The following is a 126,237-nucleotide window of genomic DNA, read 5'->3' as shown; positions in this document are numbered from 1 at the left end:
CTAAAGGAAACTGATATTAAAGCCATAATATGTCATTTGTTGCCGCTAGCGGACGCGTATTCAAAACAAAGGCGTAGATTGATGACGTCTTGATTTGGCAGAGCTTTTATTCTGCCGCAGTCGCCGCTTCTGCTTCTTCCGCTCTTGTGTATGTGGTAACGCAGCGCTGTTTTATCATATTACACACATCTGAGTGTGTTAAAGTTGTGTTATAATGCTACTCTGAGCGTTCACTCGGCGCTAATGTGAGACTCTTGTTCACACTGCAGTGAGCTCGATGGATATGAGGCATGGTTAAACATGGTACTCGCGGTCAATCAAGAACAGCAGATTTAAACAATAAGACTAACTGTGTTGAGCTGGAGAATAATCATTCGTTTACTGAAGATGAATGATCCAAACAGCTGCTGACCCGTCTAATAAAACACATCAAATATTAAAGGGTCTTCTGGTTTCTACAAAATAAAATTCGGAAATCTGGGTAACACTGGTATGATGTCATTGACAGGCGACGCACAATTCGCGTCCTAAAATCGCTTATTTCTCTGGAATTAAACATTCTTAGAAACATTTGGGATACTGTACCGGTACACAAGTCAAAATATATAACCATGTTAAAAAGATCCCCATAAAATGTACAGTAAAAAACCGGCAGCTGTGGTTGGCAGAACTTTACCGTAAAAAATACAGAAGTTACGTTTTAGGTTTTACGGGACAGCAATGGTTTATGGTTAAAAACATTTATTTTACAGGTCAAAACTGTATAGTTTAAATGTTTATACATTTTATTTTATTTCACAGTAAAATACCGTTAAATGTACAGCTTTTCGAAGTGAAAAAGAACAGGTCATTGTGTAATTTACAGTGAAAAAAACGTAAATTGACATTCCCAGAATTCCCCACGTGACACTTCGCATTTGATGCATTTTCATTGAATTAACTGTGATTCTTCGTCCACTTATGTACATTGAGGTTTTATTTTACATCTAATGTTGTTAAATTAATGTTTATTGCATTTTTAAAACACCATGTGTGTTACCATGATGGTGTTTAGTGTTTGTGTGTGCACCTTATTTTTTACGGTAAAATTCTGGCAACCACTGCAGCTGCTGGTTTTTTACCGTAACTTTTACGGGGATTTTTTAGAGTGTTGTACACAAGATTACACAAATCAACACAATACAACATGTTGTCATGAAAAATTGAAAGTTCCTTACAACAGACCCAAGGATAAATATGTTTTCGAAGCCTTTGTGTTCAAAGGTTTTGACATGTTCTTAAAGGAAGTAGAAAGGGACTTTATCTCAGAAGAGAACATTCGAGTTGTGTTGTTGTGTTGACTGTGAATGTCTCTGGCTTTGTGAAGATGATCTTTACCCAGAAGACACAGATATAACAAAGTATTATGAAGATTAACATGGTTAAAATTAAAATTGGACTGGAACGCACTATGATTCATATAATTTAAACAAAATATCAAAAAGCTTGATTTGATATCTTGATATGGACAGCTCGCTTGTATTTTGTTGCATTAACACATTCTTGACTCAAGCTGGTTAAACTGTGAGTGTTTGGAGTTTGAGAGGAATGTTACTCCCTCTTTAGATCAAGTGCTCAATGAAGTGTATTTGTTTGTCTTTCTTCTACAAGTTTTTTTTTTTTACAAGTATGTGCTGTAAACTCTCTGTAAATGCCACACTAACATTTTTAAAAGAGTAAAAGCTTCAAACTTCACACGTCTGAGAAAAGCACTTGCTATTCAAATGTTTCCCCCAATTGTATTTGTTTCGTAATTATTCAAGCCAGTGTTTTCTCCGACATCTGTGGTTATTTTCACATACGACGGGCCAGAAACACATGGTGAGCGTCACCCAGCATCAGCCCGGGCCGGTTCATCTGAGGACTCGGGTTTGTTTGCTTTAGAGTCGCTCATGTTTTGATTGAGCTGGAGTCCAGAGGAACAGCAGAGTCTTAACAGACAGGTCATCGAGGTAGACAAGGGTAGTTAAGTAAGATTCCTGGGCTCGTCCGCCAACAGGAGCGCTTCAGCATATGTTTGAGCTTAGCTGTGGAGGGGGTCTGGTCTTCATGCGGGACCTTATCTCTGGGCCATGCTGTGTCAGGCAGGGGATCTGAAGGCACCCCACCGCACCCTTCCTTCCCCCGTCACATGAAGCGATACACTGTAAAAATGTTACCTGGTTGCCTTAATTTTGAGTTTATCAAAATTAAAAATTTAAGTTAATACAATGAACATTTTTGAGAATCAACAACCTTTATTCAAATATTTTTGAAAGATTTTGTAAGCATATTGGGTAATTGCAGAGGTGAATTTACACAGCTCTATTATTTGAGTAAGAGTAAAAGTACTGCTAGTCAAATATTACTCCGTTACAAGCAAAAGTTCTACAAAAAATATTTTTACGTAAGTAAAAGTACAGAAGTGTTTGTTTTTAAAAGTACTTAAGTATCAAAAGTAAATTTCCTTTTTTATGTCAATGTATTGTTTTATTATTATTATTGTTGTATAAATGCACATTTTGCCATCACGGTTTAAGCCAGTCAGTGATGCTTCATCTGACATACTAGCATACGACTAACTTAAACTCATTAAATACTTATAGAAAAGTTACAAAGCTCTTCATAAAGCTGCTGTCACTTTAACACTGAATGCACGGATCCAATACACTGATACACATCTGATTTTCTCCCAACTTTACTCTTCTCTTTCTCCCAGACGTTTACATTTTTTACATTTTATAAGACATGCATCTAAAGTGTATGCCAACTAAACTAATCTTGATTTTTTTTAAACTGAAACATACTTTCAAAGTATGGCTATGGGTGCACACATGTGCCGAGGAACCGTCTTCTTCCATTTTGCTATGAACTGATCAGTGTTCAAAAAAAGTTGGGAAACTTTACATGATCCTACAAGAGAGATTACTGATGGGCTGTCTGCAACAACAGCAACAACACAAACACCTTTTAAAGAAGGAAAAAATCATCCATCGACTTTCGAAACTGCTACAGAAACGATTTTCGACTTCGAGGACCTTGATGGAAATGTAGTGGAGTAAAAAGTACGATATTTGTCTTTTAAATGTAGCGAAGGCAAAGTCAAAGTTTCACGAAACAAATAATACTCCAGTAAAGTACAGATACTCAAAAAGTGTACTTAAGTACAGGACTCGAGTAAATGCACTTACTGTCCACCTCTGGGTAATTATGTGTGTGTGTTATTTGTGATGACGCAGTGAAACATGTTAAATAGTGCTATTTTCATGATTTATCATATTTTTATGTGGTTCAGATACAATAATATTTTGAGTTTCTATTCATTAAACTAATTTCCTTCATTGTATAAACTTAAATTTTTTAATTTCAATAAACTCAAAATTTTAATTTTAACCAGGTTGCTTACTTTTTTAAGTTAAACCAGCACTATATTTTTCTTTTATGCCAAAAAGATATTTAGTGAATTTCCTAGCGTAAATATATATAATATGTATTATTAGTAGTAATATGCATTGGGACAACTTTAAAGTTTTAAAGATTTGATCAAAATTTCGATTTTTTCGCACTCTCAGATTCCAGATTTTCAAACAGTCGTATCTCGGCTCCTATCCTAACAAACATCAACGCAAAGCTCATTTATTCAGTTTGAGATCATTTATAAATCTTAATTTCAAAAACTTGAACCTTATGACTGGTTTTGTGGTCCAGGGTGTGTATGTAAAAAATAAAATATGCTATTTTAAATTAACAATTAATTTAACATTTAAACGTTTATTGTAAAGTATGCTTTTTGGAAATTAGAAGTATGAATTATCTTAAAGTATACACGACTATTCAAAAGTTTGTGTCAATAGGTCAGAAATGTATATTTTATTCAATAAGCACATCAAAAGTGACAATAAAGACATTAATAATGTTACAAAATATATTTATCCTAAATAAATGCAGTTTTTTGGACTTTCTGTTCATCAATGAATCCTGAAAAAAATGGGATGGTTTCCAAAAAACAAAACTAAAACAAAACTCTTCTCAACACTGATAATAATAATAATAATAATGTTTTATTCATCATATGAAGATGATTTCTGAAGGATCACTGAAGACTGGAGGAATGATGCTGAAAATTCAGCTTTGATCACAGGAATAAATTATTATTTTAACAAATATTACAATAGAAAACAGTTATTTTAAATTGCAATAATATTTCACAATATTAGTGTTTTTACTGTATTTTTTATTCAAATAAATGCAGTCTCTGTGAGCATAAGAGGCTTTACCGGCCCCAAACTTCTCAACGGCACTCTATATAATACACTGCTTTTACAGTAAAATATTATAAATGTGCCTATTTATAATTTTGCATAGCTATGTCCGTATTTGTGATAGAGTTTTGTGTAATAGTTGGGTAAAATGTTTTATTTTACGGCTTTAATCTCTAAAATGATAGATACATTCAGCATTTATCCTGTTTATTTTGTGTGAATCAAAACTATGCAAGACATATTTCAGTCATACATGTTTCAAACACACGCATGTCGAAGTGAAGTCAGATCACGTGCACTGTAAAATAATTCAGCTCGGAAAAATTTTCTAGTAACTGATCACATCTAAATTTTTTAGTTGGCCGAATTGAATTTCTGTGAATTTAGGCCACCTGAAAAATTTAGATGCGGTCAGTCACTAGAAAATATGCAATCAGAGACTTTTTTTTTTTTTGTACAGTGTGTGTTGTTGATGAAGTCACATGACTGCGGCGTGTAAATGCTCTTTTCATGCCTGTGAGTGCGAGTCTGTGTCCCCCTGAGCAGCACAAGGGGAACATCTGTTCTCCACGAGGACATTTCTGTGCTTTATACGCTCCCTGTGTCCAGGGCAAAAGATCACGGCGCTCCGGTCACAAAACACAACCTGTGGCTGTTTTCTAATGTGCACTGACAAGCATAAAACACAGCAAATTATGCGAACCCCAGTTGAACACTAAAACCTTTTGTGTGTGAGATGTTTTGGACAAAATTAAAGAGTTAGTGCTAGTGTTGCAGTCAGAAAGTAGTTGCACTTATAGCATATTGATTTTATAAGGTTATTCTGTGATTTAACACCAGAATGTGATCGCCCCTCCGCTACACAATCAAATCTGCTTTGAAGACTCTCCTGTAGGAGTAAGTATTTACTTTGTGACCTCTAAAAAAGTTTGTATATATGTTGGTATTACATGGTGTTGTCATTATCATGTGACCTGCCAGCTTCACTGCCATTCATAAATCTTCTCCCGTGGCCTCATGGGATAGTAAAGTGTCCATCGTATGCACACTTCAGACTCTCACCCTAAGTATAAGTAAGACTTTTTGCCAACTCTTTTACCTTCTTTTGACACATACTGTTTTTAACCTATAGTAGGGGAGTATGGGATTTTAGACACAGCCCAACATTAACCCACTTCTGCTGAATCCAGAACTGCATACTATAGTACTCTTACTACTTTACCACAACTTTCCATTTGCAGGAATAGTAGGCTAATAGTGCGCGGTTTGGGATTCAGTAGTATTTTTTTTTCTGTTCATTAAAAAGATATTTCACCCAAAATAACAATGGCCTTCTAAATCAAATTTAAAACGTTATAAACTGTAATCTGTAACTTCCTCTAACAACACTTGGTTCTCGTGAGAGCTAGAATATTCTCACCGGAGCGTCCTATCCGCTGGAGCGCCGGTCTCTCCGGTGAGATTACACTTTATAACGTTTTAAATATTTTTCTCACATAAACGCTTCAGATGGCCTTTATTAACCCCCCGAGCCGTGTGGAGCAGTTATAAGATGGATGGTTGCACTTTTATGGACTTCAAAAACTACATAACCATTCACTGACATTATAAAGCTTGATTAGTCAGGACATTTTTTAATATAACTCTGATTGTATTCGTCTGGAAGAAGAAAGTCATACACACCTAGACGATGACTTGAGGGTAAGTAAATTATGGGATAATTTTCATTTTTGGGTGAACTATCCCTTTAAGTGTGTTTCATCGTGTAGGCTAAGTGCCTATAAAGTGTTATTTGTAGTATCTGGTATAGGGGACAAACGCCTGCACAGCACGGGCTGTTGTTTATTGTGATGTTTATAAGGGGGAATGTGTGTGAGTATTGTTGGAATGTGTCTGGTGTGTGTGTGTGTGTGTGTGTGTGACGGGTTTTAGGGCAGTGTTGCTCGTTTGACCCGCGTCAGCTTGGCGTCGGCGCGTGAAGAGCCGCTAATGCGCCGCATTCCGAACCGATCGGCGGGCACGCGCACGCGCACAGGTGCAGCTCGGGGTGAAGAGGAGATGGCCGCTTCACACTCTCTCTCAGATTCACATTCACCGACACAATGAACTCGCCAAGCACCCGATGCACATGTTTAGCACCTCATTTCCAGGCCAATGATAGCCGAGCAGGGCATGTGCCCGCGGCCTGAGGAGGATTCAGGGCGGACTCTTTTGTTCAGGAAAGGGGGTTAATTTTCAGCCGCATCCCTGCTGAGCGTCTCTCACGCCCCGCGGAGCCCATGCGGGACACCGGCCTCTGATCCCGGGGATCGGTGAATGACCTGCGACTGTGCTTTGTGTCTAAAGCCGGTGTATTTCACCCTTTAATGGGGTGAGCCGGGCTAGGTGTCACACAAACACACATTCAACATTTAACTAAAATGCTACTTAATGAAAGTTTCATTTTTTCAGAAATGGCAAATCGGTGGAAGTTGTCACGTAAATGTTTTTACAGCTACAAAATAGGCCCATAATTGTTTTACACTTTACATTTTGGGGACACTAAAATGTCGATTAGGCTCTTCAACTAGCCTAAATATCCAAATATAAATAATTTATTAGGTCTTATTTAATTCTATGAACTATAATACTGATCTGCCAACATTGTCGCTCTATGATAAATTAAAATAAGCCGATAACATCACTGTTTTCTCCAGAACGACTGTACAGCCAAATCTAATTTTGTTGCAATATTATCCTGTTTGACACTGAGAAGCTGCTTTAAAACAATCGTCATTGTAAAAGTGCTAAAGCCTATAAATAAAGTTGACTTGGCATTTTTCATTGTGACAACTTACCCCTCATAGTGTTCACAATAAAAAGAAGCCTATCTAATTCAAATGCCACCAACTTAATAGGCCTATGCTACAGAAATGTATCCACCCATGTTGGGCATTATAAAGAAATCTCCTAACTATTTGTATAAGGGCTATCTACTGTTTTACAGCCGCCCATCCGATCAGGAATCTGTGCTATTATCATGTTAAAGTTTTATAAATGTGTGATTGTGCGGTTTCCCGCGGGCACCTGCAGCAGGAGGCGTTGCCCCGTGGGCGTGGCCTGTGCGGTAGCCCCGCCCCTCGCGGCAGCCTCATTTGAAGAAGAGACCCGTGTAGTGTGATGGCAGTAGAGTTTAAGAAGCTCGCTGAGCGCTAACATCTCTGGACCTCTGAAGCAGACTCTCTGTCTAGCGTTGCTGCAAAACTTGAAGTTGGGAGGAGATCTTTACAAAATGCCACGTTCATTTCTTGTCAAGAAGTATTTCTCCAACAAGAAGCCAAACTACAGCGAGCTGGAGAGTCAGACTGGTGAGTGTGCCTTTAAAAGCTGCTTGTTTATGTTTACTGTATATGAAACCGATATGAAATAGCAGTATATGAATTGAGCCACTCAAAGTTGTAAAGACATTCTGCTCTTTAAACTAACACCTTTATTTATTTATTTGTATTTTTCTAGCATTTTATTCTTATATATTAAATAGTTATGTTGTTACTTTCAGTTATTTGGTTTTTCCACTATATTATTTTTTCATAAACTGCAGGATGTAGTTTAACTAACTGCTAAATTTCACAGTTTAGTCCGATTAATGCAGATTTATTATCAATGTTGGAAACAGTTTTGCTGCTTTATATATATATATATATATATAAAGCAGCTAAACTGTTTCCAACATTGATAATAAATCTGCATTAATATATATATTTATAAAATAATAATTTTTTTGGAAACTGATATTTTTCTCAGGATTCATTGATGAATAAAAAGTAAACAAAGGAACAGCATTTATTTAAAATAGAAATATTTTCATCAATAAAATCTTTACTACTACTTTTTAAATCAATTTAACACTTTCATGCTGAATAAATCAATTTATTAAAAATAAAAATACTGATCCCAAACTTTTGAAGAGTAGTGTATATTGCTACAAAACATTTCTATTTAAAAAAAAAAAAAAAAAAAAACTTGTTCATCAAAGAATCCTTGAAAAAAGTAACTTTCCAAAATTGATGATTAATCCTCATATGAGAATAATTTCTGAAGGATCATATGACAATGAAGACTGGAGTAATGATGATAAATTCAGCTTTGATCACAGAAATAAATTATATTTTAAAGTATATTAAAATAGAAAACCCTTTTTTATTTGTAATAATATTTCACAATATTACTGTTTCTTCTGTATTTTTGATCAAACAAATGCAGCCGTGGTGAGCCTAAAATACTTCTTTTGAAATTAGCAATGTTTCCCAAGTCACCTGAGAGTTTGTGGGAGGAACACGTTCAAATTTAAGTTATTCTCTGATAAGATTTGATATGAATGATGAGCTGTCATGATACAGGCAAGAACTAATGACAAAAAGTATATATATTTTAAAATTTGAAGTAGATATTTGGTTGTCTGGCTATCATTGGCTTGAACACTGGTCTGGGGAGTCTGCTCTGTATTTTCTTCTGCACAAGAGGCGTGATCAACGGGCATTATTCAAATGACTCTGTACGCAATTGGATAGTCCTTTAACCAATCAGAGCACAAGAGGCGTGATCAACGGGCATTATTCAAATGACTCTGTACGCAATTGGATAGTCCTTTAACCAATCAGAGCACAAGAGGCGTGATCAACGGGCATTATTCAAATGACTCTGTACGCAATTGGATAGTCCTTTAACCAATCAGAGCACAAGAGGCGTGATCAACGGGCATTATTCAAATGACTCTGTACGCAATTGGATAGTCCTTTAACCAATCAGAGCACAAGAGGCGTGATCAATGGGCAACGACCCATCACTTCTCTATCCGTCATCGTGTTAAACTCGCCAATAGAGCACCAGGTGATAAGCCAGTCTGTGATTGGTTCCCGCAAAAGTGTGACAGAAGCAGTAGATATAAATATACAGGTTTCCAGACACCAGTAGCCGGGCGAAATCAAATCACCAGCAGATCAGGCTGGGTTTACCCCGACTAGATATTTGGTAGATGCTTAAAGTGTGCTCTTGATAAACTGGAGAATATAAAAACACAAAACTACTCTCCCATGAAACCTAACAAACGGGCACCTTTTGTCTCCCACAGACAACCGCTATGCTGTCGTCCCTCTGCATGACTTCCACACCAAGCAAGGCGCTCCTGTGGTGCCCATGCTGGTGTGGGCCTCCAGTGCCGTACCCCTCCCCTTCCCTCCGGCTTCCCCCAGCACGGCCTCTCCTCCCGGGCCTCTGGACCTGAGCTCTCAGTCCAGCTCCGGCTCCAGCTCCGGAGAGGAGGACGACGGCCGCACGTCCGACCCACCCAGCCCTGACCCCGCGGGCCGCTTTCCAGGAGCCAGCTCCGCCTCCTCCACCGCCTCCGCTTTTCACTGCAAGCACTGTCCCAAAGAGTACAACAGCCTGGGGGCGCTGAAGATGCACATCCGCTCACACACACTCCCCTGTGTGTGCGGCACGTGTGGGAAGGCCTTCTCCAGACCCTGGCTGCTGCGAGGACACATTCGGACACACACCGGTGAGTCAGCGAGAAACTGAAGGGGTTAGTGCCAAAAGATTTGACCAGGTATTAAACTCGTGTAGGGGAGAGCGGGACACAACCTAACGTCTCAGTTTGTGTAAATCGTCTTGGGGTTTAGAGTATTTATTTTTTTCCCACATTAATTGCACACGTTTATTACAATTATGCGGTTTTGTTTCATTAATACAGTGCATACTTTTTTCTTGATTTGCCCCGAAAGAATGGAAGTGACATGTGACAACATGCCCCATAGGTGGGGTACATTGTAACATGAGCAAATGACAGCTTAAAGCTACACTGTGTAACTTTTTTTAGTTTATTCTTAGCTAAAAACACTTAGTTCTTTCAAAAATATATGTGCTCATTAATGTATATTTACTTCTTTCAAGTAATAAAGTATTCTCGTAAGTTTATAATATGCCATTGAAAATACATACAGGTGAGGGGTTCGAATGCCGGTCGCCATGCTGCTCCTCCATCTTGAAAGTACATTAGCCAAAGAGGGACATTCCCATAAATTCAAGCTTCGCCTTTGGCGTTTTAACACTCGATGGCACCGTGTCGAATGTGAAGAGGGCCGTGTTAATCTTGGACTAAATCAGCCACCGTAGGAGTTAAAACGAAATCAGAATTGAGAGGAACAGAAACTATTATTCACTGGATGGTCAAATACCTTTACACCGCTAGATGGGGGAAAATATCACACAGTGGAGCTTTAAAATGTTATCTGATATAATCATTTTTTTATCATTAAAAACACATTTTTGATTTGGACAACAAACACAGCTAATACAGCTATACAGCATAGTTAAAAACAGAATAATAATGACTCGTTTCTGAACATTGACTCTCAGTCTTATTTACCCTTTTCTCATGGTTTCTCAAAAGAATGAATAAAAGTATAGAATATAATAGTGTAGTTATAACAGGGGCTCATTGTAACGCACCCCATCTGCATGACTGAGATTTAAACCGCGGCTCGCGTCTTCTGCTGTTAGATACATAGAAATTCATTAAAATAGTGGTAAAATATGCATGGTAAAAAAGAATACCATGTGTATGAATTAAAAATTAAAAACAAGGATAGTTAAAACAGTTGACCTATCAACAATAATGGTCTAAAATAAAACATCCTTCAGTTTATACATCTACCAACTTCATTAGAACACCTCTCCTTCATTTCTTTCTCAAACACGTTCATAACATCCATTTCAATCACAATTTAATTAATTTAACGAATGCTCAAATGTCCTCAACAAGCCCGAAACTGTGCAGATAGAGAATAGGCGTGCCGTAGGGCGTGGTATGGTTAGACGCCATATTGAATTGAAACTGTGAGGGATTTTTAAAGTGGCAGGCAATGAGAACGGTCCGAGATCGTGACATTTTCACAGCTCGCTTCTTTTAAAACTCATTCATGGGGTTTTTGTCTGATGAGAGACATGCGTCGGCTGAACAGTCGCTTTGTTGTTAAAGGGATAGTCCACCCAAAAAATTTAAATTCTCTCATTTACTCTTCCTCAAGTTGCTCCAAACATGTATAACTGTCTTTATTCTGCTGAACACAACATTTGGAAAAATGTTTGTAACCAAGCAGACCTCCCCCTCCACCCCCCAACTATAGTAGTTAATGCCGGCGGGATCAAACTTCTTACAAATATCTTCCTTTGTGTTCAGCAGAACACAGACATTTATACATGTTTGGAACATCTTGAGGGAGAGTACATGACAAGTAAAAGTTTTGGGTAATTTCATTTTTTTTTAAATCCCTTTAAACAACAGTGTAATCCATTGAGATATCATTCTGTCCCTCACAGCCTCGTTCTTATTCCTGTCTAAAAATAAATATGCCCCTACCCTGACTTAAGTCTTCTACTTTTCTAAGCAACTGGATTTCCATCTGACAGAGAATGAAAGTGGTGTAAAAATCCCAAAGTGTCATATCTAGAGATAAGAATTTCATAGAAACTTGGGGGATTGGGGTCTTTTAGCCATGGTATATTCAGGGGAAAGACACTATATCAGGACAACAAATGAAGAATCGTTCCCTCGTTTTAGGTACACCATGACCTTAACTAAAATAAAAGAATGAATTAGTGCAGAATGACCATGATTTAAGGAAAACAAGAAATGAATTCTTCGTACTTTAGTTAAAAACTGAAAGTTTCTTTTAGGCTGTCTTTCATCTCACAGCATGGTCATTTGCACTTTAAACTTGGTAACTTTGATACGCAATTATCTTCAAAGCTTTGGAGGTCTATAATACCTGAAGGAAGACTTTGGTTTGCTTTCCCATTATTGCCAACTACATTTGCCTTTGCTAACTAGTAAAACCTTGACGGCCTGCATAAAGTACTCCCAAATAGTAGAATCTAGAGACAGGAGTATCATACAAATTTTAAGGTGGACTTTTTATAGGCACAATGGCTCAAGTTTTGCAGAATTCACCTTGCAGAATCTAGTGTGAATTACATTTCGAGGTAAACTGTAAAGGTTAAAATCACTGTCGGGGGAAAGTAATGCATTACAATATTGCGTTACTTCCTAAAAATGTAACTAATTACGTTACTTTTTATGAAAAGTAAAAGTAACTTTTACTTTTGCGTTATGTTTTCTCATCTGGGCTGGGTTTGCATGTTTGTTTTTTTAAGAACCAAAAAAGTTATATATTTTTCAAATGTAAAGACCCTTTCACACCATAAGTGAATTAAATAAGCTTCAGACTGAAGGAAATTAAGAATCAACCCTGTAAAGTAGAGCACAACTCTACTTTACAGGTTTGATTCTTAATTTCAAGAAAGTCCAGACCTCTTAAAAATAAAAAAAATAAAAATAAAACACACATCTGAAGTAGTTTTTGCTTTTTGCTATGGGTGAATTCGATCATTTAAGGTCAGCAGCATCAGTTAATAAAGTGAGAATAAATGCATAAAGAATATTTGTGTTATTTAAGATATTTAATTAGTGCAGGTTTGTAAGTTTGCATTTCAGTTTGTATTCATTTTGAGGAATATGAATCTGTTTTTTGTGCGAGTGAGATGAGTAAATGCATCTTCTACATTAATCATGTTCACACACAGATGCCAGTCAATAAATTGAAAATTAAAGTAACTTGTGTTACTTATTTGAAAAAGTAACGGATTACTTTACTAGTTACAGGGAAAATGTAATCTGATTACATAACTTGCATTACTTGTAATGCAGTACCCCAACACTGGCTCTTTGTTAACGCAATCTACACTGTAAAAAATATTGTTGGTTTAACTTTAAATAGTAAGGAACCTGGTTGCCTTAATTTTGAGTTTATTGAAATTAAAAATTTGAGTTGATACAATGAAGGACATTGGTTTAAAAAATAGAAACTCGAAATATTATTGTATCTAAACCACATACAATCTTTTTATAAATCATGAAAATAGCACAATTTGTCATGTTTCACTGCGGCATCACAAATAAAACACACAATTACCCAATGTGCTTACAAAATCTTTCAATAATATTTGAATAACGGTAAATGATTCTCAAAAATGGTTATTGTATTAAATCTATTTTTTTTTATTGCAATGAACACAAAATTTTAGCGCAACCAGGTAACTTATTTTTTTAAATGATTTTTTTACAGTGTACACATAATGTCATTCTGTGTGTATACTAAAAGTTCTTTATCTCTTCTTTCAGGCGAACGTCCCTTCTCATGCACCCACTGTAACCGTGCGTTTGCGGACCGCTCGAACCTGCGGGCGCACCTGCAGACCCACTCCGAGGTGAAGAAGTACCAGTGTGGGGCGTGCTCGCGCACCTTCAGCCGCATGTCCCTCCTGCACAAGCACAGCCTCTCCGGCTGCTGTCCGTCCGCATAGAGGAGGACACCGCTGGCCCCACCGAACAACCACAAGCCAATGATTGGACTCAGAGAGAGTGTACGGAAGCACACAGTGCCTTACCTTTTATTCCACAAACCAAAAGAAGAGATGTTATTTTTCTATCCGTGTTAGTCCCACAGTGAGGGTCTGTTAGGCCGCATTTACACTGCAGGGTTCAAGTGACCCAACTCCGATTTTTTCCTCTCATGTGGCACAGATCGGATATGACATGTGAACGTGTTCGCAGTAAAAAAACGCATGTATTGCGATATCCTCAGATCGGATTCAGGCCTCACTCAATCTGATATGAATAGGATACGTGCAATTTTAGTGAAATCGGATATTCCCCAGTAAATGCGAGTCGAACGTCACTGAAAAATGGACGAATGACGTCAACTGAAGTGGACACGAACTGTGATCAAGGGCTCTCCTCTTTTTCTCCGCCTTACGAGAGAAATGTTTTACTGACATTATATAAAGATGTGTGGAAAAGTGCGGAAAGTAAAACATTGTAGAATCATTTTGTCTGTGTCCATTGCATATCGCAGCGTTTTACTGCCTTTTCCGGTTAAGATCGTCTTGGGCTGTTTCGCCAGGGTACAGTGTAAATGCAAATATCGGATACGGGTCGCTTTTAAAACATGATGTAAGCGGGTCGTCCAAAAAATCGGATATAGTCACCAAATCGGAGCTGTGCATCAAGACCTGCAGTGTTAATGCAGCCTGATACATAGACTGCAGATTTTTTCCGTGTGAAGGCGGCCCATGAACCTGCTCTCGGTGGATTCCCAAAATGCACCTCGGTGCCGGCTGGTCCGGGACTGTGAGGGGGCAGCTGCTATAAAACGTGTGTGTGAGAGGTCATCTCTCACCAAGATCTCGCAGGGATGTATTGAGACAGCTGTCGGCCTGTCGACAAATGCATTGGCTCTCCGTTTCTCTAGACCGATGCCTGAAATGCACCAAAGACCTGCTTTGGTAAGAAGTTCAATTAGGCTGTGGAATTTGTCTCTGTAATTCGAGCTTCGAGGTATTACGTCATTCACCATCTCCTGGATTTGCAGACTCCTGAATGTTTTTATAATCTTAAGGACTGAACAGGCTGTCAAAAACACAAGTAGAAGAATCTCAGTTGGTTTTTGATGCTGTTTATGCAAACAAAGTTTACTCGTCTGAACTGAAGGGAATGTGCCGTCTCGCGTTTGAGAGAGGTCTTCTTCAAACATATCCAAAGCCACAATGATATATGAAGCTGCCTTTCTACATATTGTTCAAATGTTGGATGTATAACACAAACCACATGCTATGCAATCTTTTTTGAGCAAAGATGTTTTAGTGTATTTCCACTTGCTATTTTTTTCAAAATAAAGTAATTTATGCTCTTTGTTTAGCAGAAAAGTGTCTACTTTGTGTATTTATAAAGGTGGATGTGTTAAAGGAACAGTTCATTCATAAACAAATTACTCATTTACACATGTCACTCCAAAACAAAACTTTATATCTTCCATGAAATACAAAACAAAATGTTTAGCATAATGCTCTACTACATAGAGTTACAGAAGCAAGCAGTATAAAAGAAGTCCAACAATTGGTTTACTGAAAATACTAAAGCACATTACACCAGGTTTGACATTAAATGTTCTTTATTGCCCTTTTTTAATTGAATACAAGCTAGCAGAATTTTTGAAGAATGTAGAAAAAGTAGCTGGGGTGAACTATTTCTTCAGTGCATTTACATCCAAAGGTCTCTGAATAGATATGCTGCAATAAATATTTAGCGTCTGCGTCTAGACGCAGTGAGATATTTTGAGTGATGGTCAGAACACCTGCACACACTTTCTGCTTAGCCTAACGCTAATACAACACTAACCCAGTTTAGCTGACACATGGCCAACAAATGTTCAGGTCTGAGACGCACTGCAGGTGGAAAAAGACCGAAAGGGAGGCAGAAGACTTAGAGGAGCACCAGAGAGACGAGAAAGAGAAATGGGCCAGTCTGCACCATTAAGACCAGTGGATCCAGCTCTGAGCTCCAGAGCCTCAATCTGTCAAATAGATATAGATATGCCTCCCCGAGGGGAAATTTAATAAATGTGGGAAATGCCAACAATCTGTGCTCTGAATGTGGCCAGGGTTTTGAGGTTTTCAGTTTTGTAGACTGCCTCCACAACTCACCCTTTTCCCAAGCAGTCTGAATCCACAAAGCCCCAGTGACCTGCGCTGACGCCAACCAGTCTTGCTGGAGTAACGATGCACTTCCTTTGCTGATTTGGAGGCTCAAAGCTGTGGGATTTTGGTGGGGGAAACTAGTTGTAGGGGGGCAGGGTTAAAGAAATATCCCAGGCTGAAAGCAACTCAAGCTCCGTCAAAGGTATCTGCGGCCAGTGTTGGGTGTAACTAGTTACTAAAAATGTTTTCTGTATATAAATTACAGTTACTTTTGATGTAAGTAACTAAATACTGTAAATTACTGTAGATACAGTAACTAAATACTGTAAATTACTGTAGATACAGTAACTAGATACTGTAAATTACTGTAGATACAGTAACTAAATACTGCAAATTACTGTAGATACAGTAACTAAATACTGTAAATTACTGTAAACATAGTAACTAAATACTGTGTATAAATTGTTGAACAATTATAGATAATATAATAGTGGAATTAACATCACATTTTTTAAAATAACTTGATAATGCATGTTTTTAAGTATCCTTCGCACATTTGTAATATTTTGGTCAGTTAATAAGAATAATTGATGTAGTTTTAATATTTATTTGAATTCATTAAAAGAGCCGTTTCACGTCTATCCTTGAATCATTAACCAGTCGAGGTTGATATAGGATTTAGAAAGTAATTAGTAATAAGTAATGAAATACTTTTAGGAGAAAGTAATTTCTACAGTAATCTAATGACACTAATGAAGATAACAATGAAGTAACTATTGATTCATTACTTTTTTAGCGTAATGTACCCAACACTGTCTGCGGCATACTAATAACATCTGTGACCAATACAAACGGTGTGCTCATTGAGTCTGGAGCTCTGCAAGTGATAAAAAAATAAATCCCCATTATATTGGGGCCATGAATGAACAATTATAAATTTGAATAATTTAAAGGAACTGTATGTAAGACTGTGTATGTAGATTTCCTGTAGCTCAACCAGTAGAGCGTGGCGCAGTAGCAACGTCAAGGTCATGGGTTCGATTCCCAGGGAAAGCAAGAACTGACAATAATGTAAAAATGTGTACATTGATTGTAATATAAGTCGCTTTGGATAAAAGCGTCTGCCAAATGCATAAATGTAAATGTAAAATGTAAGAAATGTATTTCAATGAATCATAAAATGGCCCTGATATGTCACTAGAGATTAAGAAATCATTTTAATGTCAAACACTTCTATCACTGACGACAGTAGTCTGGCCAGGATATTGTCATGTAAAAGTTGTTGTTGCAGCTCAACTGATGTTGATGATGTCATGTTGTGTTTTGGCCTGAAGCTCCGCCCTCCAGCTATCGACCAATCACAAAGTCAGTAGTTTCGGGTTGCCAGATCGGCTGTAGTAACCTCAGCTGCAGATCTACAAACGTTCCTGCTGATCCTGCAGCCAATCTGGCAACCTCGAGTCAGGGGGAGGGGAAGAGGGATACACCGCTCTACTGTCATTTGAAAGTGATTGCAGTACCAGTTTTGGCAACAATCTTACATACACTTCCTTTAAGCTTTGCATGATATGTGCAAGGATAAACGAAAGGAGGTCTATAATACCTGGAGAAAGCATTCAGTTAGCATTCCTGTTCCTGTCAATGGCAGTTTTTCATCTGGTACATCTAACAGCGGTTGCTAACTGCTAATGCTAACTAGTTAAACCGTCGGCATAAAGACTGCTTACATGCGGTAAACTTCACCAAAATGAATAATACAACAAGTTACTGACAACAAGTTATGTTCATTCAGGAAATGTAAGAATGTAGACAACTTTAGACACTGAAACAGCATCTATTTACTGAATAATTAGTTCAAGTGAATTAGCAGTGTTACTGGTAACTAAAACTTTTAAAGCTCCACTGTGTGATATTTTCCCCCATCTAGCGGTGTAAAGGTAAATGACCATCCGGTGAATAATAGTTTCTGTTTCTCTCAATTCGGATTTCGTTTGAACTCCTATGGTGGCCGATTTAGTCCAAGATTAACATGGCAACACATGTGTCGATTCACATTCGACACGGTGCCATCGAGTGTTAAAACGCCAAAGGCGAAGCTTGAATTTATGGGAATGTCCCTCTTTGGCTAATGTACTTTCAAGATGGAGGAGCAACATGGCGACCGGCATTCGAACACCTCACCCGTATGTGTTTTCAATGGTATATTATAAACTTACGAGAATACTTTATTACTTGAAAGAAGTAAATATACATTAATGAGCACATGTATTTTTTGAAAGAACTAAGTGTTTTTAGCTAAGAATAAACTAAAAAAAGTTACACAGTGTAGCTTTAAAAATCATTTTTGGTCATTAAAATAAAGCTGAAATAAAATAAATATTAAAATAAATATTAAAATTAGAAATGTTGCCTTACTTTTAATGATTAGTTAACATTGACAGCTGTAATAGTAAAACCGTGCTAAATGTTTTCAAGATAGTTAAACATCTAATACCTATTTCATATGCAAAGATGTTCCTCAGCAGCCACGCCCCTTCAAACAGCGTTCAAATCAAGGTAGGAAAATGCTTTTTTAGTACATTGCCATTTTAGTACAGTGAACTCATTGTCATGTTCAAGAAACCAATTTGAAATGATTCAAGCTTTGTGACATGGTGCATTATCCTGCTGGAAGTAGCCATCAGAGGATGGGTACATGGTGGTCATAAAGGGATGGGCATGGTCAGAAACAATGCTCAGGTAGGTTGTGGCATTTAAACAATGCCCAATTGGCACTAAGGGGCCTAAAGTGTGCCAAGAAAACATCCCCCACACCATTACACCACCACCACCAGCCTGCACAGTGGTAACAAGGCATGATGGATCCATGTTCTCATTCTGTTTACGCCAAACTCTGACTCCACCATCTGAATGTCTCAACAGAAATCGAGACTCATCAGACCAGGCAACATTTTTTCAGTCTTCAACTGTCCAATTTTGGTGAGCTTGTGCAAATTGTAGCCTCTTTTTCCTATTTGTAGTGGAGATGAGTGGGACCCGGTGGGGTCTTCTGCTGTTGTAGCCCATCCGCCACAAGGTTGTGTGTGTTGTGGCTTCACAAATGCTTTGCTGCATACCTCGGTTGTAATGAGTGGTTATTTCAGTCAAAGTTGCTCTTCTATCAGCTTGAATCAGTCGGCCCATTCTCCTCTGACCTGTCGCATCAACAAGGAATTTCGCCCACAGGACTGACGCATACTGGATGTTTTTCCCTTTTCACACCATTCTTTGTAAACCCTAGAAATGGTTGTGTGTGAAAATCCCAGTAACTGAGCAGATTGTGAAATACTCAGACCGGCCCGTCTGGCACTAACAACCATGCCACGCCTTTAAAATTGCTTAAGTCACCTTTCTTTCCCATTCTGACATTCAGTTTGGAGTTCAGGAGATTGTCTTGACCAGGACCACACCCATCAATGCATTGAAGCAACTGCCATGTGATTGGTTGATTAGATAATTGCATTAATAAGAAATCAAACAGGTGTTCCTAATAATCTTGGTGAGTGTATATATACAATGAAACATAAAAACTGATAAAAATGTAATAAACACTTAAATACTAAATACTAAAATAACACTGCTGTAATATGTAGAAGTTCTTTTTTTTTAAATACTGTTGGGTGAGTTGGGTGTTTAAGGTAGGGTCATTTAAACAGCAAATGTGTGTATGTTTGGGTGTATGTGGGCTGATATGGTCAGATATGACTGGTGTTCAGTAGACGAGAGTCATGTGGGATTTTGGGTTTGATGTGGTTGGCCTGAACTGGAGACATAGAGTCAGACATAGTAGACGCGGAGGAATGAAACACGGGGTCATGTTCACAGAGAGATGACAACTGTGTGTGGGCGGCTGGATGGATGACACTGGGTGATGTCATTGTCTTTCAACCCTCGCCTCGAAGCGCCACAGATCTGCAAGAATTCCCCGTAAAGCCCAAAAAAAGGTCCTTGCACCCCCTTGTACCTGTGAGGGTGTGAGATAATATGTCTGTAGTGGACGGCGGTGCGATGCGGTATGAGTTGCCCTGTCGTCAGTCCTCTCCGCCTGTTTGCCCTGCCGGAATAAAACATTTCTGAGGGCCTTTCAGCTGCATATGTCTGTCAGTAATAAGCAGTGTTGGGTGAAACTCATTACAAGTAACCTGAGTTATGTAATCAGATTACTTTTTCAAGTAACTAGTAAAGTAATGCATTACTTTTAAAATTTACAACAAAATATCTGAGTTACTTTTTCAAATAAGTAACGCAAGTTACTTTGTTTTCCCATTTATTGACTGACATCTCTCTTGTCCCAATATTGTGATATCCCAAAATCGTAAGTGTGGAGTCGGTGTGTGTAAACGATGGTTATTGTAATTCTAGGCTAAACGCATGTGTCCATTTACTAATCTCATTTGCACCAAAAAAAAGATTCAGTATTCCTCAGAATTAAAGGGATAGTTCACCCAAAAATGAGAATGTGGTTTATCTGCTTACCGCCAGGGCATCCAACATGTATGTGTGTTTGTTTCTTCAGAAGAACACAAATGAAGATTTTTAACTCCAACCGTTGCCGTATAATGCATTTCAATGGAGTGTGTTATTATACGAGAACCACTATGAGAGTAAAAACCGCACAGACATACGAATCCATATTAAACCCTGTGGCTCGTGGCGACATGTTGATGTTTTAAGACACAAAATGATCGGGTTCTGCGAAAAACTGAACAGTATTTGTAATTTTTTTTACCTCATAGCACACAAATTTAATATAGTGTTCCCATCCATCGTACACTTCCGTCGAAGAAGGCCAAAACCCAGCGCGATCATAGAAATGTGTACATAGATGCCTCATTCAACAGATCCAGGCATGCACTAATGAGCCATCTATGATGCTTCTGACCTTAATGTTAAATAAATAAAATATTTGTATGCTTTCAATCTCACTTTATTGACCAATGTACTTGCTGATGACCTTTAATGATTCAGTTAAACCATGCGCAAAAAATACTTTAGAATTTATTTTTATTTTTGCCCAGCTAACGCAAAGTAATGTAACGCAATACTTTTCTTAAATAGTAACTAAGTAACACAATTAGTTACTCATTAAGGGAGTAACGCAATATTGTAATGCATTACTTTTCAAAGTAACTTTCCCCAGCACGGGTTATAAGACATGAAGACTACATTTGTCAATGGACATATTTGTGTATACAGTATCGGCTATTTAACCAGAGTACATTTTTTAATCATGTGAAAGCCACAAGTTACCAATTGGTCTAACTTCACCAGTTTCTTAGAGAAATCATGCCATATAGAAAAATCCCTTTTTTATTCTATTGTTTACCTAGATTAACCTCACTTTTGCCTTTCACCTCATCTTTCGTTCCCCCCTTCTCTCGCTCTGGGCTGTAGGAGCCCGTCGGACGCAGGAAATGACTTGTCAGTCATATATAAACACTGGCCTTTTTGCAGCACTGATAAAAAACATCTGAAGCATCTGGGTAGAGAAACACCAGCGCACTAGAAAGGGAGCTGAAAATGACAGGAATAGTCAAAATAGGGCAAAAATAAAAGTTTCTTCATCATACTCACCCACAAATCTGACTGACTTTCCCTGAGACAGAAATGGAGATTAGATCTAATGAAAACGGATGGAGCTGTCAAAGTCCAAGAAGCACCATAAAAGTATTATTAAGTGATCCATATGGTTCATGTTTGATTTGACATGAATGATAAGCAGTCATGATACAGGCAAAACTAATGACAATATTTAATATTTTTGACATCAAACCTGTCTTGATACACTATATTGTCAAAAGTGTTGGGACGCCTGCCTTTACATGCACATGAACTTTAATAATATCCCATTCTTAACCCGTAGGGTTTAATATGGAGTCTGCCCACCCTTTGCAGCTCTAACAGCTTCAGCTCTTCTGGGAAGGCTTTCCTCAAGGTTTAGGAGTGTGTTTATGGGGATTTTTGACCATTATTCTAGAAGCTCATTTGTGAGGTCAGGCACTGATGTTGGACGATAAGGCCTGGCTCTCAGTCTCCGCTCTAATTCATCCCAAAGGTGATCTATCGGGTTGAGCTCAGGACTCTGTGCAGGCCAGTCACGTTCCTCCACACCAAACTCACTCATCCATGTCTTTATGGGCCGACGCTTTGTGCTCTGGTGCGCAGTCATGTTGGGACAGGAAGGGGCCAAAGTTGGGAGGATGAAATTGTCCAAAATGTCTTGGTATGCTGAAGCATTTACAGTTCCTTTCACTGGAACTACGTGGCCAAGCCCAACCCCTAAAAAACAACCATACACCACAACCCCCCCTCTACCAAACTTTACACGCGAGTACCATTCTCCTGGGAACCACCAAATCCTGACTCGTCCATGGGATTGCCAGACAGAGAAGTGTGATTGGTCACTCAGAGAACACGTCTCACTGCTCTAGAGTCCAGTGGCGGCTGCTTTACTCCACGCCTTGCATTGTACTTGGTGATATAAGGCTTGGATAATAATAATAATAATAATAATAATAATAATAAAATAATTTGTTCGATTTATATAGCACTTTTCAAGGCACTCAAAGCGCATTACATTGAAGGGGGAATCTCCTCAAACCACCACCAGTGTGCAGCATGCACCTGGGTGATGCGACGGCATCTCAGTGAAGCTCTCTATGCACTGTTCTTGAGCTAATCTGTCTGAAGTTTGGAGGTCTGTAGCTACTGACTCTGCAGAAAGTTGACGACTTCTGCACTGTGCGCCTCAGCATGAGCTCCATGCGTTCCAGCAAAGAGACCAGCTCATCCTAGACCTGTGTATATTTGAGTCTATGTCAAGAACGAGACGACAATAGCATCTGAAGTGAACAATATGCTTTCCATTGGGGTGAATGAAGTCTGAGGTCTGAATTTTAGTCCATGAGTCTTAGACCATGAAAGCACGTTCTTGGACTCGGACTTGAGATGTACTACAACAATTTTATTTCTGATTTGGAGCGATGTGAAAAAGAGTAAAACTATACCTTCTTTAACCCTATACTTTAACCTTTTAATGTGGATAGCTTTAAAGCAGCACTAGGTAACTTTTCAACCTTCATAATATATTTTTTAAGACTCTTGTGATGATACATCGACTTACAATAGGTTGAATGACACGTCTGCCATAGCCTGATGGGGTCTGTATCGTTTTTAATCGTACTTTTAAACTTCGGGTTTCGGGTAGTAACCCGAGAAAAAGAAAAGAACTACAAAATTCGACTGCTTTACGGCATATGCGTCACTTCCACCAACACACACACTTCCTTACATTCGGACGTGCGAGCCCAACTTTGTTCGTCGGATAATATAGTCATGTCCGAAGCAGCAGAGACAAATAAGAAAGAAAAGGTTTTGTTGGAGGAAAGCAATAAGAGGAAATGAAAAAATGATGGGATTAAAGGCAGGACGAGGATCAACATGTGACCAGCGTTTGCTCGTCAGCGTGAGCTGGAGGAGGCGTGCCCGACCGATGCTGTCCTGCTTGTTACGGTGAGCTACCACTCAAACATTGAACTGAAGTATCATATAGATTCTGGAAAACGCTAACCAATAGACTACTATAATGACGCTGGCTTGTAAACGTGAGCATCGTGATTATTTGGCGTTTGAAAAAAATAAAACCCATGAAATTATATTCATATGACATGCTGAAACATCTGCCACTGACTGTAACGTTACCTGGGATGAAGACATTTCACACGCGACGCCAGAAGAACTCCTCTTGCAGTTTTCAGGGAAACTGTTAGTGCTGCACCGACCCGTGGGACGCTTTTATGAAGTTATTTGGCCCGCACCGCACCACTGTATATATTTTTACAGCCCGCCGCGCACCCGCGACCATTAAATAGACATACGGGGTCCGCGGGTTATGAGACGACCCGCGCATCAATAGTTCAGGGCTATCAGGGTTGTCATGTCAACAAATGCACGCGCGATGGCATCCCCTGTTGTAGGATGACAGCTTACGACAGTAGTTGAGGACATTATTTTTTCCAAACTGTAGGGGGACCCCGAGAGCAAAAGTAGCCAAGTGGGGCTTTAAGCATTTCTACAGATCTGAGATCAGTTTTACATTTGGACACAAGGATTTTATTTTTAGGATTACTGGTCCTGGATGTGAAATGGCCTGGTTCACATCTCAGTGCTCAGTGGCCGTGCATTGCCTTTAAAGGGGCATATTTGAGCAGTGATGTTCTTGTCTTTTCATGTTTGAGGTGGTGGTTTAGAGCGCTGAGTCATAGGGATCGTGTTTGAGCCAGGAGCTGTTATGATGGTTTGGATTACTAACAGAGTTCTGGGTGACTGTGCTCTTGTGTGGGGATTACCCACATACTTTAGCTTCTAGCTTTCTTTTCTCTCTCTTTTCCAGATGCAACTCTCCTTTGGAAGCCTCCTGTCCACTTCCACCTTAATGGTCTCCTGCTGGTTCCTCAAAATGTCCCCCATCTTCTTGAACATAGAATGTGTCTTAGCAGGTAACATTTTTACAGGTATCATTTACACTGCAAAAAAATTCTCTTCTCATTTAGTATTTCTTTCTTGTTTCCAGTCTAAATATCTAAAAATTCTTAAATCAAGATGCATTTACTATAGGGGAGACTGGGAATAGTTGTAACACGGGGAGAGTTTTAACACTACCATTTCCACGAATCAGGGATAAGATAGGAGTCATGTGACAGTTTTAGTTTTTTCAGATTTCCTTTATGATCCCACATGTAGGTGTTGCTGTCTGTGTTGCCATCTCTCCTGAAACTACAGCCAAAAATTTAATTTTGAGGAAGGTAAAAAAAAAAAAGATAATATTAGTTTTTGCTTAAAACAAGCAAAATGATCTGCCAATGGGGTGAGAAAAATAATCGGTAACGCTTTAGATTACGGCCCGGAAAGTACTGTATAATTAAAGTGAATTTACAGCATAACTTTCTGTAATTATAGTGTAACTATAAAGTAAGTATATGGGAACAATATGTAATATTGGGGGAATAAAGGGGTAACTATCAGGAAAATGTATAAATTATTTATACTGTAAGTATTTTTTAATTAAGGGGTAATTATACTGTAAGTATTTTTTTAATTAAGGGGTAATTATACTGTATTCTTTAATTAAGGGGTAATTATACTGTAAGTATTCTTTAATTAATGGGTAATTATACTGTAAGTATTTTTAATTAAGGGGTAATTATACTGTAAGTATTCTTTAATTAACGGGTAATTATACTGTAAGTATTTTTTAATTAAGGGGTAATTATACTGTAAGTATTTTTTAATCAAGGGGTAATTATCCGTAGTTATGGGGTAAGTATGGATGTGCGGGCTGTAAATTAAAGTGCCTCTTGTTCTCCTCTTGTTTCGTGTAGTTATGGGGTAAGTATGGATGTGCGGGCTGTAAATTAAAGTGGCTCTTGTTCTCCTCTTGTTTAATGTAATTACAGGGTAAGTACAATAAAAACACATACTAAATCTGAAATCCCTCAGAAACCTTTATTTAAAAAATGAAAAAAAAAACAGAAAAAAAAAACAGATTTAGAGCACATTCATTTCTCTTGCTTGGCTTCATCCTCCTCTTGTTCCTCTTCTTTTTCTTCCTTGCAACAGATGAATCTTAAGAAGGATCCCACATGTCTAGCTAGTATTCTGTAACCGTTACACTGAAAATACAGTGCGTGCAGAAATATCCTCACCGTTTACTCGTCTTTTACCCTCATGTAATCCGAGATGTATACGACTTTATTTCCTCAGATGAACATAGATAAATAAATAATCTCTGCTAATTAAAACTCATTTGGGTTTCTAAGAGTTAAGGCATCAAACAGCAAATACAGCAATAACTACAGTAATCCATATGATCCCAATGGATGAATCAATGTCTTCTGAAGTTAAACGATGAGTGTTTGTAAGAAAAATAACAATAAATCGCATCCGACCAACAGTTATCTGCGTGTGCATGCGAGGGTTGATTTTACGCTTGACGTAACTTGAAGGGTCAAGCGTGACGTGCGCGCGCTATAAAACTGGTCATGTGGATGTCTGATGATGTCGTTTTTTTTTAATGCTCACAAGTTCAACAGTATACAAACAATAACATAATATATGATGATAGCAATTAGAAACAAACAAGAATAAAATACAAGAAATGTCCGTTCTCACGTGTGTTTCAGATGAAACGTGCATGAGAACGTCATGAAAGCTTGCCTGTTACCAAGCGCGTGCATGAGACGCTTCAAGCTTTCATGACGTTCTCGTGCACGTTTCATCTGAAACACACGCGAGAACGAATCTATCTTGTATTTTATTCTTGTTTGTTTCTAATTGCTATTATATTATTATGTTATATATTATGTTATTGTTTGTATACTGTTGTGAGCATAAAAAAACGACAGCATCAGACATCCACATGACCAGAGTTTTTCGGCGCGCGCACGTCACGCTTGACCCTTCAAGTTACGTCAAGCGTGAAATCAACCCTCGCATGCACACGCAGATAACTGCTGGTCGGATGCGATATATTGTTATTTTTCTTACAAACACTTATCCATTGGGATCGTATGGATTACTGTAGTTATTGCTGTATATGCTGTTTGATGCCTAACTCTTAGAAACCCAAATGACTTTTAATTAGCAGAGATTATTTATTTATCTATGTTCATCTGAGGAAATAAAGTCGTTGGCTGTTACATCTCGGATTGCATGAGGGTAAAAGACGAGTAAACGGTGAGGATATTTCTGCGAGCACTGTATTTTCAGTGTAACAGTTACAGAATACTAGCTAGACATGTGGGATCCTTCTTAAGATTCATCTGTGGCAAGGAAGAAAAAGAAGAGGAACAAGAGGAGGATGAAGCCAAGCAAGAGAAATGAATGTGCTCTAAATTTATTTTTCATTTTTTAAATAAAGGTTTCTGAGTGATATCAGATTGTATTTGTGTTTTTACTGTACTTACCCCATAACTACACGAAACAAGAGGAGAACAAGAGACACTTTAATTTACAGCCCGCAGATCCATACTTACCCCATAACTACACGAAACAAGAGGAGAACAAGAGGCACTTTAATTTACAGCCCGCACATCCATACTTACCCCATAACTACACGAAACAAGAGGAGAACAAGAGGCACTTTAATTTACAGCCCGCACATCCATACTTACCCCATAACTACACGAAACAAGAGGAGAACAAGAGGCACTTTAATTTACAGCCCGCACATCCATACTTACCCCATAACTACACAAAACAAGAGGAGAACAAGAGGCACTTTAATTTACAGCCCGCACATCCATACTTACCCCATAACTACACGGATAATTACCCCTTAATTAAAAAATACTTACAGTATAATTACCCCTTAATTAAAAAATACTTACAGTATAATTACCCCTTAATTAAAAAATACTTACAGTATAATTACCCCTTAATTAAAAAATACTTACAGCATAAATAATTTATAAATTTTCCTGATAGTTACCCCTTTATTCCCCCAATATTACATATTGTTCCCATATACTTACTTTATAGTTACACTATAATTACAGAAAGTTATGCTGTAAATTCACTTTAATTATGCAGTACTTTCCGGGCCGTAATCTAAAGCGTTACCAAATAATCTTATTTCTGTTATGGACGGAAACAAGAAACAAGATTTCAATCAGATACAAGATTATTTTTCTCACCACATTGGCAGATCATTTTGCTTGGTTTAAGCAAAAACTCACTTCATTTTGACTTTCTTTTCAACAAAACAAGGAAAAATATCTTATGTTGTTTTACTTATATAGTAAATGCATCTTGATTTAAGAATTTTGCAATGTTTAGACTTGAAACAAGACAAAATTACTGAGTAAGAAGAGCATTTTTTGTTGTCATTCCAACTCTGAGTGACTTTCATTCTTTTGTGGAACACATTTTTTGAAAGTCAAAAGGACACAAAATGTTTACAATCCAAAGTGAACATGGAGATGAAATGAATGAATACGACTAAAATAGTAGTCCAACTCCAGACTATAGATAACTACATCCCTACATCAAGTCTACATAAAATATGGCGCCACAAACGTCAAATGTCATTCTGTTTGTGTCCGGGTTTTCCTCTGACGGTTCTGTCAGCCTTGTCTTTGTTTCATGTCTCTATGTTTGTGTTGTGTGTCACCACGTGGCTCTGTCTTTGTTTGTGTTTGCCGTGTGCTCCTCTTGTCCTGCCTCCTTGTTTCCAAATACCACTCCCTCTTGTTTAGTCGATTAGTCCTCATTTAGGGCCTACCCTTTCCTCATGTTCTCTGCTCCTTGTTTGTCTGAGTATGTTCACCTGTTTCTCATGTTTTCTGCTCCCTTTATAATGACTGTGTCCGAAAACCTAGGCAGCTGAATCGTTGCCTCAGCTTGTAAGATGGCTTGTAAGGCAGCGTTTTGTGCACGAAGGCACCTCACAAAACTAATTTCGGACAAACTTCTAAGGCAGTTCAATGATCTACAGCAAAAAAGAGAGTGCTTTGGTGAGAAATTAACAAATATTTAAAAACTACATATTTTTTTAGCTAGAAATGACATCATAAGTGGAAAATATTGGTAAACAAACATACGTTTACACACAAACTCCCCTCCGGATGCCATCTTTTTTCCCCAGCACAACTGTTTCAGAATGGAAAGCACAGTATTGAGGGATATCAAAGGCAGTGAAGGACACATGTAAGCTGCCTTCAAAACTCGATCAGATGAAGGTATCTCAGGAGACAGGAAGTGAAGCTAACATTAGATTTGGACGTGTCTTGATGCCTTACTGCCTTGAAATGTGTCCTCCGAAGGCAGCAATTTACAGGTTTCAGACACAGCCAATGTTATGGGTTGTGCCCAGGTGTTCTGTTTCTAGTACTGCTAAGCGTTAGTGCAGCCTTTTTGGTCCAGTCTTGTTTTCTGTGTCTCTAGTTCCTGTCCTGCAAGTAGAGCTTCCCTGGCAGCTTGCTCTCCTTGCCTAGCTGCAATCTTGGTGCGTTTCCTGAAAGACCTGATTGCATTGCCCTAGGATTCCTGCCTGGCTATCGCTGGTATCCTCTGGTCTCGTTCTTGCTCTGTCAGAACTGATCTCCAGTCTACCACCTTCTGGAGCTGGTTACAGAGACTGCTCTTCCTGTCTGTGATTTGTATTCCTTATCCGCCTACTGTTTGGACTGTGTTCACCTCCTCACCATTTTTTGTCTTGTCAGCTGTTTGTTAATAATCCCCTGATAACTCATTCCTGCATTTGAGTCCTCTCTCATAGAACAGTGACGGTGTGGTCATATGACATGCAAGAACCATTGAGCTTTTACATTAGTTGATGTTTGAGGTTTATAAGTGCATCCATGCCATGTCATAATGACCATAATAATTCTGAACTGTAAAAAGCCTTCACATGCTTGTAGAACTTAATTACAGCTTGTAAACTCGAAATTTTCTGAGTTTAAAGTTATCATCATCTACAGTGCATAATATCATCCAAAGATTCAGAGAATCTGGAACAATCTCTGTGCGTAAGGGTCAAGGCCAGAAAACCAGACTGGATGCCCGTGATCTTCAGGCCCTTAGACGGCACTGCATCACATACAGGAATGATACTGTAAAGGAGATCACAACATGGGCTCAGGAATACTTCCAGAAAACATTGTTGGTGAACACAATCCACCGTGCCATTCGCCGTTGCCGGCTAAAACTCTATAGGTCAAAAAAGAAGCCATATCTAAACATGATCCAGAAGCGCAGGTGTTTTCTCTGGGCCAAGGCTCATTTAAAATAGACTGTGGTAAAGTGGAAAACTGTTCTGTGGTCAGATGAATCAAAATTTGAAGTTCTTTTTGGAAAACTGGGACGCCATGCCATCCGGACTAAAGAAGACAAGGACAACCCAAGCTGTTCTCAGCGCTCAGTTCAGAAGCGTCATCACTGATGGTATGGGGTCGCATGAGTGTGTGTGTGGCATGGGCAGCTAACACATCTGGAGAGGCACCATCAATGCTGAAAGGTCTGTCCAATTCTAGAACAACATTTGCTCCCATCCAGACGTCATCTCTTTCAGGGAAGACCTTGTATTTTCCACCATGACAATGCCAGACCACATACTGCATCAGTTACAGCATCATGGCTGCGTAGAAGAAGGGTCCGGGCACTGAAATGGCCAGCCTGCAGTCCAGATCTTTCACCCACAGAAAACATTTGGCGCATCATAAAGAGGAAGATGCGACAAAGAAGACCTAAGACAGCTGAGCAACTAGAAGCCTGTATTAGACAAGAATGGGACAGCATTCCTATTCTTAAACTTGAGCAGCTTGTCTCCTCAGTCCCCAGATGTTTGCAGACTGTTATAAAAAGAAATATAAGCTCCGCCCACGTCCCGCCTCTTTGCCCATTTTCTGTTATCCGGGAGTGAGACGCGGCAAAGATGGCATTGGGCCGACATTACGCTTCAGAACTGCTCTTCAGAAACCTGCCGGTGACGTAACAGACACTACATCCATATTTTTTTTTTAACAGTCTATGGATAAAACCACCAGTGCATATTCTAACTGCCTGGCAACCCGCCAAAATAAAAGCTTGTGGATTTTAGGTTTGAAAATGTTGAAAATTCATTTAAATTAAATGAATGAAAATGTAAATGTTAGCATTGTATTTTTAAGTGTACTGTAAATTAATTGTATTTTTATTCAAAACTCATTTTTTTATTTTAAAATATATAGCATTATCACACTTTTTTTTATATATAAAAAAAAAAAACTAAACAAAGTGCAATAATGGTATTATTAATATATTGTTTAACAGTTATATTTAATGGGTCAAACTATGTGACGTGTGAGCACCAAACTGAATCTCCAGCTTCAGATGTGCCCCTGGCTACATTCGAGGGCGGTGACCAATTTGAACAGGAGACTCTTTAATCTCAGTTGAAGTCTCTTGATTATTGGCCTTCAAATCACTCCATATAATAAAGGTTCATCTTATATAGGGTCGCAGGGATGGTGGAGCCTATTTAAAGGTGTTTAAATTATTCTAGATGCTAAAGGCAAAGTTTCTACACTCCTTTCAAGCTATCTTACTTACTTTACTTTATTTATAAAAAGGACCATGTGCAATTTTTAACATAAAGGTTTCCATTTCATGTATTGTACCGGATTTAGCTCAAAGCTAATTTTCACTCGCAGTCCTTTAAAGTTATTTTTATCTACAAGCATTTCACAGCGTTCATACAGCCCAGTGGTGCTCAGTCCAGTTTCTGGAGATTTAACGCTTCAACATACTCCGCAAGAACAGAGAAACAAGTTCTCGCTCTCAGCAGGGCTGACATTTACCCTCCTGGGAAGCTCAGGTCTAACTGGGCAAACCTATAAGATCTTTAGGAGCACTAGTTATTTAAACACAGGTGTGCTGGAGCTGAACTCTGAAAGGTAGATCTCCAGGAACAGAGCTGAGGCCATCCTAAACTTCACTTCCAGTGTAACACCTTGATTGTTTTCGGTGGTCTGATAAGGGTCAGAGCTGAACTCTAAGAGTTGGTTTGACTACCCCCCGTATTTTGTCTCATCCCTTTATCACAGGGGTGTCCCATCCTGCTCCAGGAGGGCCACTTTCCTGCAGAGTTCAGTTCACAGAAGATCTTGATTAGCTGGATCAGGTGTGTTTAATTAGGATTAAAGCCGAACTCTGCTGGATATTGGCCCTCAGGGGCAGGATTGGGCACTTCAGCTTTATCAGTACTAATCAACATGTGAATGGAGGGGACAGGTTGTAAGTCTGGTGGTCTAACAGTTAAGGATTTAAGTAACCTTGAGGTACAGATGTTATACAACACCACATTATAGCACACTGGTGCTCATGGCTTCAGGCCCGATTGAAGGATCTCTGTAAGAAACAAACGGTGTGTAATAACACATTCACATTTACAGGGAGACTGGGGAGAAATTACAGATGTGTAACAATATAAACAAGGACAGAGCCCTTATGAATAATAGTTTTATTCAAGTGTATTAATGTACTTTTAAACTTAAAAAAAAAAGGTAAATGGTAAATGGACTGCATTTATATAGCACTTTCAACAGACCCTATGGCCATCCAAAGCGCTTTACATGTTGCCTCACATTCACCCATCCATACACTCATTCATACACAGTGTCTGCCATGCAAGGCGCCATCCAGCTCGTCGGGAGCAGTTTTGGGGTTAGGTGTCTTGCTCATGGACACCTCAACACTTGGTCCACTTGGTCGAACCACCAACCTTCTGGTTTGTAGACAACCTACATGAACCACTGAACCACTGCCGCCCTAAAAAGAAAGTACATATTCACTCAACTTTTATATACTTCTTAGAAATATACTTAAGTGACTTATACTGACAGAAATGTCTAAGTATATTTGGCCTATGCTTGATCGAGATAAACATAAAAGTATAATAAATAAGTATTCAAAGTATACTTGGCTTGTAACAGTGTGTAACATTTTGATTAAATAGCCTATTAAACATACGATAGAAGATTGCTCACACAAATGTAAATCAAAACTGAAGTTAACAAATGAAATGTCGCACCCATGAAGAGGAAATGACGTGAAGCTTTGGGGGTGTTGCTGGACTCCATCTCCTCCATCTGTGTTTGATCATCCATCTGAAGCTGATCAAGGCGTAGTCTTTGACAAAAATGCGAACTTTTTGTTTAAAATGTTGCCTTTCTTTATGCAACTTACCCACATTCAAGTGTTGATAAAGTAGATTGAATGAAGCTAGAATAAAATGTTTTTAAAATGAGTTAATTTAACAGTTAAAGGTATATTTAAAATATAAAATAATATCTACATTTGAACAGTACACTTAAAATGATAAACGCAACTCTATTGGTTTTGCTCCCGTTTTTCATGAGCTGAACTCAAAGGTCTAAGACTTTTTCTATGCACACAAAAGGCCTGTTTCCCTCAAATATGGTCTAAATGTGTGTTAGTGAGCACTTCTCCTTTGATGAGATCTCGAGACCTCACAGGTGTGGCATATCAAGATGCTGATTAGACAGCGTGATTATTAGGCTGGCCATTACTGGGGGGAACCAGTCAGTATCTGGTGGGACCACCATTTGCCTCACACTGGTCAGGTGCAAAAAACAAATGGGGCAAAAATAACAGTGTTGCGTTCATCATTTTTTTCAGTGTAGAAAAGTTAAAGTGCACAAAGTATACGTTTATGGTCACTTGAAAACTTACAAGTGAAGTATAATCTAGTTTGTATAAACTAAACAAAATACTACTTGTAAATGGACTTGTATTAAAATAGCTAACTATTAGTATACTTATAAGTTCACTTGTAGTACAGATGCAGTACACATGAGAAACCTTGTTCATTTAAAGTTGAGTACGGTTAAACCGTATAACTAAAAGGGGACCAATTTAGTCCCAAGCAGTATTGAAATAGTACACTCACAAGTTTACTACTAGTACACATTGATATTAGTATACTTACTACATCAAGTATACTCAAAATATACTTACTTAATTATACTTATTATTACTTAAGAATTGGCAATAATGTAAAAATGTGTACCTTGAATGCAATGTAAGTCGCTTTGGATAAAAGCGTCTGCCAAATGCATAAATGTAAATGTACTTCATAAAATTAACTTGAAGTAAGCTTTACTTTTTTCGTAAGGAAGGAGGGAGAGACAAAACCTAAAAGAGAAGGTAAGGAGAGAGAAGAAACATTTCCAGAAGAGTGAAACCTTTTTTTGAAGCCGGGGGTCTGTTTGTGTTACTATAAGTTGGTCAATAGTTGGTCATATTCATTGTAGAGCTGTGTTTCTGAGAGGCTGCTGCCTGCAGAGGCCATGGGTGGAGCATGTGAATTAAAGTAGCAAGCACCACTTTAGTTTTTTTTTTTTTTTTACAGCATTAAGGCTTAAAGGGGGGGTGAAATGCAGTTTCATGCATACTGATCTTTTTACACTGTTAAAGACTTGGAATCCCATACTAAACATAGACAAAGTTTCAAAAGTTAAGGTGGACGTTTGATGGGAGTATTTCTTTGTCAAAAATACTACTTCCGGTTAGTCATAAGTTTCGGCAAGTTTTTTGCGATCATGCGTCCCCTTTGACGTTAACGGGGGCGGAATTTCCTTGTATGGGCCTTACGGACAATTCTACCGGAAGCGCGTGAGAGAGAGAGAGGGAGAGAGAGAGAGGGAGAGAGCGAAAGCAACAGGCTACGCCCATCAAAGCGCTGGCTCGTAGGCTGCTGCACAGGTGATGTGCAGATAACAATGTCACCAAAAAAGTGCGTTTTTGGTTGCCAGACCAAGACAGTCCTGCACAGATTCCACAAAAACCCCGCGTTAAGGCAACAGTGGATGTAATTTGCTTTTCCGGATCAGCAACTGAGTTGCGCGAATGTTTATATCTGTTCGCTGCATTTCGGTGCCGACTGTTTCATAAACAAGGCCCAGCTCGACGCCGCATTTTCCGATTGCCTAATGCTGAAGGATGGAGCAGTCCCAACGATAAAGGTCCCAACGTTAGAACCGCAGGCTGTGAGTTAGACTGCTTCAAATGTCTGTGTTTTTGCCTATGCTCATCAAGTAGCCCAAACATGATCACGTATAGCTAATTGATCAATGGAGCATGCGATGTGTAGTGTGTGTACATTTGTTTAGCTGGCCACTATATGTGTAACTTTATGTTTGTGTATTGTAAAAGCACTCAACAATACACAAAGAGGGGGGAAATATGTTGAACTAAATAAGCGCGCTTCTTCATTCAAATGCGCTGTCTTTCTATGTAAACACTAACTTAGCAGTCCGCTTAATAACGTTACAATTGTCTACACAAACCACGCGTAAACACACACACACACATGCACAACTGCACTTCCCACATGTACACCTTCAAAGACAAAAATACGACGATATAATTCAAGTATAAATATGTAAATAACACAAGCCGCTAAGCATATTATATAGTTAGTGTATAACTTGTACCACATAGAGACGTCCTGCTCTAGTCGTTTTTGCTGCTGCTCCTGTTCAACTGCAGCCTCTGGGTCTGATTCCGGATCATAGATGTATGGCTGTATCTGATTAAAAGCCATATTTTTATTTTGAATAAAGTTTTTTTCCCGCTGTTAGGGATGACGCACTCGACTCAACACACAGCGCGCTGCTGCACACGTCATTATTTAGCTCCGCTCACACGACACGCCCCCACCCGCTCGGCTTTTTTCGGAAAGACTCGGAACAGCGCATCTTTCTTATATAATTATAAAAAAAATAAAGACTTTTCGGAGATATGCAGGATGCAATGCTACTCTATAGGTACTCAAGATTGACATGACACTGACTGAAACTGAGTGTTTCACCCCCCCTTTAAACTTAAAGTGCCATTCAATATTTGTTCAGCTAAAATTAGCACCGCTGTTCTACAAGTATCACTGTGGTGAGATAAATGTCTCTCAGACGTTTAGTGAAACACAACAGAGTAAAATACATTGAGGGGCAACCCGCACCATGAATTAAACACTTTTTATAGAATATGAGTACCATTTTCATCGACTCTTCACAACAACCTCATTTATTTCTTGATAAAGCACTACTGAATGCTCCTTTAAGATGCATGAGCTGCTGCTGGTGCTGGTTTTTATGTGTTCTGTGAGTTTCATCTGTGGTTGGTCCGAGTCAGAAGAGCTCATTCTCTGAGTGTCTAATATTCTGGGTTTCTCTATAGAGCTCTTTCAGGAAAGCACTGTACAGAAGCTGTTTTTCTGTGTTTTGTGGTGTGAAGTTGAGGGCGTGTCTCTCGCTGTGTGCTGCACCTGCGGTGACGGAGAAACACCTGCAGAGTCCCTCTGACTGCGCCACAGGTATTTGGGGCCTTAGGAGGTACTTTGGATGATTTGAAAGGCGCAAGGTGCACTTTTGTTCTGCCTTGAGACCTGCAGCACTTTACGACTCCATTGTTCTGCCACTTGTGTGAGGCCGAGGGGAAGGGGGCTGTTGTGAGGCCCCCCCCCCCCCCCCCCCACCACCACACACACACAATCTCATGCTTACACTCACTCACACACACGCACGCACACACACACACACACACAGCCCCTGCCCATATTTCAGACTCCTCTTCTAATACCTGTGTCATACCCATGTCATTATACACATTTGTGTCCTGAAATGTCACAAAAACAAGCACACACATATACACACACACACACACACAGACACACACTCGCTGGACTTCTTCACGTGTATCCTGAAGACTGCCTGCAGGTGTATATTGCACCTGCATGAAAAGCGAACTCTCTTCGTATCTCTTCATCTCACAACCACTCAGCGCATTCATAAGTCTGAGCGGCGTTCATTTATCTGTGAGTGTGTGCATTTTTGACAAAGATTTGGGTGTCTTCTTACCTCACTGAGACTTATGTCAGCGTATTATATTCCTTTTCCAAAAAGCATATGCAGCACTGATCGGTTCAAGGTGCAAACGAATTTCATGGAGCATATGGGAAAACAGCCCCCCCCCCACACACACACACACACCACACACCCTTTTTAGAGCTATAAATAGAAACTGCTTTGATATCCTCAAGGAGTACATTTTGCATTATAGAGGATAGTTTAGTCCTAAAATGTGTGTAAGTGTGATCTAGAGCATCTCTGAGATCAGAGGACTGAGGTTTACTCGCACACCCACTACTATCCAGCCTCCGTTACACCAGCAACATGAACAGAAACAAGCCAATTAAACTGACACACTGGGGCTAGTTGCAGAAACTTAGACACTATGTTAAGACTGTCTTAAGCACTAATTTTTCAAACTAGCAATTAGTCAAAATGTAAACAGTCTTACTTTTCTAATTCAAATTGAACCGATCTACCATATTATGTAACTGATTTTAAAAAGTTAGGGCCAGTCTTAAAGAAAAAAATGAGATGACTTACTTTTAAGACTAGTGTGAGTGGTTTATGCAACCGGCCCCTGCTCTTTGTTAGTGTCTGAGCATGAAAAAGCTCTGCAAAGTCCCTCCAGCGGGAGTTCTTCTCTATATCAGTGTCACTGTTTCTGAACTCCCTGAAACGCCTCAATTGTAATCTTGAGTTTTCTGCCGGGAACAAAAACATCACAATATTCCTCATTTAAATCATTCATATGCAGAATAAAGGGGCGTGGCCTGGTTGAGTCAGTTAGTAGTGTGTTGAAACCTGCGGTTATGGTAAGGGGCGGGACATTTCCCAAACAGACTCGTAGTGCTTGACCAATCACAACACACTAATCCAGTCGACCAATAGGTGCACATTGTGCTTTTCAGAAGAAGGGGCTGAAGAAAGGTGCTTTTCCCTAAACCAACTTGGTCTCTATTTCCATTATTTCCAACACAATTCAACAAATCTTGCAACCATATTGGCTAACGATGCTTTTGGGAAAAGCGCCCCAGAGTGATACTGAGAGGCTGAAGAGAGGTGCTGCAACAATATTCAACATGTGAAATATGAAGGGGGTAATAATTTAAGGGGGGGGGGGCACTCAGTTTCAGTCAATCTCATGTCAATCTTGAGTACCTATAGAGTAGTATTGCATCCTTCATATCTCCGAAAAGTCTTTAGTTTTATCATATTTATAAAAGAAATATGGGCTGTACCGAGTCTTTCCGGAAAAAACCGAGTGACCGGGTGCGTATCGTGTGGGCGGAGCTAAAGAATAACGATCACATACGAAGCGGTGACGTGGAGAAGAAAGCGTTACTCTAATAAACCATGGCTATCAATCAGATTCAACTAATACAGATATGATCCAGAATCAGATCCGGAGGCTGAAATAAATTGAACAGGAGAAGCAACAACACAGGATGTCCGTCTCTGTGGTATGGACTGTATTTAGTGGCCTGTCAACGTTTGTGTGTCTTTACTCGCAGTTTATGAGGACGTGATTCGGTTTATGGACTATTGTATGTGACTAAACCTTAGCAGTAGCAAGCAAAACGGTTTTGCACATCAGACTAGTGTAACGTTATACAGAGAACAACAATGGAGTCCGTTAGCGCATTTGAATGACGAAGCACGCTTTGTGAGAACGCTAGGTTTATGTTTGGGTGATTTTACAATAAACAAACTGACACCTATAGTGGTCAGCTAAACAAATGTATTTAAACACACACCATAGATCGCATGCTCCATTGATAAATTAACTAACGTTATACACGATCGTGTCGTTTACTGATGTTTACTTACACGACGATAGCCAACAGCACACATTTGAAGCAGTTTTACTCACCGGCTGCTTCCAAAGCAGGACCGAACCTTTATGGCTGGGACCGCTCCGTCAAAAACACACTTCTTTGGTATGATTTGAAGTCCTGTGACAGCAGTGACCGTGGAGATTCACTTTTTTGACGCGACTGAAGCAATGTTGTGAAACTTCCCATCATTTCTGCGTTCAAATCGGTTCAAATGCAGGCGTGCATTTCCTCTCTCGCTCTAGTCACGCGCGCACACCCTACCGGGAGAAGAGCCGTACGGCCCATACAAGGACCTTCCGCTCTGTCGACGTCAAGCCGACCCATACTCGAAAAAAACTTCGAAACTTGTGAGAAACCGGAAGGAGTATTTTTAACACAGAAATACTCCATCAAACGTCCAACATTAGTTTTTGAAACTTTGTCTATGTTTAGGATGGGAATCCAAGTCTTTAACAGTGTAAAAAGCTCAGTATGCATGATACTGCATTTCACCCTCCCTTTAAGCATAAAAACCTGTTCTAGTAGAGCCCCAAAACAACAGTTAGACTTTGAAAAAAGGACATATTAGGTCCCTTTTTTAAGCCTTATAGTCCTATTTAGCAGAATAGAGCATGGGCGATAGTACATTTTACATTTTGTGACAACTTTAGCTAAAGGTCCTGTGCCAAATGACACACTTCATGTGCACTTAGTGCTGCAGACTTACCATAGGTGTCCCATTTGTCATTTTAGGTTTCAGAAGGGTGCTGGTGAGCCCCTACTTTTTTTTTTTTTGCCGTGTTTTCATGGGTTGTAAGTCGTGGCGAGACATTGCTCAAAACTGTTGTGATTGGCAGATGAGTGGAAGGAAGTGGAGCAAAGCTTCAGAGCTCATTGAGAAGAGGAGAGGGAATGAATGAAGCGTGCTTGTTGAGTTTGTTGAATGATTTTGATTGGAGTGCTGTGTGCCACCCAACCTTAAATTGTAAAAAACTTGACCTATTGTAACAAATGACTTATTTTGGGGTAGGGAGGCAGGTGCCAAGTTTTGTTTAAGTCGGTTTCTCTTGTTTTAGTCTAGTAAAGGAGATAGGGAAGCTCCCAGTTCCTTTATTCTTCCTTCATTAAGCAGGCACAATATTTTTTCTTTAGGGATAGTTGGGCTTTGTTTGTTTTGGCTTAACACCCTCCGGAGACTTTATGACTATTTCTGTTTTCTCTTTATGCCTTACTAAAATAAAAGACCAAATTTCATGTTTCCAGGTTAAGTGTCTTGTTTGTAGTGGAGTTGAAGATGGGAAGATTTACCGTTGCTTGACCCTCCTAATACCCCTAGACCGGGGAGCGGGGTAACCTGGTGTCACGTGGGACAGGGCCTAAGTGTCCTGCTTCTCATGTGGTGCAGAAGCCCCTCGGCTGACCTGATTTAAAGTCCTGACTCCAGTCCTTTCCTGATTCTGTATCCCAGTGCTTCCTGATCATATCCTAACTAATGGGAAAAGGGAATATGTGTTCTCATATGTGTCTAGAAGAGAGCTCAGAAATGTCTTAAAATGTGCTCAGTATAGTAAAGTATGTGTTTTAAAGCAGCACTAGGTAACTTTTCAACCTTCATAATATATTTTCAAGACTCTTGTGATGATACATCGACTTACAATAGGTTGAATGACACGTCTGCCATAGCTTGATGGGGTCTGTATCGTTTTTAATATCTTTACGGCATATACGTCACTTCCACCAACACCCACACTTCCTTAAATTCGGACGTGCGAGCCCAACTTTGTTCGTCGGATAATATAGTCATGTCCGAAGCAGCACAGAAAGTGCTGAGAAAATAAGAAAGAAAAGGTTTTGTTGGAGGAAAGCAATAAGAGGAAACGAAAAAGTGATGGGATTAAAGGCAGGACGAGGATCAGCATTGGACCAGCGTTTGCTCGTCGGCGTGAGCTGAAGGAGGCGTGCCTGACCGATGCTGTCCTGCTTGTTACGGTGAGCTACCACTCAAACATTGAACTGAAGCATCATATAGATTCTGTGAAACGCTAACCAATAGACTACTATAATGACGCTGGCTTGTAAACGTGAGCATCGCGATTATTTGGCATTTGAAAAAAATAATACCCATGAAATTATATTCATATGACATGCTGAAACATATGCCACTGACTGTACCTGGGATGAAGACATTTCACACGCGCCGCCAGAAGAGCACCTGCATGTGAACTCCTCCTGCGGTGTTCAGGGGAACTGTTAGTGCTGCTCCGACCCGCGGGACGCTTTTATGAAGTTATTTGGCCCGCACCGCACCACTGTATATATTTTTACAACCCGCCGCACACCCGCGACCATTAAATAGACATACGGGGTCCGCGGGTTATGAGACGACCCATGCATCACTAGTTTAGGGCTATCAGGGTTATCATGTCAACAAATGCACGCGCGATGGCATCCCCTGTTGTAGGAGGACAGATCTTACGACAGTAGTTGAGGACATTATTTTTTCCCAACTGTAGGGGGACCCCGAGAGCAAAAGTTACCCAGTGCTGCTTTAAGTGTTATATTTAAAGGGTAAGTTCACCCAAAAATGTAAATTCTGTCATTGATTCCTCTCCCTAATGTCGATGGACACCCTTCAGACACAGATGGAGATATTATTGTTGAAATCCGATGGCTCAGAAAGGCCTTCATTGACACCAATGTCATTTCCTCTCTCAAGACCCATAAAGGCACTAAAGACGGCGTTACAAAGCCCATCTCACTACAGCGGCTCTACAGTCATTTATGAAGCGACGAGAACAGTTTTTGTGCGCAAAAAAACTGAATAATGACTTATATAGTGATGGGCCGATTTCAAAACAAATATTCAAACCGTTATGAATCAGAGAATCGATTCATGATTTGGATCGCGTGTCAAACTGCTGAAATCACGTGAATATCGTTCGCCTGCATTTCTCTTTATTATTTGGTCGTGGTAGTCCCTCGTTGACACATCGTACAGGCCACGTGGAGCCACAGCTCCACGAACCTTTCCTCCGTTTCATAATTCCACCTAAAGTTAGCCGCACCATCATCTCTCATGCGTTTCGCCGTGTTTGAAAGATGTGTACGAAAACTGTCTGTGCTCCGGTTGGTCAGCTTCACACGTGACAGAACTCGTCGTGAAGGACTGCAAAAAATAATTCAACATGCTAGTCTAGATTCAATAGTCGTATACTATGACACAACATACGAGATGAAACGATCGATTCTTGAATCCTGACGTCCATTGTCGTTTACGAATCCCTACGACACCTTACGTCAAACAGATCGTGCCAAATTCGGGCTAATATTGTGTAGTCTGAACCAGGCACTACGGGTGTCGAACGACATTAGGGTAAGTAATTAATGACTGAATTTTACTTTTTGGGGGAGCTAACCCTTTAAAGGAACCAGATTTATGATTTCATTGTTGTCAGATGTTACTGCCGATGTTAAATTTTGAAACATAATATTGACAAACAGTCGTGGAGTTTCCCTATTCAAGTAAGAACACAGATAATATATGTTTTTTAAAACTTTCATGAGAAAAATAAAATATTTCTCATGAAATTCTTCTCAGATAAAGTTTTCTGGCATTTGCTATTCACTATTAATTTAACAGCTCTATAGTAGCTGGTTTTGTTGTGGCTGTTTTAGCCTCTCTGTGCTCCACCTCTGAGCACTAGTTCCCCTTCGCGTGTGAGAGTTTGGAGAAGCCTAAGGGTCCCAGCACAGACGGCACAGACAGGTGTATGGAGGCAGACAGAAGGGGCTGTGACCTCTGGATGTGGTCAGGTGGGTCCACACCTGTCCCTTACTGAGACCAAAGATTCTGGTTACACCACACACACACACTCCATCCCGTGAAGCAAATCTAGACAACATTTTAGGGAATCATAGACACACTCTTGTAAAAATTAAAAATTCAGTCTAATTTAAAATCAATTCATTTCACCAAATTAATAGAAGCTCAATTTGTGTTGGTTAGTTCAATCGACTTCTAAAGCAGCACATTACATTTACATTAATAAAATGATTTACAAACTATCCCAAGAGTTGTCATGACTGAACTGCATTTTATTGTTTATTACAGCAAAGGCTTCCCTTGTGGAAAAGCAGTACACTTAAGCATACTTTTACAAAGAGTGTTTATTATTACAGAAATAATATACTTTAAAAGAATATAACTGATTGTAATGTTTTAGGACACTTAATTGCATGCTCTTTACAATTCAGGGTAAATGTATTATAGTTTAAATGTATATTAAATACAATTAGTTAAACTATTGAGTGCTTTTTGACCTACTTAAATAAGTTTTATTTGGGTAATTTCATATTTACTTACGTTTTTACTGAAATATGCTTAGAGTGTACTGTTGAATGTACTGACAAGTATTCACGGTACACAAAAAAGAATAACAATTAAACCTGTATGTAATGTATTTAAAATGTATATGTAATAACTTGTAATGAAGAAGTTAATGCATTTAAAAATGCTCCAATAACACATGACGGTTCAAATTATAATCATGTACTTTACAATGTTATTCAACACTTCTTTAAAGCACAATTATAGATAATGAAGACATGATTTAAAATGTACTTTAAGTGAACTTACGCTTGACATTATTATAAAGTGTACTTAAGTGTCCTATATAGTCATGAAAGTTTGTTATATTGCTTCTATTATAATATAATATAAAATATGACATAATATAATATTCTTATATTATCTTATATTATTACAAATATATATTATATATTAATATAATATATATTATTTTAAGTGCACATTCAATACATTTACAGGATACAAACATGTTAATTGTCAAACTCTGCTGGAATCAATCAGTGTGTCCTAGATTGACATGCGTTTTACTGTCATTGAAATAAATCAGTGCTACACACACACACACACACACACACACACACACACACACACACACACACACACACACACACACACACACACACACACACACACACACACACACACACACACACACACAGAGATCAGTGAGCTGTGACAGATAGTGACCTGCCAGCTTGGTCGGAGGTCCGCTGAAGCGTCTCTACAGCTGTCACTGTGTAATCCTAGATATCAGTCCACCTGAGCAGCCCGTGGAGCCAAAACAACAGCACCCGTCCTGCCCCCTCAGCGCCCCCCGTCCCGCTGCAGGGGGGTTAGTCACACAGGTATGTGTGGATGTGCTCAGCTCAGCATGAGTCAAACCATCACATTCCTCTGCTGAAGCAACGGCGTGTAATGACTATTAACTCATTCAAAATTAATTAAAAACTCATAACCACAATTGCATATCACTTAATCAATTAGTTAATAGTCATGTGCCCCAACAAGTAAAGTCATAACATAATGATACCTTTATAAATCATTAGCTCATGATTAATTAAAGCAGACAACTGGAATCTGAAATGCATGACCGTTTAACACGTTCATTTACATTATTAGTTAATATAATACGTTATTAAGGATTTAATACATTATGACACATTTAACTAATAGCATTTTAATGATTCCTTAATCTATTAATCACGTCGAATCTGCATTAGTGGCTGATGCAGTAATCATTAATAAATGGTTTAGTTCACCATTAATACATTAACTCGTGATTATCTGTGCATTAGTTAAGCATGAATTAATGCATATTAGCACACCCGTATTGTAAAGTGTTATATGAACCCCTAAGGGTCACAGTTTCAGCAAAAAAACTCCTTTACTGTCTTTTGCTCTACTGTTGAAAAGAAGTCTCACCTTGGATGGCCGGAGGATGAATAAATTAACAGCAGAGGAATTTGTGGGTGAATTATCCTTTTTGTAATAGTCAGATACTGTTTTTAGGATTTAATACTAAACATTTAGTGAAAATAGGCCCTTTCACACACCCGACGCAATGGAAGTGTTTTTTGCTAGTTTCAGCCCAACTCGGTTATCATTTTCTTGTCCAGTGCCCTCTGTTCGCCCATGATGACCAGGTGTGTTCAGGCGCATTGGCGGGTTGCTATTTTGAGGAACTGAGATTGACCAACAAAAACCTGCTCTAAAGTCAATAGCGCAGTATTTATTGTGTTATTTAAAGGGTGTGTTAGTAAGGTGAGCCTATAGGCGGGTGCTTATTACACACACAGGGATGAGTCTGATTGGTTTATTGGACATTACGGCCAAAACACACCCGTGACTCTTTAAGAGACTAGGGACCAACCTTTTGGACCATGCACATTTTTTCGGTCTCTAAGCTAGCAAAAGTGGATTCAGACACGCCCTTAGTGCACCTGCACCATGAGCTCAGACTGTTAAAACAGGGCCCTATGAATATCTTTACTGTCATTTATGAACAATTAAATGTGTCCTTACTGAATAAAAGTATTAATTTAAAAAGAACTTACTGACCCCAAACTTTTGAATGGAAGTGTATACTGAAGAATTAGGGTGCATTCACACTTGTAGTTCGGTTCGTTTGGTCCGGACCAAAAAACAAAACAAATAGTCCTGGTCCGCTTAGCGTTCACACTGGCATTTTTAACAGCGAACCTAAAGTTACCGAACCAAAGGCATAGGGAGACACTCACAACCTGATTGGTCGGCTTATATGCAAGGAGCTTGCTTACCGAACATTTAAAACAATGTAAAACATTGTTCTCATTAGGCACTTCCTCGTTGCTCCACGTTTGCCCTTCTAACGTTAACGTTACTCATTTTGGATACACCGATCTTTCCGCGTCGTCAAATCAGCTGCATGCGTCGCATCTTGTGACATTACGTCCTGTTTTTGGTCCGTTTACATGTCTTTGGTCCGTGTTGCATTCATATATCAATCGAACCGCACCAGAGTTTGTTTGGAAGCGGACCAGGACTCATCTTTTTAGCGCTCTCGGTCCGCTTGTTTGGTTCGCACCAGGGTTCGGATGGCAGCGTTCACATATGTTCAAATGAACCGCTCTAAACGAGCAATCGCACCAGGGTTCGTTTTAATCCAACCAATCATGACAAGTGGAAACGCAGGGTACTTTCACACCTGCCTCATTTAGTTCGGTTGAATCGTACTAGAGTTCGTTTCCCTCTTTGGTGCGGTTCGTTTGGTCAGGTGTGAAAGCAGGATTCGCACCGTGAAGAGTTGGTCTCGGTACGCTTTCATACAAACCCTGGAGCGGTTCGTTTGAGGTGAGAACGTGATCTGACCTCGAACAGAACCAACTGCAAAAGTTCTGAGCATTTTTGGACTAAACCAGCTGCCGTAGTGACATTATGTGCTTGACATTATTACCTGATCCAATAGCCAATAAATATGCAGCATGAATGACATATAGATCAACTTAAAACTACTCACCTCAAGCTTCATTTGCAAAGTAGGCCTCTTTTCCCTAAAGCAATGACCGGGTCCATATTCTCCTCGTTCGCTTCCTCCTCTTTTTAGCACTTAAAAAACACAACTGCCAAAGTGCAATTCATCTCGCTCTATTTATTTAGCACTAGCTCAAGCGGATGATGTTTTATTCTTCTATACTAACTTGCGTCATAGTCTACGATTCAATAGGTCTCATCATCAAAGTCTACATACAGTCTTGTTCAAAATAATAGCAGTACAATGTGACTAACCAGAATAATCAAGGTTTTTAGTATATTTTTTATTGCTACGTGGCAAACAAGTTACCAGTAGGTTCAGTAGATTCTCAGAAAACAAATGAGACCCAGCATTCATGATATGCACGCTCTTAAGGCTGTGCAATTGGGCAATTAGTTGAAAGGGGTGTGTTCAAAAAAATAGCAGTGTGGCATTCAATCACTGAGGTCATCAATTTTGTGAAGAAACAGGTGTGAATCAGGTGGCCCCTATTTAAGGATGAAGCCAACACTTGTTGAACATGCATTTGAAAGCTGAGGAAAATGGGTCGTTCAAGACATTGTTCAGAAGAACAGCGTACTTTGATTAAAAAGTTGATTAGAGAGGGGAAAACCTATAAAGAGGTGCAAAAAATGATAGGCTGTTCAGCTACAATGATTTCCAATGCCTTAAAATGGAGAGCAAAACCAGAGAGACGTGGAAGAAAACGGAAGACAACCCTCAAAATGGATAGAAGAATAACCAGAATGGCAAAGGCTCAGCCAATGATCACCTCCAGGATGATCAAAGACAGTCTGGAGTTACCTGTAAGTACTGTGACAGTTAGAAGACGTCTGTGTGAAGCTAATCTATTTTCAAGAATCCCCCGCAAAGTCCCTCTGTTAAAAAAAAGGCATGTGCAGAAGAGGTTACAATTTGCCAAAGAACACATCAACTGGCCTAAAGAGAAATGGAGGAACATTTTGTGGGCTGATGAGAGTAAAATTGTTCTTTTTGGGTCCAAGGGCCACAGGCAGTTTGTGAGACGACCCCCAAACTCTGAATTCAAGCCACAGTACACAGTGAAGACAGTGAAGCATGGAGGTGCAAGCATCATGATATGGGCATGTTTCTCCTACTATGGTTTTTGGGCCTATTTATCGCATACCAGGGATCATGGATCAGTTTGCATATGTTAAAATACTTGAAGAGGTCATGTTGCCCTATGCTGAAGAGGACATGCCCTTGAAACGGTTGTTTCAACAAGACAATGACCCAAAACACACTAGTAAACGGGCAAAGTCTTGGTTCCAAACCAACAAAATTAATGTTATGGAGTGGCCAGCCCAATCTCCAGCCCTTAATCCAATTGAGAACTTGTGGGGTGATATCAAAAATGCTGTTTCTGAAGCAAAACCAAGAAATGTGAATGAATTGTGGAATGTTGTTAAAGAATCATGGAGTGGAATAACAGCTGAGAGGTGCCACAAGTTGGTTGACTCCATGCCACACAGATGTCAAGCAGTTTTAAAAAACTGTGGTCATACAACTAAATATTAGTTTAGTGATTCACAGGATTGCTAAATCCCAGAAAAAAAAAATGTTTGTACAAAATAGTTTTGAGTTTGTACAGTCAAAGGTAGACACTGCTATTTTTTTGAACACACCCCTTTGAACTAATTGCCCAATTGCACAGCCTTAAGAGCGTGCATATCATGAATGCTGGGTCTTGTTTGTTTTCTGACAATCTACTGAACCTACTGGTAACTTGTTTGCCACGTAGCAATAAAAAATATACTAAAAACCTTGATTATTCTGGTTAGTCACATTGTACTGCTATTATTTTGAACAAGACTGTACATGTTAAGTTTATTAGATCCAATGTCGAAAAGTGTGTTTTGCAATGAGCAAAATATGTACGCTTTATAACTTAAAAGAAACATATTGCTTCAATTTTCATTAGCAATGACATTCATCCAATTCAAAAAGCAGGTGCACTAACAATACAAACACAAGTTCAGCTGCACACACACACACACACACACACGCGGTCGCAGGGAGAAACATGATAGAGTAATGCATTGTCCTTGAGTGGCTTTATTTATTTTCTTTCGAGGACTTCATGTGCAGTTTAATCATCAGTGCGAGATCCTAAAATACCCTGCGAGGCAGACCATGAAGGCCACATCAGTGAGCCAAAGCCAACACTCGTATATTAGAGGCTTTCTGTCCCAGAGCTCAGCACTTACGGCTTTACATGCGTGGCATTACAGAAACTGGGACAGCTGTATACATTGATGAAGTGTGTATCTGAGGTGTTCAGTGTGTGTGTGATGGGTAGCTTGTTCTCATCTGGCTTTGCTTCAGCACCCAGATGTTAGATTGTACAACGGCTGGCAACACGCTACCAAAATTGTTCATTAAACAGATTGTCAAGTATTGAAAGGGTTTAATGTTAACGGGAAACGCATGGGCCAGACTGACGGACTGAAGAGGGAACGGGATGTGGTGCTCATGATGATCTTAAAAAAACACAAGGATACAAAAAAGATAATGGTTAGAGATGGTGAGGGTTCATCAATATAGTCACACACACACTGAAGTCATTACTTTAAAGCTTGTTTTAGGGGGTGTTTGAGAAAACTCCCCCCTACAGAGAAAGCCGAGACAATTCCCACACACACCCACGGCAGCACCGGCCTGGCTCCAGAGACCTCGCTTCAGCGCGTAAGCCTTTCCAGATGTGCTTACATCCGTCCCACTGCTGAGAGACGCCGCTAACGAAACACACACAACATTTAAATTAATGTCAACAATGTTAAGGACCTTCATAAACATTAAAGGTTTTGTTTTCACAGTATCAGTTTTGAGAGGATGCATTTAATTTTTATTGAGAAATATTCCTGTGTTTCTTCATTGTTTTATTTCTTTCATTGAATATTGCTTTAACTGCCACTCGTTTTTTTTTCTTCTTCTCAATTTTCACTTTCCATCCAGTTAGTCTTTCCTTAAAAGTGCAGATTTTTGCAGTAAACTATCCAAAAACCACCAGGCCGGTGTTATATATTTTGTTCAGTTGAGTTCTTACAATACTTACAATACTCCAAATGTTTCCAACTATTTGTAAATCATGAGAAAATTGCTATTTTAACCGAGGAGCCGGGACGTCTGAGGGAGTCGCCTGTCAATGGCGTCATATCTGCGTTACTCTCGGTTTCGGTTTTATTCTGCAGAAACGCTTTACTCTTAGCAGTGTGAACAAGTCACAGCAGCGCCGAGCGAACGCACAGAGTAACGTCCTAACATCATTTTAAAAACACTTAGATGTTTCTGATATGATAAACAGAGCTGCGTTACCTTATACTCATGACTGGAAAAGCGGAAATGGCGCCGGCGACTGTGTCCCGTCATAATAAAAGTCCCGCTGCTCGTGAGGCGTGTGTTGTTCATCTCATTGTCAATCGCTCCAGCGGCCGTGCTCAGCTCCACAACACTCGGTCCTGCTCTGCTTCACTTCAGTAACGTTAATAATCACATTAATGATCATGATTTCTGCCCGAGTCCTTTCCTGATTCTCTTCCACCGGCTGTGAGGTGAAGACCACATGTCCCAAGATGCTGCGCTCAAACCCTGGCGTCATTAAACTACACTGTTTTAAATAGGTGCCCTCTAGTGGACGGAAAAGTTACATAGTGCACCTTTAAACAACTTTTAAAAAATCTGTTTTTTTTTCAACCCTTAAATCATTGACCCTTCTTCATATAAAGAGTGATTGTGTTTTTTACTGATGATTGGTATTGTAACACTTTGGTATTGTAATTTTGGCTAGTTTTACACGATTAAACAATTTGAAGAGGAATAGGAAATATGAAGTTTTTTGTGCTTTTGACTGTGGAAAAAAAAGTGTAAAGAAACGGTATTCCTGTGGCTCTTTCAGCAGGATCATGCTCCTGCCAATAAGTTTGAGGTGTTGACTCCAAATTCTCCAGATCTCAATCCAGTCGAGCATCTGTGGGATGTGCTGAACAAACAAGTCCGATCCATGGAGGCCCCACCTCACAACTTACAGGGCTTAAAGGATCTACTGCTAAAATCTTGGTGCCAGATACCACAGCACACCTTCAGGGGTCTAGTGGAGTCCATGCCTCGACGGATCAGGGCTGTTTTAGTCTCAAAAAGGGGACCAACACAATTTTAGGAAGGTGGTCATAATGTTATGCCTGATAAGTTAGATCTGAGTGTACGAGGCGGAGAGAAGTTAGCAGGGGAAGGGCATAACCAAAAGGAAACAGCTCATCTCTGTTCTAGATGAGTTATTTTGTTTTCTCCTTTTGTTCTCGATTGATTGTTATTCTCCATTTTACATTTTGACTGTACTCATCGTATATCCATAAGATAATTATGAAATTACATATAAAGATACTTAAGTTATACTTAAGAACACTCTTAGGTTCAACTAATGGTGTGTTTATGTAATGCATCTGATGCCATTTAGTCTATTTGCAGTACGGCCTTCAACAGCGATGCTAACAGGCTAAATGCTGTCTCTCACTGAGGTGCCAATGAGCAGCAAACGGCTAATTAGATTATATGCTCTGTTCTCCAGTTTAAAAAACTGTGTGTGTGTGTGTGTGTGTGGCCATGTTTTTGTGACATATGAGGACATAAATGTGTATAATGACATGGGTATGACACAGGTATTACAGGAGAGGGTGAAATATGAGGACACTGGCCATGTCCCTACTTTTCAAAATGCTTATAAATCATACAGGATGAGTTTTTTTAGAAAGTAAAAATGCAGAATATTTCCTGTGATGGCTAGGTTTAGGTGTGTGTGTGTGTGTGTGTGTGTGTGTGTGTGTGATGGGAAGGTTTAGGGGCAGGGGCAGTGTAGGGGGACAGAAAATACGGTTTGTTAAAACCATTACACCTATGGGAAGTCCCCACATTTCACACACAAAAAAAATGTGTGTGTAAGGGAGATGAGGTGTGGGGAACTTTACAAGACAATAACTTCTTGATTGTAACAACACTTGTCTCCCTCCCCTCTCACACACACACACACACACACACACACACACACACACACACACACACACACACACACACACACACACACACACACAGACACACACACAGACACACACACACACACACACACACACACACACACACACACACACACACACACAGTTTACGGACCCTAATTCCTCAACAGGTGTTGGGTAGAGAGATAGTACATCTGAAAGGGAAGGTGTGTGTGTGTGGGGGGGGGGGGGGGGGGGGGAATCTGTTATTTAGACCTCCCGTGCAATGTTTATAAAAATGGCATACTACAGAACTATAGGTTGTAATATATTCACACACACACACACACACACACACACACGCACGCACGCACACGCATGCACGCACGTTTAACTATATTAGTGAGGACATTGCAAAAACACTTCCATTGATTTTATATAAGGTTAATTCTGTTTTCTATCATTGCTTGTGTGCATAGGTCCAGTTTTAATTGGTTTGTGAAAGTCAGAGGAAGCTGAGATTGTAAGATGTCCAGTGATAATGAATGCGGAGCGGATGGATGTCCACAGGGCTGACCTTAGCTTTAGCTAAGGCACGACTGATCTATAGTGATGCAGAGGCGACGGCCCGAGGGGAACGCAAGGAGCGCATGTTTAGGAGGATCCTGTGGGAAAGGAGGAGGAATATCTTCCACTTCTCTTAGTCAAGTCCCTCTAGCCGCACAAGCCACCAGTGAAGCAAGCTTTAATCTCTCAGTTTATCAGAGCCAGTGATAGTTTTGTATATAAAAGCACAACTTGACCTGCCTTTCTGTAATTCTTGTTGGTCAATGAATGTTCATCACAATGCTTTGCATCAGAAAGTGACACTTTTGGTCACATGACGGAGGTTTACTTTCGCAAACACGTTTTCCTTCTATAGACGTCAGCCCATAGAGCTTGTCACTCACTTACAATTGAGTCCAATATAGTTTAGCATTAGCACGTTAAGCTGCACTGTAAAACGTGAGGTGCATTAAAGAGGTATTTCTACCTGATGCTTTCTATAAATTCAATTTATTTTGTAGTAACCTAATTCAAGTAACATAAAACCAGGGAATGCCCTAACTTAATTGAGTTACATTGACTGAAAATGTGACCCTGGAGCACAAAACCAGTCATAAGTCTCACGGGTATATTTGTGGCGATAGCCAACAATACATTGTGTGGGTCAAAATTATCCATTTTTCTCTTAAGCCATAAATTTCCTACCGTAAATATATCATAAATGTATTATTAGTAGTAATGTGCATTGCTGAGTTCTTCATTTGGACAACTTTAAAGACGATTTTCTCAATATTTAATTTTTTTTGCACCCTCATATTCCAGATTTTCAACAGTTGTATCTCGGCTCCTAACAAACCACACATCAATGGAAAGATTATTTATTCAGCTTCAGATGATGTTAAAATCTCAATTTAAAAAGATTGAGCCTTATCGCAGGTATGACTTCACTTAGAGGCCAAAATGCAGAAGCGAGTTAGCATTTTAGCCCTTCTGGTTCCCTCGCCCTGAAGTCAATGTTTTTTTTGAATGGGTTTTGCTTAAATGGCTGAAATAAGGTCTATGATCTATGAACACGAGCACATGACACTTTCATGTTTAATTCTAAGACATAAAATACATCAGTATTACTCCACTCGTGATTGAAGCTGTTACGTGTCTTGAAAATGGCGGTCACTACACTGTAAAAAAATTATTTAGAAAAAAAGTTTCCTGGTTGCCTTAACATTTTGAGTTCATTGAAATTAAAATTTTAAGTTAATACAATGAACATTTGTTGAGATTCGACAACCTTTATTAAAATATTAGTAAAAGATTTTGTAAGCATATCGGGGAATTGTGTGTGTGTTATTTGTGATGACGCAGTGAAATCGTGCTATTTTCATGATTTATCACATTTTTTATGTAGTTCAGATACAATAATATTTTGAGTTTCTATTTATTAAACAAATTTCCTTCATTGTATCAACTCAAGTTTTTAATTTCAATAAACTCAAAATTGTAAGGCAACCAGGTTACTCACTTTTTAAAGTTAACCGACAAAAACCAACACATTTTTTTACAGTGTAACAAGTGTCTACATGTGACTACAGAGGCTGTCGATTAAACGCACAGATAAACGCTGTCCGCTTTTACAGACTCATTATGCTCATAATTCTGCTCTTATAAACTATTATAACTCAAACGCTCTGGGGAAATGTTTTGAGATAAAACTGAAAGAGTTGCTGGAAGCTCAGAGACGGTGAAGTCTAGCGACTGTCCGTTTATAGCCTACCTTTAGCTTTTTACTTCTGGCGACTGCATTTAGGCTTCACAATGAATAAAAGTTGTGTTCATCTGTGATAATTATCTTGATGGACTAAACGTGTAAGTATCATAAACTTGTGTTGATCACAGAGCTTGTTTTAATACAAAAGCCTATGGGAAAATCCTATGATGCGAACTGTCGGTTGGCCTACAAAGTGGCGCCACACCTGCACCAGTTTATCAGTTTCCAATAAAGCTCAGGATGACCGCTTTCGATAATCGCGACTTGTGTCAGCTACAGCACAAGGAGAATAAAGGGGTTGTGTTAAGTTAAATCAACTCTGCATTTTATCCCACTCTACAAAGAGTTAAAACAACACTGAAGCGGAGTTAAAGTTAATGAGCTCATTAAGAGATTAACAGAGTGATGACTGAGCATTAGTGATGAACACCTGCTGTTCAGCAGAACTGCTGAAGAAAAGAGAAACACAAGATCTACGGCTGACAGCTTTAGATCAAATCAACTGAAGATAAAAGAAGACATTACATCTCTGAAGATCTCAGCAGAGGAGGAGCAAACAACTCCACAAACAGCTTCACACATTACTAACCTGACTAACTTTACGTCATTCAGCGCCATAAGCGCTTTTAGAGAATTAACAGAGGTTTAGAGGTTATGCTGTTTTAACATGTTTGCTCACCATTATGGTGATCAGTGTTTCTTTATTATGACTCTGTTTATGTGAGTTTATGGTCTTTATAACAGTGTTTACCGAAACACATGATTTGCTGCAAAGAAAGCCAGAAACAAAGAGGATCATATGTTGAAGTTTTCAGCATCATAAAATAGAATAATTCACTCATCTTATCGCTGACCAAAAGTTAATGATTGTTATTATTAGATTATTTTACATTACTTTTTTTTGCCACAGACCAAACATTCTGAATGTTGATTTACATACATTGCAGGGAAAAAAAAACACTTTTTAGACACAAACATACCTCTATGAAACTCAACAATGGTGACATGCTTCATACTGCAATGCATTCTGGGAGCTAAGAGTGTTATGGTCCCCCTCTTATTTAACAGTATGCGTCTTTCTTCAAAGATATTATGCTCACTCAAAGTATACATTAATAATGTTTTGCTTAGTTTAGATGTATAACCTTTAAAAACACAGTAGCCTACACTATAAAAACAAAAAAACAAACCCCTTTTTCAGGATTCATGCATTTCATTTAATAGTAAAATTCCATTAAATTGAATAACCCTTAGATATTATGAATACAAATTTTTAAGAGTAAAAAATAAATAAATAAATAAATAAAACCTAATAAAACATTTTGTACAAATCTTATTGGAACAAGGAAGATTATATATATATATATACACACTGTAAAATTGTTTTGTTTTTTGTTGGTTTAACTTAAAAAAGTAAGTAACCTGGTTGCCTTAAAATTTTGAGTTTATTGAAATAAAAAATTTGAGTTGATACAATGAAGGAAATTGGTTTAATAAATAGAAACTCAAAATATTTTATTATCTGAACCACATAAAAAATTTGATAGATCATGAAAATAGCACAATTTGGCATGTTTCACTGCGTCATCAGAAATAAAACACACACAATTACCCAATATGCTTACACAATCTTTTAATAATCTTTTAATAAAGGTTGTCGAATCTCAAAAAAAAAAAATCATTGTATTAACTCAAAATTTTAATTTCAATGAACTCAAAATTTTAAGGCAACCAGGTAACTTTTTTTCTAAATAATTTTTTACAGTGTACAGTCTTGTTCAAAATAATAGCAGTACAATGTGACTAACCAGAATAATCAAGGTTTTTAGTACATTTTTTATTGCTACGTGGCAAACAAGTTACAAGTAGTTTCAGTAGATTCTCAGAAAACAAACAAGACCCAGCATTCATGATATGCACGCTCTTAAGGCTGTGCAATTGGGCAATTAGTTCAAAGGGGTGTGTTCAAAAAAATAGCAGTGTCTACCTTTGACTGTACAAACTCAAAACTATTTTGTACAAACATTTTTTTTTTCTGGGATTTAGCAATCCTGTGAATCACTAAACTAATATTTAGTTGTATGACCACAGTTTTTTAAAACTGCTTGACATCTGTGTGGCATGGAGTCAACCAACTTGTGGCACCTCTCAGCTGTTATTCCACTCCATGATTCTTTAACAACATTCCACAATTCATTCACATTTCTTGGTTTTGCTTCAGAAACAGCATTTTTGATATCACCCCACAAGTTCTCAATTGGATTAAGGTCTGGAGATTGGGCTGGCCACTCCATAACATTAATTTTGTTGGTTTGGAACCAAGACTTTGCCCGTTTACTAGTGTGTTTTGGGTCATTGTCTTGTTGAAACAACCATTTCAAGGGCATGTCCTCTTCAGCATAGGGCAACATGACCTCTTCAAGTATTTTAACATATGCAAACTGATCCATGATCCCTGGTATGCGATAAATAGGCCCAACACCATAGTAGGAGAAACATGCCCATATCATGATGCTTGCACCTCCATGCTTCACTGTCTTCACTGTGTACTGTGGCTTGAATTCAGAGTTTGGGGGTCGTCTCACAAACTGCCTGTGGCTCTTGGACCCAAAAAGAACAATTTTACTCTCATCAGTCCACAAAATGTTCCTCCATTTCTCTTTAGGCCAGTTGATGTGTTCTTTGGCAAATTGTAACCTCTTCTGCACATGCCTTTTTTTTAACAGAGGGACTTTGCGGGGGATTCTTGAAAATAGATTAGCTTCACACAGACGTCTTCTAACTGTCACAGTACTTACAGGTAACTCCAGACTGTCTTTGATCATCCTGGAGGTGATCATTGGCTGAGCCTTTGCCATTCTGGTTATTCTTCTATCCATTTTGATGGTTGTCTTCCGTTTTCTTCCACGTCTCTCTGGTTTTGCTCTCCATTTTAAGGCATTGGAGATCATTTTAGCTGAACAGCCTATCATTTTTTGCACCTCTTTATAGGTTTTCCCCTCTCTAATCAACTTTTTAATCAAAGTACGCTGTTCTTCTGAACAATGTCTTGAACGACCCATTTTCCTTAGCTTTCAAATGCATGTTCAACAAGTGTTGGCTTCATCCTTAAATAGGGGCCACCTGATTCACACCTGTTTCTTCACTAAATTGATGACCTCAGTGATTGAATGCCACACTGCTATTTTTTTGAACACACCCCTTTCAACTAATTCAACTAATTGCCCAATTGCACAGCCTTAAGAGCGTGCATATCATGAATGCTGGGTCTCATTTGTTTTCTGAGAATCTACTGAACCTACTGGTAACTTGTTTGCCACGTAGCAATAAAAAATATACTAAAAACCTTGATTATTCTGGTTAGTCACATTGTACTGCTATTATTTTGAACAAGACTGTATATATATGAAAATATGTTTAAATTTAAGTTTAAGATTTATGCAAAATGTTTTATTAAGCTCTATTTTATTTTACTCTTTACTCTTCTTAATTAATTAAGGATTATTCAATTCAATTTGATGGAATTTTACTATTAACAGAAATCTTAAAAAAAAGTCTATGAACATGGATAGAGACATTTTACATTTTTTGAAGTACTTCACTTCCACTTTTCCACAGCGCCTGTTTCTGCTATTAGTGTACTGTAAGCCTCTCTGGGTGAAGAAGTGCCTGTTAAATGACAAGAGAGAGAGAGAGAGATAGAGACGGAGGGGCTAAGATTAGGGTAAGCAGTCCATCAGAGAGATTGATGGGGAAGACATGCAGAGTTGAAGGAGATCTTAAGCGAGCGGTGTGGCGAAGCAGCAAGTGCAGTGGAGCGGGGCTGGAAGGGACGGCACCTTGCAACAGCTGCTCCCAATTATCCAGCCAGGAGGCGTGGGGCGCGTGGGGCTATGGGAAGGGGTCAGAGACCACTGGCGCCAGCACAAGAGCAACAGGTCAGGAAAGATGGAGATTACAAAAATACTAGCAGGCAATTGGCCCCTGAAAGAGAAAACAGACACTGTGTGTGTGGGGTTTGTTGAGCCCGTGCCACAGCACAGAGGAGGAGCCAAAGGGTGGACATTTTATCTGCACTTCCTGTAGAAAACTAAATTTAGAACCAAGAGGGACAAAAGAGGAAAAATCACTGAGAGACAAAATACACTTAAAGGAATAAATACACGCGCGTACCTTCTGCAGAACACCAACAAAGAGAAAAAACAACATTGGACCTTATTGATGTTTGCTGTATGGAGAGAAGGACACATTTTCTTCAAACTATCTTCTTTAGTATGGAAGAAAGTAATGCCTACCAGGGTTAATAAATGATAGACAATTTTAGTTTTTCAGTAAACTCTCCCTTTAAAAAAATGTGAAAACACACAAAAAAGATAGGCCTACTTGTTACGTTTGAAACGATAAAACAATATAGTATTCAAAATATAGACAAAAAAGATTGGGACAGTTTATGGTTGTCACATTGAGTTGATATCCTCTAAAAATCATCAGAATGCCACATTATTAAAAGTCACGGCAAAATCAGGAAAGCCTGAGGAAAGCTCTTGCATCCGAACACTTTTCTTGGCCTGATGTTTTGTATCTAATGTAATGCTATTGAAACATAACATGTATAAATCTTTGGAAAATATTTATTTAGTCAGGAAATGCCATTATATGAAAACTCGATTATTCAATAATGTAGCCCAAATGATGTCCATGTGTAAGGCTTGCACACACACATTGAGTATAAAAGCATTGGGTGTAGTGCCCTCTGCTGGATTACTCTTGATAAGACCTGTGATAAATGCACCTCAACTCACTCAGCTCTTCATAACATGTTCATCTGTGCACACACATTACTGCATCAGGATAAATGCAGATAAAATGGCTCATTTTTTACATTGTGATTAATTACAAAAGTGGCCCGATTTACCTGAATGTGTCGGATGTTGCTTGCTTGATCAAATTTAAAAAAAAAGTAAAAAATTTACTGATACTGAACTTAAAGTGTTAGTTCACCCAAAAATGAAAATTAGTTCATTAATTACTCAATTACTTTAATAGATAATATGAAGACAAAACCAAAAACTCCAAATTAACTTCAAGTTACTTTGCATGTAACTTTTATAGCCTACAAAATTAAATAATACTAAAATACTTCTTTAAAAAGATTCTTAACATAACCCTAAAACTACTAAACAGATTTCCCTTTTTCTATATGCCCCCACAACACATACCAAATAGTTTCAGATAACATAAAATAACTATTAACAGCGAAATATTAATTATTTTGCTTATACTCTGCAATATAATATTCAGTTAGCTAAACTAACAAAAAATATGTCCGTCCAAAAAAGTGATATATTATAATTTAGCCTATGAGGAGTCACAAACTGGAGGCATTTGCAGCTAATTATTTACTATATTTATTGTATATGCATTACACATTATTTATATAATTTTATATTATACACCCTTGATGCATTTTTTTTTTTTTGCCTGTAATACATTTTTTTAGGCTATACAATTAATATAAGTAGGCCTATACAATTAATGTAGAAATAATGTTAATATAGGCCTAAAAGCTTTAGAATGCATAGGCGTAATGACGAAGCTTGCATGTTTTATTTTAGGCACCTATATAAACTATAACACCTTTCCTTCAGCTGCCCTCAAATTTTTCATAACATTGCATAGAGAAATGTGAATCACACTGACTGTCCATATGGTTCATAAGCTCTGGATCAAACTCAGGTAACATTTAGTGTCACACATAAAGGAAACCCAATCTAGGACTACACACCGGAACGCTACAGAGAAAAAAGGTGTCAAATTGTACGTGTAGGGGTACAGCAGCTTGTCATTGGGACAGCCTTAAAAGGATATGTTTGTATCTTTTTTACTCCCAAAAGGTGTAAATTAGTACCTTAGAGCAGTCATTCCCAAACTGTGGTCCGTGGATGAGGGTACTGCAGGTGGTCCGTGGAAAGGCAAAATAAAATAATTTAATAAAATAATAATTTTACCAGGAAATTCCCATAAAAAAAGAAAAAAGTAAAAAGAATATGTAGGCCTATATTGATATAACATTTGTATTAAATTGTGAAGTTATTGTGCGTTTACTAAAATAGCCTAGTGGCGCTCGGCTGTGAAGTTCAGTGCCGTTATGGATCGGTGGATAGCAACGGGTTCTCTGAAGAGAAAAGAGAGAGAGGCAGAAATTACAAAAAATGAAGAGATAGGCAGTGAGTCGGATGCATCTATGAGCCAGATTCATCATAAAAAAACAAAGAAAAGGAGGGTGAAGAGAAAATACTGCGAAAGCTATTTAGCACTAGGGCGCTTAAGTAGCCTAAATAAATAAATTAAATACTTGGCACCTGTTGTGTGCAGTAAACTTTCCTTTAACAAGGCTGTTGTACTGATGTGATGACTAGTTATAGTTTTAGTGCTAGTAAGCCTATTTAGAGGTGCGGATTAATTCAGGCAGGTGTAGGCATATTTTATTATGTGTTATGAGGTGGTCCGCAAATTTTTTTTGATTACAAATAGTGGTCCACACACACAAAAAGTTTGAAAACCCCTGCCTTAGAGTACAGATACGTACCAAGCGGCAACCTCCCACGATCACTTAAGCCAATTCGTAAGTGACTTAAACTGCAGTTCATCGACTGGCCACTAGAGCGGCTCCAGAAGGAGCAGAATCTCATTGAGCCCCATGTTAAAAGGACCAACTTTACAGCAGGAAAAAACATGTTTACAGCCTGGTATAAATTGTGGTTTTGGTCTATACGGCTAATTTTGCCCTTCATGACAACTGTGAGGGGGTGATTTTTTTTTATAACTCATTCATTTACATTAAATAAAGCCTTACAGTTCTGCATAATTAAGGGCGTGGCCACTTTGAGTGACAGGTGGATTGCCGTTTGTCTGCTGTCTATTAGTCATCCCCTTACCTCAGCTCCGCCCACGTCCCGCCTCTTTTCCCATTTTATTTTATCCGGGAGTGACTCACGCTCGGAAGATGGCGACGGCCAGCTCGTCTCTACGCTTCAGAATCCTATGGGTGACGTCACGGACACTACGTCCATATTTTTTTACAGTCTATGATACATACCTACTACTATAAACCTTTTTGTGGTAAAAAAGGTACAAATATATCCTTTTAAGGGTAGGCCTACTGTCCCAGCGACAAGCTGTTGTACCCCTACAGGTACAATTTTACAATTTTTACAATAAAAATCTTTTTATTATGATATGATTTTAATTAAATACTAAAGTTCACTTTATCTCTTCCAATCGGCAGAGGCGGAGGCATGGTGAGAGGAAGGCCTGGAAGCTGAGGAGGAAGGGATGAGCACAGTGACGCCCTAGGGGTGAAGGGTTTAGGCACAGCCGGAGTCACTGAAGTCTGAGGCCAAAGCTGGGTGTCCCACAAAGGAGGTGAGGAGGGAGCCCAGTGCAGTCTCCAGACAGGCTATGGAGGCGGGCTGACAGGCCAAGATGGAGACCTGAGGTGCAGCTGGGGACTCGAACTCTGGTGCTGGTGGAAGGGAAGCCCAAGGGGAGAAAGATGAGCCACACTGAGCGAGCGGCGGATAACACCAGTGGTGCTGATGGATTCAGAGGACCAGGGATGGAGACGGGAACGGGGAGTCAGGCCGGGATTGGCAAAGAAGACGAAGACTCGAGGGTGGGGACTGGATCTGCTGATCAATCAATCAATTAACTTTATTTATAAAGCGCAGTTGGAGAAAACAGTGATGTTATCAGCTTATTTTAATTTATCATATAGCAACAATGTTGGCAGATCAGTATTATAGTTTATAGAAATAAATAAAACCTAATTAATAAATTTTATTTGTATATTTAGTTGAATAACTTCATAATTTTAGTGTCCCCAACTGAGCAAGCGAAGCCAAAGGCGACAGTGGCGAGGAACCCAAACTCCATCAGGGCGTGATGGAGAAAAATAAACCTTGGGAGAAACCAGACTCAGTTCTCTGCCAGTTCTCCTCTGGCCTATTATTAAACAGTGTATGATTATTATTCTGGCAACCTTACAGGTCAGAAATCATATTAGATCGGAATATTTAAAATTCTGGGTATCACGCAAGAGACGACAGGTTTATTTAGGATGGTGCGTCGATTACACAAGAGTATGAATCCGCTGACCACAGATCTATCAGGTCTAGGTCCGCTCCTGGCTCTGAGATGGACTGACCTGCTGGTGTTGACTCCAGTTTGATGTTATCTGGCACTGGTTCAAGACGATCTCAGTGGGTGAGATCCATTCCAGAGCAGATCCGTGGGGAGTCCATCGGTGCTTCTTGTATAGGCTACTCATCTTTAAGGGACGGTTGTAGAGCGTTTAATTGTACTGCTCCAACTCTTTTGGAAAAAACCTACCTCAAGACATACAGTAGATAATTACGGAGCAAAAAGTTAACCGATTTACTAATTTGTTCCCTCGATTTATAAATCAGGCGCACATTTTTCTATTTCATTCCCTCTATTTGCTAAATTGTGTGGACGATTTGCGAATTCACTCCCTCGATTTATAAATCGTGTGCGTGATTTAGCCTACTAGTTTTTTTTATACTTTTGTTGTGTTCTCGCTGATTTTCTAAAGACTTATTCCTGAACCGTGCATTTCGATGCACGTCAGTGTTTTAAAACAGAGAAATTACAGTCACATCACGTCACGCCTGAAATATAAAACAGGTAAATCCGCCGCACAAATCTCTCCTGGGTACACATTACTAGATAATTGGGGCGATTTATCCCTTTCCAATTATTTTCATGAATTATTAAAAGTATACAATACTCATTTTTTATGTAATTAAGTATTAAATGATATTCAATATGGAACGAAGTGCAGTAATTATGCTTTGGAATATTGTGAAGTTAAAGTAAACAACGAGTTAAAAATACTCCACTACGGTCCACCTCTGAGCACAATCAAACATGGTGAAGGTTTGGTATCTGTCGTTACTTGACATGATGTAACCCGTTCGGCAATTCAATACAAGTAAATGAAGAGAAGAAGATTACAAGCAAATCATAAACAGAGGTATTTATGACAGTGTTGTGGTCAGAGTGCATCACCGTAAGGTAAATGTTGATTGGCAGTGAATGTCATTCAGACAAATACATTTTACTAAAGGGTTTGTATTTAAATTGCTGTCAGATAGGGTCAGGTGAATAAGGAAAGAGCAAGGGCAAAATATATATCTATAATGTAAGATTACCATGAAGACTTCCAGGTATTTACAATTAAAAGATCAATATATATATATATTGATCTAAAAGTCCCTGCTATTGAAAGGGCAGAGGTGTATATATATATATATATATACACCTCTGGCCTTTCAATAGCGGGGACTGTTCACTCACTGAAAGCTGCAATAGTCCATCGTTCTGTTTAGGCATAAGAGAGGATGGGACAATGGCACTTAAGCTAATCACCAGTATATGTATCAAGTGCAAGCTCAAATACATTTTGCACCGATGAGTTACTGTGATTTTATGGCATGGACACCGCAGGAGTTTTTCATCCAGCGGTCAAGTATGATTTTGCTTTCTTCAACAATGCCTTCCTCTGTGTGGCTGAATTCATCAAGACCGGAGTACTACGAGAGCTGCTGGGGAAATGGTAAAGCTGAATTTTCAGGATCATTCCTCCAGACTGAAGGGATGATCCTGAAAATTCAGCTTTGCATCACAGAAATAAATGATAATTTAAAGTATAATAAATTGAAAACCAAATATTTTAAATTGTAATAATATATCACAATATTAAAAAACAATTCTGTATTTTTGTACTCAAATAAATGCAGGCTTGATGAGCAGAAGAAACTTCTTCCAAAAACATAACAAATAGTAATGTGTCCAAACTTTTGGCCTGTACATGTCAAGAAGTGGAGTGGTGAATCCAATCTCATTCTCATTAGAGTCACTAAAAAGCAGTGAAAAGGAGACAGCCCAGGGCTCTCCTTTAGGAGTCCTGACAAGAAGGTGAAGACGGCCATCATCTTGGCACACACTCTAAAAAAAGACCGTGATTTTAACGGTGTAAGGTTGTAATATTCTACGGTTAAAAACTGTTATTTGGTAAACAGAAAGTTTCCGTAGGAAACAGTACAGGTTCCGTACTATATACAGTGAATAACTGTAATAGATCTAACCTTATGCCTGTAAAATTTACAGAAAAACAATGTAAAATCCCAACAGAATATTATTAGAAACCCAAAAACATATATTTTTGTTTAAATCACAATTAACTTTTGTAAACTGTTAAACAGAATATTGTGTTATATTTACAACAATATGTGATTATAAACAAATTTGTTTGTTAAACCTACAAATATTGGTATCAACAACAGAGAAATACTGTAATACTGTAAAAACTGTTTTGTTAATTTGATATCTAAATATTGTAAAAATGTATGTTTTAGTCAGTTGTTCTTAGAAATGTAAGTCATTTTACAAGTTTATGCACTTAAAAAATGTCTAAACATGTATTTGAATTGCATATAAATGTTCCATGCATTTTGATTATGTAATTTTGACAAACAAATTAATAAACTTAATGAAAATCTTATTTGTAAATCAAACATAAATGAAACAGGTAAGATTCTCAGATGAGAAGCTCACTACTGAGTTAAAGTACTATTGAACCAGTGTTGAAGTTAATGAGATAATTAAGAGATGATTGAGCATTAATGATGAACACCTGATGATAATGAGCAGAATCACTGAAGGAAAGAGAAACACGAGAACTACGACTGACTTCAGCCACAGCTTTAGATGAAATAAACAGAAGATAAAAGAAGACATTAAATCTCTGAAGATCTCAGCAGAGGATTAAACAACTCCACAAACAGCATTACCAGCTTCATGCATTACTAACCAGACTGACTTTATTGGTGTAATTTATGTTTAAAAGAAAATAATAGTTTTATTTGAAGTCACCATGATGGTGAACAGTGTTTTCTTTAGTTGGGCTCTTGACCCTTGACTCTCCAACATTAGTTTTCTGGCTGTTTTAACTGTTTATAGCACTTTTTTTATGGCATTGAAAGCAAAGCAAAAACATGGCCAGGTGATTTGTCTCTTTGTTCATGATGCTATAATCATCATCTATTGATCACTGGTCTTGTTCCGAGTCTAGGGTCCTTGTTATGTGTGTTAATTTTGTTTTATTCATAATAGTGGTCAACTAGATATTTCGTTCTACAGCATTTCAGCAATGTTGTGGCAATCTAGTAATATGCAGAATTAAAAAAAAGTGCGCAAAAGGTTTTAATCTATGGAAACTATTAGACACAAACAGATATCAAGAATCAGTGTATAAATCTCAACAATGGTAACAATCAATGAAAAGCTTCATGCTGCAGTGCATGCTGGGTACCACCAATCAAAACTCTCCCATTGGGTCCCAGCATGCATTGCGGCATGAATAAATTATGCATCTGAATTGACAAATTTTCTTTGAATCTTACTTATTTTTATTACTTTTGCTGTTTTTCTTGTGACGTTTTATAGTAGCTTGTTTCATGTTAAGAGTAGATGTTTATATGAATTTTTTTTTTTTTTGCTTGTCACCATTGTAGAGATACATATACTGATTCTTGATGTCTGTGTGTGTCTAAATAATGCTGTAGTTTAAAATGTTTTTTATAAACCTGCATATTGTTTGATTATGACAACCATACTGAATATTGTACCGCAAACCACATGGCTATTATTACACATACGACATCACCTTTATACCCAGAGCATTAGAATCTGAATGAGTTTAGTGATTCAACCACTACATGATGATTATATCATCATCATTAAAGAGCCAAATCACCTGGCCATGTTTCTTTCTTGGCTTTCCATGCTGTAACAAAAGTGCTTTACAAACACAGTTAAAGCAGCCAGAAAACTAATGTTGGAGAGTCAAGGGTCAAGAGCCCAACTAAAGCAAACACTGTTCACCATCATGGTTATCATCAGGTGTTCATCATTAATGCTCAATCATCACTTAATTATCTCATTAACATCAACACTGCTTCAATGGTACTTTAACTCAGTAGTGAGCACACACAGGAACACCGGGAAGTGTTAATTTAACATGGGCGTTTTTCTGTGCGCTTTTCCATAATTCTTAACTGTTTAATTTACGTATAACTGGCATATATCAATCACATTCAGTTTATTAATACAATTACACAAATCTTACCTGTTTCATTTATGTATACTTACAAATATGAATCACATTAAGTTTATTAATTTGTTTATGTAAAAAAAATCAAAATCCATTGAAAATTTATATACAATATAAATACATAAATCTTATGCTTTTTGTTTTCTTTTTTCTTTTAGTCTTTACATTTTTATGTAATAAAAAACACACAAAAAAAACACAGTGCCTCCTCTAACCACGCCTAATTTTGAATTTCATAGTGTGCATAGTTTCATAATTCTCTGGTAACAGCAGCTGCCAGCGTTTTCCCGTAAAAACAACAGTTTTCCCCCATAAAATTTACGGTAAAAAACCGGCAGCTGTGGTTGCCAGAACTTTACCGTAAAAAATACGGCAGTAACGTTTTAGGTTTTACGGGACAGCACCATATAATTTAAAGGTTTATACTGTAATAATTACGGTTAAAAACCATGTATTTTACAGGTTAAAACTGTATAATTTACAAGTTTATACATTTGATTTTATTTAACAGTTAAACACCGTTAAATGTACAGTTTTTCGTAGTGAAAAAGAACAGGTCATTGTGTAATTAACAGTGAAAAACCGTAAATTGACATTCCCAGAATTCCCCACATGACACTTCGCATTTGATGCATTTTCATTGAATTAACTGTTTCTTCTTAGTTTTTTCTAATCACTTCTAATCACTCTGTCACTGTCTCTTGATGATGGATGTGGTCAAGAAGCTGTCAGTGATCAAAATATTGATTTTGAAGACATTGAAAATGAGTTTGGAGAATATGCTGGAGATCGCGAATATGAGGCAGATGCTGAATATACTGGTAAACGAGCTCTGACGAGGTCATATGATGATGGTATTAAACATCTGCTCAAACTGAATCCTTCCAAGCTCCAAAAGGTAACGAAATAGTTTTTTATTTTATTCTTCTGTAGCTATTACTCTAAAATCAGGAGTTTTATATATTATCACGACAGGTAGAGCTCTATCCATGTTAAATATAGATCTGGGTCGCTAACGACCTGAATATGTAAGAATTTTTGGTGAAACAGTCATGCATTTAAGGGTTAATTGCATTTTATTTAATTACATTTTATTTTATTTAATAACTTTTATGTCAAAGATACAGGAGACACATAGCAGCCAATACAATCTGTTGTTTAATATCTGCTTGTATTGCCTCATGACTGATGAAAAATTTGCTTTGTGTGCAGTAGAATTTTGATGCATCACAATGCATCGTAGAATCGAATTGAATCGAATCGTTACGGTGAATCGTAATCGAATCGAATCGTGAAGGCAGTGCCAATGCACACCCCTAGTGTTTGGTGTTTAGTGTTTGTGTGTGCACCTTCTATATGTTAATATTGTCCCTCCAAAAGCTGCGTGTGATGAGCTTTGATTCATCATGTGATTCTCATCACCACTGTCATTGGTGGCTGTCAATCTATATCAAAGGTACATAACAGATATTAGCATTTCAATAAGTTGGTAATTTAATATTATTTCAGTTAAATATTTGTTTACCGTAATTGTTTATACAATATAAACTTTCAAATTATATGGTTTTGAACTGTAAAATAAACAGTTTTTAGCCGTAATTACTACATTATAAACCTTTAAATTATATGCTGCTGTCCCATAAAATCTAAAACGTTGCTGCTGTATTTTTTACGGTATAATTCTGGCAACCACAGCTGCCGTTTTTTTACCATAAATTTGATGGGTATTTTTTTTACAGTGTACAGTTTTGAATGGTAAAATAAATGGTTTTCAACCGTGATTATTACATTATAAACCTTTAAATGATATGTTGTTGCCCCGTAAAAACTAAAACGTAACTGCCGTATTTTTTACGGTACAATTCTGGCAACCACAGCTGCCGGTTTTTTACCGTAAATTTTACAGGAATTTTTTTACAGTGTAGTAATGTGTGAAGCTGGTAATGCTGTTTGTGGAGTTGTTTAATCCTCTGCTGAGATCTTCAGAGATTTAATGTCTTCTTTTATCTTCTGTTGATTTCATCTAAAGCTGTGGCTGAAGTCAGTTGTAGTTCTTGTGTTTCTCTGTCCTTCAGTGATTCTTGTTAACAGGTGTTCTCAGTTATCAGTTAATTAATCTCTTAATTATCTCATGAACTTCATCAATGCTTCAATTACTCTAACACTCTGTGGTGTGTACACTCCTCAGTGTTCATTTAAAACTGAAGATTTTGCTGTGGGGTTAAAAGGGTTAAAGGGGTTAGATGAAAAAACCCACAGAGGGAACCGTAAATTAACGGTACACAACTGTAAATTCCTTTACAGAAAAGTACTGTAAAAAAACGGCACTTTACTGGCAACCAGAGCTGCCAGTAGATTACTGTTAAATCAAGGAAAAACAGTAATATACTGTAAAACGTAACAGTCAAATTTACCAGATGAATCAAGATATTTTCACTGAAATATTAGTGAAAGTTAATAGAAAAAAGTTGTGCAAAGTCAGTAACTGATAAGGTGAGTAAATATTAAAATGACCTGTGTTTATGTGTTGTTGCACAAGATGATATAGAAGAGATCTTTTAGATGAATTCATTAGTTTTGTGGGTTACCATTGTGCTGAAGAGTAGAGCCTGTGCTTCAGTCCAGGATGAGCAGAGAAACATTGATGATATGCTGCCTGATGCTTTATTTAACGGCAGTGACTGTGTTTGCTGATGCAGTTATGAGCTGTTTGTTGAGTAATTTATCACATGCGTGTGTGCTATTGCTCACAATGAACCGCAAAAATTGAAGTTAAAGTCATGTTTCGAAATTATTTTACTACTACACCTTACACGTGTGAAATGACTCAAATTAAGTTTTACGATACAAACACCTATAAATACTTGTTTTAAAATGAGAACTGTTTGAAGCGATCAGTTTTCCAAATGAAAAGTAACATTTCATGGTATTATTACGGTAAAATACTGTAAAAAAGGAGATCTGTATATAATCAGTAGAGGGCTGTAAATTAACAGTACATTGCTGGCAACCACAGCTGCCAGTAGATTACCGTTATTTTACGGCACAATTTTTTACAGTGTAACCAGACTGACTTTATTTCTGTCAGACGTCTACAGAAGCTCTTTGTTTTGCTTCGTGCTTTACTAACTGCCATGGTTTTGCGGTGACTTCTGCTTTGATCGTGCGGGCCTTTCCTGCCTGCACGCAGCGTCCTCCGGGCTACCCAGAGCTCTTCATCATCACCAAACTCCAAAACTCCGTCTGAACCTCGCTGTAGAAAACTTCCTGGAGTCCGTGCAGTGGTGCCACAGAGATGCCCATCGCGTAGCAACCAGCTAACGCCATCCAGAATCCGGCTTTTCACCCCGCAAAACCAACTATTCGTCCCTCTGACCACAACAACCGACCACTAGCCGGGCAACGCCGTGCTAAGAGGAACCCATGCTCGTAAGAGCATTCAAACACAAGTACATGACTCTTCATTCTGGCTCAACTGGTAAAAACCATATCTAAGCGTGCAAACTAAGGTTGACCTGCAAGTATATTGATTCTCAGGTTGTGACTAAAAAATCATTAAGACTTCCCTCCTTTCCATAAACAAACATCCCTTTTCCAGTAACTGTATGAATGTGAGTTTTTGTTAGTTTGTGTGTGTTTAGAATGGTTCAATAAACTTTTGTTTACCCTTTTCATCTGTACAAGTGTCTTTGGCTATGTGTTTATAAGTTACTGCCTCAAACTGATCGATTGTGTTACCTAAGCTCACAAACAGTGAACATAAAATTGATATTATTGCCGTTGTAATGGGTAATATCCCGATTCAAGATTGATAATGTACACTAAATTCAACGTATCGCTGGACGAATAGTTGATAAAGTGTTAAATATTAATTTTGAATCATTTAATATGTCTTCATGCCTGCATGTAAGCAAATCTGTCTCTTGTCTCCTTTTCTCATGCTAATGTTTTTCTCCTTTTGGCACTCACGTCCCTGCTCTATTTTGCCCTCGTTGAGTCTGTGAAGAGGCCCCTAAAGAGGCTGGGACGGGACTACACTCCTGTGCTGCTCTTGATCATCTACCTGCTGAAACCATTCATGTCCTAACAGCTGCTCTAATGTTGCTCTTTTCGTTTTATCACGCTTCAGGCACTGGCTTATCCAATCACTGCATTCTGTACAAGTTTTGACAAAAGAACTGGTTAGTCACATATGTTCTGTACCACTATGTGAATCACAAACGTTGAAAATAGTTTGCTGTGTTTTACACTTTTGCTAATTTATCATCTAATTTGATTTCGCCTGTTGATTTTGATTGAGCTAAGGATTTGTGTGTGCACTAAACGATATAGTTTTGGTAGTGCGGTTCTCTTACCTTTGGACACATTGACATAAAATTTCAGATTGTCCAAGTCACTGACGACAGTACGCAATCCATTCACCATCCTATACAAAATAATACCCAGAGACAAGACTGTTCGGGCATCTGTGTGGGGCTTGCATTGGCTGAGTCGACCTGTCCATGTAAGCAAGAGAGACTAAGAGTTGCGCGAACACTTCATATTAGAGACTGTTTCTATGATGAAGCCAACTCACCTTGGTTGTCCTCATATGCATGCTTTAGAAGAAATCCACAACCGAAGTCTATCAGTTTGAGCTGCAGCATCTCAATATTGACTAGGATGTTATCCATCTTGATGTCATTATGGTAGACACCCCGGTCCAGACAGTGTTTAAAGGCAACGACTGCTTGCCGCATTAGGCGACATGCTAAAGTTTCATCTAAGAGACCTCCTCTGTTCCAGATGAACTCTCGCAAGGTCTCGCAGGGCTGTGGATGCTCTAAAATCAGGATGCGCTGCTTCGGTTCGTCAAACCACTGGTACATTTGTAGCACGTGTTGGCTTCTGGGAGCTTTTTGCAACAGCAAATTTAGAGCCACTTCAGCAAACAGCGGCTTGGGAGAATATGGCTAAAATAAATAAATAAATAACATAAGTTCAACCATAAGGTTATCTGATTATGGGTAATCTGATTATGGGTATGTATTAAAATACAGTGGGAGTCAAATATTGTTTAAAGATTTTTTTTCCAGGTAAAAAAAAATTCATTAGCTGCATTTACATGCACCCAAATAATCAGGTTTTAAACAGAACTGTCAGAATCTAGAATCAGATTGGATTCCAGTTGACGATGTAAATGTAATCATGTAAATTTGTAAGATTTAAATGGCACTAGGGCTGGGCGATATGGCCAAAATTTCATATCCCGATATAGATCATTTGATATCCCGATAACGATATACATAACGATATAGCAATTTTTCTGTTAATTCAGTTTATGAATAGTCTATACAAAATTGCAATGTGGAAATGCAGTTTGAAATGATATACAAAACAAATTAAGGTAGTATGGACTACATTATTATTTTATTTAGAACCTTATTTTCAAGCAAGACTGTTGGTAAAGTTAACACCTGCCTAGGGATGTTAACCGATGACCGTTTGACCAATGGTTGACCGTATCAACGTTAACCGATCAAAGTTGTCGGTTAAAAAAAAAAAAGTGATCTCTAAATTAGGCTATTATACAGTGAACTACTACAATTAGCCATTTCATTCCAAAATATTTTTGTGTGAAGTGAACATATCCCTCGCACTCAATTTTTCATAACTCGCCTGTTTGTACTTAAAAACCAATAAAAATATTTGACGCGAGGTCACAGCGTTTGGGTTTGCGCGCTCACAAGGGTTGCAAAAAGTAAACAGGCAGACGACAGGCTTACTTTTGGAAATACATCTTGGAAATTACATCTACATTTCAGTGGTAACACATAAGGTGTTGATTGTCTTTCGTTATTATTGTTAGCACTACCTCGAACTAAAGCGGCGTCTCTTCGGAGCTGTCATTTTCTTAAATGAGCCGCGGCAATGTTTCAAATGAGCTTCTTACGCTAGACAAATGCCTTTATTTTCAACGCGATCACCTTGTACCCAAACCATTTCGAAGCTAAGGAGCCATTCCTCAAATTACAAACAAGCTCCTCGGCGGCGCGTTTGCGGGACTCGTGTTTCGCGCTGTGGGGGATTTAAAAAAAGTGACATGAGTGGAAGGGAGGCGGCGGCGCCGGGACTGTGTGTGTGTGTGTGTGTGTGTGTGTGTGTGTGTGAGAGTGTGTGTGAGAGCGAGAGAGGGAGCGCAGCTCGCGGCTGTTATTTCAAATAGCGCAGCATATTTTAAAATAATCGGTTAACCGGTTTCAACCGGCTCGGTGGTTGGTCAAGAAAATGTTTAGTTTTCGCCATCCCTACACCTGCCATTAAAATATTTCAATATATGGCTATATGGTGTGCCACGCGTAAAAGCCCGTTGCAGCGTCTGAAGTTTGTTTTGAGCGCTTATGCCACCACTCTGGCATAATTACTCTGAGAATTACCCTGGTCTGAACCGCGTCTACTACCGTCTTCCTCCATGTTTGTTTATGTATTGCAGCGTGCATGGGCATGCCGTGGCGTAAGGTGCATCTTGACGTAAAATTCTGCCGTAAACGCCTTATCGTGGCGTAAGCGATAGAGTCTTATATAAAACGATAGACATTTTCTATCGTCCAGACGATATATTTCGTCATATCGCCCAGCCCTAAATGGCACAAGTAAACATTCCTACCAATTGTGATCTCAGAATTGTGGATATATTTAGATTAATTGAAGCTTACAGTGCGATAGAGACGTTCAGTCGACCTCTTTCGGACAAATTTGATGGCAACCTGCAAAGAAAAACAACATATTGAGCAACATCAAAACAAGTCATATTGATTAATATATTAGGAATGGGGGAAAAACTACAGAAGAGAGAGAATCAAACAAGAGGTAAAGTGTTTGTTGAATACAGTACGATGGATTTTACCTGCTTGTCATCATATATTCTAGTCCCTTTATACACCCTGCCGAAGGATCCTGCTCCCAGCATCTCCCCAACATCATAAAGGAGGTCAAATGTTCCTGTAAAAACATGGTGTGATGTGAACATGATAAGTGATTACAAATAACCAGTATCAAAGCATGCTATGTATTTCTGTAAACAGTGAATTAGGTCAAGTAGGACAAGGACAAATTTCATCAGAATGCCACATTACATACATGAACCATCAGGGGAGAACGAGAAAAAGTTGACAAGAGGACAATAAACGTTACAGAACACATGAACAGGAGTAATAATAACAGTAGACTAACCTTTTGCTGGTTCAGGATCAGCTAAATCTGTGTCTGGGGTTGGTTCAAGCCCAGATGGAGCAGGCTGAGGATCATCTGGATGAGTGGCTGGCTTGAGACTGGATGATCCCGGCTGGGGATCCTGGCAATCGGCTGCCATGAGTCCAGATGGACCAGGCCGAGGATCATCTGGATCTAGAGGAGGGTTCCTCAAACTGGGTCCTGGAGGGCTACTGCCCTGCAGAGTTTCCCTCCAACCCTGATCAAACTCACCTATCTGTGATCTTCTGGTGTTCCAGCATGCCTCGATTAGCTTGCTCAGGTGTGTTTGATCGGGGTTGGAGCTAAACTCTAAAAACAATAAAACTAACAATGAACTTATATTATTATTTTTGTGTGAAGCTTTTAAAAACCTGCCTTTATTACACACGAAAACCCACAGTGTTTGTCACATTTTAATCACATTTCATTCAAAATCATATATTGTTTGAGTTTTGTGACACAATCAACAGAATTTGAAAGCTGAGTATCATAAGAAACCAAAGCCTGACAAGCCAGACCCACATCAAGATGTTTGGTCTGGAAACTCACCATTGACAGCTCAATCTGAGGGGCGGATAAACGGTTGTCTTTCAAACTCCCTCTGCACGCGATAGGATAGCGCTACAACCAACCAGAGCAACGAAGGTAAATGGACTGCATTTATATAGCGCTTTTATCCAAAGCGCTTTACATTTTTGCCTCACATTCACCCATTCATACACCGACGGCGATGTCAGCCATGTAAGGCGCCATCCAGCTCGTCGGGAGCAGCTGGGGTTAGGTGTCTTGCTCATGGACACTTCGACACTTGGTCAGGTGGAACCGGGGATTGAACCACCAACCTTCTGGTTTGTAGACAACCTACATGAACCACTGAGCCACTGCCGAAGGTGAAGCAGAGCTCGTTGACAGATTAAACATTCGCCATATCCGGTCGGCAAAACTCTGAACACATCTTCCCTTCTTAAGAATGACTTCAGTGCCGTTCTTTGTTCTTTTCTCAGCGAAAAGCTTAACTCCAAGTCTTCCAGAGTCGCGGTCAAAGCTGATTCGAAAGACCGCCGTTCGCCAGTTTCTGTGTTTACTAGAAGCACGCAAACGCAACTCGGCCGTCATTATGTTAAGCCCTGCCCACCGACTCTATCACACAAACGGTCTTCCCCACGTGAGCTGGAACTTCATTAAAAATAAATGAAAGTATCACACATTCCTAATATTATGATCCAAAGGAAGCTTATGCACCTGCGACTGTGTTCTTCCACAATATCTTGCTATCTTCAATGTCATGTTTATTGCTGGCATACACTAAATTCCAGGGGTTTCATTACGCAACGTAAAATGGGCATGTCTCGATGTATTGGGAAGACGCCTCTTTCCAAAACAAAGTTTAAAAAAAATCGAGGTCACCGATCATGCGCAGAATGCTGTTTTTTGCGCGGGCATTTCCAATCCTAGGATTAACTTCGATGGATTAAGAAAACCGTCACACTTTATGATGGACATTAAATGACAAAACGGACAATGAAGGACTACACAGTAATCTGCATAGCTCAACAATAATGCGCAGTTTGTGAAAGCTGTTTGCTTCATCTAAACGTTACTTGTCCGTGACCGGGTGTTTAGTGTCAGATATTATATTCATACTGTAATAACATCAGATACCTGTCCTGATCACTGGTGTTTCGTGTCAGATATTATATTCATGTGAAGTTAATAAACGGAATTTCGGGAGGAGTACGCCCATCTAATCTTTCAATTAATACCAAGGTATAAAACCAGCAGCTTAGCTCTTCCCCTTTTTAGTTCCTGAAGGATTTGGCCTGCCCAACTCTGCTTGACTAGCTTCGCTGCTCATTTCACTTGTTGATCTCCAGATCGCTGGTCTTTCCGCTCCACATAACACCTCGCTCAAGAAAACCTCTCTCTTCTTCCATCTAGAATCATCACGGGGCTCGGTCGATCCTCATCGTGATGCATCGAGGCCTTCATCATCATCAACATCATCCTCTTCAGCAGTAACGTCAAGCCTCGTACTCGTATCCAGCAATATCAATATCTTTCCTCCTCCCTTGCCACAGGGAGGTGCAGATCTCCTCACATCTCGACCTGCTGTTTGCTGATGAGAACAACCTTCCTGTCACCAGGCAGTGAAGTTCATTAAAAAAGCTTCAGCAAATCCCCACCCTCTCTGGTATTTAGGCTTACTTGTATTCACCTCACTTATTCTGCAGTTGAGCAGACACCACCGCAGGCCAAAAAAAGGACTGCCAGACCATCAATTAAACTACTGGGTGGGTGGTCCTCAAAGGCCTTTCGATTTCACTTCTGTTCGGACCTCAGCCTCATCAAACAAGCCATCTTCGCTTGATGCTGCAGTGCTCTGCCAATTTGATACTGCTGCTGCAGTATTTGGCTTTACTAGATATCACCGTTGTAGTCCTTCACTTGATGCCACAGGGTTTCGCTTGCCACTACAGTGCTTATCCAGTTTAATGCTGCCATTGCAGTGCCCCTACTATTTAATGCTGCCACTGCAGTGCTCCGTCATTTTGCCGCTGCCGCTGCAGTGCTCCTCATATTTGATGCTGCCACTGCAGTGCTCCTCCAGATTGATGCTGCCGCTGCAGTGCTCCTCCTATTTTGATGCAACAGTGCTCCGCCATTTTGACACTGCCGCTGCAGTGCTCCTTCTATTTGATGCTGCCGCTACAGTGCTCCTCCAGTTTAATGCTGCCACTGCAGGGCTCCTCCTTTTTAATGCTGCAGTGATCCTATTTGATGCTGCCACTGCAGTGCTCCGCCATTTTGAAGCAAGCACTACAGTGCTCCGCAATTTAACACTGCTGCTGCAGTGCTCCACCAATTTTATGTTGCCGATGCAGTGCACCTCCTATTTAATGCTGCCACTGCAGTGCACCTCATATTTAATGCTCCCACTGCAGTGCACCTCCTATTTAATGCTGCCACTGCAGTGCTCCTCCTATTTAATGCTGCCGCTGCAGTGCACCTCCTATTTAATGCTGCCGCTGCAGTGCACCTCATATTTAATGCTCCCACTGCAGTGCACCTCCTATTTAATGCTGCCACTGCAGTGCATCTCATATTTAATGCTCCCACTGCAGTGCACCTCCTATTTAATGCTGCCACTGCAGTGCTCCTCCTATTTAATGCTGCCGCTGCAGTGCTCCGCCATTTTGACACTGCCGCCGCAGTGCTCCGCAATTTGACACTGCCGCTGCAGTGCTCCGCAATTTGACGCTGCTGCGTTGCTCCACCAATTTGATGCTGCAGTGCTCCTCCTGTTTAATGCTGCCACTGCAGTGCACCTCCTATTTAATACTGCCACTGCAGTGCACCTCCTATTTAATACTGCCACTGCAGTGCTCCTCCTATTTAATGCTGCTGATGCAGTGCTCCTCCTATTTAATGCCCTCTCTGCAGTGCACCTCCATTTTGATGCTGCCCCTCCAGTGCTCCACAATTTGATACTGCCGCTGCAGTGCTTCTCCTATTTGATGCTGCCCCTGCAGTGCTCCACCATTTGATGCAGCCGCTGCAGTGCTTCACAATTTGATGCTGCAGTACTCCGCAATTTGATTCTGCCACTGCAGTGCTGCGCCAATTTTATGCGGCATGCTTCTACTTTTGATGCTGCCACCGCAATACTCCGCCAATTTGATGCTGCAGTGCTTCTCTTATTTGATGCTGCCACTGCAGTGCTTTGCTAATTTGTGACTGCCGCTGCAATCCTTTGCTTCATACTGCCGCTGCAGTACCCAGTGCTCCACAATTTAATATTGCTGCTGTAGTGGTCCTCCAATTTGATGGAGCCGCTGTAGTGCTTCTCAATTTGATACTGCCACTGCAGTGCTTCGTTATTTTGTGACTGCCGTTGCCATGCTTTGCTTGATACTGCCGCTGCAGTGCCCCGCTAATTTGAGACTGCTGCTACAGTGCCCTGCCAATTTGAGACTGCCGCAGCAGTGCCACGCCATTTTGAGACTGCCGCAACAGTGCCACGCCATTTTGAGACTGCCGCTGCAGTGCCCCGCCAATTCGAGACTGCCGCTGCATTAACCCGCCATATAAAGACTGCCGCTGCAGTGCCCTGCCATCTGAGACTGCTGCTGCAGTATCCCGCCATTTTGAGACTACCGCTGCAGTGCCCCGCCATCTTGAGACTGCCGCTGCAGTGTTTTGCTCAATGCTGCTGCATTGCCCCGCCATTTTGAGACTGCCGCTGCAGTGCCACACCATTTTGAGACTGCCGCTGCAGTTCCCCACCAGTTTGAGAATGCTGCTGCAGTGCTTTGCTTGATGCTGCCGCAGTGCCCCACCAATTTGAGAATGTTGCTGCAATGCTTTGCTTGATGCTGCTGCAGTGCCCCGCCAGTTTGAGAATGCTGCTGCAGTGCTTTGCTTGATGCTGCTGCAACACCTCACCTATTTCATAAACTGCCACAGCAGTTACCTACCTCAATACTGCTACAGTGCCATCTTCCATTCAGTCTATTTAACAATTTTTTTTTGGGGGGGGGGGGGTCTTCTTGAATAATTATGCAGACTCCTCCTGTAATCATGAGCTGTTCAAATTGCCATGATTCTTGCTTGCTGTCTATTTCTGCATTATGTTTTTGGGGGGCAATCGGAGCTCGGGTAGAATATCCTCTCCGAGCCCCTCTATAGCAGACAGCAAGCCAAATCTCTTTACCACTTTCACTAAGATTATATGGACACACAAACTCGTGAAGTGAAGTTAATAAACGTAATTTCGGGAGGAGTACGCCCATCTAATCTTTCAATTAATACCAAGGTATAAAACCAGCAGCTTACCTCTTCCCCTTTTTAGTTCCTGAAGCATCCCTCCTCCTCCCCTCCTCCTCCTTTTGTTCAATTTTGTATACCACATTGGTGGTGGTTGAGGAGAGATCCCTGACACAAGTGTAAAGCGCTTTGGGTGTACAGTAGTACATATGAAAGCGCTATATAAATGACTCATTCATTTATTATTTTATTTATTCAATTTGCCTGTTATAGTGGTCCAATCGGAGCTCGGGTAGAATATCCTTTCCGAGCCCCTCTATAGCAGACAGCAAGCCAAATCTGTTTACCACTTTCACTAAGATTATATGGGCACACAAACTCGTGAAACTGTAATTACATCAGATACCTGTCCTCATCACAGGTGTGTCGTGTCAGACATTATATTCATACTGTAATAACTTCAGATACCTGTCCTGATCACTGGTGTTTCGTGTCAGATATTATATTCATACTGTAATAACATCAGATACCTGTCCTGATCACAGGTGTTTAGTGTCAGATATTATATTCATACTGTAATAACTTCAGATACCTGTCCTGATCACTGGTGTTTAGTGTCAGATATTATATTCATACTGTAATAACATCAGATACCTGTCCTGATCACAGGTGTTCAGTGTCAGATATTATATTCATACTGTAATAACTTCAGATACCTGTCCTGATCACTGGTGTTTAGTGTCAGATATTATATTCATACTGTAATAACTTCAGATACCTGTCCTGATCACATGTGTTTAGTGTCAGATGTTATATTCGTACTGTAATAACTTCAGATACCTGTCCTGATCACTGGTGTTTAGTGTCAGATATTATATTCATACTGTAATAACATCAGATACCTGTCCTGATCACTGGTGTTTAGTGTCAGATATTATATTCATACTGTAATAACTTCAGATACCTGTCCTGATCACAGGTGTTCAGTGTCAGATATTATATTCATACTGTAATAACTTCAGATACCTGTCCTGATCACTGGTGTTTAGTGTCAGATATTATATTCATACTGTAATAACATCAGATACCTGTCCTGATCACTGGTGTTTAGTGTCAGATATTATATTCGTACTGTAATAACTTCAGATACCTGTCCTGATCACTGGTGTTTAGTGTCAGATATTATATTCGTACTGTAATAACATCAGATACCTGTCCTGATCACTGGTGTTTAGTGTCAGATATTATATTCGTACTGTAATAACTTCAGATACCTGTCCTGATCACTGGTGTTTCGTGTCAGATATTATATTCGTACTGTAATAACTTCAGATACCTGTCCTGATCACTGGTGTTTAGTGTCAGATATTATATTCGTACTGTAATAACATCAGATACCTGTCTCGATCACTGGTGTTTAGTGTCAGATATTATATTCATACTGTAATAACTTCAGATACCTGTCCTGATCACAGGTGTTTCGTATCAGATATTATATTCATACTGTAATAACATCAGATACCTGTCCTGATCACTGGTGTTTAGTGTCAGATATTATATTCATACTGTAATAACATCAGATACCTGTCCTGATCACTGGTGTTTAGTGTCAGATATTATATTCGTACTGTAATAACTTCAGATACCTGTCCTGATCACTGGTGTTTAGTGTCAGATGTTATATTCATACTGTAATAACATCAGATACCTGTCCTGATCACTGGTGTTTAGTGTCAGATGTTATATTCATACTGTAATAACATCAGATACCTGTCCTGATCACTGGTGTTTAGTGTCAGATATTATATTCATACTGTACATCAGATACCTGTCCTGATCACTGGTGTTTAGTGTCAGATATTATATTCATACTGTACATCAGATACCTGTCCTGATCACTGGTGTTTAGTGTCAGATATTATATTCATACTGTAATAACATCAGATACCTGTCCTGATCACTGGTGTTTAGTGTCAGATATTATATTCATACTGTAATAACATCAGATACCTGTCCTGATCACTGGTGTTTAGTGTCAGATATTATATTCATACTGTAATAACTTCAGATACCTGTCCTGATCACTGGTGTTCAGTGTCAGATATTATATTCATACTGTAATAACATCAGATACCTGTCCTGATCACTGGTGTTTAGTGTCAGATATTATATTCATACTGTAATAACATCAGATACCTGTCCTGATCACTGGTGTTTAGTGTCAGATATTATATTCATACTGTAATAACATCAGATACCTGTCCTGATCACTGGTGTTTAGTGTCAGATATTATATTCATACTGTAATAACATCAGATACCTGTCCTGATCACAGGTGTTTAGTGTCAGATATTATATTCATACTGTACATCAGATACCTGTCCTGATCACTGGTGTTTAGTGTCAGATATTATATTCATACTGTAATAACATCAGATACCTGTCCTGATCACAGGTGTTTAGTGTCAGATATTATATTCATACTGTACATCAGATACCTGTCCTGATCACTGGTGTTTCGTGTCAGATATTATATTCATACTGTAATAACATCAGATACCTGTCCTGATCACTGGTGTTTAGTGTCAGATATTATATTCATACTGTAATAACTTCAGATACCTGTCCTGATAATTGGTGTTTAGTGTCAGATATTATATTCATACTGTAATAACATCAGATACCAGTCCTGATCACAGGTGTTTAGTGTCAGATATTATATTCGTACTGTAATAACATCAGATACCTGTCCTGATCACTGGTGTTCAGTGTCAGATATTATATTCATACTGTAATAACTTCAGATACCTGTCCTGATCACTGGTGTTCAGTGTCAGATATTATATTCATACTGTAATAACTTCAGATACCTGTCCTGATCACTGGTGTTTAGTGTCAGATATTATATTCGTACTGTAATAACATCAGATACCTGTCCTGATCACTGGTGTTTAGTGTCAGATATTATATTCATACTGTAATAACTTCAGATACCTGTCCTGATCACTGGTGTTCAGTGTCAGATATTATATTCATACTGTAATAACTTCAGATACCTGTCCTGATCACTGGTGTTTAGTGTCAGATATTATATTCATACTGTAATAACTTCAGATACCTGTCCTGATCACTGGTGTTCAGTGTCAGATATTATATTCATACTGTAATAACTTCAGATACCTGTCCTGATCACTGGTGTTTAGTGTCAGATATTATATTCGTACTGTAATAACTTCAGATACCTGTCCTGATCACTGGTGTTTAGTGTCAGATATTATATTCGTACTGTAATAACATCAGATACCTGTCCTGATCACAGGTGTTCAGTGTCAGATATTATATTCGTACTGTAATAACTTCAGATACCTGTCCTGATCACAGGTGTTCAGTGTCAGATATTATATTCGTACTGTAATAACTTCAGATACCTGTCCTGATCACAGGTGTTCAGTGTCAGATATTATATTCGTACTGTAATAACTTCAGATACCTGTCCTGATCACTGGTGTTTAGTGTCAGATATTATATTCGTACTGTAATAACTTCAGATACCTGTCCTGATCACTGGTGTTTAGTGTCAGATATTATATTGATACTGTAATAACATCAGATACCTGTCCTGATCACTGGTGTTTAGTGTCAGATATTATATTCATACTGTAATAACTTCAGATACCTGTCCTGATCACTGGTGTTTAGTGTCAGATATTATATTCATACTGTAATAACATCAGATACCTGTCCTGATCACTGGTGTTTAGTGTCAGATATTATATTCATACTGTAATAACATCAGATACCTGTCCTGATCACTGGTGTTTAGTGTCAGATATTATATTCGTACTGTAATAACTTCAGATACCTGTCCTGATCACAGGTGTTTAGTGTCAGATATTATATTCATACTGTAATAACTTCAGATACCTGTCCTGATCACTGGTGTTAAGTGTCAGATATTATATTGATACGGTAATAACATCAGATACCTGTCCTGATCACTGGTGTTCAGTGTCAGATATTATATTCATACTGTAATAACATCAGATACCTGTCCTGATCACAGGTGTTTCTTGTCAGATATTATATTCGTACTGTAATAACATCAGATACCTGTCCTGATCACAGGTGTTCAGTGTCAGATATTATATTCGTACTGTAATAACTTCAGATACCTGTCCTGATCACAGGTGTTTAGTGTCAGATATTATATTCATACTGTAATAACTTCAGATACCTGTCCTGATCACAGGTGTTTAGTGTCAGATATTATATTCATACTGTAATAACTTCAGATACCTGTCCTGATCACAGGTGTTTAGTGTCAGATATTATATTCACACTGTAATAACTTCAGATACCTGTCCTGATCACAGGTGTTTAGTGTCAGATATTATATTCGTACTGTAATAACTTCAGATACCTGTCCTGATCACTGGTGTTTAGTGTCAGATATTATATTCATACTGTGTAATAACTTCAGATACCTGTCTCGATCACTGGTGTTTCCTGTCAGATATTATATTCATACTGTGTAATAACTTCAGATACCTGTCCTGATCACTGGTGTTTAGTGTCAGATATTATATTCATACTGTAATAACTTCAGATACCTGTCCTGATCACTGGTGTTTAGTGTCAGATATTATATTCGTACTGTAATAACTTCAGATACCTGTCCTGATCACTGGTGTTTAGTGTCAGATATTATTTTCATACTGAAATAACTTCAGATACCTGTACTGATAACGTCTCGGTTATGTATGTAACCTTCATTTCCTGAGGAGGGAACGGAGACGTATAGTACTACACTTAACTATAAAACTACACCGCTCCTATTTTAGACAATAAAACAACACCGCTCCTATTATAGTCAACAAAACTACACCACTCCTATTTTAGTCAATAAAACAACACCGCTCCTATTATAGTCAACAAAACAACACCGCTCCTATTATAGTCAACAAAACTACTCCGCTCCCATTTTAGTCAACAAAACTACTCCGCTCCCATTTTAGTCAACAAAACAACACCGCTCCTATTTTAGTCTTCAAAACTACACCGCTCCTATTATAGTCAACAGAACTACACCGCTCCTATTATAGTCTTCAAAACTACACCGCTCCTATTATAGTCTTCAAAACTACTCCGCTCCCATTTTAGTCAACAAAACAACACCGCTCCTATTATAGTCAACAAAACTACACCGCTCCTATTATAGTCAACAAAACTACACCGCTCTTATTATAGTCAACAAAACTTCACCGCTCCTATTATAGTCAACAAAACACAGCTCCTATTATAGTCAACAAAACACCACTCCTATTATAGTCTTCAAAACTACACCGCTCCTATTATAGTCAATAAAACTACACCGCTTCTATTAGTCAACAAAACAACACCACTCCTATTATAGTCTTCAAAACTACTCCGCTCCTATTATAGTCAACAAAACACCGCTCCTATTATAGTCTTCAAAACAACAGCGCTCCTATTATAGTCAACAAAACTACACCGCTCCTATTATAGTCTTCAAAACTACACCGCTCTTATTATAGTCAACAAAACTTCACTGCTCCTATTATAGTCAACAAAACACAGCTCCTATTATAGTCAACAAAACACCACTCCTATTATAGTCTTCAAAACTACACCGCTCCTATTATAGTCAATAAAACTACACCGCTTCTATTAGTCAACAAAACAACACCACTCCTATTATAGTCTTCAAAACTACTCCGCTCCTATTATAGTCAACAAAACACCGCTCCTATTATAGTCTTCAAAACAACAGCGCTCCTATTATAGTCAACAAAACAACACCGCTCCTATTATAGTCAACAAAACTACACCGCTCCTATTATAGTCAATAAAACAACACCACTCCTATTATAGTAAATAAATCTCCACCGCTCCTATTAGAGTCAACAAAACACCGCTCCTATTATAGTCAACAAAACTACACCGCTAGTATTTTAGACAATAAAACTACACCGCTCCTATTATAGTAATCAAAACACTGCTTCTATTATAGTCTTCAAAACTACACCGCTCCTATTATAGTCTTCAAAACTACACCGCTCCTATTATAGTCAACAAAACTACACCGCTAGTATTTTAGACAATAAAACTACACCGCTCCTATTATAGTAATCAAAACACTGCTTCTATTATAGTCTTCAAAACTACACCGCTCCTATTATAGTCTTCAAAACTACACCGCTCCTATTATAGTCAACAAAACTACACCACTTCTATTAGAGTCAACAAAACACAGCTCCTATTATAGTCAACAAAACACAGCTCCTATTATAGTCAACAAAACACTGCTCCTATTATAGTCAACAAAACACTGCTCCTATTAGTCTTCAAAACTACTCCGCTCCTATTATAGTCAACAAAACACCACTCCTATTATAGTCTTCAAAACTACACCGCTCCTATTATAGTAATCAAAACACTGCTTCTATTATAGTCTTCAAAACAACACCGCTCCTATTATAGTCAACAAAACACTGCTCCTATTAGTCTTCAAAACTACTCCGCTCCTATTATAGTCAACAAAACACCACTCCTATTATAGTCTTCAAAACTACACCGCTCCTATTATAGTAATCAAAACACTGCTTCTATTATAGTCTTCAAAACAACACCGCTCCTATTATAGTCAACAAAACACTGCTCCTATTATAGTCAACAAAACACTGCTCCTATTAGGTCTTCAAAACTACTCCGCTCCTATTATAGTCAACAAAACACCACTCCTATTATAGTCTTCAAAACTACACCGCTCCTATTATAGTCAATAAAACTACACCACTTCTATTAGAGTCAACAAAACAACACCACTCCTATTAGAGTCAACAAAACAACACCACTCCTATTATAGTCTTCAAAACAACACCGCTCCTATTAGAGTCAACAAAACTACTCCGCTCCTATTATAGTCAACAAAACAACACCACTCCTATTATAGTCAACAAAACTACACCGCTCCTATTATAGTCAATAAAACTACACCGCTCCTATTATAGTCAATAAAACAACACCACTCCTATTATAGTAAATAACTCTCCACCGCTCCTATTAGAGTCAACAAAACTACACCGCTCCTATTATAGTCAATAAAACAACACCACTCCTATTATAGTAAATAACTCTCCACCGCTCCTATTAGAGTCAACAAAACACCGCTCCTATTATAGTCAACAAAACTACACCGCTAGTATTTTAGACAATAAAACTACACCGCTCCTATTATAGTAATCAAAACACTGCTTCTATTATAGTCTTCAAAACTACACCGCTCCTATTATAGTCTTCAAAACTACACCGCTCCTATTATAGTCTTCAAAACTACACCGCTCCTATTATAGCCAATAAAACTACACAGCTCCTATTATAGTCAACAAAACACTGCTTCTATTATAGTCTTCAAAACTACACCGCTCCTATTATAGTCTTCAAAACTACACCGCTCCTATTATAGTATTCAAAACTACACCGCTTCTATTAGAGTCAACAAAACAACAGCGCTCCTATTAGAGTCAACAAAACTACTCCGCTCCTATTATAGTCAATAAAACAACACCACTCCTATTATAGTAAATAACTCTCCACCGCTCCTATTAGAGTCAACAAAACACCGCTCCTATTATAGTCAACAAAACTACACCGCTAGTATTTTAGACAATAAAACTACACCGCTCCTATTATAGTAATCAAAACACCGCTCCTATTATAGTCTTCAAAACTACTCTGCTCCTATTATAGTCAACAAAACTACACCGCTCCTATTATAGTCAACAAAACTACACAGCTCCTATTATAGTCAACAAAACAACACCACTCCTATTATATTCAACAAAACAACACCGCTCCTATTATAGTCAACAAAACACTGCTTCTATTATAGTCTTCAAAACTACACCGCTCCTATTATAGTCTTCAAAACTACTCCGCTCCTATTATAGTCAACAAAACACCGCTCCTATTATAGTCTTCAAAACTACTCTGCTCATTAGAGTCAATAAAACTACAACGCTCCTATTAGTCAACAAAACAACACCGCTCCTATTATAGTCAATAAAACTACACCGCTCCTATTATAGTCAACAAAACTACAACGCTCCTATTATAGTCAACAAAATTACACCGCTCCTATTATAGTCAACAAAACTACACCGCTTCTATTGTAGTCAACAAAACACCACTCCTATTATAGTCAACAAAACAACACCGCTCCCATTTTAGTCTTCAAAACTACACCGCTCCTATTATAGTCTTCAAAACTACACCACTCCTTTTAGAGTCAATAAAACTACACCGCTCTTATTATAGTCAACAAAACTACACTGCTCCTATTATAGTCAACAAAACACCGCTCCTATTATAGTCTTCAAAACTACTCCGCTCCTATTATAGTCAACAAAACACCACTCCTATTATAGTCTTCAAAACTACACCGCTCCTATTATAGTCAATAAAACTACACCACTTCTATTAGAGTCAACAAAACAACACCTCTCCTATTAGAGTCAACAAAACACCGCTCCTATTATAGTCTTCAAAACTACTCTGCTCCTATTATAGTCAACAAAACACCACTCCTATTATAGTCTTCAAAACTACACCGCTCCTATTAGAGTCAACAAAACTACTCCGCTCCTATTATAGTCAACAAAACAACACCACTCCTATTATAGTCTTCAAAACTGCACCGCTCCTATTATAGTCTTCAAAACTACACCGCTCCTATTATAGCCAATAAAACTACACAGCTTCTATTATAGTCAACAAAACAACACCACTCCTATTATAGTCAATAAAACAACACCACTCCTATTGTAGTCAACAAAACACCGCTCCTATTATAGTCAACAAACCACCGCTCCTATTATAGTCTTCAAAACTACACCGCTCCTATTATAGTCTTTAAAACTACACCGCTCCTATTATAGTCAATAAAACTACACCTTTCCTGTTATAGTATTTAAAACTACACTGCTAATATTATAGTCTTCAAAATTACACCACTCCTATTATAGTCAACAAAACACCGCTCCTATTATAGTCTTCAAAACTACTCCGCTCCTATTATAGTCAACAAAACACCGCTCCTATTATAGTCTTCAAAACTACTCTGCTCCTATTAGAGTCAATAAAACTACAACGCTCCTATTAGTCAACAAAACAACACCGCTCCTATTATAGTCAATAAAACTACACCGCTCCTATTATAGTCAACAAAACTACACCGCTCCTATTATAGTCAACAAAACTACAATGCTCCTATTATAGTCAACAAAATTACACCGCTCCTATTATAGTCAACAAAACTACACCGCTAGTATTTTAGACAATAAAACTACACCGCTCCTATTATAGTCTTCAAAACTACAACGCTCCTATTATAGTGAAGAAAACACTGCTCCTTTTATAGTCAACAAAACTACACCGCTTCTATTGTAGTCAACAAAACACCACTCCTATTATAGTCTTCAAAACTACACCGCTCCTATTATAGTCTTCAAAACTACACCACTCCTTTTAGAGTCAATAAAACTACACCGCTCTTATTATAGTCAACAAAACTACACTGCTCCTATTATAGTCAACAAAACACAGCTCCTATTATAGTCTTCAAAACTACTCCGCTCCTATTATAGTCAACAAAACACCACTCCTATTATAGTCTTCAAAACTACACCGCTCCTATTATAGTCAATAAAACTACACCACTTCTATTAGAGTCAACAAAACAACACCTCTCCTATTAGAGTCAACAAAACACCGCTCCTATTATAGTCTTCAAAACTACTCTGCTCCTATTATAGTCAACAAAACACCACTCTTATTATAGTCTTCAAAACTACACCGCTCCTATTAGAGTCAACAAAACTACTCCGCTCCTATTATAGTCAACAAAACAACACCACTCCAATTATAGTCAACAAAACTACACCGCTAGTATTTTAGACAATAAAACTACACCGCTCCTATTATAGTAATCAAAACACTGCTTCTATTATAGTCTTCAAAACTACACCGCTCCTATTATAGTCTTCAAAACTACACCGCTCCTATTATAGTCAACAAAACTACACAGCTCCTATTATAGTCAACAAAACAACACCACTCCTATTATATTCAACAAAACAACACCGCTCCTATTATAGTCAACAAAACACCGCTCCTATTATAGTCTTCAAAACTACACCGCTCCTATTATAGTCAATAAAACTACACCACTTCTATTAGAGTCAACAAAACAACACCTCTCCTATTAGAGTCAACAAAACACCGCTCCTATTATAGTCTTCAAAACTACACCGCTCCTATTATAGTCAATAAAACTACACCACTTCTATTAGAGTCAACAAAACAACACCTCTCCTATTAGAGTCAACAAAACACCGCTCCTATTATAGTCTTCAAAACTACTCTGCTCCTATTATAGTCAACAAAACTACACCGCTCCTATTATAGTCAACAAAACTACACAGCTCCTATTATAGTCAACAAAACAACACCACTCCTATTATATTCAACAAAACAACACCACTCCTATTATATTCAACAAAACAACACCGCTCCTATTATAGTCAACAAAACACTGCTTCTATTATAGTCTTCAAAACTACACCGCTCCTATTATAGTCTTCAAAACTACACCACTCCTATTATAGCCAATAAAACTACACCGCTCCTATTGTAGTCAACAAAACACCGCTCCTATTATAGTCAACAAACCACCGCTCCTATTATAGTCTTCAAAACTACACCGCTCCTATTATAGTCTTTAAAACTACACCGCTCCTATTATATTCAATAAAACTACACCTTTCCTGTTATAGTATTTAAAACTACACTGCTAATATTATAGTCTTCAAAATCACACCACTCCTATTATAGTCAACAAAACACTGCTTCTATTATAGTCTTCAAAACTACACCGCTCCTATTATAGTCAACAAAACACCGCTCCTATTATAGTCTTCAAAACTACTCCGCTCCTATTATAGTCAACAAAACTACACCACTAGTATTTTAGACAATAAAACTACACCGCTCCTATTATAGTAATCAAAACACTGCTTCTATTATAGTCTTCAAAACTACACCGCTCCTATTATAGTCTTCAAAACTACACCGCTCCTATTATAGTCAACAAAACTACACAGCTCCTATTATAGTCAACAAAACAACACCACTCCTATTATATTCAACAAAACAACACCGCTCCTATTATAGTCAACAAAACACCGCTCCTATTATAGTCTTCAAAACTACACCGCTCCTATTATAGTCAATAAAACTACACCACTTCTATTAGAGTCAACAAAACAACACCTCTCCTATTAGAGTCAACAAAACACCGCTCCTATTATAGTCTTCAAAACTACACCGCTCCTATTATAGTCAATAAAACTACACCACTTCTATTAGAGTCAACAAAACAACACCTCTCCTATTAGAGTCAACAAAACACCGCTCCTATTATAGTCTTCAAAACTACTCTGCTCCTATTATAGTCAACAAAACTACACCGCTCCTATTATAGTCAACAAAACTACACAGCTCCTATTATAGTCAACAAAACAACACCACTCCTATTATATTCAACAAAACAACACCGCTCCTATTATAGTCAACAAAACACTGCTTCTATTATAGTCTTCAAAACTACACCGCTCCTATTATAGTCTTCAAAACTACACCACTCCTATTATAGCCAATAAAACTACACCGCTCCTATTGTAGTCAACAAAACACCGCTCCTATTATAGTCAACAAACCACCGCTCCTATTATAGTCTTCAAAACTACACCCCTCCTATTATAGTCTTTAAAACTACACCGCTCCTATTATAGTCAATAAAACTACACCTTTCCTGTTATAGTATTTAAAACTACACTGCTAATATTATTGTCTTCAAAATCACACCACTCCTATTATAGTCAACAAAACACTGCTTCTATTATAGTCTTCAAAACTACACCGCTCCTATTATAGTCAACAAAACACCGCTCCTATTATAGTCTTCAAAACTACTCCGCTCCTATTATAGTCAACAAAACACCGCTCCTATTATAGTCTTCAAAACTACTCTGCTCATTAGAGTCAATAAAACTACAACGCTCCTATTAGTCAACAAAACAACACCGCTCCTATTATAGTCAATAAAACTACACCGCTCCTATTATAGTCAACAAAACTACAACGCTCCTATTATAGTCAACAAAACCCTGCTCCTTTTATAGTCAACAAAACTACACCGCTTCTATTGTAGTCAACAAAACACCACTCCTATTATAGTCAACAAAACAACACCGCTCCCATTTTAGTCTTCAAAACTACACCGCTCCTATTATAGTCTTCAAAACTACACCACTCCTTTTAGAGTCAATAAAACTACACCGCTCTTATTATAGTCAACAAAACTACACTGCTCCTATTATAGTCAACAAAACACCGCTCCTATTATAGTCTTCAAAACTACACCGCTCCTATTATAGTCAATAAAACTACACCACTTCTATTAGAGTCAACAAAACAACACCTCTCCTATTAGAGTCAACAAAACACCGCTCCTATTATAGTCTTCAAAACTACTCTGCTCCTATTATAGTCAACAAAACACAGCTCCTATTATAGTCAACAAAACACTGCTCCTATTATAGTCAACAAAACACTGCTCCTATTAGTCTTCAAAACTACTCCGCTCCTATTATAGTGTAACGGGCCTGTTCTAGGTGGGGATCGAACCCGGGTCTCTAGTGTTCAAAGGCTCTGACTTTACTGACTGAGCTAAGTACCAAGTTAATGAATCCAAGGGCAGAGGTGGCAAAAGCAAGGAGTCGTTGATCTTCAAACAAAGACAATCTTTACTGAAGAAAATTGCAACACAACAAAGGAAGCCTGGCTTCCAAAAACAGAGAAAAACAAAACAGACACAAGGGTCCAAAAGACATGAGTAAATACAAACTTAGCTTGCAGCTGACAACGGGTAGCATAGGCTCAAGACTGAACAAAACAGCATGTCACACATCCACTTAAATAGGGCAAAACACAGGTGTCACATATCAGGCATAATGAGTGTTAGTGTTTAGTAGGAGTCTGGTGAGAGGCGCCACCTGCCGACCAGGAGGAAAACAGCAGTCCAGTGATGAGTTCTCACAGGAGTCTCCCCTCTAAGAACGGCCCCTGACGTTCCCTTGAAGGAGTCTTTGGGTATGATGGAAGGCCGTAATGAGTGCTGGGTCCAGAATGTCTCGAGCAGGCACCCATGTGCGCTCCTCAGGGCCGTAACCCTCCCAGTCGACCAAATACTGCACCTTTCCACGGACCATCCGAGAATCCACCAGCCTACGTACAGTGTAAGCTGGTTGTCCATTGACGATACGGGCAGCTGGGGCAGGTTTGCAAGCTGGGGACAGAGAGGAACAAACAACAGGCTTTAGCCGAGAGACATGAAATGTTGGGTGGATCCTCATAGACCTGGGCAGAAGCAGACGATAAGATACTGGATTTATCTTCCTGATGATCTTAAAAGGCCCAATATAACGTGGAGCCAGTTTGCGAGATTCTACCCGCAGAGGAAGATCTCTGGTTGCAAGCCACACTCTCTGACCCGGACGAAGCATTGGTCCCAACCGTCGGCGCCGGTTAGCTTGCCTCCGCTGTTGTTGAGTGGCTTTCAGTAACGTTGCCCGGGCCTTCTTCCAAGCCCGTTGACACCGGCGAACCATTTGAGCAGCAGCAGGCACACATACCTCTGGCTCCTGTCCAGGGAACAAAAGAGGGGGAAAGCCGTACTGGCACTCGAAAGGAGACATGCCTAAGGAGGAATGGTAGAGAGTATTATGTGCAAATTCTGCCCATACTAATCGAGAGCTCCAAGTGGTCTGATTGTCTGCTACCAAACATCTCAAAGTCTTCTCTATCTCCTGATTCACCCTCTCTGTCTGTCCATTAGACTGTGGGTGAAAACCTGATGACAGACTAATATCAGACCCAATGAGACGGCTAAATGCCTTCCAGAACCGAGAGGTGAACTGAGACCCTCTATCGGAGACCATATCCTGGGGAAATCCATGAATCCTGAACACATGCTGCATTAGGAGCTCTGCAGTCTGGCTTGCTGTGGGAAGTTTGGGTAATGGCAGGAGGTGACAAGCTTTAGAAAATCTATCCACCACCACAAGAATGACTGTGTTACCTTGGGATTTCGGTAGCCCTGTGACATAGTCTAGAGATATGTGTGACCAAGGATGTTTAGGGATAGGTAGAGGATGCAGTAGCCCTTGAGGGTGGGTTCTAGGATCCTTGTTCTGGGCACATACAGTACAAGCGGCAACAAAATCCCGGACGTCTTTTTGCAACTTTGGCCACCAAAACCTTCTCCGGATGAGCTTGCAAGTTCTAGTGGCTCCAGGATGACCAGAGGGGAGGGAATTATGTGCCCACTGTAACACATCAGAGCGTAGTCGGTTAGGTACAAAGAGACGTCCTGGTGGACCATTACCTGGAACAAACTGTTTCTGTTGGGCCTTCTTAATTTCAGCCTCAATGCCCCACTGGATAGATGCCACTATTCTGGAGGTAGGTAGGATGGGTTCCGGTCTGGACTCCTCCTCTGGGGAATCAAACTGCCTTGACAGTGCATCTGGTTTTGAATTCTTGGAACCTGGGCGGTAAGAAAGAACAAAGTCAAACCGGTTAAAAAACAGAGCCCAACGTGCCTGGCGGGAATTCATTCTCTTGGCCTCCCGAATGTAGGTAAGGTTTCTATGGTCTGTCCAGATGAGGAATGGATGCTTGGCCCCCTCCAACCAATGCCTCCACTCCTCCAGCGCCACCTTTACTGCCAAAAGCTCCCGGTTTCCAATGTCATAATTCCTCTCTGCTGCAGTAAGTCGACGAGACAGGTAAGCACATGGGTGAAGCCTGTTGTCAATTCTGGCTCTTTGGGATAAGACTGCCCCTACACCCACATCTGAAGCATCCACCTCCACCACAAAGGGCAACTCTGGATCTGGAAGGGTTAAGATGGGAGCAGACGTAAAGAGTGTTCTCAGCTTGTTAAAAGCTTGGTTGGCCTTCTCAGTCCATGTGAATGGTTGGGCAGACTTCTTGGTCAGTGCGGAAAGAGGTTCTGCAACAGAGCTAAAGTTTCTTATAAACCTCCTATAAAAATTAGCAAACCCAAGAAAGCGTTGTACCTGCTTCACAGAACCAGGCTGAGGCCATTCCTGCACTGCATGAACCTTGCCAGGATCCATCTGGAGACTGCCCTTGGAAACGATGAAGCCCAGAAATGGGACTGAAGACACATGGAACTCACTCTTCTCAAGCTTGACGAAAAGGCTGTGTTTAAGTAACTGGGACAGGACCTGTCGAACATGTTGAACGTGCTCCTGATAGTTACTTGAGAAAATCAGAATATCGTCAAGGTAGACAAAAACAAACTTGTTCAGCATCTCACGTAGGGCATCATTTATGAACGACTGGAAGACAGCTGGGGCATTGACCAGGCCAAAGGGCATTACCTGGTACTCGTAGTGGCCTGTCGGGGTGTTGAAGGCCGTCTTCCATTCGTCACCTTCTCGAATCCTGACAAGATGGTAGGCATTTCGGAGATCTAACTTAGAGAAGATGTTGGCACCCTGCAGGATTTCAAAGGCGGTAGTCATCAGGGGCAGGGGGTAACGATTCTTAATGGTGATGCGGTTAAGACCTCTGTAGTCGATGCAGGGCCTGAGGTCACCATCCTTCTTCTCAACAAAAAAAAACCCTGCTCCAGCAGGTGAGGTCGAAGGACGAATGAAACCATTATCCAAGGCTTCATTAAGGTACTTATCCATAGCACCCCTCTCAGGGGCAGAGAGAGAGTAAAGTCTACCCCGTGGTGGGCATGCGCCAGGAACCAAGTCTATAGCACAATCATATGGTCTGTGTGGAGGAAGGGAGGTGGCTCGGGACTTGCTGAAGACTTCACTGAGATCAGCATACTCTGGAGGAACTCTGGACAGTTTAGGGAGAGACATAGGAGGCACAGTATTAAGAGTTTTTGTAATAGGAAGCTTTAGCACCTCTGTGGGCTGGGGAGCTTGAGACGACTCAGGATGAAGGACTTGGAAACTTGTGATGGCAGACTTGATATTGGCAGGCCTCCTAGAGAGTGTTGACAAAGGCCCTGAGAATGCTTCCAGTATCTCAGGAGAATGGCAAAAAGAAAGAGCAGAAATACAACAGTTAGTTCCCCAACCTTTAACTATACCTCTGGACCAGTCAATATGTGGGTTGTGACAATTTAGCCATGGAAATCCAAGAACTAAGGGGAGTTCTGGTGACTGGATCAGAAAAAATTGCATTAGTTCCTTATGACCCCCAATCTCAAACTGAAGGAATGAAGTGCAGTGACTGACCTGTCCTGACCCCAGAGGTCGGCCGTCTAGCGCCGTAATGGTTAGAGGTTTCCGGAGGAGCACCGATGGGATTCCCAAGCGCTTGGCTACCTCTAGATCCAAAAAGTTCCCAGCAGCCCCAGAATCAATGAAAGCACCAAGCTGGTGATGCTGGTTGTTGTGGACGATGGTGGCTTGAACCGTGACTCCAGAGGTTGCAGGATGGGGGAAGATATCTACTCTCGCTCCAGTTCCCCCTTTCCTGGACGAGAACTGGCTTTTCCCGACAATTCAGGGCAGTTGGATCGGAAATGGCCAGACTTCCCACAGTACAGACAGCGTCGTTCCCTCATCCGGCGATCCCTTTCTGTCTGGGTTAGTTTAGTTCTACCAAGCTGCATCGGTTCCTCCAGATCATTGGGTTTCCAGGGAGGTTCAACAGTATTGGAGGATTCCTGAGGACGATACAAACCAGTCTCTCGGCGTCGTTCCTGTTGTCGTTCTCGGAGACGATGATCTACTCGGATGGCTACATCGATGAGGGATTCTAAATCAGGAGAAGGGTCTCTAAATGCCAACTCATCCTTGAGTTCAGAAGACAAGGCTTGGTGGAATGTGGCCTTCAAGGCTCGCTGGTCCCATCCACTCTCTGAAGCCAGGGTACGAAACTCAATGGCAAACTCCGCCACACTCCGAGTGCCCTGAGAGAGTCGAAGCAACCGGTAGTCCACATCTCCTGTGCATGCTGGATGGTGGAAGACCCTCCTCATTTCAGAAATGAAGTTGCTGCTGTTTGCAGTTAATGGTGACCGTTGATCCCACAAAGTTGAGGCCCAGTCTAATGCCTTGCCAGTGAGAAGGGTGATGATGTAGGCCACCTTGCTGCTCTCTGTGGGGAAGCTTCCAGGTTGCAGTTGAAATACTAGGGTGCACTGGGTGACAAAGCCACGACACTTCTCAGGACTGCCATCAAATCGTTCTGGTGCTGGTAGTTTGGGTTCTGACAAGGAGGCTACCACTGCTTGAGAAGGATTACCAGGTGGCAGCTGGGACTCTTGAGATGAAGTGGTTGGAGGCTGAAGACTTAAGCGTTGAAGAATATCAGCAAGGATTTGCTCATGTTGCTGGATGGCTGCAGCTTGCCCGGCTATGGCAGACAGAATGCGATCCACATTAGAAGGTGCATGGATTCATGTTTCTGGTTTAGTCTTGCTGTAACGGGCCTGTTCTAGGTGGGGATCGAACCCGGGTCTCTAGTGTTCAAAGGCTCTGACTTTACTGACTGAGCTAAGTACCAAGTTAATGAATCCAAGGGCAGAGGTGGCAAAAGCAAGGAGTCGTTGATCTTCAAACAAAGACAATCTTTACTGAAGAAAATTGCAACACAACAAAGGAAGCCTGGCTTCCAAAAACAGAGAAAAACAAAACAGACACAAGGGTCCAAAAGACATGAGTAAATACAAACTTAGCTTGCAGCTGACAACGGGTAGCATAGCCTCAAGACTGAACAAAACAGCATGTCACACATCCACTTAAATAGGGCAAAACACAGGTGTCACATATCAGGCATAATGAGTGTTAGTGTTTAGTAGGAGTCTGGTGAGAGGCGCCACCTGCCGACCAGGAGGAAAACAGCAGTCCAGTGATGAGTTCTCACATATAGTCAACAAAACACCACTCCTATTATAGTCTTCAAAACTACACCGCTCCTATTATAGTAATCAAAACACTGCTTCTATTATAGTCTTCAAAACTACACCGCTCCTATTATAGTCAACAAAACACTGCTCCTATTATAGTCAACAAAACACTGCTCCTATTAGTCTTCAAAACTACTCCGCTCCTATTATAGTCAACAAAACACCACTCCTATTATAGTCTTCAAAACTACACCACTCCTATTATAGTAATCAAAACACTGCTTCTATTAGTCTTCAAAACTACACCGCTCCTATTATAGTCTTCAAAACTACACCGCTCCTATTATAGTCAACAAAACTACTCCGCTCCTATTATAGTCAACAAAACACAACTCCTATTATAGTCTTCAAAACAACAGCGCTCCTATTAGAGTCAACAAAACTACTCCGCTCCTATTATAGTCAACAAAACAACACCACTCCTATTATAGTCAACAAAACTACACCGCTCCTATTATAGTCAATAAAACTACACCGCTCCTATTATAGTCAATAAAACAACACCACTCCTATTATAGTAAATAACTCTCCACCGCTCCTATTAGAGTCAACAAAACTACACCGCTCCTATTATAGTCAATAAAACAACACCACTCCTATTATAGTAAATAACTCTCCACCGCTCCTATTAGAGTCAACAAAACACCGCTCCTATTATAGTCAACAAAACTACACCGCTAGTATTTTAGACAATAAAACTACACCGCTCCTATTATAGTAATCAAAACACTGCTTCTATTATAGTCTTCAAAACGACACCGCTCCTATTATAGTCTTCAAAACTACACCGCTCCTATTATAGTCTTCAAAACTACACCGCTCCTATTATAGCCAATAAAACTACACAGCTCCTATTATAGTCAACAAAACACTGCTTCTATTATAGTCTTCAAAACTACACCGCTCCTATTATAGTCTTCAAAACTACACCGCTCCTATTATAGTATTCAAAACTACACCGCTTCTATTAGAGTCAACAAAACAACACCTCTCCTATTAGAGTCAACAAAACACAACTCCTATTATAGTCTTCAAAACAACAGCGCTCCTATTAGAGTCAACAAAACTACTCCGCTCCTATTATAGTCAATAAAACAACACCACTCCTATTATAGTAAATAACTCTCCACCGCTCCTATTAGAGTCAACAAAACACCGCTCCTATTATAGTCAACAAAACTACACCGCTAGTATTTTAGACAATAAAACTACACCGCTCCTATTATAGTAATCAAAACACTGCTTCTATTATAGTCTTCAAAACTACACCGCTCCTATTATAGTCTTCAAAACTACACCGCTCCTATTATAGTCAACAAAACTACACAGCTCCTATTATAGTCAACAAAACAACACCACTCCTATTATATTCAACAAAACAACACCGCTCCTATTATAGTCAACAAAACACTGCTTCTATTATAGTCTTCAAAACTACACCGCTCCTATTATAGTCTTCAAAACTACACCACTCCTATTATAGCCAATAAAACTACACCGCTCCTATTGTAGTCAACAAAACACCGCTCCTATTATAGTCAACAAACCACCGCTCCTATTATAGTCTTCAAAACTACACCGCTCCTATTATAGTCTTTAAAACTACACCGCTCCTATTATAGTCAATAAAACTACACCTTTCCTGTTATAGTATTTAAAACTACACTGCTAATATTATAGTCTTCAAAATCACACCACTCCTATTATAGTCAACAAAACACTGCTTCTATTATAGTCTTCAAAACTACACCGCTCCTATTATAGTCAACAAAACACCACTCCTATTATAGTCTTCAAAACTACTCCGCTCCTATTATAGTCAACAAAACACCGCTCCTATTATAGTCTTCAAAACTACTCTGCTCATTAGAGTCAATAAAACTACAACGCTCCTATTAGTCAACAAAACAACACCGCTCCTATTATAGTCAATAAAACTACACCGCTCCTATTATAGTCAACAAAACTACAACGCTCCTATTATAGTCAACAAAATTACACCGCTCCTATTATAGTCAACAAAACTACAACGCTCCTATTATAGTGAAGAAAACACTGCTCCTTTTATAGTCAACAAAACTACACCGCTTCTATTGTAGTCAACAAAACACCACTCCTATTATAGTCAACAAAACAACACCACTCCCATTTTAGTCTTCAAAACTACACCGCTCCTATTATAGTCTTCAAAACTACACCACTCCTTTTAGAGTCAATAAAACTACACCGCTCTTATTATAGTCAACAAAACTACACTGCTCCTATTATAGTCAACAAAACACAGCTCCTATTATAGTCAACAAAACACCGCTCCTATTATAGTCTTCAAAACTACTCCGCTCCTATTATAGTCAACAAAACACCACTCCTATTATAGTCTTCAAAACTACACCGCTCCTATTATAGTCAATAAAACTACACCACTTCTATTAGAGTCAACAAAACAACACCTCTCCTATTAGAGTCAACAAAACACCGCTCCTATTATAGTCTTCAAAACTACTCTGCTCCTATTATAGTCAACAAAACACCACTCCTATTATAGTCTTCAAAACTACACCGCTCCTATTAGAGTCAACAAAACTACTCCGCTCCTATTATAGTCAACAAAACAACACCACTCCTATTATAGTCTTCAAAACTGCACCGCTCCTATTATAGTCTTTAAAACTACACCGCTCCTATTATAGCCAATAAAACTACACAGCTTCTATTATAGTCAACAAAACAACACCACTCCTATTATAGTCAATAAAACAACACCACTCCTATTGTAGTCAACAAAACACCGCTCCTATTATAGTCAACAAACCACCGCTCCTATTATAGTCTTCAAAACTACACCGCTCCTATTATAGTCTTTAAAACTACACCGCTCCTATTATAGTCAATAAAACTACACCTTTCCTGTTATAGTATTTAAAACTACACTGCTAATATTATAGTCTTCAAAATTACACCACTCCTATTATAGTCAACAAAACACCGCTCCTATTATAGTCTTCAAAACTACTCCGCTCCTATTATAGTCAACAAAATACCGCTCCTATTATAGTCTTCAAAACTACTCTGCTCCTATTAGAGTCAATAAAACTACAACGCTCCTATTAGTCAACAAAACAACACCGCTCCTATTATAGTCAATAAAACTACACCGCTCCTATTATAGTCAACAAAACTACACCGCTCCTATTATAGTCAATAAAACTACACCGCTCCTATTATAGTCAACAAAACTACAATGCTCCTATTATAGTCAACAAAATTACACCGCTCCTATTATAGTCAACAAAACTACAACGCTCCTATTATAGTCAAGAAAACACTGCTCCTTTTATAGTCAACAAAACTACACCGCTCCTATTGTAGTCAACAAAACACCACTCCTATTATAGTCAACAAAAAACACCGCTCCTATTTTAGTCTTCAAAACTACACCGCTCCTATTATAGTCAACAAAACTACACCGCTCCTATTATAGTCTTCAAAACTACACCGCTCCTATTAGAGTCAATAAAACTACACTGCTCTTATTATAGTCAACAAAACTACACTGCTCCTATTATAGTCAACAAAACACAGCTCCTATTATAGTCAACAAAACACCGCTCCTATTATAGTCTTCAAAACTACTCCGCTCCTATTATAGTCAACAAAACACCACTCCTATTATAGTCTTCAAAACTACACCGCTCCTATTAGAGTCAACAAAACTACTCCGCTCCTATTATAGTCAACAAAACAACACCACTCCTATTATAGTCTTCAAAACTACACCGCTCCTATTAGAGTCAACAAAACTACACCGCTCCTATTATAGTCAACAAAACAACACCACTCCTATTATAGTCAACAAAACTACACCGCTCCTATTATAGTCAACAAAACTACACCGCTTCTATTATAGTCTTCAAAACTACACCGCTCCTATTATAGTCTTCAAAACTACACCCTTTTTAGTCCATTTCACTCTTTTAAGAATACTTTGCCACCTGCCACCTGACCACGCCCGCCTCACCTGTTGTCTATAAATTGATTGTGAACCCTTTGGCTCATTCTTTGCACTCTCTACCAGCACTTTGATGCATACTGTGTGCGTCTTTCTGAATTAACGTGAGTCAATCTATCATTATGATTTACTGTACCTCTGTGAACATGTGCACTGTTGATTGATTTCTTTGTTTGCCAGACATGTGCCATGAGCCTTGTGGGAAGTCTGTTTGCATTGTTTCAAGTCTGTTTAGTTGTGATTTGTAAATTCACATTTCCTATGTTCATTTGTATAATTGTGTAATTTGTGTTGATTGACCGCTGTCACTAATTGTATTATATCTTTATTCACTTCTGCAGCACACAGAAAATGCATTGAACCAAAGTCAACCTGAAATAAATGTGACTGGTGTTGTTACAACCCTTGCCTTCTCCCTGCTTAATTCATCACTCCATATTACCTGACGTCTTCTGACCGAGACACTGTTTGCTCACCACACTCTCACTTTACCTGAACCATTTCCATTACCCTACAGTTCTTTCAGCTCCTATTATAGTCTTCAAAACTACACCGCTCCTATTATAGCCAATAAAACTACACTGTTCCTATTATAGTCAACAAAACAACACCACTCCTATTAGAGTCAACAAAACTACACCGCTCCTATTATAGTCAACAAAACAACACCACTCCTATTATAGTCTTCAAAACTACACCGCTCCTATTAGAGTCAACAAAACTACACCGCTCCTATTATAGTCAACAAAACAACACCACTCCTATTATAGTCAACAAAACTACACCGCTCCTATTATAGTCAACAAAACTACACCGCTTCTATTATAGTCTTCAAAACTACACCGCTCCTATTATAGTCTTCAAAACTACACCCTTTTTAGTCCATTTCACTCTTTTAAGAATACTTTGCCACCTGCCACCTGACCACGCCCGCCTCACCTGTTGTCTATAAATTGATTGTGAACCCTTTGGCTCATTCTTTGCACTCTCTACCAGCACTTTGATGCATACTGTGTGCGTCTTTCTGAATTAACGTGAGTCAATCTATCATTATGATTTACTGTACCTCTGTGAACATGTGCACTGTTGATTGATTTCTTTGTTTGCCAGACATGTGCCATGAGCCTTGTGGGAAGTCTGTTTGCATTGTTTCAAGTCTGTTTAGTTGTGATTTGTAAATTCACATTTCCTATGTTCATTTGTATAATTGTGTAATTTGTGTTGATTGACCGCTGTCACTAATTGTATTATATCTTTATTCACTTCTGCAGCACACAGAAAATGCATTGAACCAAAGTCAACCTGAAATAAATGTGACTGGTGTTGTTACAACCCTTGCCTTCTCCCTGCTTAATTCATCACTCCATATTACCTGACGTCTTCTGACCGAGACACTGTTTGCTCACCACACTCTCACTTTACCTGAACCATTTCCATTACCCTACAGTTCTTTCAGCTCCTATTATAGTCTTCAAAACTACACCGCTCCTATTATAGCCAATAAAACTACACTGTTCCTATTATAGTCAACAAAACACCACTCCTATTATAGTCTTCAAAACTACACCGCTCCTATTATAGTCTTCAAAACTACACCGCTCCTATTATAGCCAATAAAACTACACCACTCCTATTATAGTCAATAAAACAACACCACTCCTATTGTAGTCAACAAAACACCGCTCCTATTATAGTCAACAAACCACCGCTCCTATTATAGTCTTCAAAACTACACCGCTCCTATTATAGTCTTTAAAACTACACCGCTCCTATTATAGTTAATAAAACTACACCTTTCCTGTTATAGTATTTAAAACTACACTGCTAATATTATAGTCTTCAAAATTACACCACTCCTATTATAGTCAACAAAACACTGCTTCTATTATAGTCTTCAAAACTACACCGCTCCTATTATAGTCAACAAAACACCGCTCCTATTATAGTCTTCAAAACTACTCCGCTCCTATTATAGTCAACAAAACACCGCTCCTATTATAGTCTTCAAAACTACTCTGCTCATTAGAGTCAATAAAACTACAACGCTCCTATTATAGTCAATAAAACAACACCGCTCCTATTATAGTCTTCAAAACTACTCTGCTCCTATTATAGTCTTCAAAACTACTCTGCTCCTATTATAGTCAACAAAACTACACCGCTCCTATTATAGTCAACAAAACAACACCACTCCTATTATAGTCAACAAAACAACACCACTCCTATTATAGTCAACAAAACAACACCGCTCCTATTATAGTCAATAAAACTACACAGCTCCTATTATAGTCAACAAAACTACAACGCTCCTATTATAGTCAACAAAACAACACCGTTCCTATTTTAGTCTTCAAAACTACAACGCTCCTATTATAGTCAACAAAATTACACCGCTCCTATTAGGCAAGGCAAGTTTATTTGTATAGCACATTTCATACCCAATGGCAATTCAAAGTGCTTTACATAGAAATTAATTAAAACAGTGGTAACAAATGCATGAGAAAAAAAAGAATACCATATGGACGAATAAAGAATTAAAAACAAGCATAGTTAAAACAGTCGTAAAGATATAGTAATTAAAAAAAAAAAAAAAAAAAAAAAAAAAAAAAGATAAAATAAAATGGTCAGATCCACAATAATGGTCTGATATAAAAATAAACATTCTTCAGTTTACTGCCTACATACATGTACCATCTTAATTAGAACACCTCTCATTCATTTCTTTCTCAAACACGTTCATAACATCCATTTTAATCACTGTTCCCTGATTTTTACTCAGAAACCTTCTTGTTAAGACCCTTACTCACTCATCATACCCTCCACAGATTTACACATACTCAAACCTTATTGTCAAACTTACTATTTCCATCAAACCCAGTTTTCACTCGTCATATTCAACTCAAAAGAACATATAAAATAAACAATAACCAGAGATAAGAACAAAGGTAAACTAAAACAATTATAAAAAGAATAAAGAGATAAGATAGGGTGTGATCAGTCGGATGTACAGTGCTCAGAGCTCATTCAGTAAATGCACAGCTGAACAGATGTGTTTTGAGTCTGGATTTGAATGTGGCTACTGTTGGAGCAAATCTGATCTGTTCAGGAAGCTGGTTCCAACTGCGGCTGGCATAATAGCTAAAAGCAGACTCTCCTTGCTTTGAGTGAACTCTTGGTATTTCTAACTGACTTGATCCTGCTGATCTGAGTGATCTGTTGGGTTTATATTTAATCAGCATATCTGCGATGTATTGGGGTCCTAGCTCATTGAGTGATTTATAAACAAGTAATAGTACTTTAAAGTCGATCCTAAATGTAACTGGAAGCCAGTGTAAAGACCTGAGGACTGGTGTGATATGGTCATATTTTCTGGTTCTGCTCACAATCCTGGCAGCAGCGTTCTGTATGAGCTGCAGCTGTCTAATGGTCCATTTAGGAAGGCCAGTGAGAAGGCCATTACAATAGTCCACCCTACTGGTGATGAAAGCATGAACGAGTTTCTCTAAGTCTTGCCTGGAGACAAAACATCTAATCCTTGCAATATTTTTCAGATGATAGTATGCTGATTTAGTTATTGCTTTGACATGACTACTGAAACTCAGGTCGGACTGTAAAATCACTCCAAGATTCCTGACTTGATTTTTTGTTATCAGGCCTTTAGCCTCAAGATATGCGTTCACCTTGAGAATTTCATCTTTGTTTCCAAATGTAGTGATTTCGGTTTTGTCTTTGTTTAACTGAAGATAGTTTTGGCACATCCAGTTGTTAACTTCATCAATGCATTTGCACAGGGAGTCAATGGGGCTGTAGTCATTAGGTGATAGTGCTAAGTAGAGCTGGGTGTCATCAGCATAGCTGTGGTAAGCAATATTGTTCTTTTTCATTATTTGGCTCAGTGGCAGCATATACAGGTTAAACAGGAGTGGTGCAAGAATGGACCCTTGTGGGACTCCGCATGTCATGGATGTCCACTCAGACTTATGGTCTCCTATACTCACATAATAACCTCTCCCTTCTAAGTATGATCTGAACCATTTGAGGACCATTCCAGAAAGCCCAACCCAGTTTTCCAGCCTGTCTAGAAGTATGTTGTGGTCAACAGTGTCGAATGCAGCACTGAGGTCCAGTTGTACCAGAATTGATGTTTTGCCTGTATCAGTGTTTAAGCGAATATCATTTATAATCTTTATGAGCGCTGTCTCTGTACTGTGATGTGGACGGAAACCAGATTGAAAATTGTCAAAGTATCCATTTGAGCGTAAGAATTTGTTCAACTGATTGAAAACAACTTTTTCAATGATTTTGCCTATGAAGGGGAGATTTGAGATTGGTCTGTAGTTGCTCAGTATGGAGTTATCCAGATTTCTCTTTTTCAGAAGAGGCTTAACTATTGCAGTTTTAAGGGCGGTTGGAAAAGTCCCATAGAGAAGTGAGGAGTTTACCACTTCTAGGAGATCTGCTTCTAAACAGTTAAACACACTTTTGAAAAAAGAAGTGGGGAGTGTGTCTAGGGCACAGGTTGATGTTTTAAGATGCTGTACTGTGTCTTCTAAAATTTTGCAGTCAATAGCGTCGAAATCTGACATGGTAATTTTCCGAGGGTTTGGTATGATCTGACTGACCCCAGAGCAAATAGAGGATGTGCTGATCGCCTTTCTGATATTATTGATTTTCTCTGAGAAGTAGGAAGCAAACTCACTGCACTTACTGTCTGAGAGCATTTCACTAGGAGTCTGACTCGGGGGGTTTGTTAGTCTCTCGACAGTAGCAAAAAGAGTGCGCGTGTTGTTTATGTTTCTGTTTATAATATTTGAGAAGAAGGTCTGTCTAGCTTTGCCTAGTTCAACATTGAAAGCATGAAGGGTGTCTTTATAGATGTTATAATGGACTACAAGTTTTGTCTTCCGCCACATGCGTTCAGATTTTCTGCATTGTCTTTTCATTATTTGAACTGCTGTTGAGTTTCTCCAAGGTGCTTTTTGTTTGGTACTCTTTTTCCTGACTTTTAGAGGAGCAATATCATCAATTACACTCTTAACTTTTGAGTTAAAGGAGTCAAGGAGAAAATCAACAGAGTCTGCAGATATGCTTGGTGTTAGAGATAAAGCCTTCATAAACAGCACATTAGTGTTCTCATTTAAGCATCTCTTTTTGACAGAGACAGATCTAGCTTCAATGGCAGGAGAGATTGATATATCAAAGAAAATACAGAAATGATCAGACAGTGCCACATCCTTAATAACAATTGATGAAATGTTTAGACCCTTACTGATAAGTAAATCTAGGGTGTGTCCACGATTGTGTGTGGGTCCATTTACATGCTGTGTCAAATCAAAAGTGTTAAGAACAGTCATGAGCTCTTTTGTTTTACTGGATTCAATATTGTCTATGTGAATGTTAAAATCCCCAGCAATAGCAAAACAGTCAAACTCTGAGGAAATTATTGATAACAGTTCTGTAAAGTCCTCAGTGAAGCCTGCAGAGTATTTCGGAGGCCTATAAATAATGATAAGCAGGATGCGTGGAGAACCTTTTAACACAATACCCAGATATTCTAGAGACAAATAGTCACCAAATGATACTTGCTTACAATGATAGAAATCTTTAAAAAGAGCAGCAACACCCCCACCTCTCCTAACAGATCTGCAAACACTCATAAAAGTAAAGTTAGGAGGGGCTGCTTCATTGAGGACTGTTGCACTACAGTTTTCTTCTAGCCACGTTTCATTTAGAAGCAGAAAATCTAGGTTGTTATTGGTTATTAAGTCATTGACTAGAAATGATTTGTTCTTAAGTGAACGGATGTTTAAAAGCGCTAACTTAACAGTAATAATTTTTTTCTCCACATTAATCCTATTTTGGCAGGTAACAGGCAGCAGATTATATTGGTTTATTAAACGGCCTGACAAGGCCTTAGACTTTCTTTCACGTAACAGAACAGAGATAGAGAAAGAGGCAGGCACACTGGGTTCCCCCTTGTTTTGTAAACATTTGATAAAGTTACTGTTATCATAGCGGGGACCCAAAACACATCACTGAGAGCTGGAATCAGTTGTTTTTGGTTCACCTACAACAGATGGAGGCGGGTGTGGGCCCTGACGTTGTGACCGAAGAAATCTCACAGGAGGAGGGCGAGGACGAGCTGGGCCCACAGGCTTTGGTGTTTGTGGGGCTCCACGATTTTTGGTCGATATTTGGGGGCTCATAGCGATCGAGTGTGATAGTCTGATTCCAGCATGAACCAAGTCCTCCATTTTCTCTGAGAAGCTCAGATGCGGGGATGCTGGAGAGAGGAATGACATGTCCGGTGAGAGGGGCTGTTTCTCTGGTGTTATCGGAAGTTGAAATATGTTGTCTTGGCTTCCCTGTCCATTTTCCAGAAAATCATCCTTGGGTGCTGAATCTTGGAGCAGATCTAATCCTTCACAGTCAGTCTGTGGTGAGCTCTGTGGGCAGGGCTCAGCTGGGAGTGTGTCCGTGAGCAATTGTTGTTGTGGGGGCGTGGTCTTATCATTGTCCTTGTGGGATGTGTCAGCCACATGTCCATTCAGCTGCTGAAAAGAAGTCCTGTGGTCGTCCATACTCTGTATTCGGTTGAGTGGGTTAGAACACACAGCTGAAGGATGATGAAGGGAAAAATAAATATTGTCCTTTAACACTCTTGCACCAAGTTTGTTTGGGTGGTGGCCATTTGATGTAAACAATTGTCTCTGGCTCCAGAAGAGATTAAAGTTGTCGATGAAATTCACTCCCTTCATCATGCAGGTTTTTTGCAGCCATGTATTAAGCCCAAGCAACCGTGAGAATCTATTTGTTCCTCTTGCTGGCAGTGGTCCACTGATGAATGGCTGAACTTTCAGTTTGCTAAGTGTTTCAAAAAGTTCATTGAAATCCCTTTTAATGAGTTCTGACTGCTCTCTCTGAATATCGTTCTTTCCTACATGAATGATAAGTCGATTTGCGGTCTTATGTTTTATCAGGATGTTCTGAATTTCCCTGTTTACATCAGAAATGGTTGCTTGTGGAAGGCAGCATGTAGTTGTATCTCTGCTGCTAATGTTTCTGACTGTAGAGTCACCCACTATCAGAGTCCTTGGCTCGGCTGCGCTCTGAGCTGAGGGCCGCTGTCTGCTCGACCTTGAGCGCCTGTTAGCATTAGTGTTAGCTGTGGGCTGATGCAATCCGTGTTCGATCACATTCATCACGTTTGGGGATTCATCACCCTCATTCATTAATACTTGGGGTAGAGCATGCTACTGCAGCAATATATGAAGCTCGTGACAGTCTGACGTCTCGAGTGCGTTTGGGTCTTGCCCCCTGTTTGTGCCATCGATTAATGTGTTGATCAGTTACTTGTTTCTCTATCTGTTGAGTAGCACTAAATTTACGGGACTCACCAGCTGTGTGCAGAGGACGTTCGTGATGAAGCTCTGCTGTGTGATTCGTCCGGTTTGGTAGTTGCGCAAATAACTTTGTTTCAAGAACTGCAATCCGTTGTGAAAGTCTGTGGCAGTTTGTGCAGCAAGTAGATTCTTGAACTAAAAGAGGCATTTTCTTATCCTTTCGATAGTAGGCAGCTGTGTTTTCCCTTCCGGAATGTAAGCTGATGGAAGGGAGAGGCTGGTCAGATGAAGTGTTCGCTTTTTTGTAGTAATCCAGTCTCCAGAGTTTCAAGTTTTATCAAAAAAGTTAAGCTTTGTTGTTTGAGCGCTGTGTTGATTTGCTGAAGTTGAAGTTATGAGATAAAATATAGAAGCGATAGAGCAAAGCGCGGAGCAGTAAGCAAGAGCGTCCGAACAGTAGCGAAGCAGGAAGCTGGGTATATTATAGTCAACAAAACTACAACGCTCCTATTATAGTCAAGAAAACACTGCTCCTTTTATAGTCAACAAAACTACACCGCTCCTATTGTAGTCAGCAAAACAACACCGCTCCTATTATAGTCAACAAAACAACACCGCTCCTATTTTAGTCTTCAAAACTACACCGCTCCTATTATAGTCAACAAAACTACACCGCTCCTATTATAGTCTTCAAAACTACACCGCTCCTATTAGAGTCAACAAAACAACACCGCTCCTATTATAGTCTTCAAAACTACACTGCTCCTATTAAAGTCAACAAAACACAGCTCCTATTATAGTCAACAAAACACCGCTCCTATTATAGTCTTCAAAACTACTCCGCTCCTATTATAGTCAACAAAACACCACTCCTATTATAGTCTTCAAAACTACACCGCTCCTATTAGAGTCAACAAAACAACACCACTCCTATTATAGTCTTCAAAACTACACCGCTCCTATTAGAGTCAACAAAACAACACCACTCTATAAGTTCTTTTTAAAAAAAAATACTTGAAAGAAAAAGCTACTGGAGCACTTTCATTTTAACTTATATAAACTATTATTAGGGCTGGGACAACGTAATTTAATAATATGTATTCGTGTCAAAATGATATATAAACATCTTTTCCTATTCTATTTGGCCCGGAGGAGACGCTCCCAACACACGTGAAAAATAGGCGCTCTTCTATTTCCAGCATGCACGCGTTTTCCGCGCGTCACAGGCAGTGTGCAAACTCCAACCTGTTAACATGGGAGCCGAAACAAAAACGGACACGCCACGCAGCCGAGACGCTCACGCTTGCAGTGTGTCCCCGGATTTGATTAACCAAATTGTTGATATTTAATCGATGGGCATAGCCTGTAGGCTGAGTTGCATACATAGAAAAATCGTATAATATGTTTCTTTGTTGTAGGTTAATACTTATTTATTTGTGTGTGTGTGTGTGTGTAGCCTACTTTATGTTTTCAAGGTTTTATTGAATGCATTGCTCTTGTATAGTCTTACTTACTAAATTACTAACTAATTTTAAGAGCAATAAACATATATTGCAATGTTAAGGAATTCGTTTTTTCATTCAGATAATTAAATCAACATGTATAAATTGCTATTAGGCAATTAATGGGGAGATAATCTGTAATCGAATCGAATCGTAACCGAATCGGGCAGGAAAAATTAATCGTTAGATTAATCGATGCATCGAAAAAAATAATCGCTAGATTAATCGTTTAAAAAATAATCGTTTATCCCAGCCCTAACTATTATAATTTATTTTACCGGAAAGTTTAAAGCTAATAACCATTAATATTTGAAGTACTTGAAGTGCAGTGTTATGTCAAATATCATATTTGTCCTAAAAAGTAAATGTGATGTTTGTTACCTCAATAAATTTAAGGTCATTCCTATTTTTTGTTTTATGTTCTATTATATTAACATTAAAAGCAAACTCTTTTTTCACCAAAATAACAGTAAAGGGTAAAAAAAACTGAATTGCCAAACATTTTAACGGAAAAAAAGGAATCTGCAAAAATTAAAACGGAAAAAACGGAATTTGCAAAAATTAAAACGGAAAAAACGGAATTTGGGAAAAAATAAAACGGAATTTGGGAAAAAATAAAACGGATTTTATAGGGCCCTACAATCTCCATTTTAGTGCGTACAGCTTCCTCCTGGACGGAGCTCTGTAGTGAAGGATGGTCTCCACGACCTCAGTCGAGAGACCCTCTTCTAAGAGCCTAGCCCCCTCAGAGGCCAGGCCCACAGTTTCCATCAGGTCAGGACAGGTATCTGATGTTATTACAGTATGAATATAATATCTGACACTAAACACCAGTGATCAGGACAGGTATCTGATGTTATTACAGTACGAATATAATATCTGACACGAAACACCAGTGATCAGGACAGGTATCTGATGTTATTACAGTACGAATATAACATCTGACACTAAACACCAGTGATCAGGACAGGTATCTGATGTTATTACAGTACGAATATAACATCTGACACTAAACACCAGTGAACAGGACAGGTATCTGATGTTATTACAGTACGAATATAACATCTGACACTAAACACCAGTGATCAGGACTGGTATTTGCAGTTATTACAGTACGAATATAATATCTGACACTAAACACCTGTGATCAGGACAGGTATCTGAAGTTATTACAGTACGAATATAATATCTGACAGGAAACACCAGTGGTCAGGACAGGTATCTGAAGTTATTACAGTACGAATATAATATCTGACACTAAACACCAGTGATCAGGACTGGTATTTGCAGTTATTACAGTATGAATATAATATCTGACACTAAACACCAATGATCAGGACAGGTATCTGAAGTTATTACAGTACGAATATAATATCTGACACTAAACACCAGTGATCAGGACAGGTATCTGATGTTATTACAGTATGAATATAATATCTGACACTAAACACCTGTGATCAGGACAGGTATCTGAAATTATTACAGTATGAATATAATATCTGACACTAAACACCTGTGATCAGGACTGGTATCTGATGTTATTACAGTATGAATATAATATCTGACACTAAACACCAGTGATCAGGACAGGTATCTGATGTTATTACAGTACGAATATAATATCTGACACGAAACACCAGTGATCAGGACAGGTATCTGAAGTTATTACAGTATGAATATAATATCTGACACTGAACACCTGTGATCAGGACAGGTATCTGAAGTTATAACAGTATGAATATAATATCTGACACTAAACACCTGTGATCAGGACAGGTATCTGAAGTTATTACAGTATGAATATAATATCTGACACTGAACACCTGTGATCAGGACAGGTATCTGATGTAATTACAGTATGAATATAGTATCTGACACTAAACACCTGTGATCAGGACAGGTATCTGATGTTATTACAGTATGAATATAATATCTGACACTGAACACCTGTGATCAGGACAGGTATCTGATGTAATTACAGTATGAATATAATATCTGACACTGAACACCTTTGATCAGTTATTACAGTATACCTCTAAAAACAACACCTCTCCTATTAGTCAATAAAACTACACTGCTCCTATTATAGTCTTCAAAACAACACCGCTCCTATTATAGTCTTCAAAACTACACCGCTCCTATTAGAGTCAACAAAACTACTCCGCTCCTATTATAGTCTTCAAAACTACACCCATCTAATTATAGTCAATAAAACTACAGCGCTTCTATTAGAGTCAACAAAACAACACCTTTCCTATTATAGCCAACAAAACACAGCTCCTATTATATTCAACAAAACTACATTGCTCCTATTATATTCAACAAAACACTGCACCTATTATAGTCTTCAAAACTACACCGCTCCTATTATAGTCAACAAAACACAGCTCCTATTATAGTCTTCAAAACTACACCGCTCCTATTAAAGTATTCAAAACTACTCCGCTCCCATTTTAGTCAACAAAACACGGCTCCTATTTTAGTCTTCAAAACTACACCGCTCCTATTATAGTCAACAAAACTACACCGCTCCTATTAAAGTCAACAAAACTACACCGCTCCTATTAAAGTCAACAAAACTACTCCGCTCCCATTTTAGTCAACAAAACGTCTCGGTTACGTATGTAACCCTAGTTCCCTGAGGGAACGAGACGCTGCGTCGAAACGCTGTGAGAACGCCTCTGCGTTAATGCGTCGTGAAGCGCGTGTAGAACCAATCCATCGGGAGATCGATCGTCGCCGACGTGATGACGTCGCCGACGTGATGACGTCATCGACGTGATGACGTCATCGACCGGAGACTATAAAAGGTCCGCGAACACAAACAGGAACTAGCTTCTGATAAAGCCTGAAGTAAGTGATCACGGGCACGCCGGGAGTATGGCAGGGCGACGCAGCGTCTCGTTCCCTCAGGGAACTAGGGTTACATACGTAACCGAGACGTTCCCTTTCGGGGAACTGGAGCTGCGTCGAAACGCTGTGAGAACGCTTATACCCACATCGCCATGGGACCAAGTGCCTCGTATGTGTGAAGCCGAAGCGCACACGATTACGAGAGTACCTGCGCCCCAACAGTAGATGCCAAATCTAACTCGTAGAATCTGACGAAAGTTAGTGGCGAAGACCAGCCTGCCGCATCTTGGAGGGAAGCCCCCGACAAAAGTGCTTTAGAAGCAGCCATACCCCTGGTAGAGTGCGCCCGGACAGCCAGTGGAGAGGGCTGCCCGGCCGCCTCATAAGCAAGTGAAATGGCCTCGACCACCCACTTGCTCATTCTCTGCTTAGACACTGGAGCCCCCCCTTAGGGGCTCCGAAACAGACGAACAATTGATCGGTGTTTCTCCACAAGGCAGTTCTGTGGACATACGTATCTAACGCCCTAACAGGGCACAGCAGATTTAGTCTTTCCTGGTCCGACGTCGTGAAAGGAGGAGGACAAAAAGCTTGGAGAGTTATGGGGCCCCGTGGGCTCGTAGGAACCTTGGGGACATAACCCGGTCTGGGATGCAGAAAAGCCTTTACCATCCCAGGCGCAAACTCTAGGCATGAGGGCCCAACCGACAGGGACTGAATATCTCCTATTCTTTTGAGAGATGATATGGCCAAAAGAAAGATAGTTTTGAGGGTGAGGAACTTATCCGAAACCTCCTCTAAGGGTTCAAACGGAGGCTCAGACAAGCCCCGCAAGACAATGGCCAAGTCCCATGCTGAGACCCTCGAGTGCATAGCCGGCCTCACCTTAAGGTACCACGGAGGAAACGTGTAATAAGAGGGTGTCTTCCCAAAGACACTCCACCCAAAGGGATGTGGAAGGCACCCCAGGCCGCCACGTACACCTCTATTGTGGAGGGGGTCAACCCTGCCGAGAACCTTGCCTGCAGGAACTCCAGCACTGTACCAACCGGGCAGTTAACTGGGTCCCACTGGCGTTCACTGCACCATGCTGAGAAAAGTTTCCATTTCAAAGCGTACAGCTTCCTCGTGGACGGAGCTCTGGAGTGAAGGATGGTCTCAACGACCTCGGCCGAGAGACCCTCCTCTATGAGCCTGGCCCCCGCAGAGGCCAAGCCCATGGTTTTCACATCTCTGGGCGTGGGTGCAGGAATCTCCCGCCCGCCTGAGAGAGTAGATCACTCCTGGTCGGAATCTCCATCGGAGAGCCTTCCAGGAGAGATATCAGGTCCGAAAACCAGATTCTGGTCGGCCAGTACGGAGCCACTAGAAGTACCTGGGCCCCGTCCCGGCGTACCCGCTCCAGAACTCCTGGAAGCAAGACAATCGGGGGGAAGGCGTACAGGGGTAGCCTCGGCCACTCCTGTACCATGGCATCCAACCCCAGCGGGGCTTGGTGGGACAGAGAAAACCACTGCGGGCAGTGAAAATTCTCCGCCGAAGCAAATAGATCTATCTCTGCCTTCCCATATACCTTCCATAGGAGCTCCACCACCTCTGGGTGGAGTCTCCATTCCCCGGGCCTCGGCCCCTGCCTCGACAGGCTGTCTGCTTCCTGATTCAGGACCCCCGGGATATATACTGCTCTGACTGACAGCAATTTCCCTTGGGCCCACAGGAGGATCCGACGTGCCAATTTGTCCAACGGACGGGACCTCAGACCCCCCTGATGATTTATATAGGCGACCACCGATGTGTTGTCTGTCCTGACTAACACATGGTGGCCCCTGAGGTCGGGCAGAAACTGTTTCAATGCAAGAAACACTGCGAGCATCTCTAGCCGATTTATGTGCCAGTGCCGCTGATGTTCCTGCCATAGACCCTGGGATGAGTGACCACTCATGGTCGCCCCCCAGCCCGTGAGAAAGGCATCTGTCGTTAGCGTTACGCGACGAACATGAGCCCCCAACACGGGACCCTGAGATAAAAACCCCGGGTTTTTCCACATGACCAGAGCACGTAGGCATCGCCGCGTGACTTTGATCGTGCGGAGTGGATTTCCCCTCGGGGAGAACCCTTTTGTTTTGAGCCACCACTGCAGTGGCCTCATGTACAGTAGGCCAAGAGGTATTACGTTGGACGCTACTGCCATGAGACCTAAAAGTTTCTGGAACTGCTTCACAGTGACGGCCCGGTCTAGCTTCTGCTCTTTGACTGCTGCCAGGATCGATGCTATGCGTGTTGGCGATAATTGCGCCCGCATAATTACCGAATCCCAGTTCACGCCTAAAAAAGTGGTTCTCTGAGCCGGAGAAAGCACACTCTTCTTGGCGTTCAGGCTCAACCCCAATTTCGACATGTGTGCGAGAACAGCATCTCGATGCTGAACCGCCATCTGTTCTGTATTCGCTAGAATCAGCCAGTCGTCGATATAATTCAGTTACGGATGCCCTGCAGACGCAACGGCGCCAGCTGCATCCACACACTTGGTGAATGTGTGGGGTGACAGAGCTAGACTGAAAGGAAGTACTCGATATTGGTATGCCTCTCCCCCGAAGGCAAACCTCAGGAACTTCCTGTGATGTGGAAGGATGGAGACATGAAAATACGCATCTTTGAGGTCTATGGTGACAAACCAATCCTCCGATTTGATCTGCGACACAATCTGTCTGAGTGTGAGCATCTTGAACTTGAGCTTGGCCACTGAGCAATTTAAGAGATGCAGATCTAATATCGGGCGTAAGCCCCCATCCTTCTTTGGCACGATGAAGTAACGGCTGTAAAACCCAGACTCCCTGCCGGGAGGAGGAACCCTTTCTATAGCCCCCTTTCGCAGGAGTGTCTCTACTTCCTGTGCCATCACCAGAGCCTGCTCCGGGCCCACCTCTGTAGGTAGGACACCGCTGAAAGGAGGTGGCCGCCTTTTAAATTGAATGGCATACCCCCTTTCGATTATCTGCAGAACCCAACGAGATATATCTGATAGACATTTCCATTCGTCTAGAAAATCTACTAAGGGAACCAGCCTCTCGAGGCTGGCCTCTGGTGTACTTTGAACAGCAAGCACAGTGCCCTGAAGCGGCGGACCGGCAGGGAACGACTGACTTGACTGCTCGGGAGCCCCCCGAAGGGGGAGCGGACCACCCTCGAGTGGCCCGCGGGGACCGTCTGCGCCCCGGCATTGCGGCGGGGTTGGCAGCGCGGCCCCCAGAGGGCGCTGCAGGACAACGGGTACCGTAGGCAGAGGTAAACACTGTTTCCCTTCGGAGGGGACTACCCTCAGCGTCCTGACGCTTTCCTTTTGTTTCCCTGCCCTCCGAGGAGGGGGCGGACCACCCTCAGGTGGCCCGCGGAGACCCTCTGCGTCCCGACATTGCGGCGGGGTTGGCAGCACGGCCCCTTGAGGGTACCGAAGGAAGACGGGTACCGTATGCTGAGGTAAGCACAGTCTTCCCACGGAGGGGAAACTAAGGGAACCAGCCTCTCGAGGCTGGCCTTTGGTGTAATTTGAGTAGCGAGTGCAGTGCCCTGAAACGGCGAACCGGCAGGGAACACCTGACCTGACTGCTCGCATGCCCTCCGAGGAGGGGGCGGACCACCCTCAGGTGGCCCGTGGAGACCCTCTGCGCCCCGACATTGCGGCGGGGTTAGCAGCGCGGCCCCCTGTGGGCACCGAAGGAAGACGGGTACCGTGTGCTGAGGTAAGCACCGATTTCCTTCGGAGGGGAAATGCCAGGGACGATGCAGCTGAAGGCGAGAGATAGCTCGCAACCGTCTCTTCGATCTTCGGCATCGCCCCATAACCATAGTGTCTCAGCCCAAATATATTAATACATGCAGATGTATGTGGGCTGAACACTCTATATGATACCGGTTTCCCCCATGACCTAGACACCTCGTGTGCAGGTCAGGGAAGAACGGCAGGACGTTGATGCTTTGCACGAGAGGGCAGGAATCGCTCATCTAATTTCGTTTTCTCTGATTTTGATGGGATTCAGATATTTCCGCCAGCCAGTCGTTCTTTATTTTTATATTTAACCTGGCCACAGCTCTCGTGAGAACCTCAACTCACTAGCGGGTGACTGAAGTGGCGAGTCTTCAATCGCGATCCTCTCAACGTCCACCTCCTCAGAGCTGGATAGTCGGAGCACCGGTGCCCCGCCCGGGGAGGAAGAAACCGCAGAGCGGGCTTCCAAACCCCGAGACGAGGCACTGGACGATACAGGTGAGGGCTGAGATAAGGCTGGGCCTGTCTCAAACCCCTCTGTAAAGTCCATGTGTGAACCCCACGACTGAAGCCACCGCTCTGCCTCGGCAGCAGCGGGACCGAGCCGCGGGGAACATGAGCCGAAGCACCCTCCTCGAAGAGTGCCCGGCGGGAGCGCAGCATTCTTAACGGTTCTTTTATTTTATTTTATTTTATTTTTTATCTTAAGCCGTTCAAAAAATACTCGCAAGCGGCCCCCTCAAGGGCTGCCTGAGTGTGCTGTGCTCCCAAACAGCCATACACAATGAGTGTGTTTCCCACACGCAATATATATATTTTTGAGGTCAGGGATGAACCCACTGTGAAATGCTGTTCACTCGGCATAATCTCCTTTTTCTCTCTATGTTATAAAATATATATCAGATATATTTAACAAAGGTGGAAAATTCTCTCTAATGAACAGACAAAAACACCAAATAGACAGACAGGTTCACACAGATCGCTTACTGAAGGCACAGAAGCTAGTTCCTGTTTGTGTTCGCGGACCTTTTATAGTCTCCGGTCGATGACGTCATCACGTCGATGATGTCATCACGTCGGCGACGTCATCACGTCGGCGACGATCGATCTCCCGATGGATTGGTTCTACACGCGCTTCACGACGCATTAACGCAGAGGCGTTCTCACAGCGTTTCGACGCAGCTCGAGTTCCCCGAAAGGGAACACTGCTTCTATTATAGTCTTCAAAACTACTCTGCTCCTATTATGGTCAACAAAACAACACCACTCCTATTATAGTCAACAAAACAACACCACTCCTATTATAGTCAACAAAACAACACCGCTCCTATTATAGTCAAAAAAACAACACCACTCCTATTATAGTCAACAAAACAACACCACTCCTATTATAGTCAACAAAACAACACCACTCCTATTATAGTCAACAAAACAACACCACTCCTATTATAGTCAACAAAACAACACCACTCCTATTATAGTCAATAAAACAACACCACTCCTATTATAGTCAATAAAACAACACCACTCCTATTATAGGCAATAAAACAACACCACTCCTATTATAGTCAAATAAACAACACCACTCCTATTATAGTCAATAAAACAACACCACTCCTATTATAGTCAACAAAACAACACCACTCCTATTATAGTCAACAAAACAACACCACTCCTATTATAGTCAACAAAACAACACCACTCCTATTATAGTCAAAAAAACAACACCACTCCTATTATAGTCAACAAAACAACACCACTCCTATTATAGTCAATAAAACAACACCACTCCTATTATAGTCAAAAAAACAACACCACTCCTATTATAGTCAACAAAACAACACCGCTCCTATTATAGTCAATAAAACAACACCACTCCTATTATAGTCAACAAAACAACACCGCTCCTATTATAGTCAATAAAACAACACCGCTCCTATTATAGTCAATAAAACAACACCGCTCCTATTATAGTCAAAAAAACAACACCGCTCCTATTATAAACAACAAAACAACACCGCTCCTATTATAGTCAATAAAACAACACCACTCCTATTATAGTCAACAAAACAACACCGCTCCTATTATAGTCAATAAAACAACACCACTCCTATTATAGTCAACAAAACAACACCGCTCCTATTATAGTCAACAAAACAACACCGCTCCTATTATAGTCAATAAAACAACACCGCTCCTATTATAGTCAATAAAACAACACCGCTCCTATTATAGTCAACAAAACAACACCGCTCCTATTATAGTCAAAAAAACAACACCACTCCTATTATAGTCAATAACTCTCCACCGCTCCTATTAGAGTCAACAAAACAACACCGCTCCTATTATAGTCAAAAAAACAACACCACTCCTGTTATAGTCAACAAAACAACACCGCTCCTATATAGTCAATAAAACAACACCACTCCTATTATAGTCAATAAAACAACACCACTCCTATTATAGTCAACAAAACAACACCGCTCCTATTATAGTCAACAAAACAACACCACTCCTATTATAGTCAACAAAACAACACCGCTCCTATTATAGTCAAAAAAACTACAACGCTCCTATTATAGTCAACAAAACAACACCACTCCTATATAGTCAACAAAACAACACCGCTCCTATTATAGTCTTCAAAACTACACCGCTCCTATTATAGTCTTCAAAACTACTCCGCTCCCATTTTAGTCAACAAAACACAGCTCCTGTTTTAGTCTTCAAAACTACACCGCTCCTATTATAGTCAACAAAACAACAACGCTCCTATTATAGTCAATAAAACAACACCACTCCTATTATAGTCAATAAAACAACACCACTCCTATTATAGTCAACAAAACAACACCGCTCCTATTATAGTCAATAAAACAACACCACTCCTATTATAGTCAATAAAACAACACCGCTCCTATTATAGTCAATAAAACAACACCACTCCTATTATAGTCAACAAAACAACACCGCTCCTATTATAGTCAAAAAAACAACACCACTCCTATTATAGTCAACAAAACAACACCGCTCCTATTATAGTAAAAAAAAAAACACCACTCCTATTATAGTCAAAAAAACAACACCACTCCTATTATAGTCAACAAAACAACACCGCTCCTATTATAGTCATAAAAACAACACCACTCCTATTATAGTCAACAAAACAACACCGCTCCTATTATAGTCAACAAAACAACACCGCTCCTATTATAGTCAATAAAACAACACCACTCCTATTATAGTCAACAAAAAAAACACCGCTCCTATTATAGTCAATAAAACAACACCACTCCTATTATAGTCAATAAAACAACACTGCTCCTATTATACTCAATAAAACAACACCGCTCCTATTATAGTCAATAAAACAACACCGCTCCTATTATACTCAATAAAACAACACCGCTCCTATTATAGTCAATAAAACAACACCACTCCTATTATAGTCAATAAAACAACACCACTCCTATTATAGTGAACAAAACAACACCACTCCTATTATAGTCAACAAAACAACACCGCTCCTATTATAGTCAACAAAACAACACCGCTCCTATTATAGTCAAAAAAACAACACCACTCCTATTATAGTCAACAAAACAACACCACTCCTATTATAGTCAACAAAACAACACCGCTCCTATTATAGTCAAAAAAACAACACCACTCCTATTATAGTCAACAAAACAACACCGCTCCTATTATAGTCAAAAAAACAACACCACTTCTATTATAGTCAACAAAACAACACCGCTCCTATTATAGTCAACAAAACAACACCGCTCCTATTATAGACAACAAAACAACACCACTCCTATTATAGTCAACAAAACAACACCGCTCCTATTATAGTCAAAAAAACAACACCACTCCTATTATAGTCAATAAAACAACACCGCTCCTATTATAGTCAATAAAACAACACCACTCCTATTATAGTCAACAAAACAACACCGCTCCTATTATAGTCAACAAAACAACACCGCTCCTATTATAGTCAAAAAACTACACCGCTCCTATTATAGTCAATAAAACAACACCACTCCTATTATAGTCAACAAAACCACACCGCTCCTATTATAGTCAAAAAAACAACACCACTCCTATTATAGTCAACAAAACAACACCGCTCCTATATAGTCAATAAAACAACACCACTCCTATTATAGTCAATAAAACAACACCACTCCTATTATAGTCAACAAAACAACACCGCTCCTATTATAGTCAACAAAACAACACCACTCCTATTATAGTCAACAAAACAACACCGCTCCTATTATAGTCAAAAAAACTACAACGCTCCTATTATAGTCAACAAAACAACACCACTCCTATATAGTCAACAAAACAACACCGCTCCTATTATAGTCTTCAAAACTACTCCGCTCCCATTTTAGTCAACAAAACACAGCTCCTGTTTTAGTCTTCAAAACTACACCGCTCCTATTATAGTCAACAAAACAACACCGCTCCTATTATAGTCAATAAAACAACACCACTCCTATTATAGTCAATAAAACAACACCACTCCTATTATAGTCAACAAAACAACACCGCTCCTATTATAGTCAATAAAACAACGCCACTCCTATTATAGTCAATAAAACAACACCACTCCTATTATAGTCAACAAAACAACACCGCTCCTATTATAGTCAATAAAACAACACCACTCCTATTATAGTCAATAAAACAACACCGCTCCTATTATAGTCAATAAAACAACACCACTCCTATTATAGTCAATAAAACAACACCACTCCTATTATAGTCAACAAAACAACACCACTCCTATTATAGTCAATAAAACAACACCGCTCCTATTATAGTCAATAAAACAACACCGCTCCTATTAGTCAATAAAACAACACCACTCCTATTATAGTCAACAAAACAACACCGCTCCTATTATAGTCAACAAAACAACACCGCTCCTATTATAGTCAATAAAACAACACCGCTCCTATTATAGTCAATAAAACAACACCGCTCCTATTATAGTCAATAAAACAACACCGCTCCTATTATAGTCAATAAAACAACACCACTCCTATTATAGTCAACAAAACAACACCGCTCCTATTAGTCAATAAAACAACACCACTCCTATTATAGTCAACAAAACAACACCGCTCCTATTATAGTCAAAAAAACAACACCGCTCCTATTATAGTCAACAAAACAACACCGCTCCTATATAGTCAATAAAACAACACCACTCCTATTATAGTCAATAAAACAACACCACTCCTATTATAGTCAACAAAACAACACCGCTCCTATTATAGTCAACAAAACAACACCACTCCTATTATAGTCAACAAAACAACACCGCTCCTATTATAGTCAAAAAAACTACAACGCTCCTATTATAGTCAACAAAACAACACCACTCCTATATAGTCAACAAAACAACACCGCTCCTATTATAGTCTTCAAAACTACACCGCTCCTATTATAGTCTTCAAAACTACTCCGCTCCCATTTTAGTCAACAAAACACAGCTCCTGTTTTAGTCTTCAAAACTACACCGCTCCTATTATAGTCAACAAAACAACACCGCTCCTATTATAGTCAATAAAACAACACCACTCCTATTATAGTCAATAAAACAACACCACTCCTATTATAGTCAACAAAACAACACCGCTCCTATTATAGTCAATAAAACAACACCACTCCTATTATAGTCAATAAAACAACACCACTCCTATTATAGTCAACAAAACAACACCGCTCCTATTATAGTCAATAAAACAACACCACTCCTATTATAGTCAATAAAACAACACCGCTCCTATTATAGTCAATAAAACAACACCACTCCTATTATAGTCAACAAAACAACACCGCTCCTATTATAGTCAAAAAAACAACACCACTCCTATTATAGTCAACAAAACAACACCGCTCCTATTATAGTAAAAAAAAAAACACCACTCCTATTATAGTCAAAAAAACAACACCACTCCTATTATAGTCAACAAAACAACACCGCTCCTATTATAGTCATAAAAACAACACCACTCCTATTATAGTCAACAAAACAACACCGCTCCTATTATAGTCAACAAAACAACACCGCTCCTATTATAGTCAATAAAACAACACCACTCCTATTATAGTCAACAAAAAAAACACCGCTCCTATTATAGTCAATAAAACAACACCACTCCTATTATAGTCAATAAAACAACACTGCTCCTATTATACTCAATAAAACAACACCGCTCCTATTATAGTCAATAAAACAACACCGCTCCTATTATACTCAATAAAACAACACCGCTCCTATTATAGTCAATAAAACAACACCACTCCTATTATAGTCAATAAAACAACACCACTCCTATTATAGTCAACAAAACAACACCACTCCTATTATAGTCAACAAAACAACACCGCTCCTATTATAGTCAACAAAACAACACCGCTCCTATTATAGTCAAAAAAACAACACCACTCCTATTATAGTCAACAAAACAACACCACTCCTATTATAGTCAACAAAACAACACCGCTCCTATTATAGTCAAAAAAACAACACCACTCCTATTATAGTCAACAAAACAACACCGCTCCTATTATAGTCAAAAAAACAACACCACTCCTATTATAGTCAACAAAACAACACCGCTCCTATTATAGTCAACAAAACAACACCGCTCCTATTATAGTCAACAAAACAACACCACTCCTATTATAGTCAACAAAACAACACCGCTCCTATTATAGTCAAAAAAACAACACCACTCCTATTATAGTCAATAAAACAACACCGCTCCTATTATAGTCAATAAAACAACACCACTCCTATTATAGTCAACAAAACAACACCGCTCCTATTATAGTCAACAAAACAACACCGCTCCTATTATAGTCAAAAAAACTACACCGCTCCTATTATAGTCAATAAAACAACACCACTCCTATTATAGTCAACAAAACAACACCGCTCCTATTATAGTCAAAAAAACAACACCACTCCTATTATAGTCAACAAAACAACACCGCTCCTATATAGTCAATAAAACAACACCACTCCTATTATAGTCAATAAAACAACACCACTCCTATTATAGTCAACAAAACAACATCGCTCCTATTATAGTCAACAAAACAACACCACTCCTATTATAGTCAACAAAACAACACCGCTCCTATTATAGTCAAAAAAACTACAACGCTCCTATTATAGTCAACAAAACAACACCACTCCTATATAGTCAACAAAACAACACCGCTCCTATTATAGTCTTCAAAACTACTCCGCTCCCATTTTAGTCAACAAAACACAGCTCCTGTTCTAGTCTTCAAAACTACACCGCTCCTATTATAGTCAACAAAACAACCCCGCTCCTATTATAGTCAACAAAACAACACCGCTCCTATTATAGTCAAAAAAACTACAACGCTCCTATTATAGTCAACAAAACAACACCACTCCTATTATAGTCAACAAAACAACACCGCTCCTATTATAGTCAAAAAAACAAAACCACTCCTATTATAGTCAACAAAACAACACCGCTCCTATATAGTCAATAAAACAACACCACTCCTATTATAGTCAATAAAACAACACCACTCCTATTATAGTCAACAAAACAACACCGCTCCTATTATAGTCAATAAAACAACACCGCTCCTATTATAGTCAACAAAACAACACCACTCCTATTATAGTCAACAAAACAACACCACTCCTATTATAGTCAACAAAACAACACCGCTCCTATTATAGTCAAAAAAACAACACCACTCCTATTATAGTCAAAAAAACAACACCACTCCTATTATAGTCAACAAAACAACACCGCTCCTATTATAGTCAACAAAACAACACCGCTCCTATTATAGTCAAAAAAACAACACCGCTCCTATTATAGTCAAAAAAACAACACCACTCCTATTATAGTCAACAAAACAACACCGCTCCTATTATAGTCAACAAAACAACACCGCTCCTATTATAGTCAACAAAACAACACCACTCCTGTTATAGTCAACAAAACAACACCGCTCCTATTATAGTCAATAAAACAACACCACTCCTATTATAGTCAACAAAACAACACCGCTCCTATTATAGTCAACAAAACAACACCGCTCCTATTATAGTCAACAAAACAACACCACTCCTGTTATAGTCAACAAAACAACACCGCTCCTATTATAGTCAATAAAACAACACCGCTCCTATTATAGTCAATAAAACAACACCGCTCCTATTATAGTCAATAAAACAACACCGCTCCTATTATAGTCAATAAAACAACACCACTCCTATTATAGTCAATAAAACAACACCGCTCCTATTAGAGTCAACAAAACAACACCGCTCCTATTATAGTCAACAAAACAACACCGCTCCTATTATAGTCAACAAAACAACACCGCTCCTATTATAGTCAATAAAACAACACCGCTCCTATTATAGTCAACAAAACAACACCACTCCTATTATAGTCAAAAAAACAACACCGCTCCTATTATAGTCAATAAAACAACACCACTCCTATTATAGTCAATAAAACAACACCGCTCCTATTATAGTCAATAAAACAACACCACTCCTATTATAGTCAATAAAACAACACCACTCCTATTATAGTCAACAAAACAACACCACTCCTATTATAGTCAAAAAAACAACACAACTCCTATTATAGTCAATAAAACAACACCACTCCTATTATAATATCTGACACTAAACACCAGTGATCAGGACTGGTATCTGATGTTATTACAGTATGAATATAGTATCTGACACTAAACACCTGTGATCAGGACATGTATCTGATGTTATTACAGTATGAATATAATATCTGACACTAAACACCTGTGATCAGGACAGGTATCTGATGTTATTACAGTATGAATATAGTATCTGACACTAAACACCTGTGATCAGGACAGGTATCTGATGTTATTACAGTATGAATATAATATCTGACACTAAACACCTGTGATCAGGACAGGTATCTGAAGTTATTACAGTATGAATATAATATCTGACACTAAACACCAGTGATCAGGACAGGTATCTGATGTTATTACAGTACGAATATAATATCTGACACTAAACACCAGTGATCAGGACAGGTATCTGATGTTATTACAGTACGAATATAATATCTGACACTGAACACCAGTGATCAGGACAGGTATCTGATGTTATTACCGTTTGAATATAATATCTGACACGAAACACCTGTGATCAGGACAGGTATCTGAAGTTATTACCGTTTGAATATAATATCTGACACTAAACACCTGTGATCAGGACAGGTATCTGATGTTATTACCGTTTGAATATAACATCTGACACGAAACACCTGTGATCAGGACAGGTATCTGATGTTATTACAGTATGAATATAATATCTGACACTGAACACCAGTGATCGGGACAGGTATCTGATGTATAGTATGAATATAATATCTGACACTGAACACCTGTGATCAGGACAGGTATCTGATGTTATTACAGTATGAATATAATATCTGACACTAAACACCAGTGATCAGGACAGGTATCTGATGTTATTACAGTACGAATATAATATCTGACACAAAACACCAGTGATCAGGACAGGTATCTGATGTTATTACAGTATGAATATAATATCTGACACTGAACACCAGTGATCGAGACAGGTATCTGATGTTATTACAGTATGAATATAATATCTGACACGAAACACCAGTGATCAGGACAGGTATCTGATGTTATTACCGTTTGAATATAATTTCTGACACGAAACACCAGTGATCAGGACAGGTATCTGATGTTATTACCGTTTGAATATAATATCTGACACGAAACACCAGTGATCAGGACAGGTATCTGATGTTATTACAGTATGAATATAATATCTGACACGAAACACCAGTGATCAGGACAGGTATCTGATGTTATTACAGTATGAATATAATATCTGACACTAAACACCTATGATCAGGACAGGTATCTGATGTTATTACAGTATGAATATAATATCTGACACTAAACACCAGTGATCAGGACAGGTATCTGATGTTATTACAGTATGAATATAATATCTGACACTAAACACCAGTGATCAGGACAGGTATCTGAAGTTATTACAGTATGAATATAATATCTGACACTGAACACCAGTGATCAGGACAGGTATCTGAAGTTATTACAGTATGAATATAATATCTGACACTAAACACCAGTGATCAGGACAGGTATCTGATGTTATTACAGTATGAATATAATATCTGACACTGAACACCTGTGATCAGGACAGGTATCTGATGTTATTACAGTACGAATATAATATCTGACACTAAACACCAGTGATCAGGACAGGTATCTGATGTTATTACAGTATCAATATAATATCTGACACTGAACACCAGTGATCAGGACAGGTATCTGATGTTATTACAGTATGAATATAATATCTGACACTAAACACCAGTGATCAGGACAGGTATCTGAAGTTATTACAGTATGAATATAATATCTGACACTAAACACCTGTGATCAGGACAGGTATCTGAAGTTATTACAGTATGAATATAATATCTGACACGATTATCACGGGATTAAGATCACAGACATTCTCTGCAATTATTACAAATCACCAGAGGTCCCCAGATAACACTAATCCCTTGTGAATAGGGCCTAGGACTTTTGACTTTTCAACTTTTGAAGTTTTCAGGGGCTATCTTTAACCAATTTACTCTAAGTAATTGTATTAATTTAATAAGTCTAATCATTTAAAAGTTCATTTTAGAGGTAACGTTATGGTATCGGTGATACTGGCCTTGAAAGTATCGCTATTGTCTCAGAAACAAAATAAGTGGTATCGCCCATCCATAATAAAGACAATCTTTGCCACCAATGGCATATTAATTTTACATCTGTTGCTATTCACTGTCAGGGACTATGTTTTCCAGCGGAAGGAAGGCTTTTAGTGATTTTAGTACAAGTTGCATTGGTATTTTAGCTTTAATATTTTTATTGGGTAACCGTTTTATAAAAGCAAGCCTGCTGTAAAGCAGTGCATTAATAACAGCTAAGTGGTCTTGCACAGTCAGCGCTGTTACAAACCATGGTTTCTTTGGGCTTACTGCTTTTAAAGTTTTAACCATGTCTCATTTGGTATGATGTTGCCACTGACCTGTCGGGCTGTTCTCTGTAGCGGTTGCAGCCGGATTTGGAGAAGCCTGTTGTTTTGCTCCTGGTGGCTCAGTGCTCTTTGCTCCAGCAGTCAGAGCGCCATCTGCTGACACCAGACTGCTAATGCTGCGCTCCGCCGACTCCAGCTCTGGAGGAGAAGCGCCAGCTGCACTCATGATAAACTCTGCTCTGCTGATTTTCCTCGCTTCGATACTCACCGAACTGAGAAGCGCGGGATTAATGGGCTCTGAGTGCGCGACGTCACAGGCTCGTATTGTGACGCGGGCGTTCTAGAATGTTCGCAGCAGCTCGACGTGTTGTGTGTTTTCACGGAACTGTTTAATGAGGCTAATCAGAGTTTGGACAATTTTTTCCTCAATTGTCTCAAGCGTGGTTCGATAAATTACAACTTTTATAAATGGAAAAGAAAAGCATATTTAAATAAACACAGCGGTCATAATTTTACAAGTAAAATTAAAAAATTAAAAAGT

At 39.4% G+C, this 126,237-nt stretch overlaps 2 protein-coding genes across 2 annotated transcripts; one reads left to right on the top strand and one right to left on the bottom strand.

The window, feature by feature from the left end:
• The first annotated feature begins 7,438 nt into the window (after positions 1 to 7,438).
• On the top strand, positions 7,439 to 13,978 carry snai1b (snail family zinc finger 1b). Its single transcript, XM_067447378.1, has 3 exons — positions 7,439 to 7,627; positions 9,391 to 9,819; positions 13,501 to 13,978. Exons 1-3 carry the CDS (start codon positions 7,552 to 7,554, stop codon positions 13,680 to 13,682), a joined length of 687 nt encoding a protein of 228 aa, XP_067303479.1. The 5' UTR covers positions 7,439 to 7,551; the 3' UTR covers positions 13,683 to 13,978.
• Positions 13,979 to 58,759: 44,781 nt separating this feature from the next.
• LOC137079525 (serine/threonine-protein kinase pim-2-like) lies at positions 58,760 to 125,922 on the bottom strand. Its single transcript, XM_067447477.1, has 7 exons — positions 125,748 to 125,922; positions 72,220 to 72,549; positions 71,894 to 71,988; positions 71,703 to 71,753; positions 69,584 to 69,959; positions 69,363 to 69,503; positions 58,760 to 60,336 (listed from the first exon to the last, which is right to left on the bottom strand). The coding sequence occupies exons 1-7, from the start codon at positions 125,920 to 125,922 to the stop codon at positions 60,179 to 60,181; spliced, it is 1,326 nt and encodes a 441-aa protein (XP_067303578.1). The 3' UTR covers positions 58,760 to 60,178.
• Positions 125,923 to 126,237: the final 315 nt, after the last annotated feature.

Source organism: Pseudorasbora parva, chromosome 6 (assembly GCF_024679245.1).
Source record: "Pseudorasbora parva isolate DD20220531a chromosome 6, ASM2467924v1, whole genome shotgun sequence".
In the NCBI taxonomy this organism is placed as follows: Eukaryota; Metazoa; Chordata; class Actinopteri; order Cypriniformes; family Gobionidae; genus Pseudorasbora; species Pseudorasbora parva.
This window is presented reverse-complemented; position numbering and strand designations above follow the sequence as displayed.

Coding starts and splice junctions, on each gene's coding strand:
- snai1b (XM_067447378.1), top strand. CDS start 7,552: ATGCCACGTTCATTTCTTGTCAAGAAGTATTTCTCCAACAAGAAGCCA. Junction 7,628..9,390: donor CGAGCTGGAGAGTCAGACTG/GTGAGTGTGCCT, acceptor TGTCTCCCACAG/ACAACCGCTATGCTGTCGTC. Junction 9,820..13,500: donor ACACATTCGGACACACACCG/GTGAGTCAGCGA, acceptor CTCTTCTTTCAG/GCGAACGTCCCTTCTCATGC.
- LOC137079525 (XM_067447477.1), bottom strand. CDS start 125,922: ATGAGTGCAGCTGGCGCTTCTCCTCCAGAGCTGGAGTCGGCGGAGCGC. Junction 71,989..72,219: donor TGATCCTGAACCAGCAAAAG/GTTAGTCTACTG, acceptor ATGTTTTTACAG/GAACATTTGACCTCCTTTAT. Junction 71,754..71,893: donor GAATATATGATGACAAGCAG/GTAAAATCCATC, acceptor TTTTCTTTGCAG/GTTGCCATCAAATTTGTCCG.